This window comes from Alosa alosa, chromosome 1 (assembly GCF_017589495.1).
Source record: "Alosa alosa isolate M-15738 ecotype Scorff River chromosome 1, AALO_Geno_1.1, whole genome shotgun sequence".
NCBI lineage: Eukaryota > Metazoa > Chordata > Actinopteri > Clupeiformes > Clupeidae > Alosa > Alosa alosa.
The window spans coordinates 44399524-44521419 of record NC_063189.1 but is presented as its reverse complement, the minus strand read 5'-3'; the positions used below and the strand labels follow the sequence as shown (position 1 = coordinate 44521419).

At 44.1% G+C, this 121896-nt stretch overlaps 10 protein-coding genes across 18 annotated transcripts in view; 8 read left to right on the top strand and 2 right to left on the bottom strand.

Annotated features, from left to right (window-relative positions):
• Positions 1-1015: 1015 nt before the first annotated feature.
• On the bottom strand, positions 1016-4487 carry bfsp2 (beaded filament structural protein 2, phakinin). The gene is made up of 8 exons (XM_048247631.1): positions 3957-4487; positions 3467-3549; positions 3012-3168; positions 2566-2727; positions 2241-2369; positions 1777-2012; positions 1488-1573; positions 1016-1228 (listed from the first exon to the last, which is right to left on the bottom strand). The coding sequence occupies exons 1-8, from the start codon at positions 4383-4385 to the stop codon at positions 1182-1184; spliced, it is 1329 nt and encodes a 442-aa protein (XP_048103588.1). The 5' UTR covers positions 4386-4487; the 3' UTR covers positions 1016-1181.
• Positions 4488-5660: 1173 nt separating this feature from the next.
• LOC125297300 (leucine zipper transcription factor-like protein 1) lies at positions 5661-12017 on the top strand. Of its 3 annotated transcripts, none has more exons than XM_048247585.1 (11): positions 5661-5768; positions 5894-5939; positions 6345-6469; positions 6592-6786; positions 8795-8855; positions 9380-9451; positions 9645-9710; positions 9909-9986; positions 10354-10530; positions 11068-11171; positions 11323-12017. In XM_048247585.1, the coding sequence occupies exons 2-11, from the start codon at positions 5937-5939 to the stop codon at positions 11336-11338; spliced, it is 897 nt and encodes a 298-aa protein (XP_048103542.1). In that variant the 5' UTR covers positions 5661-5768; positions 5894-5936; the 3' UTR covers positions 11339-12017. The 3 variants fall into 3 exon arrangements, 2 of the variants coding, with proteins under 2 accessions (XP_048103542.1, XP_048103555.1); XR_007193994.1 differs by having other exon boundaries at positions 5665-5939; positions 11323-11599; positions 11796-12017; XM_048247598.1 differs by having other exon boundaries at positions 5664-5939; positions 10372-10530.
• Positions 12018-13450: 1433 nt separating this feature from the next.
• On the top strand, positions 13451-17874 carry zgc:136930 (uncharacterized protein LOC563946 homolog). The gene is made up of 9 exons (XM_048256326.1): positions 13451-13667; positions 14385-14525; positions 14635-14730; positions 14852-15031; positions 15160-15285; positions 16108-16328; positions 16504-16541; positions 17426-17467; positions 17711-17874. The coding sequence occupies exons 1-9, from the start codon at positions 13512-13514 to the stop codon at positions 17761-17763; spliced, it is 1053 nt and encodes a 350-aa protein (XP_048112283.1). The 5' UTR covers positions 13451-13511; the 3' UTR covers positions 17764-17874.
• A 2592-nt stretch (positions 17875-20466) lies between these two features.
• On the top strand, positions 20467-22613 carry ccr9a (chemokine (C-C motif) receptor 9a). 2 transcript variants are annotated; one of them, XM_048252904.1, is made up of 3 exons: positions 20467-20537; positions 20696-20764; positions 20899-22613. In XM_048252904.1, the coding sequence occupies exons 2-3, from the start codon at positions 20726-20728 to the stop codon at positions 21973-21975; spliced, it is 1116 nt and encodes a 371-aa protein (XP_048108861.1). In that variant the 5' UTR covers positions 20467-20537; positions 20696-20725; the 3' UTR covers positions 21976-22613. The 2 variants fall into 2 exon arrangements, with proteins under 2 accessions (XP_048108861.1, XP_048108869.1); XM_048252912.1 differs by lacking the exon at positions 20467-20537 and having other exon boundaries at positions 20556-20764.
• A 4438-nt stretch (positions 22614-27051) lies between these two features.
• On the top strand, positions 27052-29917 carry LOC125297721. 3 transcript variants are annotated; one of them, XM_048248181.1, is made up of 5 exons: positions 27052-27303; positions 27406-27501; positions 27946-28017; positions 28125-28201; positions 28708-29917. In XM_048248181.1, the coding sequence occupies exons 2-5, from the start codon at positions 27430-27432 to the stop codon at positions 29756-29758; spliced, it is 1272 nt and encodes a 423-aa protein (XP_048104138.1). In that variant the 5' UTR covers positions 27052-27303; positions 27406-27429; the 3' UTR covers positions 29759-29917. The 3 variants fall into 3 exon arrangements, with proteins under 3 accessions (XP_048104138.1, XP_048104146.1, XP_048104133.1); XM_048248189.1 differs by having other exon boundaries at positions 27403-27501; XM_048248176.1 differs by having other exon boundaries at positions 27052-27501.
• Positions 29905-42666, bottom strand: prpf4ba (pre-mRNA processing factor 4Ba). 4 transcript variants are annotated; one of them, XR_007194100.1, is made up of 16 exons: positions 42560-42666; positions 40818-42053; positions 40334-40489; positions 39963-40118; positions 39765-39846; positions 39270-39477; positions 38951-39024; positions 36478-36568; positions 36052-36199; positions 35412-35549; positions 34998-35151; positions 34615-34729; positions 34257-34408; positions 33587-33673; positions 30477-33385; positions 29905-30137 (listed from the first exon to the last, which is right to left on the bottom strand). XR_007194100.1 is itself a non-coding variant. In XM_048248152.1 (15 exons), exons 1-15 carry the CDS (start codon positions 42634-42636, stop codon positions 33182-33184), a joined length of 3078 nt encoding a protein of 1025 aa, XP_048104109.1. In that variant the 5' UTR covers positions 42637-42666; the 3' UTR covers positions 29905-33181. The 4 variants fall into 4 exon arrangements, 2 of the variants coding, with proteins under 2 accessions (XP_048104109.1, XP_048104123.1); XR_007194101.1 differs by having other exon boundaries at positions 29905-31740; positions 32359-33385; XM_048248152.1 differs by having other exon boundaries at positions 29905-33385.
• A 247-nt stretch (positions 42667-42913) lies between these two features.
• si:dkey-154p10.3 (zinc finger protein 600) lies at positions 42914-47523 on the top strand. The gene is made up of 8 exons (XM_048251572.1): positions 42914-43049; positions 43360-43867; positions 44233-44953; positions 45329-45428; positions 45586-45816; positions 45976-46109; positions 46670-46793; positions 46954-47523. The coding sequence occupies exons 1-8, from the start codon at positions 43030-43032 to the stop codon at positions 47165-47167; spliced, it is 2052 nt and encodes a 683-aa protein (XP_048107529.1). The 5' UTR covers positions 42914-43029; the 3' UTR covers positions 47168-47523.
• Positions 47524-47618: 95 nt separating this feature from the next.
• Positions 47619-53538, top strand: opn4.1 (opsin 4.1). The gene is made up of 4 exons (XM_048251587.1): positions 47619-49030; positions 49114-49228; positions 49343-49448; positions 49773-53538. Exon 4 carries the CDS (start codon positions 51362-51364, stop codon positions 52871-52873), a length of 1512 nt encoding a protein of 503 aa, XP_048107544.1. The 5' UTR covers positions 47619-49030; positions 49114-49228; positions 49343-49448; positions 49773-51361; the 3' UTR covers positions 52874-53538.
• A 384-nt stretch (positions 53539-53922) lies between these two features.
• tmem53 (transmembrane protein 53) lies at positions 53923-55737 on the top strand. Its single transcript, XM_048251601.1, has 3 exons — positions 53923-54088; positions 54599-54702; positions 54811-55737. Exons 1-3 carry the CDS (start codon positions 54034-54036, stop codon positions 55507-55509), a joined length of 858 nt encoding a protein of 285 aa, XP_048107558.1. The 5' UTR covers positions 53923-54033; the 3' UTR covers positions 55510-55737.
• Positions 55738-119093: 63356 nt separating this feature from the next.
• LOC125302844 overlaps positions 119094-121896 on the top strand; it is a 35253-nt gene continuing 32450 nt past the window's right edge. The window contains 6 exon segments of the mRNA XM_048256199.1: positions 119094-119413; positions 119415-119748; positions 120076-120239; positions 120493-120608; positions 120731-120781; positions 121831-121896. The exon segment at positions 121831-121896 is cut by the window's right edge and continues 145 nt beyond it. Coding sequence (XP_048112156.1) covers positions 119094-119413; positions 119415-119748; positions 120076-120239; positions 120493-120608; positions 120731-120781; positions 121831-121896 — 1051 coding nt within the window.

The window sequence follows — 121896 nt, the reverse complement described above, 5'->3', positions numbered from 1 at the left end:
ATTCAGATGGCTTCTTTAGGGATTGTATCGAAGCTTGAAGAGAGAAGTACTGTCCTGGGTGCAACAGCAAAGGTCAATATTGTCTTATAGTTTTTTATGGCAAAAAAGTCACTGTTTGACACTGTAAGAGGTGCTGTTGGACCTGAGCAGTCCGCCTTGGCCTTGATATGGAGTGGTATACTGTTCTGAAACTGGTCCAGTCAAAGTTGACATCACTCTTGTATTCCTTTGTTCCACAGGATTGGAAAACTCCCTTGATGAGCTTTATGTCTCGTAAGAGAAGATCTTCCATCTCCAGAAAGCCATTTTGTGCAGGTTGTTTCTCGGTCATCGGAGATCCAACAACAACGCATCAGTAACCAAGGACCCTCATTAGTGTTTTGTGGTGGTTTTAGCTGAGGGAAGTGTTCAAACTTAACATGCGCCTTCATATGGTTAATGTCTGTTGTTTTTTTTATGATTTCTCCCTAATTCACCTAAAGACTAACCCTGACCATTTTGAAACACATTCCCCATTCTCCCACTCATATAGTGAAACCAGTGCTGGGCTGTGCTGTTATTAAATTTCACCGCAGTTACCTCACCTGGCAGCCCTGATTCTGCTAGGCCGTGTTTTAAGTGATGAGTATAGGCGTGAGGGGCGATTTTACAGCCAGGTGATTACAGCCCCACCATGTCATTAGCCTCTACTATAGAATTATCCTGTTACAGAGCCAACCGCGCTTACGTCACAGCCCTCCTACTGCGTCATGATGACTGTGAGACACAGCTGGGCTGGTGGGTTGCTCCGGCAAAAACGGATCCTTTAGGAAATGGGCCCTTCAGCTCCTTCCATCATAATGAAGTTGTAACATAAATATGAACATACTCCTCACAGATTTTCAAATCCAAGGTTTGAGTCAGTCCGGGTCTGCCTAAGTAAAAGACATTACAAAAAAGCCCCAGTTGGGCTCTGAAAGTTTTTTGTAATGAGCATCTTTGAGTGTGATGTAAAAATGTTACGTCAATTAAAAAATGGATTTTCAGAATTTTATTTGGAATTTTCATTCACCCTTAAATGCTTCAATGAAAGTGGTGGCTTGAAGAGTAGAGCCCTTGCTGGTAGGTGGAGATCGGGTTTGTACTCCTTGCACAGATGTAAGTAGGGAAGTAGAGAAAGCCACACAACGGGAATCTCAATCTCAGTTCTTTGGGTCTTTGGCTGGGGTGCTGCTAGCAACATCTCTCCCTAAAGAGAAAATCATCTCTTCAGTCAGACAGTGATTCAGAAAAGGATTGACAGGCTTAAATATTCAGACTTGACAATTAACACGGAAAGTGATGATCTAGCAGAATCTATATTCTAGACTATACAAGTACTGTATAAAAAACAAATATATTGCTGTATTTGATCATCTAACAAACAAATAGGCCTATAACAAACATGGGTTTGAAATAGGGCAAATGTGGAACATCACAGAATGACTACAGTTACACTGAGAAATTACCATCAGGGCGGGGTTTGCTGGGGGGGTCTGATGATGAAGCTTGGGGAGTGGACCCACCCTCAGGATCAGCATAGCCTCCAAAACACCTTTGGAGCACAGGGACAGAGACATTTATTTGACTCAGTATGAAAAGCTGTTATTTCCACTGTTGAGAAATCTTGATGTTGAAATGATGTTGAAGATGGTCTGAACATCAGGTCATCAGATTGTTGAGTGGAATTTAAATATTTAGGACTGGGATCACAATGCTTGGGGCTAGTTGGAGGTACTGAGGGTATAAACGACTCACATTCCTGGATGGAATCGACTCTCCTCCCCATCAAGAATTCCATGATAGGTCCCGATCTCCTTCTCGAGTTTTATCTTGTTGCTAAGCAGTGTGTCGTAGTCACGGCGCTGCTGCTCGATGTCGGCCCTCACGTCACCGAGCTCGGACTCCAGCTTCCCGATGACTGAGCCCAGGTTCTGCAGCTCGATGTCATGCCAGTGCTTGGCATCATTCAGGGAGTTCTCCAGGCCACGTTTCTGAGGGAGCAAACAGCAATCCCCCAAGACTTCAGTCTATGACCTTTCTGTTTACAGATATTCTTTCTGCATAGTTGCTCAGCATCTGGCCAACATCCAGATACCCTTGCCCTGCAATTACTCCTCAGAGCGCAGGTTGGGGAAATGTAATCAGGACCAGATGAGGGCCATATTCCAGGCCCACACTAGGCTGTTTTGAGATAGGAGCAGATAAAGAAGTGTTCATACCAGTGCTCTCATGGACTCAGTCTCAGCCTGCAGGCTCTGGATCTTACAGCCAGCGTCGTTGCACTCTGACTTTAGACCCTCCAGCTCTTCCTCCTCCCTGCTCAGCTTGCTGTTTAAGCTGTCAGCCTGCTGCTTGCATTTATACGTGTGCAAGGAGACACACACACACACACACACACACACACACACATGAATACAAATGCATGACCACACATGCAGACATACACAGAAGAAATAGAATAGACAACAGGAAAGCATGAGTAAAGAGAAACTGTTCATAATTCAATATAGTGCCAAAATGGGCTAGAAGTGTAGAAGTGTGAACCTTGCATTCCACGTAAGCATCGGTCTCGGCCCGGTTCTTTTCAATGACCTTCTCCCAGTGGGTGCGGATGTAGCTGAGGATTTGGTCCAGATTGGTTTCTATGGGAGCATCGGGCTCATCCACCTCACGGCCAGCCATCTGATTGTACAACACCCTCACATCCTGCCAAGAGCACGTAAGAGGGGAGACGTCATTCACAGAACTTCCTAGTTGCTGATGAGCTGATGGTAATCAACATAGTATGCATCATTTTAAGATAAAACTGAATGAAAAATAAAAGGTTTCTTAGCAGATATTGATGATAGTGGATAGCTGCTGTTGACATATCTTGCCTTATCAGATCTCAAAATCTTCCAAATATACACACAAACTGAAACATGTGTGTGAAAACAAGCATTGGCCCAAAATAGTTTGGCTTGTGTCACTGAATGAGAATTTCAACCCACCTCCTCATGGTTCCTGGCTAGATCTCTCATCTCAACCTTCATGCAGTCAATCTGATTTTCCAGGTCCATCCTTGTCAGATTAGCATCGTCTATCACTTTATAGAGAGAGCCAATCTCCTCTTCCACGGCTTTACGGAAGGGCTGCTCATTTTCATATCTGCCAGGCCACAAAGCAAAACAAAATGTGGAGAGCCTTCCTCTTACATGTCAAGTAACATATCTCAGGAGCAAGATGCTTAGAGCACCAAGTTAGTGGATTGGACTCCCAAGAAAACACATAAAGTGTACATTCTTCGATTCGTGTATAGGACAAGACAAAACATATTCCCCTCCTGTATATCACCATACTTTGTGATCAGCATCAGCTAAATACATCAGCTGGATACATGTCAATTGGTAAAGGAAATGTGGATATGCTGCAAAGGCTGGCCCCACTCAACCAGCCCGAGACACACCTGTCTTTGAAGTCTTCGCCATTGGCCTGCACATTCTCGGTCTGAAGCATGAGCCGGGCGTTATCCAGGATGGCCTCGCTGACCTGAGGAGCACCTTTGGAGTGTTAGTGTGCTCATTTCAAAACATGGCTGATTTCCACAACAGCTCGGTGTGAGAGCAAGCAACACCACCACTTTGTGAAATGACATTCCATCTGAAGCACTATACCAACTATATTATGGGTTTTTCATTTAAATGCTTCAACATATGGGATTATCCCATATGTTGAAGCATTTAATCCCATATGTTAAAGCATTTAAATGAAAAACCCACAATATAGTTGGTAATGATACATTGTCATATCATTATGGAGTTACAAAACGGATTTGGTGTATGAAGTATCAAACATTGATTTTCTCTGCAGCATATGATGTACCCTGCTTTATCTCTCATTACTATGTTTAGTATCCAATCCCACACTGAACCAGCTGATCCTCTCAGAGCCCCCACCTGCGTAGAGACATCCTCCCAGTCCTCCCGTAGGGTCGCCCAGGTCCCGGCGCTGGACGCCTTGCGGTCCAGGCAGTTCCTGATCTGCTCCTCCAGCTGCTGGTTGAGCTGCTCCAGGGCGCGGACCTTGTCGCGGTACTCCAGCAGACACCCGTTGAGGGTGTCGAAGCTGGGCTGATGGCCTCGCTCGCCAGGCTGGGGCACCACGGGCACGCTGGTACTCCTCAGGCCCTGGAGGAAGACGCTGCTGATGCCCAGTGCCCGGCGGGAGACGCGCGCGCCCAGGCAGCTGGCGCTGCCAGTAGGGGCCATGCCCACGAACACACCCCGTGGTGCGCTGGTGCTTCCCACAGTCACTCGGCCTATGCCACCCGGCCGCTCGGTGGCTGACTGGCCCAGGAAGGAGGATCGGCGTCTCGGAAGAGGCATTGCTTTTGTGTGGCGGTGGCAGCGACGATGGAGATGGTGGTAGTGGTGGTGATGGCGGCAAGCTACTCACCCATGGACATTGCTTCAACAAAAACCTCTCTGCCCAGCACTCAGCGAAACGGCCTCGCCTCCCAGCACATGCCTCTTTATGGTGCGCTGGGCTTCTGGAAAGCAGAGCTCTTTGTTTGCACCCTGTTGTTTGCGGTGGCATTGTGACAGAGACCCTGTGGCCCTGGCCTTTGTGCATTGAGGCTGCGCTGTTTTCGGCTGCCTCAGCACTGTGGCCTTCTCAGGAAAGCTCTATGAAGCCAGATGGAAACCCAGAACCTGGTGGTGTCCACCCGCCCAGGTATGCACAGCACACACATGGCAGCCAAATGACAGGGCACAATAAGTGTGTGTGTGTGTGTGTGTGTGTGTGTGTGTGTGTGTGTGTGTGTGTGTGTGTGAAAAGTGTCATATCATCATGTCAAAGCAAGAGGAATCTCTATAGCCCTGTGGGTGTAAATGCTAGAATGAGAAAGATAGAAGTGTTTGTGAGGTTGTTACATGGGGGGTAGTGAGACGTTTGGGTGACACGCTGCATTTCCAAACATGTACTTGGCCATGATCTGGGAGATACAATTCCTGACCCACATACATTATCTGACAGCCAATTATGATATCCATAAACAGAGTTGTATTTACACTTTACTCACGACTAAGGCTGTGAGTCCTTCAGTGGCCATCATAGATACATGCATGCTAATAAAATTGTTGTTATATGTATGTATACACACAATTTTGACATATTCAAATAGTAGGCCTAATTGAATTCTGCATGTTGACAGCTCCATCTGTGTCAGACAGTGTGCGAGACAGGTCTGGGACTGTATCCATGAGACATCAGGCGAGGACTATTTGAACACACCTAACAATAGACATAATGAAGTGATGACATGAAAAGCTTGAAAGGCTATGCACAATACCCTTGATCAGAAGATTATTCCAGAACTTCTCCCTGGAATAACAAGGTGCTGCTAAATTTCAATGATCAATTTAAAGTCTGACCCAGATGGTTACTATTGAAAGAAAATACATTAAGTTAGTGATCATAAAGCAAGAATTATCAATGTTTAATTTGATCATTGTTCATAAATCATGACTGCAAAATCATGGTGTAGGCCTATCAACACAGTGGTGTATCTAGGGCCTCGGGTGTATCCAACAGGGGGAGATATCCGACAAGGGAGAATTCTCCTACGTTATGGCCACGTCAAGATTAGTTGCATAGCAACTGGTGTTTGCAGGTGGCTTCCCCCTCTGCTTCTGTTAGCCTAGCTTGCCGCTAAGACGTGTTTGGTGGCTAATGGAGCAAGCCAGTTGGCTTACGAATGCTTCAAGGTGTATTTTCATCAATCTTCTGAGCATTTTATACATTCGTGACTGAGATATCCCAACTGTCAATGTGTGTATAAATAACTTAACGTTGCCTCGCATTTTCCCTCTGGTTGTTTGCCTCTGAACAGCCCCTTCTGTGATTCTGTTCGTTCTCTCTGGCATTAATCTGACATGGTAAGTCATCTTAGCTGGCTAACATGTTTGCCGAAAACATAGCTTCCACAAGCTAGCACAAGTTTGGTCTCAAGAAAAGGACCGAGTTGAATGGTTAAATGGCCAAATAGTGTTGTTCAGAACGAGTCGTTGCTAGTTTCATGCTAGCATGTCATACTTTATTGTGTCAGTCCAAAGTATGCCTGCCCTGTTGATGTAGAAGCTACCAGTGTGGTTTACATGTGTCAACCTTGGTAGGCGATAAGATCATTTTCAGTTGAATTAATATATCCTTACGTAATCATATTTAGTCTAAATTAACTAACCATAGTTAGATCTAGTTAAGTAAATCGTAGTGGTGTCCCAGTTGTGAGCTGTGTGTAAATGTAACGTTGGGCCTGATTAATTTGTTGTGTTCATGCACAGGCGGAGCTTGGTTTCAATGAACATCATCAGAATGAAGTTATCAATTACATGCGTTTTGCAAGGTCCAAGCGGGTCCAGAGATTGAAAACTATTGATTCCTGCTTCGAGGACCTTAAAGAAAGCAGGTGACCAATGTGCTAACACTAAGCCTTCATAATAACCAAACACCTTCATATAAATCAAGGATCCTTCCATCTCACTCTGCCCACTTGTGCGTGTCTTTGTGTTTGTTTTCTCTGTTTTCCAGGCTGGTGGAGGAGACCTTCACGGCGGATGAGGTGTCAGACATGCTGGAGGGCCTGCAGGCAGTAGTGCGCGGGGAGGTGGAGATGGAGCTCATCAACACGACACACACCAACGTTCTCCTCCTCAGGCAGCTCTTCTCACAGGCCGAGAAGTACTACCTGAAGCTGCAGACCGACGTGTCAGAACTGGAGAACAGGTGAGGCTGGGGCTGGGGCTGGGACGGTGGGCTGGGACGGGCGCGGTGGGGGGGAAGAGTTATAAGTGTCTCTTAGAAGTTATAATTGGGAAAAGATATGTCATAGGCATAGGGATGAAAGTCATAGGCATACATCTTGAAAGTTTTGAAGAACTTGTAGCAGTTTGAAAAGTTTAGCCTATATTATGTGAATTGTACGGAACCCTGGAGGGGTCATTGTAAGATATTTTTTTGTGTATATCCAGAAAACGTGCACTCATTTACTTAGATCTTTTGCAAGTTTGACTAAATAGTGCACTCATTTTACTAAATAGTTTGTTCATTTTACTAAATTGTGTTCTCATTTTAATTTTTGTAAAAGGAGCACATGATTTACTAAAATGTGTGCATGATTTACTAAATTGAGCGCACAATGTAATAAAATGAGACCACAATGTAGTATAACGAGCACTTTGTAGTAAAGCGTGCACACAATATTGTGCACACAATCTAGTAAAATGTAGTTGCTGTAAATTTTGTTTCCAAAGCAGATGAAAGTTCATATTTGGCCACAGCTCCTTCTCTTGTGCTGGTTGTTTACTCGAGTAAAGTGGCTTTGAAAACCACATCCTCCAATTTCCGGTTAGGGCTGTACAGTATGTGAACTTTTTTTGTTCATGGCACTGATGCTACAGAGGTTGATAGTTTTGTGGTATAATATACAAAATCTCTAGCATCGGTATGTAGTTGCAAACACCTCATCTGTAGACCTCATCTCACTCTAAAAAACTAAACAGGTGTCACTGGTGCTAAGCTGGTAAATTATTCATAGCACAGCTATTTTTTTGTAGCATGTGCTATATGTCTGTAGTTGCAGAGATAGATCTTGTTAGATCATGTTCCCTTTGACAGTGCATGAATCTGTGCATGTCTTTTTTTATGGAAAATGTTGAAAAGTCAACAAGAATATCTATATTAACCATTTTGGTTGTTTACAGTACATTTGGGAACCTCATAGAGGGAAGTTTGTCCAGACAGTTAATAACTTGTGCAGTATCTGTTGTCTTATCACATTGCAACAGATGCGTGTCTATAAAAAGCAAAAACGTTTTGTCTTGTGTAACTCGTAGAAGTTTAATGATCACTTCTCCACACCCAACACATAGTTCCATACAGTTCTGGATCTAGTGTTTACATTCCGCCTTAAGCATGTTATTTAACTTCTGCCCTTATTTGAACAAAGTTCATAAGTATTGGTGTCTTGGTGACTAATTTTTTTGATAATGTGGAACATGAAACCTCACTTTGTACCTGCACCGCAATCAACTAGTTATATCACAGTTTAAAGAACTGCCGTGTTTTGAGACATGATTGATTAGTAAAGTGCCTGGGAGGATGGTGCAGGTTGGGACGCTGTTGCTAGCCTGTGGGATCTTCTTTTTCAGTCCAGAAGCCATAAACTTATCCTAGACAAGTCTCAGTAGTTCATCATTTAGATTATTTTGTAACATTAGTGTAACATGACTAGGAATGTTTTAGGGTTGCACAATTTGGGGAAAATATCTAATTGGGATTTTTTTGCTATTGATATTGCTATTGCGATATGATTTTTGAATATCAATGAATTGATTCAGTTTAATATTCCAAATGTCTCTGTAATTTGTGCCACCTCTGATTGGTGACCACGCCCAGTGCACAAGAAGCACAGCATGCCCGACCAACTGTGAAGCTTACCAATCAGAATTTCTGTGCCCCTCACACACTATGCACACCCACCAAACAGAAGTGGCATAGTCAAGGAGGATGAAATGAATATAAAAGTCAGAAATGTGACTAAATTAACTGTGCATGATTATTTGTATCTTTTGCGATTAGGTAATTGCGGTGGTTCATAGTGCGATTTTGATAATTATGCAGCCCTAGAATGTATTTTTGTGTATGATTTCTGTGTGTGATTGCATATTTGCTGAATAGAGGGTGAAATAACTGATTGCATTCATCTGATAACTGGCGAATTCTGTTTCCTCAGAGAGCTCTTGGAGCAAGTGGCCGAGTTTGAGAAGACAGAATTTAAAACAACTAATAAAAAGGTGAACATGAGCTTGCAAGACTTCCCATGTGAAAGTAGATACAAGTACATGATGTACATATGACACATTTAAATGCATTACAATGCAAGAAATGCAATTACAATGTCAGGTGCATAATATATAATATTATAAAATCTTTATAGGTGAAACTTTAAAGGTGCTCTAAGCGATGCTGGATAACGTCACTTCTGTTCAAACAAAACAGAGAGCTAGCTTGCTACTTCCTCCCCCTCCCGTGCAATTAAAACTCTCCTAAACGCGCATCTTGTCGGTGATGTTTTTGTTGCTGTTTATGGAGCCTTGGCTGTCCAGAGAGATCACGTTTTTTTTACAGTGTATTCAGGACACATGCGGCTAGCGGATGGTGAGGTGATGTTTGCTGTAAGTGACAAAAAATCTTTTAGCCTAATGTAGCATCGCTTAGAGCACCTTTTAATGTTAACTTTTTTTGTTTTCGGTGAAGTATGATTATTAACACGATTGAGTTATTAACCCATTAATGCCATTTTGCATGCCTGACACAGACAAGCCAAGATGTCAGCAAGCCCAAGCTGGCCCCATTGAATGAAGGGGGTGTATCTGAACTCCTTAACAAGGTGGGGTAAACTGATGGCTATATTATACAGAACTCTTGTTTGTTTTATAGCCTTTAAAATGACTCACCTCTCACATGAGTCAGTTGACTGTATAAATGCATGCTTCATATTGTCTACCTGTTCTACATGTTTAGTTTTGAGCATACATTGCACCACATGTTAACTGCTTGTGTGTGTGTGTGTTCGTTCGTAGGAGATTGCCAGACTACAGGAGGAGAATGACAAATTAAAGGCAAGGCTCAAGACCCTGGAATCACAGGTAAATATGTATTTGAAGTTTGGTAGACTCAGTGGTGTCCCCTATGTTCTGTCTGTTTTTCTGTTCAATTTCCTGTCCTGTTAATGGAAGCTCATGGTTGAGCTTAATTACCAGTCCCAGTGGGTATGATGACGCAGGACTTGGGCTTATTTTAGTCAGCTTCTTCCATATGGTAACTTGTGAGTGGTGTTTTTCAAGGCCACCAGTGCTCTAGATGAGAAGTCCAAGGTGGAGCAGGCTCTGAAGGACCTCCAGAGGGTCCAGACTGACCAGCAGGTACAGTAGGAAGTGACCTCACACACATAGACATGAACCTGAAGAGATCAGGAGATGTAGTAGTAGAGGCCCCCTCTTTCACACATCCTCTTCACTCAGTTTCTCATAGTGATAGTAATTCTGTTTGTTTTTGCTGCATGGAATACTCATGGTGAGTATGTCAAAATCCAAGTACCACTATATGCTTTTTGCCTGTTAGGCATAGCTTAGTCTGGTATAGTATAGTATAGTATAGTATAGTATAGTATAGTATAGTATAGGGAAAAGTGTAAGAAACTAGACTGAAATGTGAGGTCTTTTTTTAATCACGTTGTAGTGTTAATTCACCAAAAATGTCTGTCCATCTCTTTGTCTTATCCCCTCACAGTTCACCCGGCGATCTCAGGAGATCACAGACCTGGAGGGTACAGTGGAAACTCTGAGGGAGGACTTCCAGAAGAGCCTGAGCGCCACCACTGCGTCTCAGAAGGACCTGCAGGACAATCTGGTAGCTGCCAAACATGACCTGCTGCGCGTGCAGGAACAGCTGGCCTTAGCCGAGAAGGTGAAGACCCATCCTTATGTCTTTGGCATGCCCTGTGATACCACGTACCACTATGATTCAAAGATCAGTTCTTGCATTGGACTTAGAAATTTCTCCAAATGAATTGCCTGATTGGATTTTAACCCATTCGTGCTGGATGCTGCACGACGCAACATTCAATCTCCCGCCTGTTGCTGCGTAGCGCAGCATTGAGTCTCCCGCTGGTTGCTGCGTAGCCCAGCATGCTTTTTATTTCATGTTTCTAGGTGTACAGAGGCTTCGATATTAAGGTTTTGGTAGACGTTGACAACTCTTAGTATTTTTTCAGAAAACCCTCAGGAAATAAAGTTATTTAGTCTAGAATGCCATAGGATTCTATAGGTGTTTTTAGCAGGCATATTAGGAGTAAATGGGTTAATAGTCAGCACTTTGTTTGTTTAACAATGTTTCACTATATGTTCATACCTGGCATCTACTGTATCTCATACTATGAATATCTCATGTAACAATGGTCCATGCGTTCATGTTTATTCATCTTTGTTCATATGTTTAATACAGGAACTAGAGAAGAAGTTCCAGCAGACTGCTGCATATCGCAACATGAAGGAGATCCTGGCCAAAAAGAATGAGCAGATCAAAGAAATCAGGAAGAGGTTACAGAAGTGAGTGGTAGAATTCACTCAATGCTGTGCTAAAATTGGCACAAAGTAACATTGGAGCTGTGTTCAGCCATAGATGAATTTTCTATTTAAGGTTAATAGCTGAGCTAGTTTCCTTGACAGACTTCCTGCCATCTTTTAATTTCCTTGACAGATATGAATCTGAGTGAGGAGAGCCAGTGGAGGCAGTGAAAGAGGAGCAGACGGGCCAAACGCCGAGAGGTCACTGCAGCAACACTGACGCAGATATTTCACCTCATGACCCAATTACAGATAAATTGGTATTCTGTGTTCAGGGAAGTGGTCTTTCAACAATCATGTGATTTCACCACTGTTTATGTATCATCATGACTACCTTACAGACTGGAATTTTCTCTATCTGTTTGGACGTAGGTTATGGTGGTTGGAAAGTTCTTTAATCTGGAATGAAGGTTAGTTTAGATGTGTGAGTGGTTATGTGTATGTGTTTGTGGCTATCCAACCCTGTCATATGAGATATGAGTGTGGAGCTTATGTCAAGTCTGCCTGATTTGTCCACCACGGCCTAAATTATTTTATATATACTAATGTTTTTGACAATGGAATATACTCTAGTTGATATAATGTATTTTATTACTATTTTCCCAGTCTGCACAGTGGCTTTTCACCATACTGGCCAGCTGCCGTACCTCTCTGTAATGCACTGTGTCTTCAGCTGTGTGTGTTGCATATGTTGCCAGTATTACATAAAAGTTAACTTGCACATACACCTAAATGTGTTGAGAGGTTCACAACAAAACATGATCAGTGTTGTGCTGATCTAGATAATGAAATGTTCTGGTCAATAAATTGTGTAAAATTATGGATAAACATTGATTGTATTGATCCTTTTTTTAGTACTTTATGGATAAGAAGTGACAGTGGTCAGATCTTAGCTTTATATCATTTGGCCATGGTGTTGCCACATAAAACAAAACAAAAAAAGGACACCAAAAAGATAACCACCGTAACCAGATGAAATAACTAGCATCTAAAGTCACCATGGAAAATGTCTAATATAAGAGAGGAATTACAGGAGACGCTCATACATACATTGCTCACTCAGGTTGGTTGGCCCTCAGAATCAAATGTTTCAGTTAACAGGAATGTCAATTTGGAAGATTAAGTCCAAAAACTAAAAGCGACAACTGTGTTTTCACCTATCTGATGTATGACATGTTTGAGTGATCAGGTCTTGGGGGGGGAGTCTGTGGGCAGGCCTCCACAGGGTAGGCATTGGCAGGTATGCTTCACCTGCCAGGGAGCTGTACGCACCCAGCATCCCACCTCACCCCACCCCAAGATCTGCTGCTTGTCTCCCCAAGGCTTTCAAGACCAGGCAGTGCCTCCTCATTATATGAACACTCTATGACCTGAGTCTCTGTGATAGTCACTGTGGCTTTATCTAGCTTTGTATACAGGTTATTCTATGTTTTCACACTAATAGAATGAATAGGATGTTTGCCGGTGCTTTTGCCATGGCGCTACATTGGTTATTATCTAATGCTGATGTAACCTACAAGAAAAGACTACGTACCAGGGCCCAAAGTATTGTGAAGGACTCCTCACATCCTGACTATGGACTTTTCAAAACACTGAGGTCAGGCAAGCGTCTCTGCTGCTAAGACCAGAATAGAGAGACTAAGCAGGAGCTTTTTTCCTCAAGCAATCCGTATCCTGAACACACAAGACTATATAAACTGCACTTACACTTTTTTTTACACACTTGCACATGGACTGTACACACACTGCACTTTATACTCTCTCTTGCTATTTATTAAAAATATTTCTTGATCTTTCTTTCTTCACATTTGCACAGAAAAAGCTGAACACCAAACGAAATTTCACTTCATGCTTTACGTTAGTATTGCTATGTATGTGACAAATAAACCTCCATGTATCCTTGTAACTTTATTAAGGTGATAGTACAAGAATGTAGGGGCAGAACTCCCCATAAGGAGTGCTTTTTAGCGTGGGTACTGCATACCAATCTGAGCTCCAACAAGCTGTCACAATGAGAAGCCCATAAAACTGATAAGAGTCGGTGCCCTGGAGGTCAGCCAGGAGGGGCTCCAGGGAAGGCAAGGAGAAAGGGATGGAGCAGGGGTACAGCTAGAGAGGCAGGCAAGCCCCAGCCCATCTCTCTCTCTCTCTCTCTCTCTCTCTCTCTCCTCTCTCTCTATCTCTCTGTGACACACCCTTGTTTCTCTCTCTGTCCTGTCCTTACCCAACTGTCTATATAAGCGGGAGGCTTCAGTCTGTGATCTCGTCTTCAATCCGCTGTGTGCTCTCTTCGTCTCCTGCTGTGATCACAGACTATCAGCCATGACCATGTCTCTGTCTTTATCCTCCTCGCGGCTGTCAGGCCTGGGCTTTGGGGGAGCCGGGGGTGGCCGACTGGGCTTAGGGCTTGGCGGAGGTGCTGGCTTGGGTATGGGGCTGGGTCTCGGAGGAGGCCTGGGTGGGGGAGCTGGGTCTGGGGTAGGATTCGGGATGGGGCTGGGCTTTGGTGGTGGTGCTGGAGCTGGGCTTGCCCTGGGGGGTGGTGGTGGTGGAGCTAGGCTTGCCCTGGGGGTGGGGGGTGGGGGGTGGTGGTGGTGGAGCTAGGCTTGCCCTGGGGGTGGTGGTGGTGGAGCTAGGCTTGCCCTGGGGGTGGTGGTGGTGGAGCTAGGCTTGCCCTGGGGGTGGTGGTGGTGGAGCTAGGCTTGCCCTGGGGGTGGTGGTGGTGGAGCTAGGCTTGCCCTGGGGGGTGGTGGTGGTGGAGCTTGTGGGCTTGCCCCTCCTATGGCCAGGTGCCCTGGGGGTGCTGTGGCAGGAGCTTGGGCGCCCGCCGCCCTGGAGGCCAAACTTTCCCGCTTGACTGGCTGAAGCGGACATGTCCCCGGGTCCTCCATGCTTTGAGTCTGAGGAGCCCAGCTCTTGTGTACTTGGATAGCAGCAACACAAAGGTTTTATAGGATTTATTTGAGGTTTGATTCATTGCTGATTACAATGAGGTGAGGATTGTGTTAATGTAATACAAAAGTAGCATTCATTGTTACTTAAGGTCCCCTCTGCATAGGAATATTCTTCTTACCTTAGGGCTCCTCTGCATTGTAGCTTGAATTTTATTACTCATTTTGTAAGTCGCTTTGGATAAAAGCGTCTCCTAAATAAGTAAATGTAAATGTAAAAAAGTCTGTTCACCAATTTTTATAGTTGGCTGGCACTAGTAAGAAAAAGTGTATTGAAATTCAAGAATGCACCTGCTTGTGCATGCTCATCTGTGTTTTGCACAGGTATGATTTTGAACAGGGTGTGAAGTTCCAACTTGAGTCTGACATCGCTTCAATGAAAAAGGTGGGGAGAAAGAACAAGGTCACCTAGGATGAAGTCATGGAAATATTTCAAATGAATATACACCTATTGATTTGTTGATTAGTTGAATTCTAATTGATTGTCTTGGCAGGACATTGAAATGGCGTCAGAAATCCGAATTGATTTGGATGCCAAATACAGTAGTCTGAAAAGTGAACAGGAATTCATCTCTAAGACCCAAGAGGAGGTGAGAAGGGTTTCAGCAACACCAGCGATAGATTCAAAGCATTATCTTCATCTCTATCTCTCTCCAATATCGGTGCTTGGGCTTTCTCCTAACTCTGCCTGTCCTTGTGCCTGGTCCTCAGGAGCTGTCTTCTCTGCAGACCAAACTCGGCACAACTGCCATGGACACTTCTGTGTCTATGATCGAGGTGGACACGGTCAAGTCCTTCGACATCGCAACTGCCCTCAACAGCATGAGGATGGAGTACGAGAAGTCCGTACAGCAGCACAGAGAGGAGGCCGACGCCTATTACAAACTCAAGGTAACCCCTCTCTCTCCCCCATTCATTTTAATGGCTCACTCCCACTTACATTTAAAATGAATGGTGTCTTTCTCTGTGTTGCGACCTGAGTTAAATCTCCATGCCCACTCTGATGATTTGCCCTGTAGATGGAAGAGATCCAGACACAAACAGCCAAGAGTTCAGAAGCCATCTCCTCAGCTAAGGTGGAGATAACATCGGCCAGAAAAGAGCTGCAGGCTCTGAGTCTTGAGCTGCAGAGCCTGGTTTCTGTGGTAAGCACCCTGCCACTACAACACATCAACATGCTGTAAACACTGCTCATTGGCTGGAACTTCATGCAGGTTCATGTGTTGTTTCATGTAATATATGCTGTTACCAATCATCCAGACTTTTATTTTTTATTGCGCATGGTTTCCTATGTTTGATTTAACCTCTGTAGTCATTAGTTGTAAGAAAATGGCCATTGTGAATAAAATTCCCGAAGTTTACCGGTGGACCCAATTATGATAATATGATCTCAAAATAAAATAAAACTGAAGGAGTTCTTCAGAAAACATTGTGGCCTAGACTAGCATAAGATAAAGACTTTAGGGATTTTAGGGGATTTTGATAGGATGAAAGCAAAACTAAAAGTCCAGACTAAACTAAACCAGCTCTAGTAACCACTGTCTGTCACGGTGCCACCTGTGTCGAGGACGTGCTTGAATCAGCACCAGTTCCCACCGATCAAACACAAATCACTGTACCAAGACACAGGAAGTGGTTTTCTATGCACAGAATTATGCCTCTCTGCTCAAGGGCTGAGAAAAAACTTTCCCCAGAGTAAACTGTCGCACAGTTCCCCTCAGTTCATGTGAATATCAGGGTTAAACAGCGACACTGGCATAGATACGACTGCACAGATATTGGTCATAAAGTTTCTAATCGACCTGCAACTGTCAGCCCTGTCAGCAGTGTAGAGGTTGATTATACGAGAAGTTGCTTGATGATTCCTGGCATAGTTTGATGATGACATATATAATCTTTTCCATCACATTGTACTTTACTGTCCTAATGCTTGTAATCCTCTCTACCTTTGGGCCTGTTTCCTGCAGAACATGTCTCTGGAGCAAAGCATAGCAGAGGCCCAAGCCCAGGTCAGTGTGGGTGTCTCTGAGTCCCAGGCTCAGATCGCTAGCCTCACCGCTGCCATCGAATCAGCAAAGGCAGACCTCCACAAGCAGATCCTGGCCTACCAGGAACTGCTGGATGTCAAGCTAGCCTTGGATGTTGAGATATCAACATACCGCAACTTGCTGGACGGAGACGACTTCAAGTGAGTTTGAAGAAAACAAATAGAGTAAATCAAAAAGGATTACATATTTACAATTCCTTGCCTCTACCAACATTCATATTACCACTATATTTACCCTCGTTATTCATTGTACCGATAATCCTGACTACTGCTGATGGCTTGAATATAAAAAGCTCTCTGTCCATATCTGTTTCAGGTTACCGGAGTTCACTGAAGCATCCTATACTTTCACAGGTAAGCATGGCAAAAGGCCCTCTCGTGATAGTGTGCGTAGGAGTGACGTCTCTAATTCACAGGAATGATTAAAAGGTGCAGGCCTCAGAAGGCTAGATTGGTCATGGTGGTTTTAGGGAAATTCCTCAGTCACATGGAGAGGTAACCACATTGCAAATAGAAACAAACCTCTGTTACCACCTACAAACAAGTTTGGTTTCAGAGACATGTAGCATCTTTGCTGTCAGATTTGTAATGTAGGCCCTTGGTAGAGTGAGTTTGGAGTTAATCCATTTTCCTCTCCCAGGATCAGGTAAGTAAGTTTACATGCATTTTGGCCAAGAATTTCACAGTTACCTCAGAGCCATGTTCTCTGTCTAAGCCAGAGTGTGTGCAGGGAGCACCTGGCTGTGCCACTGTGAGGGCATTTATGAGGGGAACCCTGTAGCACTTTAGATCAAGTCTTAGCATGAGGAATCCATCAGCAGCTGGTGAGCACTCCTCCAAGCGCTGTTTAAGCGCGTCTCCTCTCTCCCAATCTCTCCCCGGCGCTCCACGCCCCCCTTTCTGCACTGCCTGGAGGAGCCCACATCCAATGGGGCAGGGGTGGGTGGGAGAGTCCTGTGGTGGTGTCAAGGGTGGAGCCCTGTCTCACCTGCGCTTTCTCGTCTCGCAGAGAGCGCCATGGCCCACACCAGCACCCCTCAGGACTCCCCCATCTCCTCCCCCCCTGCGGAACGGCCCTATAGGGTCACTCTTTCAGGCAAGTGGGACCTTGTTATCAGATAGATGCGGCTCAGGATCAGGCAAGTGTGACTTATCAGACAGGCGGAGCTTCAGGCGGAGCGTGGCGCACATCAGATGCATGTCTCTGATTATCTGCGGTTTGTTTTTTCCTTTTTCAGCTGAAAGTGGCGGCACCATAGAGGTGAAACAGATCATCACAGGTGAGGCAAACGCTTTAGCCTCTTTACCCACAATGCACCAGCATCACACACATACATGACTGAAAAAAAATACCCTTCTGCGTCCTGCATACACACTCCAATTACATATTTTACCAACACACTCCTCCTGGGAGGATCTAGACCGCAGTTTACCCATGTACATATATTTATATCACATTCTTGCATAGGACATGTAGGACTCTTAGAACTAATTTGGTCTCTCCGTGCCCTTTTCATCCACAGAACACGTGGAGACATCGGTCATCTCTGATGCTGACGGATCAGAATCCTCTTGATCCTCCCAGTGATGAGCACACACATACCATGAGTGTGTGATGGCTGTTAAGTGATGTCTGTGCTCATCCCACTCTGCACTCTTGTCCAATAAACACTCCATCCTGATGCCCCCCGGTGTGTCTTTGTCTTTCACATGTGATGTGATGTGATGTGATGTGATGTGATTGTATGTGTGCTTCAGCTGACAGCAACATGGCACACACGTTTCATGCACGGATATGTTGTGAAATGTGTTCAAGGTAAGCACTGATGTCACGTTAGATGACACTGTAAATACGTAGCCAATCATTTGTGTCAGTACTCTAAACAAAAACATGGCAGACAAATCTATGGGAATATTCATTCAACAGTTCATTTTCGGTGCAGGCCTTTATCTACATCTGGCTGAGAGGTAGTGCTGAGCTATCTCTTAGTCTCAGATTCTAAGATACTGTATTGAAACCAGAGGAAGAAAACAGGTGCTGCTCTGCCATTCATGTGGCCATCATTTCCCATGTAAACACATGCCTGGCTTCTTCTTTAAATATGCATCATGCTTCACTAGTCTCGTGTGTCACGCTCACATTGTTTTTGTCTCAAAATGGTGTCACAATGAAGTGTGTTTTTTGTATCTTTTTTTATCTTGTGTCTGGTTGCGTGTGAGACAGGGGAAGTTATTGAAACTTCTGTTTTACACACTTGTTTTGATGCTTGTTGTTGAGGAATTTGCCAGTGACAACAACTAACTACAGTAGGTAAGATAGACAATGAAAAACATGGAATGCAACTTAGAAGGACTTGTTAGATTCCACAAACCATTGCACTGTACTGCACTGCACTCTGAGATACTGGAGTCTATCTGGGCACTTGTGCTGTGATTACTGTGAGTGTACTGTGAGTACAACAGAGAGATGGGCAGGGGGGTGAGTGTATACATGCAGCACTTGTTGGAACTTCCTTAAAATAGCCTCTGTTGTGGTTAGAGCTTGTCATGCAACCCCTTACACTCGCCACCCCTCAAAAAGTACACCGCACAATGTTCTCAAGCAACTCTATTGGCTGAGAGGCAAAGACCCGCGCAAAAACTCTCGCCTATAGCAGCATCACCTCTTGCTGCTTGTGGTGAGCTTTGGCACGCAAGCACACTGTTTTCAACTGCCACAGCACGCAAGATCAGGGTGTCCCTGCTTGTTCAGAGCTTTCGATTTTTTTTTGCACTGATTGAAACCAAGTAAACATTGGACTACATGTGAAACATCAGACAACCGCGCAAATGACCATACATACAACACAAACACATTCTTTAACAGCAGAAAGAGTAATTAAAGTATATAATATAAAAACACAACTAAGCAGTAAGGACACACTGCAGAGGTGTTTGTTCCCATTGGTGTGTGTGAGGTGACCACAGATGTGTGTACTGACATGTGCGTTCCACGTGTAGCTGAACACATTTTTTTCTCTCTAGTTCTTTTTTTTGCATGTGGTCTCACATGTGGCTGTGACCCTCTCACTCTTATTTGCCTATGTGTGTGTATTTGTAATGCGAGTGTTTTTATAATGCCTATTTATGAAGTGTGTTTAACATACAGTTTAAACAACTCTAACAGGATGGACAAACAAGCCAATCATAATGTTAACCCTCCTGTTGTGTTCATTTTATGTTTACTAGTTTTGTGTTTGCGGTCAAAAATGGCCGCTGCATTATAACTTGTTAGAAATCCATAGTAACACACATATTATCATCTAATGTTGTGATAGAATTTTGTATCAACTTGTGTTCTATTGGATATAAGCAGTTTGGTACTTCCATTTGCTATGGCCTCCATTCCTCACTGACCTGAGCTCATGCAAGTCAGAAAGGGGAAGACTCTATTGGGAAAAGGTTCCAGTGGGGGCTGGCAAAAATGATCAAAATGTGTTTTGTGTGTTCAAATGCCCTGTGTTAACAAAGTCAAGGAGCCTCATGGTAGTCAGAATAAGTTAACAATATTTTTGAGAGACAAATTGTGAATTTCTACATTTGCCACTGTGCCACGAACTGAATTACTCCTCAGTCTTGATCACAAAGCCTTAGTCTCTTAGCTATGCCCTGTGTTTTGGTATTTTGTTATACTCATTTTCATGAACTTTCTATTCCAACTGTAAACAACGCCTCCATGTGCAATCACACCACAAAAACAAATGTATCTCAATCTGAAGTTGAGTAGGCTGCCCATACTTCCCTCTTCTCTCTGTGTGAAACACACAACACAGAAACTACCATTGAAAATGTGGATGGGGATTTTGTATCTGCTGTGGTTTTAGTGCATGACCTGTTCGAAAGGCCGACACCAACAGTGATTATCCAGTGAAAGGAAGACTTACAGAGACAACTATAACTGAATGTTCACAATTATGATCATAAAGAGTATGGTTTTAATTAACAGCTCTTTGACTGTTCAAAGGAAATGCAATTTGGCAGAGATTATGTGAATTTCCCGCCACCATGAATCCCACTTTTAAAGGGCTACAACACTATATTCCGATCCTTTCTTTAAAAAACAAAACCTGCTACAGAATATCCCATTTAAATGAGCCCCTCACATTGGCACACTATGTTGGGTCCTAATACTGTTATGAGTTATCAAGCAGTGGCAGTGACAAAAAACATGACATCATCTTCCACGTCACTGTGGTTACAACGAACCCTTAAAAGCTCTGTTTAACAGACAGTTGCCAGACAGCATTCTGCGGTTCAGTTCTCTCGACGAATCCTGTAGTCTTCACAGACATCCTGCCTGTGCGGTAGTAGGTAAGTTAACGGTCGCTCGACACTGACTTACCTCACACTGACTTTGAATGCTATTGTGCTATTGTTCTGTATCTATGTAGTGAGGAACTGTATTTTTCTGTGTGCAAACAGATATTTCGTTTTAAAATTGTACTGACTGTCATCTGCTATCTTTACAGGAAATAAAGGAAAAAGGAAAGGTGCCAAGAATGGATGATTTTTTAACAACTCCGATGGAAACACCAAAGGTATGCAAAAGACATATGACATGCAGACAAAAATATATTGATATATATAAGTGTTTATACTCATTTTACACTCCTTATGTTTTATATTTCAAAAATGTGAAAAACTCACAAAATCCTGCATTCTTTTCTAACAGGGTGATGACTACTTAACAATAACAGATGACTACTCAACAGGAACAGATGACTACTCAGACTTCAGCTCCTGTGACAAGAGTTCTGTTAGGGAGTTTCGTAAATACTACGAACCCCCTCTATATGCGGTCATTGTCTTCCTGGGAGTAGTTGGTAACTTGCTGGTGCTCTGGATCTATGTGCATTTCAAGTCCCGCAAGAAGACCATGACAGATGTGTATCTCATGAACCTGGCCATTGCTGACTTGATGTTCCTGATGACTCTACCTCTCTGGGCATCGGATGCACTGCAAGGGTGGACCTTCGGTTCACTACTGTGCAAGATCACTTCGGCCTGCTACAAGATCAACTTCTTCAGCAGCATGCTACTGCTCACCTGCATCAGTGTTGACCGCTACATAGTCATCGTCCAGACCACCAAAGCACAGAACTCCAAGACCACGAGGCTCCTCTGCAGTAAGCTAGTCTGTTTGATTGTCTGGCTGCTCGCCGTGTTCCTGGCTGTACCTGAGTTCATATTTGCTGGCACAAAGGACAACCCGGAGGATTCAAGCTGGAAGTTTTGCACCTTGGTCTACTGGGGCAATGACCACAACCGTACCAAAATAATGGTCCTGGTTCTCCAGATCTTCATGGGCTTTTACGTGCCTCTGGTGGTAATGTTCTTCTGCTACAGTTGCATCATTCTCACCTTAATGAAGACGCGGAACTTCGAGAAACACAAGGCCCTCCGTGTCATCTTGGCAGTGGTTGCAGTTTTTGTTCTCTCTCAGCTCCCTTACAATGCCATGCTGATAGTGGAAGCCACGCAGGCAGCTAACATCACAATCACAAGCTGTGACGGATCTCAAAACTTTGACATTGCCGCTCAAATCATGAAAGGCCTGGCCTACACTCACTGCTGCCTCAACCCCTTCTTGTACGTCTTCATTGGTGTGCGCTTCCGTAGGGACTTGCTGAAGATAATGCAGTACTATGGATGTGTGTCACCCAAGAGCAAACTCAGCAAGCTCTATGGCACTCCATTCCGGGCCTCCGTCATGTCTGACACAGATACCACCCAGGCTCTTTCGCTGTGACACCATCCACGCAACTATGTCAGTAGAGAACTGATTTCATTGTAAACAGGTCAGACTCAGATGCTCTCGAGCAAGGGAAAGAAAGCATTGTCACTGACAGTGTAACTTCATATGTGTTGATAAACAGGAGCTATTGTTTGATAGACAAAGTCTGAGGTCTGTTAGAAGTCTGTCCATACCTACAGGGTGGCAAACTGCATGGAGCATGCCAAATCCTTGGTTAAAAAACAGACAAGAGTTGTTCTGAAGCTATTATGGTGGTAGTGGACCATCTGATGGATCCATGTGTACTGAGCCCACTTTTGGGTGAACTTGTTCTAAAGAAATGTGATCTGTACATATCTTCAGGCATCTCACATCTCTCTTTTAGCATTAAGAGTGCTGTGTTACTGTAATTTTGTTGAGGTAGAACCATTCCAGAAACAACTGTTCTCTTTTGAACTCTTCTCTTCCTAACAGCCTCACTGCTGTGTGCTCAGTCACAGATATGTAAATATTTTTGTTTATCCGTTTGGAGCTGAAACTGTATTGCTGCTGGTCATGATGTATTTGCTGCTAGTCATGATGTCTTTGCTGCTGGTCATTTGCTTATGTTTTGAATAAAATATGTAAATAAATAAACTGATAATACCACCTTGCATTGTTGCTTTCTGCAATCATTTGCTACCATTTACAGTATTACACATTCAATTTTTCAAACTCTTACATAGTATACCTGACAGCAGATGTTACATAACACGTTTGTCCCCCCTTCATGATACAAAGCCACTGAAGTCACAGAGAAAGTGGAATATAACCTGTGGTCTGAAAACAGTTGTAAATGACGCATGTCCTCAGAGACCATGTGAGTTCATTGCGTTTTCACCATAGAGACGGCACTATATTATCACTTTCCTTCAGGCGCACACTATTGCAATTCATCATTGCACTGTACAAGACTATCTGTTCATATGCATAGCATCTACAGTATGCTAGACCAATACTGACAGTAAGGGGAAAAAATGGCTATTGAGGGAACTAGCCTGTCATGTGGGATACAGCTGGTGTAAGATGGTCATGCTGGTGACCAGGATACCAAGCTTGACATTGTTGGTGTAAGATGGTCATGCTGGTTTGCTAGAATGACCAACATAAGCTGGCATGGCCTACCTTGTATCTATCTATTTATCCCCTTGGGGATCAATAAAGTATCTGTTTATCTATCTATCTATCTTCAGGTGATCAACCATTATGGGGTGGTCAACAAGCAAACCACCTTAAGCTGGTCAGGCTGTTTTTTGGAATGGAACTTATGGAATGGGCAGCTAGCGGTCGTGAGGGAGATGATTGCTGAATGTGACAAAAAATGTTATGGGCTTTTACATGTTTGGATTGACTCAGAGGCGAAAGTACCTTGGAGATCTATTGAGGACGCTTTGGTGAAACCTCATAGATTATAGGATTTGCTTTTTGCTGGACTTGGTCGAGTCAACCAGAATTTAAGGTTGGGTTGTATAATTACGCACTCGAACGCACTTGAATATCTGGAAACAGGCAGGGAAATGCATGGATGTTCAACTCTCCACCAGCGCACAGACACCAATCTGGTACAACTTTAAACTCTTGACAGGTGGCAAGCCATTTCAAAATCCACTGTGGTCCTCTCAAGGCATAAATGTATTAAGTGATCTATATGATGATAATGACCTATATTCATATCTGAATCTCCAAAACTCATTCAACTTACCTGCTTCGTCATATTTTGTCTTTCTTCAGTTACACTCTGCACTCAGAGCATATAGAGGGTACAGTGGGACTGACCACCAAGATCCCATCCAATGTTAGAATGGGTAAAACCTTCTAATTGCTTGAAATGCAGAGTCTCTTTTATCTACAATGCCTTATTATACAATTTACCAAAAATGTAGCTCACCAACTGAACCACTACAAAACTATACATAGAGCATATGCAACTCCACACAGAAGATTTCAAATGAAACAGGCTCCTAGCTCTAGCAACATCAGTAATGTCTTACCCGGCACGTTTTAGTTGTGGCCTACTGGTTAGGGCTTCGGGCTTGGAACTGAAGGGTTGCCGGTTCGATCCCCGGCCAGTAGGAATGGCTGAACTGCCCTTGAGCAAGGCACCTAACCCCTCACTGCTCCCTGAGTGCCGCTGTAGCAAGGCAGCTCACTGCTCCAGGTTAGTGTGTGCTTCACCTCACTGTGTGCTCTGTGTGTTCCCTAATTCACGGATGGGATAAATGCAGAGACCCAATTCCTTGTATATGCAAGTATACTTGGCCAAAAAACCTGATTTACTTTACTTTACTTACTTTACTTATTTACATTGCAGAGCTATGGACGGTTGTAGTGGAGGAACTGTCAAAACTCAGGAACTGCTCGGCTAAACAAGGGAACAAGGCCAAGGTATCAACCCTACATAAATGGGAGGCATTAATATGCAGGGTCAAAGATTTCATATACCCCCTGTGCAATGAGTTAGCCTGGAAATATCCAGACTCTCGTACGTACATTTCATTTGTACAGAGAGTCTGGCAGTTCTCGATAGGGAAACGTTTGCAACACTTGCATCGTGATGGGCACTAACTTTGAAATAATTGGTCCAGCCTGACCAATCATATTGATCAGAGATCCCTAACGTTACTTCCTACTACGCCTAAACTTTACAAACTGACAATAAACAGCATCAACAGTCAGTAAACAATGCATGTGGGTCTACCTTTGCTGTAAATAAATTTCTGCATTTTTCCAACTACATTTTTTGACGTTTGCAGGCATTGCTATTTCTGTTTATCACAATAAGTTTCGGTTTCGTCTTCACATGATCTCATCGTCATCGTTCTCAGCCACGCTGATTGGACAGGTAAAGATTGGCCGGGAGAAAACCCGCAAATATACCGCAAACCCAGACGGCGTACTGAAGGAAAATTAAAATATAGCGGTAGTAGGAGGGCGGAGCCAGGCTAGCAATGAATTGCTTTGTTGTGTAAAGTATATGTTGTTACTGAGTGCTCTATTTTTTTTCTCTTTTTCTGTAAAAATCTTTTTTTTATCATTTTGCATTTTTTATCTTTTGGTTTCACCCTTCTTTTTTACATGAAAAAGAAGACATGTATGCTTTTATATATCATTAATATATTATATATCATATAATATATGATATATAATATATATATATATATATAATATATATACCCGTGTTTATAACTCAATAAACAGTTAATCACAAAAAAAAAAAAAAAAAAAAAAAAATATATATATATATATATATATATATATATATATATATATATATATATATATATATATATATATATACTGTATGGGCTTGACATTGACAATATGGGCATTGACAAAATCCCTAGCTGCACCTTTAAATGGTTGCTGTCTGGTTACACGTACAAAATGTTCAAAGTTCTGGCTGTGGTTATTTTTTCCATGACATGGATGGCTTAGGGGTCCCTGCAAACAAGGTTAAACCACACAAATTTCAAAACAGGATGAGGTTGATGTGTTGACAAGTTGTGCCTATTCACACCTAACAGAGGCCTCATAACATTCATCAACACAGATGAAATACATTTTAATGTCAATGAGGACCTTAAATAGTCTTGGTCTAAATAGCTTCTGTAACCCTCAAATGAAAAGAAAAACAAGCATCATCTTCATTGAGTGAGTTTGTGAAAATAAGTAAATGAATAGAACATGGTGTTTAAAGCCACCTGAGGTATGTTATAAATAGGGTTGTCAAAATAACTGATTAATTTCGATTAATTAATTTGAGAAAAAATAACTGATTAAAAAAATTAGTGCAGATTAATCGATTCCGTATGACCTTTGCCCCCGAGCCGTTCTAATCAGTAAAAATTAGACTGTAAAATGAAGGAGAGAGAAGAAAAAGTGCTGTCTGGATCATTGATTGGAACATTTACTAAAACGGCCTGATGGTGTTGATAAAAATAAAGTGTTGAAAATAAAAGTCCTCTGCAATGTCTGCAGCAAGGAATTTGCATATTACCGGAGTTCATCAACTATATAGTCGCAAAGAAATAAGTGTTGACATTGAGGGGAGTGTTAATTTATTTTCATTGTGTCCCCTAGGTTATATCTTTGGCCTGAAATGCCTTGTATGTAAAAAAAAAAAAAATCTTCCCAAAGCACTTTATTTTGAATTTATTTGAATTTGAAGCACTTAATTTCCTCAGCATATTAGGTCATATCATAGATTTTTTTCATAGATAGAGTTTTTGAACTTTAATGTTACTAATGCTGATTATTCAATGATTCATTTGAATTTAAATATTTAAAATACTTTCAAAGCAAAAATGATATATGCGATTATTTTTTTTAATCGATTGACAGCCCTAGTTATAAAGTAGGATGGTTACATATCCAGTATGATAATGCATGAATCCTATTTAGCGTCAGAAAGTTCAAATAGTCCAGTGTAGGGAACTTTCTGACACTAAATAGCATTATCATACTGGATATGTAACCATCCTACCTCTTTGTAACATAGGCAGCAGGTGGCTTTAAACACCATGTTCTATTCTCTAAACCTAACTAACCTTTCATTTAGACCGTAGCCTACTGCCCTGTAACTGACCCTCTCTTTAAATGTTTTAACACTGTAAAGCGCCATGAGACATGTGTAGGCTAATGTTTTGGCGCTCTATAAGTTAAATTAAATTGAATTGAAATCAAATGGAAAGAACATTCACCTACGATTTCAACACAACACAAATGGACGCACTTATGAGTTCTAATCACTGAGTGGCAGGCTTGTATGGTTGTTTGGCAGAATATCTATTCCTTCATGCCATAGGCCTAGCCTAGGCTACTTTTCTATGGTCAAAGCACCCTCCAGTGTTAAGTTCCCAAATTGCCACCGTGCCACAAAAGCCGTGGACGAAACCTATGGTAAAGGCTTTTTAGTATCCTACACGCACGCTGCTGTGCTAAATTCTACTGACAAAACATTCCGCACTTTAAATAAATTAACTATAGAAATATGACTTTTACATAGCAAATAGGCCTACATTTTGTGAAGCTCCAGCTGCCATATCTGCTGCAGGGAAATGGAAGGCTGTTACCATGGTTTTATGGCGCGCTACTCCCCCTGGACTGTTAATTTGTAGCTTCTGTTGTTTGCAAGCAAATTCTCATTGTGCACAGTTGTCGATACAACTGTGGAATAGTTTACGTTCGCTGACTTTACGCCTGATTACCCGATTCATTAGAGTAGTTGAACATTTCTTGAACGCAGCTGAAACATGAGAGGTTTGATGTTATTACGCGCGTAATCACGCACGCGAGGGTCTATTGGTAATGCTTTGAAAGATGATCGAGTCTCATTCAGTAGGCTACAGAACAACAAGCATAGACGGCTGCTTTACAACACTGACGTTATTTTATTTTGTTCAGCAGGAGAACAGAACTACTTTCTACCGAATGCATAGATCAGCTTTAACAGGAGACACAGGTGCCCTTCCGCTGCACCTCAATGGATTGCACAAATGTAATGTGAGTGGAAACATTTATATTGAACAAATAGGTCTAAATAAATTACGTTGACAATAGCCTATATATAGACCATGATATATATATATATATATATATATATATATATATATATATATATATATATAGTTATTATTATCATGTTTAGGCCCTACTTAAGATTTTACTGTCGAGATCTTAAGTGCAGGCTACCTAACAGGACAGGTCAGTTAATCATTCCTTGTTAGAACTACCTGCTTCTAATTAACTTTCATGTAGGCTAGGTTATTAGACTCAGACTACCAGTTTTATTGTCATAGAAGATTGTATCCTACCTGTGAACTTGGGTCTTAACAGATTTGTTAATGGCTACAGCTGCTATTTGAATTCTTTGTATGGGCTACCCTGTCTTTGCATTCATTGAGTTTTATTTGGATATTTCTGATTTATCATTAAACATGATTTTAGGATGACTACATTTCCCAGTTAGTACATCGCCTTGAGGAACTTGACATCTCAAGAGGAAAACCAAACCATCTGGTAGGACATCTGTGCTGTTGCCAGGATTGAATGATGAAGGAAGATGCATTTCTTTAAAGGTTCAACCATATCTGTAGGGAGTTGTAATAAACACATTTTCATCATAGGCCCAGGTGCACAACTGCAATGGAAGTCTGGAAAGGGAGGACTATCGCTGCAGTAGCAATCTAGAATCGCCCTTGGTGTAAGTGCACATCAACTCCTCTGTCCTGCAGCTTTGCAACTGTGACAGCCCACTCATTCAGGGTTCATTTAAATGTGTGAATAAGGCTTGTGTTAATTAATTCCCTGTGTAACATGCATCTGTAACTTTATTGCTGGTTTCACTGTCTAGAGACAACAATAGTTTAGTCTTCTTCTATGTCAATAGTATGCTCTTTGTGTCAAGGCCTTTACATGTGGTGAATAAATCAGAAATGTACACCACCTCTCTGACAGCATCTGATGGCTGCGCTGTCTACCTTGCCAGTTTGTAACCTGTATTTGAACTCTGTGCACCTTTCCAAGGCCGTGCAACACAAAACTACTTATTCTGGGGAAATAGTTCTACTGAGCACTTAATTAGTGACCCTCTAATTAAATACATTTTCTCCAGGAGTGATGCTGCGCAGAGGCAGACTAGCTGATTGACTTGTTAGATTCCTTCTCTAATTCTAAAAGTGTTTTGTGTTTTTGTTTCAATAAAATCAGTCTAGAGGAGCTCTCCGGCACAAGACCAAGAATGCTGACACAGAGGTTGCGTGATCATCTGAAGCCACAGTTAATCACTGGTGGGAATCTCCATCAGCAGACACAAGGACAACGGCAGCAGAATGCAGTCGAGAGTGCTGATTTGCTGAGAATCACACCCATGCAGGTCTCCAACAGCCAGTGGGTCAAGACCAGGTGGTGGGTTAAAAGGGAATGGACGAGCATTTCTGACCTTTGGGGTGCAGACATTAATGAGAGCAGCAGGGAATTGATGGGCTACCACTCAAACGACAGCGACATCTCTGACCAAGAGAAGGGAAACGCATTTTCCCACTGGGCCAGTCCTATTGAGATGGACCTGAGACCTGAGCCCTTTGACAGGGACCCAGACATCTTGACCAGAGAGGCTGCAGAGGCCCAGCAGGTTTATCCTGAGGTTCTGCCAGGACCTCTGAAGTGGTTGCATATGACTCGGAGCCTGTCGGCCCTCCCTGGCGAGGGGGAAGAGGAGAGAGCATGGCATGGTTTGTACACGCAGGACGCCTCTGTCTCTGCTATCGTCTCACGCTTAATCGAGCTGGAGAGGCTTCAAGCTGCCACAGTGTTGAAAGAACGGGTCAGGACAGGCCGATCACGACCCGCCACGGCTGTCCCCATCACAAGGTGCTGCTTGCGTCAGAGGAAACCGGACCCTTGTGACCCCCGGTTAGCGGTCTCGGGAAGAGGAGAGTGCAGGTTTGCAGTGTCTGTTTTCACAGACATGGCTACTTCAGACAAGGCTTCAATGACCCACAAGATGACAACGTCAATAGTTCAAACTAAACAGCGGCAGTCAAAGATGGGCTCCAAGCACAAAGCTGGTCCCTCGAACAGGCCTAGTTCATGCTCTGAACTTAGAGCTGAAAAGCTTGTGCCAGGCCTTTCTTCAGGCTCATCAACCTCACCAAAACCAACTTTGCTCAATAAAACCAAACGTTTAAAAGCTACGAAGAAAGAAATATCAAAGAGGGGTCGCACTGGTTTTACAAAAGGACACAAAAGTAAGGTTTAATATATCAATGTAATGATGTGAGCTTTAAATATTTTAAGTGATGGGGGATGTTATTTGAAGTCTCCATTGTAGTTAGCAAACAGACATGTAGTTTTAGGGAATTAAGTCAATACAGTGGTTGTGTCTGATTAATTGACAAGACTGGATAAAGGTTACAATCATTCCAATTTATTTTGAAGTTTTAAGACATGATGTACTCCACAGTTTCTATGCATGTTCATGTTTGCACCAAAGAGTTAGACGTAAGAGTAGACATCAACATTCTTAAAGATGAATAAAACAGCACACTCCACAGAGAACAATCACTAGGCGGTAGATGGGAAATCGGGACTTGATGTCTTGTATGGCCAAACAAGGAAATGGAGGAAGATGACTTACCCTGAAAAACACAAATATTTAAGGTCACCAGAGTGATCATACTTGTATCTGTACAGATGGTTCAGTAACAAAGAAGAAAGGCATTACCTCAATGTTGATCACTTGGCATAGATATGCCAATTAATTATTAATAGCTCAAGTGTGGTAATGTCACCATGTAAACCTTTCTCAAGTCAGTACTACATGTAAAATATATATTTATAATTTTAATTATAATAGTGTACTACAAATGCACTATAATGTATTATTTCTTAAAAACAGCTGTTCTAGTCTTTAAGGGGACAAAAGCAAACTGCAGCCATGTTTAAACTTTAAAAAGTACGCTCTCTAGAACAGAAACCTTTGTCCAGTAGAGGTTCCTTGTGAGACTTCTCTAAGGGGCTGCACCTAAAACAGAGAATACGTAAACCAGCATCTTGATGCACACTTGAAAGGACAATACAGATTGAAGCATCTGAAAACGCAGCTCATGTGTATGAGGATTTCCCCCGTATTGGCTAGCTGTGAAGAAGTATGAGAGGCACTAGATTAACCCAATCACACGGTTCTACAGACAGATACAAGGTCATAGATTTAGTAGCTGCTTATGACAAGCAGTTATACAAATCACAGCTTTTGTGAAGCAATTTCAGAACATTAGCCTACATAAAAACTTGGATCTCCACAGTCTTTTGTTAGATTATGAAGTTGCTGCTTCATGCACACCCGTGTAAGATCTACCCAAGCATAACTTCACATAGGTCTCTGCTCCTGCAGTATAGTCTTCTAAAATGTGGCTCAGCAGACATTTTACCCTTTTACAATCACCTCTAAGCCCTCGTAATTGTAAACTATGCAATTGAAAACCATGAAAGTGCCCTACAGGGCTATCTTTCATCTTGAACAGACAGTAAATGTAGCTTATAATCCGTCCCACCCCCTTGTTCAGATGTACATCTTAACATGGCTTTGGCACTCAGCTACACATGCCATTAGAAATGACCTGGGTGAGCAGCCTTGTGGAGGTGTCGTCTCAGTGAAAGCAGAGGCAGGCTCTGGAGGGAGGGTGCTCAAGGCAGAGCCCCGCTGGGCTGGTGGGGGCATACTGGGTCTCTGCCTCTCTCTCAGCAACCAGGGGGGATGGAGGGGGGGGAACAGCAGGAAAAACATCACAAACAACAGTTAGTCGCGGGAAATACACAACTGGATGCTCTACTGCTTCCTGCAATGCACACAGAGTCTTTTCAATAAACCCTGACATGGAAGAATCACTGCGGAAACTGACTGACGGCCTTGTTTCAAAATGAGAGACCGGAGGTCTTCATACTTGCTTAGTCATTACTCTCTTCACAAAACATTTTTATTTTTTTGTTCTTTAACAGATCACATTTACTGTGAATTTACAATAAATTCAAACTGTCAAGTCAGCATGCAGGAGAGAGAAAAAAAAAGAAAAGGAGAAAATAGTTAAACATTTACTACTTTATAGTATACTGGCTGCTATTTTGTTTTCTGTAAATGTATACAGAACTTCCAAAGGTGGCCTTGACATTATTCAGGAAATAAAGTAAAGAAGCAATTACCGCTCATAACAAGCAGATTCAAAGACCAGATCAGGAATACCCCTGTATCAAAAGACAACATGATCACAAACACACATAAGAACAGAGGATACAACACAAGAAAAGCATTTTAAACAGCCTTTGGAAAGTGCACATTCAAACTGAAAGAAACACAGGGGGTAGTGCAGGCGACACAACTGGAGTTTAAACATGTCAATGTGCAGTTTCAGCCATTTCAAGGGTGAAATCAGGAAACTGGGAGAGCACACTGCACAACGGCTCTGCACGAACAGAAGCAACAGTACACTGAAGGTGCTGCAGCCCCCCTTCCCACCCGTACCCTGAATACCTCTCTCTGGACACGTCATACGCTCAATGTGTTCTCTTCTAATTCTGTTCTGCTGTTTTTTTTTGCATTTAGATTGGCCATACCATCAACAGGAAAACAGATAAGAAACACCAAAACTACAAACTCTGGAGGTTCTTGTTTAAAGTTTGCAACATGCAGGCGATACCCCGCAAAAAAAACCAGACCAAACAGTAAAAAAAAAAAACAACCAAACAGTAAAATCAATTTAGAGTCAGAGGATGTTCACACGACACGTATATTAACATGTGATAAGAACACCAGGAGAAGCTAACCGAGGGGGCCTTTGGGAGGGGAGGGCGGAGTATGCTTACCTTCAGTGTACTGAAAGTGGTACCCAACCTGCCTGAAAAAGAGGCGGCCTTCCCCTGCAGGTGAGCCACCAGTTGGACCCCCGAGATGCCAAATTGGGCAGAGACACACCTACAGCGAGGGCATGCGGACGAGGGCCTGCACACCGTTGGAGGTGGGGAAGGGGTGGGCGCACTCTCGCTCTCACACCTGAGGGAGACGTGGACACGCACAGCATTTATGCTGGTCTTAAACCACACTACCAAGACCACACTGTATACCTCATCTATATACAGGTGGCTGTACTTCGCTCTAAACTGAAACTGGAAACCTAAACACAGTCCCTTGTAAGGCCCACTGACATTTTGTGTCGTAGCATTGCCGACTTCAAATGATACCCCCCAAAAAAACCCTTCTTCCTTCTACTCAGGATCTGAATAGCTTAGTGAAACATATTTACAGTTCTGAGGAAGTCTGCTACAACAGCTAAAAAGCTAAGCTTATTTTACACAATCAGGCAAATCTGAGACTTACATGTAGAACAGACATGTTATTCTCTGAAATATCATTTTTAAGTAGAATTCAGCGCAGTTCTTCTTGATATTTTACAACAACCCTTTCAAGAACAAACTTAACAGATACTCTACACCCCTGATTTGATATATCACTGCACACAAACAAAGGAACGAGAAGCCTAAAAATGCGTGTTGCTAAGAAAAAAAAAAAAAAAAAAAAAAAAAAAGTCAAGAATGTGGGATACAAATGTACTGTTTGCAGCACGTTTTGGGCAGGATTTGGAGTACTTAAGTGTGAGTCCTCATGAGTCCGGAGGGGTGCTGTGAGATCTCAGATCTTCTCCTGGATGAAGGGGTGCTGCAGGGCCTGGTTGATGCTGATCCTCTTGGCTGGGTCCAGCATGATAATCTGGTCCATTAAGTCTCTGAGCTGCATGACCTTTTTACGCTGGTCCTCCGGAAGTCTCTGGCGGCCAATCATATCGACCAGTAGGTCCTTGGTGGGGTTAATGGTACTCATGATGGTGACCTTCTCCTGTGATCGGATGGATAGAAGAGACAGAAGAGGAAAAACAGCAAAATTGGAAGGGGGTGGGGGTTGGAAAGAAATCGGGTTAAGGGTTGGGCTTAACAAAGTATGAAGCATGCAACTGGTTATGATTATGGCAAAGTCGAGTGCATTACTTTTCCATTGAGCATGTCAGAGCAGAGGGAAGTGAATAAATGATGTACTTACTCTCTCAGTAACCTTATCTACTTCTATGTAAAGGAAGTTTAAATTTTGATCAAAGTGCTGGTCCTTGAACAAGCCTTTTCTAATCATCTGTAGAGAGACATGAACACATTTGTTAAAAACAAAAAAGTGTTTAAAAATGAGACAGAGGCAAGGAACTTAGAAACTAGATGAGTGCTGTGGATAAATATGCCCCGAGATGATATCAGTCTGAGCTTTCACAAGCAAAAATAAATCACCACATTAGAATAGGCATGGTCATTAAAGTATCTGACTGCCAATCTCTGATCCTGTAAAAAACAAGGGGTCTTTCAAAGTTAACATATCAGTATCAGGTTTTTCTTCCAAAAACGACATCTAAGAACTTGCCTACTAAGCACCTGGACAGCCACCACAAAAATATAAATACTGGGAAATGCAACCGCCTCTGGGGTTTTGCAATTTTCAGAAATTTCAACAAATTTCAACAATCTTTCACAAAAAAACTAAGCTGAGGAAGTTTAAGGCCAAAAAAAATTGTTGTTAGTGTCAGTATCACTTTTTGCTAGATATTTGCTACATTTGGTATTGAGCCTTCTGGCAGCGCCATACATATTACAAAATTGAGTTGAGTCTAAGAGAGTCTTGAGGAGCTGGCATAGTTATCCGAACAGTCTCTCATATCAAACCTCACCTTGTTAGGCATCTTGCCCTTTAGGTCCATTGCAAGCTTAATCATGTGGTTGTTGGTTTTCCCAGGAAAGAGGATTTTCCCTGTGTACAACTCGTAGAGAGTGCATCCCACTGACCACATGTCGAGTCCATAATCATACGGCTTCCCAATGACTGTGGAGAGAGCATGAGCAACGTTTTTTCACACAACTTGTAACCGTAAAAGCGAAGTGTGTAACGTGTCCCAACAGAACAGGGACCACACACTCATTCACACACATGTCCATACTTGATGCTCAAAACTGAAAACTAAGCTGGCAAAAATAAATCAAATGAAATCCCAGTGGCATGCTGAATCTTAAGTCCAAGTTAAAGCTTACTGATTTCTGGTGCCCGGTAGAAACGGCTGACCAGGTATGGAGTGATGTCGTTGTCGGCCACATGTGAGGCTGATCCGAAGTCACACAGTTTGAGGATGGTCTTGGACTCGTTCACCTGTGTAGGAGGAGATGTGTGACGTTAACCAGGTGTGCCTTGCGTGGCTCTTGGTGACACCATATAGTCAGAGTAACCCATAGATACGGTACGTGCTGTTAGTGATCCTTTTCGTTCCCCTGGATAGTGTTTCATTTCACCATGAATCAATTTGTGAATATGACAGACAGTTATCTTGCATCAGTAAACCACTTCTCTAAATGGGTAAAATAGCAGTTAATGTGATGACTACTGCTGTGTGTCTGGCCGTGTGTGTAAGGTGGCTCACCAGAATGTTGTCTGGCTTGATGTCAGCATGGAGGATGTTGCAGCGCTTGAGCAGTTTGAGGGCCAGGAAGAGCTGCTGGCTGTAGGACCGCACAGCCTTGATATGCAGCCCCACATCTTTGCCATACTTTTTCAGCACCTCACGGAGGTTCATACTGTAGTCAAAAAGTCACACACGCACACACACACATTATTATTATTATCTGCTGTCAGAGTGAGAGCAGACTCTAAGCTGATAAATTGCGAGCTAATTACATAATCAAAGCCCTTGGGAGACGAATACAGAAACAAAGCTAAGTCCTTAATGCTCTCTTGGCCTTTGTTTCATGATAAGACAATTATGGGAAACTACTTGTCTCATGAAGACAGTACTTATGAGCACTGGCTGACATGGAGCTGGTCCATGTGCACTAACCTGAGCGGCTCGAACACTAGGCACAGGTGCTGCTTGTGGTAGAAGTGCCTGAAGAGCCGGAGACAGTGGAACTTGTCGTCAGGGTCAGCATCATTCAGCTTCTTTAGGAATTCCAGCTCTTTAAGGCCCGTTTTCTGCCTGGAGGGTAGACACACAAGTTAGATCAACAATATGCAGGTTTTGTACCCTTCTTTTTTCTTTAAAAAAAAAAGAGAGAGAGAAGGTCCAACCCAACCCAAAATGCATGTATAACTCCAAATACCAGTAATGGACATGTTTGCTGAAGCCTGCCTAGTGCCTACATGCAGAGTGGGTTTTAAAGGAGAAAGCAATGGAGACATGAAGTTCTTCATCTGTTCTCAAGACAGCGGCAAACTAGTGGGAAAGGGGGACAAAACACATCTCACATCTCTACAGCCAGCATGTGCGACTATCTGTTTTGTACCGAGTGAATCGACTAAAAGGAGCACATCTCTCCTTACTCACAAATAGTTAGCCAGCTAGCAGTTAGCTTTCATGAGTTCCAGTGTGCTGTGAACTAGTTAGTTGCTATCTTTGGATAAAATCCTCTAAGGAGGCCTTTACATCTTGCCTTGCTACAGCTAACTGTGCAGTGGTGAGACTCGTCAGACAGACTCACATGAGCTCATTGTTACGGATGATCTTCACGGCCACCTCCTGGTTGGCTCTGGCCATGTCTCTGGCACGGATCACGTTGCTGAACACACCTTGTCCTGTGTATCCATACACACTGTACCTCTTGTCCAACATCTCCCCAATATTTACTCCTAGGAAGGGAAACAGACGGCACAGCTTGTTCCTCTGAGTAACAACACGGCTGTATTTGGCTCTCAGAACCAAAACTGGCCCAAGTAGGTATAAATAAATGATGATGTAGTGACATTGAAATTTAACTAGAAACATATGAAAAATCTTAGTAATTCCATGGAACCTAACACTACTAAATGTGACTGCACATTTGTTGATGGCAGAAAAATGGCAAGTACTTTAACTACAAATATTATCCTTCACAATTCTTTTGAGTGGCTTAGGGATTCAAACGTACGGTAGTAACCCTCTGCATCCGTCCAGTTGTCCTTGAGGTTGGGGTTCTCTTTGAAGTCTTTCCCAATGCCAGCTGCTCGTAGCCTTGCACTCTGCAGAGAGAACATGGACACTGTTTTCATTACATTACATTACATTTGGCTGACACATTGTTAACCAAAGCGACTTACAACATGGTAAACTGTTTAAAGCTTTTTTAAAAACAATTCTACAAAAATGTAAAACAATTTAAAAGGTACAGTACAAAAAGAGCAAGTTAGTGCATCAGTGAGTGTTGTTTTTATACAGTGAGGTGTCAGTTCTAGTAAGGTGATAAGAGCTAGAAATAGCAAGGCTAGTTGTAAGTAGTGCTATGAGAGGAGATATTTTCCAAAGAGCTGGGTCTTCAGGAGTTTTTTGAAGATAGAGACAGATGTCCCTGCCCTAGTAGGAACTGGTAGCGTGTTCCACCAGCGAGGAACAACAGATGAGAAAGTTTGGATTGGCCTGAGTGTACCAGTGGCAGAGCTAGACGTCGTTCGCTTGAGAAGCGCAACGGTCGAGAGGTAGCATATGCCTGTATGAGGGCATTCAAGTAGGTGGAACCAGAACCGGAGACTACTTTGTAGGCAAGGGTTAGAGCCTTGAATTTGATGCGTGCAGCCTTAGGTAGCCAGTGTGGCTGGATGAGCAGCGGGATAACATGTGCCATTTTGGGTTGGTTGTAGTCTGGCTTTCACCAGACCAAGCTCAATCTTTTAGGATTGAACATTAGTCTAGGGAGTCCGCTATGTATTTTTTACTGCACAAGAGGCGTGATCAACGGGCATAGTTCAAATGACTGTACGCAATTGGATAGCCATTCACCAATCTGACCAACAAACCGGATGACGTTTGCAGAACGATGCGAAAACTCCAGGCTGCCCCGCTATCGTCATCGTGTTTTAAACCTGCCAATAGCGCGCCAGGTGGATAAGCCAGTTTGTGATTGGCCCCCGCAAAAGTGTAACGGAAGCAGGAGAAAGAGATGTACAGGTTTTCAGCCTGAGCTGCAGGGCGGAATAGAAACCTTAAATTTATCTGGGAGGACCAGCAGTTCAGTTTTTGAGAGGTTTAGCTTGATGTGGTGTGCCTTCATCCATTTGGATATGCCTGAGAGGCAATCAGAGATCTGTGCCGCGACCAAGGGGTCATCAGGTGGAAAAGACAGATAGAGCTGTGTGTCGTCTGCATAGCCGTGGTATGAGAAGCCATGCAAATGGATAATCTGTCCCAGAGAGGTGGTGTAGATAGCAAAGAGAAGGGGGCCCAGCACTGAGCCCTGGGGGACCCCTGTGGTGAGATAGTGAGGTGCAGACAGCTGTCCAAGCCAGGATACGTTAAACGAGTGTCCTGTGAGGTAGGATTCAAACCAGGAGAGAGCAGGGCCAGAGATGCCCATGTTTGAGAGTATAGAGAGAAGGATATGATGATTAACCATGTCAAAGACAGCCGATAAGTCAAGCAGAATGAGTACTGATGACCCGTGCGGTCGCCCTGGCTTTCTTTAAGGCTTCTGTTACGGACAGCAGAGCTGTTTCGGTTGAGTGGCCAGATTGGTTTGGATCAAGAAGATTGTTCTGTGAAAGGATTTCAGAGACCTGTTTGTAGACTACTCGTTCGATACCTTTGGATAGGAAAGGTAGGAGTGAGACAGGATGGTAGTTCTCAACTTGAGCAGGGTTGAGAGAAGTTTTATTTAAGTAACGGTGTTACCCAGGCTGTTTTGAAGAGGTTAGCGAAGCATTGATCACATGTGTAATAGCTGGTGTGATGGTCGGGCTGATGGACTGATGGACTGAATGGAAGTAGGCTCGTAGGTATAGGGTCCAACGAGTGTGTGGTAGGACGGCTACATGTCAGAAATCTAGATACCTCACTCTCGGAGAGAGGCATGAATGCAGAAAAAGATGTGCCAGCAACAGCCAGAGGTTGAAGGAGTGCAATATCTGATTCGGTCGCGTCCTGTGGACATGTAGAGAATTGACTGCTGATTGCCGCCACTTTGCTTGTTAAAAATGAGGCAAGGGTATCAGCAGTATTATCTTAGCAGCAGTGATGCTGGCTGGTAGTTTTTGAGGTCATCAGTTAGTTTAGATTTGTGCCATTTTCTCTCTGCAGGTCTAAGACTTTCTAATGAGGAGACACAGCACTAAAAAAATCCTCCATAGAAATTGCTTTTTAATACAAAGCAATGTGATACTAAGAATCATCCCTGTTACATTCTGTCAGAGGCAAGCAGGTGACATGGAACCTGATGGCACCATGGAATTTGATAAGTCCATATAATGAATTGTTTGGACATGGACAGCTGTGATGACAAAAAGACAAACCCTCATACAGGTTGCATGTAACCAAACCCGTGCAGATCCGCTTTCACAAACGCGCACATTTAAACAGAGAGCCAGGTGAAGGTCAAAGACCTGTGCAATGGAAATCGGTTACTGAGCACTCACATCAAAGTAGGCTGCAAACATGTCATCGGACTCCGTAAACATATCCGGCGCTGATGGCTTTCTCGCACCGGATCCTGCAATGGGAGAGGACAAGTGTCACTAATTGCCATTCTCAATGTAAACATTTACAATGGCAATATAGTACATGCGGTTTTGGCTTCCAAAAGGCAAACCACACTGGCACATATTCCATTTGTAATGTATGAGCTTCCTATTATTTAACTATATTAAAGTGAGAACATCCCTTCACACTCACAATGTAACTTTAAAATTTAACAACACATGACTGTGTACCATGTAACCACATGTGTCGTCGTACCTTCTTTCTCTTGGGCTAGCAAATTCTGCTTGGCCATGACATTGGCCTCGAAGGTATCCAGGTTCTCGCGCTCGTACTCCTTGACGTCGGCGGCCACGCGCTCCAGGATGTCGTCGGGGGAGGGGGAGCGGCTGCGGGGGGTGCTCTGGGGGCTGCTGGGCTCCGAGGGGGCCGACATGTTGCTGTCCTCATTCCCCCCCTTGTACTTCTGCCAGTGACAACCCACACACACACACACACACACACACACACACACACACACACACACACACACACACACACAAAGCAGCATATTGGAGAAGGCCACAGGGAGCATTACAGAGCAAAACAACAGCCCAGTAAGATCGTTTTGCACCTCACACAGCGATTTCACACAGCGAGCAAAGCTAAGATGAGCAGAGCTAACTGAACTGATGTTTGTTATAATGGTTTCAGGAAAACTAACAAGCTTGGTAAGGACTGTTTGAAATCATATGATATCATATTGTAACATACCTGCACAATGGCCAAACGCTGAAGTCTTCTCTGCTCAATGAGAGCCTCCTCATCCTCTTCGTCCACCTCAAAATCCACCAGCCTGCACATGTACACAAGCCAAAGCACACATATAGTTAATCTTCCAGCGGTCCTCACTAGTCCCCTGTGTCCACTGACACTTGCATAAGATTACAAACTCGCATAAGAATAGCTTACACTTCATCATCAGAATCGTCCTGCTCTGCCTTCATGCCTTCGGACAAGCTGCCCTTAAACTTGTCCTCTCGGTCCCGGCTCCGTCTCCCTGGGCGCCCCTCTCGTGAACCAGAGCGCCGACGCAGTCTCCGACCCAGTCTGTCCCTGTCCATAGACCTGCATGATAAAAGGCTCCATCTCAACACTCAAAGGCATTACAAAAGGAGAAACACATCCAATATTTTGCTACTTTGCTACTATGAAACAAAATAAAAGCAAAGCTAAATAAAAAGTGTCTGAAGAATGACATGGAGAGTGGGGGCTGCTGGGATAGTGAATGTGTCTCTACCTATTTTCCACACATCTAGCTTCTTGTCACTGTGTCTGCCCACCTGCGTCTAAGAGGTGACCTGCTGATTCGTCTCCTGGGAGAGCGTGATCTGCGTCTCTGGGGTGACCGACTGGGTCTTCGTCTACCACCTGATGTGGGGCTCATCTCCCTTGTCCCCTCTCGGCCTCTAGCTGACAATTCTTCCCGTGGACGTGTTCTGTGAAATAATAATGCCAAAACTAATGACTGGATAGTGCACTGACAGCATAAGCCTGTCAGAGAGGGTATGTGCACAAATCACTGAAGGCTGTGTACGTGTTAAAAGTGAGCATTTATTTGAAAAAAAATAATAAAAACACCCTCTACCCCGCCCAAAAAAAAAAAAAAAAAATAATAATCAAATTTTGAAGAATAGGGAGCAGTAGCAGAGCTGCATAGCATCACACGTTCACTGTATTTACCAAGAGTACACCAACTTTAAACAGCAGCTAAAAATTCATGAAATCAACATGCAGGAAATGACCATAAAATGAACATGCTGGTACCTGACAGGTGAAGGCCTTGGACGATCTCCCTCCCTTCTCCTCCTCTCCTGAGACCGTGAGTGCCCCCTTCTGCCTGGAGATCTGTAGCGGGATGTGGAGGAGCCTGGGGCGGACCTCCTGTCGGCACGCTGAGGGGAGTGGTGCTCCCTTCGCCTGGGGGAGGCGCTGTGCTGCTGGGGGCTGGGTCCCCGCTTGCGGCTGGGCGATCGGTTCTCTTTCCCTGATGATGTCTCTTTGGTAGGGGACTTGCCTGGCCTCTTGTCTTTGTCCTTCTCCTTCTCAGCCTCTGGCATCTTGGTCCTCCACTCTCTGGAGCGAGAGCGCCTCTCCCTGGACCGGCTCCTCCTCTCGTCTGATTTGGACCGTGTGGGTTTCTGTTCTCCTGGTGGCGCCATCGTGGAGGGTGAGGGGGCTCTTTTCACTATGCTGCCCATCAGCGGGGCCTCGGGTGACTGAGAGTGCTGGCCGACTTTCTCTACAGACGTTCTTCTCTCTTTGGACTGGTCCGCACTTCTGGAGCTCCTTTCTGGAGACCGCCTGCGGGGAGCTTTCTCCTGATGCCTGGTGTCCGACTCCGCTTCACTCCTGCTCTTTCTCCTCTCGTCCTTGTGCTGCTTTACCTCACGCTCCTTGGACCTGCTTCGGCTGCGACGTCTGGAGCCAAAAGCTGCCTCTTCTGTAAAGTCCCATCGGCTTCTCCCGGCCTCCCTGCCTGAGTGTGCACCGCCTTGTCCCCTCGGCTGCTCTCCGTTGCGTACCCTCTCCTGGAACTCACCGCCGTCTTCCTCTGAGCCCGAGTTGTAACCCTGCAGGATGAGGCCCATGCCGGAGTGCACCCGGCCCTCCATCAGTTCGTTGTCCAGCTCAGCCTGAATCATGGCCCTTTGCTTCTCCAGGTCCTCCAAAACAGCCAGGTCATCCAGCCTGGGTCTCTTCAGTGAGGAGGGGGAGAGATCATCCTCTCCCTCTAGGAAATTATCCACAGCATCATCCCCTTTAGCTGAATCTTTGCGTTTGCGCTTCTTATGTTTGTGCCTGTGCTTGTGTCTGCGGTCCTTGTCTTCTGGAGACGGGTGCTTGTGTTTCCGGTGTTTGCTGCGGTGTTTGTGTTTCTTTCTCTTGTGTTTAGCGTCATGCTTCGTGAGTTCGTCTTTTCCATCTCCTGTCAACTCCTCTCCTGTGCAATCACCATTATCCTCATTCCCACTCCTCTCTGAACTCTCCAGTTCCTCTCCCCTGAAAAAAGAGTATTGGCCAATTTACATCTTGAACGTTAGTCACATATAAAGTATGACGACAACATATTTAGGTACCATAAAGATACAAGGCATCTCTACTCAGACAACTAGCTCCAACTCCGACTGAATCCATCCATCTGAATGTAACGTTAATGTATTTCAACTCCCGGGGACTAACTTACACAGCTGAAGAGAAGAACCAACAACCTCTAACTAGCATTGTCCATACTCTGCTGTTCGCCCTCTGCCGTTGACAATAATAACACATATCAAGAAAATCATACCTAGCTAGCATGCTAAAATACATCAACATTAGCATAACAACGTTATGTTAATTGTTAAGTAACTTAGATGACTAGCATTAGCATACGGTTCATTTGTGACGATCGTGAAATCAAGCTCCTCCGTGTACAACTGATGGTAACACATTTCGTTTAATAAGTTGTTAACTAACTTATATTACTGCGTAACGTCAATGCACAAAGTACAGTACATCTTTCTTACCCATGTTCTCTGCTACTGTCAAACACAAACGTCTCCATGTCAGCCATTTTCATTGTCTCTTCATCATCTTTGCTCATGCGCGGGAGAGGAAGGTCGAATGGTAAACACAGCAAGGCACCGGGCGTCAATTTCAAATACTTAAAGAAACGAAAAATCTAAGTCTCAAATTTTTTTTTTAATTTGGCAATATATGTGCAATTTTGTTACAGACGTTATTAAGCAAAAAAAAAAAAATCATTTTACATAAACTATCAACATGAGATATAAACGACGCACAGCTCAGATCCGCACTACCAGCAATCAAATGAAACAACGTAGTCGTGGTCCCTAAACTCACTTCCTGAAATTCTGCGCCGTGTGTTGTTGTAAAGATGGTCTGGGTAACGTTATCTTATGTGACATTATTCGTTACAAATAACTTTCTTCTTTCTTTACCGTCGAACTTTTAAAAAAGAAGCACAACATGTTACATGACGAGCCCTCAAATGAGGTAAACCTAATTTACACTATAGATGAAGTCTAGCATCCTCACATGGCGACACTAGTCTATTCCGCCGCCACAACACAATGCAGTCTCACGCAATGAATGAACGTGATTCCCTTAGCTAGTTTTCCCTTCCCTGGCTCATCTTATGTAGACGTTATTACAGTCAGTGTGTGGTAATGAGTGATTTCATAAAGCACTGTATAATTCCACTGTTGTATATGCAAAGTAGATAACAGTTAGTTATTTCAGTTGTATAACTTGTAGTTTTGTTGTCAGTGTGGTAATTGTCTACTTTTCTACTTATCCATTACAGAATGAATGGGCTCAAAGATATTTACCAAGACATACCGCCGGTGACCCTGCGTCTGGCAGAAGACAGGGTCACATCCCACCTTTACTGCAGCTCAACAGAGGGGATGGAGGCCAGGGTATCAAGCCTTGTGGAGGCCTTCCTAGTAGAGGTGTATCGTTGTAGGGTATGCAAATTTACTAGCAGCATTAAAGCCAGTATCAGCACCCATGTGGCTGAAACACATGATTTAAGTTCCCTGACGTGTCTGGAGAAAGACAATAGTGAAAGTGCAGATGTTGGGTTAGAGGTTGAAGAGAGTGAGGTTTTGAATCAAAACGATACCCCTTATGACCTGGATGGTGAGCTGCACTCCAAAGATGGCGAAGACCACATGGACCATATCGGACTAGAGCGCATGTCCTTCTTACTGCCTATGTATGGGATGCTTCAGAACATAAGTCCTCAGTCCTGTGAAATGGGCCTCAGCTCTAACTCAGAGAGCAGTCTCCACGTGGAGGAGACTTGTGAGGTGAGCACTCTGTAGTTTTGTGATACAGAGGACTATGAGTTCTAACACTGAAAATATTGTAAAATAATGTATATTTTTTATGTTTTACTTATAGCAGGTCTATCTGTCTTTCACCTTTTTTTAGTGGAAGGTCTATTTGAAGTGTAATTGTCTCATAATGTGTCATCATGTCATAACAGTGTCATAAAACAGCTGTTAAGCTGTTATGCCAAATACACATAGCTCTTAAAAGTTCTTCTGTCATCTTATATTATTAGTGTAATGGTTATGATATAACTAATACTAAGACTGTAGAATTTAAAAATTTGGCTACACACATTCTTTTGTAATTGTTTACTATTGTTTTTGCATCCTCGCTCTCATAGGTAAATACTTTATTCGCAGAGAATGGAAACGGTGAGGACAGTGAAGAAGAGTCTGTGTTCCAGCTCCGTGACTCCAGGACGGACTTGCCAAATGCTCTGTCCTGTCGATTGGACTCGGACGTTGATGACGAGGAGATGGCCCAGTCAGCACACTTGATGACCCTGGGCTTATGCCGCATCTCCAGCAACAAGGTCCACCAACAGTCCAGCATTCCTGACAGTAAGCCTGCCTCTGGCACACAGGACCCTGGGGACTTCATAGAGGACAAACAAACTAGCCTGTCCGTTCCAGAGACACTTCAGCAAATTGAGGAGGACGGAAGCATGTCCTGTATTCTCTGTCACGTGGTGGTGTCGAACCGGAGTCTGCTGGACGTGCATCTCAAGTGCCACAATGGACCACAGGAGTTCAGGTGTCCTCGCTGCGGTGTGGAGGCCCAGGAGTGGACGGACATGGAGTGCCACTGGCGGGGTCACAGTAAGAGGAGGGGTGCCAGGCCGCACAGGTGCACGGTGTGCCATAAGACGTTTCAGTGCAAGGATGCACGGCGTGCTCATGAGCAGAAGCATAAACGCCGGAAGCAAGCACAAACTCAGCCTCGGACAGTGTTGTTACAGTGCCCCTCCTGTGACGAATGGTGCCAGTCTACGTCGGAGTTTGAGTTACACAAACGCTCTCATTGCCAGGGAGGGTTCAAATGTCCACAGTGTGATTTCCTCGGTAGGAGTTTTACGGCAAATCATGTGAACTATTTCTATGAACTGAATGGTTGTATTTTAAAATAAATTTGGTTTACTGTGCAAACTTACATTCCTGAGAAATACAATGGAAAATTGCATAGCAAATGGAACCATTGCAAAATCCACTTGAAGCTCTTAAACTAAAACAAACTCCTTGAAATATTCTTGTCTTGACTAGTACCTCCAGTGTTGTGACAATATGGTACTGGAATGTGTTCATATTACTTCATGACTACAATAATGATGAACAACAATGAGTTGTACGGAGACATATTCAACATTTGTGCAGACGAGTGAATTGTAATTTAATTGTTAAAGTATTCTGTATACTGTTGTTTGTATCTTCCCACTTTAGAAAACTCTTGGAAAAAGGTTCACCGACATATTCAGACAAAACACAAATATCTGGAAAAAAGGAAGAAAAAATGCCAAGAACTCCACAACCACTTGAATGAGTATGTTTTTTTTTACACAATACACAACAGTTATTATATTCATGCTCTGCAGAGACCATTGATTTGTGTACCATATTATGTGAAGCCGTCTGGAAACATTTGTTTGCCATTTCACTATAGTCAGTAAGTAACCATGTTTGTCCTCTATATTGCACAGGAATTCACAAAAGCCAAAGATGTTTGAGCCAGACACATGGTATCAGCCAGTGAAGAAGAGAACAAAGCAAATGACTACTGAGAAGGAGAGGGAAGGCCAGAGTAATGGGCATCCGCAGGAGCAGACTCTACGCCTTAAGAAGAACACAGGAGGGCATCCGCAGGAGCAGACTCTACGCCTTAAGAAGAACACAGGAGGGAGGAAGGAATTCTGCTGCACCCTTTGTGACAGGTGAAGTCTATAACAGCAGCTAAGTAAGCCTGCTGCTGTCTGCTGCAGTAATTCTAGTGTAGTATTCCGGTGTGCGCCACCTTTATTTCAAGGGCAACATGGCAGAGTGACATGTGAGTAAATGACTGGATGATCACAGGCCATGCTTTGCAATAACAGGAAGTTCTCCACGAAGATGACCATGCGTCGCCACATGGGCATCCACCAAGGAGACAAGCCCTTTGAGTGCCCGCACTGTGATTACTGCACCCGACTTAAAGCCTCCCTTGAACAGCACCTCCGGGTTCACACAGGTGAGGCATTACCCATATGGCACTGTTGTGACACCTTGACTTATCAAGGTCTATTCTTAAACAGACTGTCAGATTCAGGTGTCTAACCTGCTTGTAGTAGCGCTAAATTATTTCCTGAATGATTCATTTTCAGGTTAGAATGAGTTAGGGAAATTACTTTGCCAAATATAAAAAAACAACAGTTGTATAACTCACTGAAATCCATATATTTAACAAACACATGATGCCGCCTAGCCTAGCCAACCTCTGCAGTTTGCACAGCGGATAATAATGTGTCCCCAGTGAGGGGTAGCATATTAACAGAAATTTCCCACCACCATCTGTTATCCAATTGTCCGTTAGTGCTTTGGAAACTCAACGACGTGAAGGCATGCAGTCATATATCTTTTTCAGACGTGAACAGTGTGCTGCATCTGCACCATTGCAGGGTTGCAGACCTTTAAAGCTGTCATGAGCCTCTTACTGAGCCATTGTTCCCTAGTTGGGGGTTGCCATGACATTGCACTGCAATGAGGGAAACCTTTTTTTTCTAACAAGAGGCCGCTGTTTTCTGACTGTAGGTGAGAAGCCCTTCAAATGCACCCAGTGTTCATACGCGTCTATCGACCGAAGCTCCCTCCGCAGACATTTGCGCACACACACTCAGGAGAAACCCTACTGCTGCCAGTACTGCTCATACAGCAGGTAAATGTTATGTGGATTGATTCATGGTTCTACAGTATGTGCATGCATGTTTATGTACACATACACACAAACACACGCTTTGGTGTGCTCACAGAGAGCGCATGTGTGTTTGTGGAGTGGTGTGTTCACTCATCCCTCACTGCTCTTGTTCACTCCACAGCATCCAAAAGAAAAGCCTGGACCTGCACCTGCGGCGCCACCACACAGGAGAGTCCTTCCCTTGTCACCTGTGCAAGTACACCACTCCGGACAGGCAGCTGTTGGTCCGCCACGTACGCAAGCACCACAGCTCCGAGAACTCTCCTCTGCTGAGCCAGAAGACTGCCTCCGCGTGCCCAGTGCCCAGCCGCAATGCAACAAAGCCCGCTGACTGAGTAGACCCCGGCAACCACAGAAATAGCCTCTGTAATCTATTTCTGTGGTATGAGTAATGAAACAAGACTGTTAGTGACATGATATACCACACCTAAACATATGACAGGAGACCGTCTGATTTCTTTTAATTAAATCTTGAACTTACACGTTATACCTTATATATATACGTTTTCCAAAAGTCACACAGATCAAGCTCACTTTGGGGACGTTTTCCTTTTAACTGTTTTATAATGGATCATTGTAACAATGATAATGGACCCATTCAAAGGTCCTTCTGGTCTTAATTTATGTTTCAGACATAAAAAACACCCACTTGTGGCTTTCCTGTAAACACAAAATAAAACAAACAACTTTATTAAAGCCGCATTTTTATTTATCTAATTGGCAATTCAACAAAACACCAGTGAAGGAAGGTGTCTGCTTGATGACCCTAATCAAATGCTCTCGAAGGCTGCCTGGTTTTTAGCCCACAAAGGCTGCTTTGTGGTGATTTTGTTTTTGATGGTAAATAGGCTTGGTTGTTGATTGGCTGCTATTCACAAGGAATTTAACAGCTCTCCCGTGTATATCCAGAAAAATAAAACACTGTCGGATTATCATATTGCGGTCACAAAAGTATAACAAAGGTTTGAATAAGTTGATGTAATGCCTAATGTTGATGTTTGGTGGGTGGATGGGTTTTCATGTTTCAAAATAGGAAGAGATTACAGGATTGACTCGGGCCATTTGACCTATGGGGCAAACAAGGGCTTTGCGCTTAAAATGAAAGCCAAATCCCACCAGAAATCCCATAATGTCAATTGGATTATCCCACCTGTATTTCAAAGTATCCGTAGCCTTGGAAATGCATCTGCAATTAGAGCCAACTGAGTTTTCAAAGAGTAGCCTTTTTAGTGTGGTAAACTTCAGAATTGCAGCAGAAGGTTTACTTGTGTCACTAACAGCTATAGTATTCAACTTCATTAAGTTCCACCGACTGTTACACAGCCTTGCTTAATGAACTTAGTCACACCGAGTGCCACAGGCAGCATATATCACCGTCTATATCTTATCTACCCGAACCTGAAGAGGAGCTTTGTTTTTCATTAGAGGGGGACAGGATGGCATGGAAGCACCGCAAGATTCAAATGGATATTTAACTCGAAATAACTATATCGTGCGACAGAATTAGGCTATTTCTCTGTAGGCACAAGCCAGGGTATTTAATATTGTTTATATATATATATAAGTAGTTTTTGTGTATTACTTTTGTGGATTTGCGCGTATTTTAGTCAGTCAGACGTGTAGCCTACAGTCTACACTAGACTTTGTGGAATGGCGAAGGAAGCGACCCAGGCGCAAAATCCGCATGTTCGAAATTGTTGGGTTTTGGGTATTGAACGGCTGATTGTAGACCATCATGGTGGCGTAGATGATTTCTTTGAAATAAGAGCCGAGTGGGCTGACAACACTGTTCTAGTACTGCGTCGAAGCTGGTTCGATTTGACAAGAATTTTGAAGAAACTGAGAGATTCCTTTCCAGAGGAAATTGAACCTTCCGCGGAATCACTTTTACTTGAGGGTGTGTAACCAGGACTTTCTTGAGTTGACCAATTGACTAAAAAGCCACTTTCTCTGTCGACTTGGTAAAAAATAATTTAAACTGTATCCATACAATACAATTGGCACTTTATTTTGTGTAAACAGCTTTTACAAAGCTGTGTGAATAGACCGCTTAATTGATTATGAAATAACGAAAAAGTGGCAATGATGATCAAATGCTTTGGTTAGGTCTTTACGGAATAAAAGAAGCGGAGGACAATGAAGCCAAATTGGAACGTGTAGAGGGATTCCTGAGAACTGTGGTCACTCTGCCAATCAAGGTGATATTATTAACTTAAAATATATTAGGGTATGCAATTGATAATTGCATGTTTGTTTACTGAAAACGAAAATGTCTCCACAGTACTCCCAATCAGAAGCAGTCCTAAGCTTCTTTGAGGCATCCCATTTGGACTTGATGATCGGGAACAACCTGGACCCCACCCAGCTGCTACTCTACTCTCCTATCACCATTTCAGGTTAGATGTTATGAATGAAAACATTACGCAGTAGACCATTTCTGCCATGGATTTTTTTGTCAATAGGCTGTTTTGCTGGTGCCAGTTTTATCAATATATGTTTGACTTTTTCAGAAATCAGGAGGTCAAATGGGTTTTGTTTGGCTAATACAGAAACCATAATCTGTGATGCCTGCTCACCAGCTGAACAATCTCTTCCCATAGGCTCTATGGGGCATGTGTAAGTATTGACACTCTCCTTTGATGGACATTTAATGGGGCACGAGTGTACTTGGGAATTTGCCTGTTTTTGTTGCATGTTATCATGGCCCTCTGCTGGTATAGCATGATATTGCCTTTGCTCTCACAATCAACTTGAAGTTTGATCCATATTCACAACAACCCCGACCACTGAATTTGACTGGCACCCAGTCCAACTAGAGTATTGTCAATGCACCTGAAGCTTTGAGTTGTCCTTTTCATTGCCATCACCATATAGCTTCTCTCTCACTTCAATATACATTAAAACCCGATTTACTGTGGTTTTAAATGTGCTCCTATGCAGATATGAAAAGACGTCCGAAGCTGAGGGAAACAGAGAGCATCACACATTCGCTGGTGATCACAAAAAGGGAGCAAATCCTGACAGCGACATCGGTCATATTAAGAAGACGGAAGCAAATCCGATTATGAAGCCACCCCGCCAAGGCATTGCCCCTGAAGTGTATATGCAAAAAAGCAAAATGACATACCTCCACATGGAGGCCCATGAGACAGACATATTGGAGTAACTGGACCGACATGAACACTGACATAGGAAGATTTACAGCAGCTCTGTAGGCAGCTACTCCATTATTAATCATCACCATCACCCTCTAAAAGAACACTTTTCTACTTCATCTTAACCTTCTTGTAATTCAGATCATCAGTTTTCATCAGTTATGGTCATTTTTTCTGTTTCACTACTTTTCATTATATTTCATACTTGAATTTAATTTTGAATATGTTACTAACTATGAATTGTTGAATCTTATGTCAGTGGTTGGGAGTATAGACCTCAGGTTCAGATCAAGTTATAATCAAAATTACAGCTTCAGTATGTTTATGTAATGTGATTCATATGCATCACACAATGTGTGCCATGCCATGTTAGATACATTCAAAATTGCATATATTGATGAATATGACATTAATGATCTTTGTACAGATACTGTGTATTTTATAAAGACATTTGTACCACAATCAATGCCAGACAGGAACTTGTCACTTCTGAACAACTGCATATGTGCAAGAGGCGTTAACTATAGTGAGCTTTCAGTGAACTCCTGGTCACCAAATTAGGTTAAAAGCAGGCGATTTCTGTGAAAAGCCCTGTTGTTGTGCAGACTGTGTGTGACTCCTGTAGGTGGGGAAGTGCACGGTTAGTGTCCAGGTCAGTGAGCAGTTCTCAGGACCGGCAACACTAATAGGCCCCTATTGGAACGCCCTGCTCCACATTTTCACACACTGGACAATTGATTTGGCCCTCTGCAGTCACTCTGATGCTCCATTTCCCGTATTTTTGGAACAAAATGTGTTTCATTTATCAATGGATTGTCTGACCTCTGGATGTTTTATTTTTTTTATAGCGAAAGGGATGACCAACATTTAAAACATTACGTTGAACCATTTAATGATCTCCTGTCTTGAAATGCATATAGAGAGAGTTGTCCTTTTTTTCTGTTGGTGTTATTTATGAAATTATAGATCTGTGTATAAACTGGGTCAGTAAAATGTATGTCTGGATTAGTGCACCTCTTAGTCAGTCAATGATATTATGACGAAATGTCCAGTGTCACCGCATGAGATCCATCCAACGGCTATGTGCCCAGAGGAGCAAACCAGACCACGTGCAGGCACAATCAATACTCTGCTGGACTGACATTGATCAGCATATATAGAGCTGATGCAAAGGCCAGTGGCATGCAGACTCACAAAGAACACATTGGACTGTGCGTGCAGAAAGGGGATGCTCAGCCACTTTTAGCAAAAACTAATACATTTTATTTCTATTTCTATGTAGTTTGAATTGAAGTAAAACAAAACTAATTCTCACTCTCTCTGTCTCCATTCACTTGGTTTTACTTGCGGCCTTTGTATAGTAACAGTTGTGCCATGAACTATCACCCTTCAAGGAAAGGCCCTCTCTGTGGCCAAGGGGACCCAAACTGCACTGAGGCCTTCAGCGAGTCTCTGGCTGTTCGGAGCTACAAGATGAACGACGTGCCTCACCATGGGCCCATGCAAAGCCACCATACCGTGCTGGGGCACCCGTTCCCCACCGTGGACGTGCCGGACCACGCGCACTACATCATCGGCACAGTCATCCTGATGGTGGGCATCACAGGGGTACTGGGCAACTCGCTTGTCATCTTTGTGTTCTGCCGGAGTCGGAGCCTGCGGACGCCGGGGAACATGTTCGTGGTGAACCTGGCAGTGGCTGACCTCCTCATGTCGATGACGCAGTCACCCGTCTTCTTCGCTGCCAGCATGCACCGGCGCTGGGTGTTTGGAGAACGTGCTTGCGAGCTGTACGCGTTCTGCGGGGCGCTCTTTGGCATCTGCTCCATGATGACTCTGACCGCCATCGCCGCAGACCGTTGCCTGGCCATAACGCAGCCGCTGGTGTTGCTGGGTCAGGTCAGTCGCAAGCGCGTGGGCATGGTGCTGCTTTTCGTGTGGCTTTATTCCCTCGGCTGGAGTTTGCCCCCCTTTTTTGGCTGGAGTGCATACGTCCCCGAGGGCCTTCAGACGTCCTGCTCCTGGGACTACATGACCTTTACTAACTCTGTGAGAGCCTACACCATCTTCCTCTTCACATTTGTCTTCTTCATCCCATTGGGCATCATAGGTGGCTGCTACTTGTCTATTTTTCGGGCGATCCGAGTCGCAGGAAAGGAAATGAAGGAGATCAACTGTGGCCAATCGCAAAAAGTCCTTGATCGCATGAAGTGTGAATGGAAGATGGCCAAGGTGGCTCTGCTGGTCATCTTGCTCTTTGTCATCTCCTGGTCGCCATACTCGGTGGTCGCCCTGACCGCCACTGCTGGCTACTCTCACCTGCTCACCCCCTACATGAACTCTGTGCCCGCGGTGATCGCCAAAGCCTCGGCCATCCACAACCCCATCATCTACGCCATCACGCACCCCAAGTACCGCGCGGCCATTGCCCGTCACATCCCAGTTCTCAGGGTGATCCTGTGCTTGGGGGAGAAGGACATCCGCTCGTCCTTCAGCTCCAGCAGCGGCATCTCCTCGCGCCGGCCCACTCTCAGCAGCCAGTGCTCTCTGGGCGTGGGTGTGGGCCCCGGTGCCCGGGCCAGCGGCCGCTGGGGGAAGACCCGCCTCTCCTCAGCCTCCGACACCGACTCCTGCTGGACGGAGAGCGAGGCCGATGCATCCAGTGTCAGCTCCCTCCCCGTTGCACGGCGCGTCTCTACGGAGATATCCCTGGATACTGCGGTCCTGCCTCAGCAGCTGGGTGCAGACACAGTCTTGGGACAGAAAGCCATGGTAACTGACAGAGTAAATAACCTGTCTGTGAATGCGGCCGGAGCTGGCATGCCAGATAGTATAGAGAGTACTGCTGCATCTGATGGCAAAGCTTTCCTGCTTTCTGGTGACTAAATGTGCAACAACAGGCAAATGTGTAAAGGCACTGTACTTCCTAGGTCCTCATTTTGTATTTTGTTTTTCATTTGATATGACATGCATTATATAGATATGTTATTTTGTATGTACAAGAGTGGTGCAGATAGGCAGATGTGTTATTATATATATAAAAATCATCCATACAGGTTTACATACAGGTCTACTCCTTTTTTGTCTGCAGTCATACATTTCAATTGCTACTTGCAATTTACAGTGTCCGCTTTTTCTGTAAGCTATAGTGTTGTCAGCATTGGTTTATCTTGTTTTTATCCACTGAAGACTTGGTTTGTAAGTATAGAATGAAAGTTTTATTTTGTATATTTATATAGCCTACAGCTCTGGAAAAATTAAGAGACCACTGCACTGACCACTTCTGACGTCATATAGTTGCTGAGTGACATTCAAATGAGTTGATGGTCATATTTAAATTTGCAGTGGTCTCTTAATTTTGAATATGACCTTCAACTCATTCGAATGTCACTCAGCAACTGTAGGATGACAGAAAAATGATCAGAAAAATGTGCAGTGGTCTCTTAATTTTTTCCATAGCAGTGTTTTTCATTCTTAGCTGGCTAAGGAAGGCTCCCAAAAGTTTGTGCAGATGACACAATTGAAAAAGCTGATGAATCCATTCTAATAAACATCTACAACCATCAAGTGCTCCAGTGAATTATTAAGGTATCTACATTTCCCTGCACCTCTCATTTTTTGACCCTCAATTATTTTAATATTTATTTTATTGTCATGGAGTAGTTAATCATCAAGATATTTACGCATGGGATAGACCTATAAGGTTGGCTGCCTGGTGAAATTAAAGGATGGAAACTCTGTTCCCAGGTGAAATCATTCCAAAATGTCAAAAGGACATTCATCAGTGACGTGACAAAACAAACAAATAAATACATAAATAAAATGTGTCACTAGGCTATGTGTGTGAGAACACCAAGAAAAAACGAATAAGTTTTAATTAAGCGAACAAGCGGAACTGACTAACATCATTCGTTGCCTCTTGTCGGACCTGATTTGATACTCATGTGCTGGACAGACTGGCCAAGTGTCATTTTCAAAGAAAAAGAGAGACGCGTCCAGTTGTGATAAATGGCACAGAGGAATCTGTGATTGCTGAAGACTTGAATATGGGAGATGACGACATAGACTACAACATAGTTTTCCCAGAGACGTTGATTTCAGGTGAGCATGGTGAAAATGGTTACATGCTGTTGCAGTTAGCTAGTTAGCAAGCTAACGTTACCTGACATGTTATGGGAGATGGCGCAATAGCTAGCCAGCCAGCCAGCCAGCTAACTGTCATTGACAACTGAACCTGCCGGTTATGTCGTGTTACCTTGTTAGCATGATGTTTTTTTTTATGTTCATGGTCTACATTCTTTGAGAAGAGAGAAATGACAATTGGCAAATGCAATTTGTGTCTCCGTTACTTCTGGCATCCTCTGGTTCTGGCAAACAGAGAACGTCAATATTCCCATCTCATGATGGGTGTGATTTTGTATCGTGCATGTTGTAGACTAATAATATTAACGTTGGGCCAATAGTAGCCATTTGCATCATGAAAATAACCTGCCCTGTCTATCTTCGAGTCAATGAGAATGACATGACAAGTTTCTAGTGTAGCCTACGTACCAGTCACTTTGTCACCCATTGTCTCTTTGGTCTGATGGGCTTATGTTATTTTTGTCCTAGAGAGGCACTGGCGTGGAACAAAGGAACCAATTGTAATATTGCTGGGATGGGCTGGTTGCAGAGATAAACATCTAGTTAAATACAGTTCAGTCTACACACAACAGGTAGGCCTAACACGAACACATTATGGTGCATGTTGTTATATTAGGTAATGTTGCTGTAAGTCTTCATGTAGGCTACACTGAAGTCAACTTTGTTCAACATTTTTCCAGGGATGCATCACCCTCCGCTATACAGCCCCTTTGAAAACAGTCTTCATCTCAGAGTCATTTGGTTACAAGGAACTGAAGCACACTGCTTTTAAACTGCTAGAGACACTATATGATTACGAGGTGGAGAACAACCCAATTATTTTCCATGTGTTTAGTAATGGGGGGTTCATGCTGTACAGGTACATTGTGGAGCTTTTACAGAGGGACCAGCAGTTCAGCAATCTCTGTGTACTTGGTGCAGTGGTGGACAGTGCTCCAGGGAGTGCCAATGTGAAGGGGGCCCTTCGTGCGCTCAGAACCACCCTGGGACCCAACATTAATGTGTTCCTGCGCTACCTCCTCATGGCTCTGTTTGCCGTGACGGTGGTCCTCATTCGAATTGTCCTGTATCCCATAACCAAGTACTTCCACAAGAACCACTATGATGCCCTGATGGACCGACCAGCTCCATGGCCTCAGCTTTACCTGTATTCTCGAGCTGACCCGGTGATTCGGTATACAGATGTGGAACGGATGGTCAGTGTGCTCCAGGGGAAGAACCTGTCTGTCCAGAGTTTCGACTTTGTCACACCAGGCCACGTGAGTCTTTTCAGAGACTTCCCTGAGGATTATTCTAGACGATGCCTTGATTTTCTTAACAGCTGCATGACCAACTCAGAAGGGACAAAATTGAAAAAGCGCCTTGTTATACAGAACTGAAAAATAAAAAACAAAAATCTTGAAAATAAAATGAAGCTGTGTGTGTTTTGAACTGCTGTATTTACCATTTGTTGTTATCTTACACTACTGAAGTGTAAAGTCTATGAATTTTATATGACTTTGACTTTTGACTAATAATATTCTTTTTGTGAAATTCAAATGTAATCTGCTTATTTTGATTTCTTTATGCTGTCTGAAGCTGTGAATAAAAACAACATTGACCATTAATATGTATGAAGATTTTGAAAGAATGTGTTTATGTACTTGACACTAATGTGCCTTCTAGAAAATAAAAGCCTTTTTGTTATAATTTAATTTAATTTAATTTTACCAGGGAAATTCCTCATTTAACATTGTCCAAAAATGACATTGTACATAATGACATATATAGCCTAAAATAATTTCCTCACAAGTATACATACACTTACATGTGAGAGTGGTTTGTGAAGCCGTGGCCTACTGGTTAGCGCTTCGGACTTGTAACCTGAGGGTTGCCGGTTCGAACCCCGACCAGTAGGCACGGCTGAAGTGCCCTTGAGCAAGGCACCTAACCCCTCACTGCTCCTCGAGCGCCGCTGTTGTTGCAGGCAGCTCACTGCGCCAGGATTAGTGTGTGCGCTGAGTGTGTTTCACTAATTCACGGATTGGGATAAATGCAGAGACCAAATTTCCCTCACAGGATAAAAAGAGTATATATACTGTGTGTATATATATATATATATATATATATACAGCGGGGAAAATAAATATTGAACACGTCAACATTTTAAGTACACGTAAGTATACTTCCAGTGAGGCTATTTGCATGAAATTTTCACCAGACATTAGTATTAACTTAGGTAATCCACACATATAAAAAAATCCAAACATTAATGTTCATAAGTAGAGTTATGAGTAAAAAAGTGGAATGCCACAGGAAAAAAGTATTGAACGCGCCTACTGAAATTTCTTAAATACTTTGTAGAAAACCTTTTATTTGTAATGAGAGCTTCAAGGCATTTCCTCTATGACGAAGCTAATCAGTCACAGTATTCAGGTGTGATTTTGGCCCATTCTTTTAAACAGATCATTTTAAAAGAAGAGGGTCCCTCTTGTAAATCCTGATCTTTAGGTAACTTCCAAAACTGTTCAATTGGATTTAAGTGAGGGCCTGAATTTCCTTTCTCTGAAACCAAGACCGAGTTTCCTTTGCTGAATGCTTTGGATCATTGTCCTGCTGGAAGGTCTAGCCATGTCTCATCCTCATTGTTCTGGTGGATGGCAAGATTCTCCCAGAAAAAATGGCTCCATTCATCATTTCTTCAACTGTATGAAGTCTGCCAGTACCATGAGATGAAAAACAGCCCCACACCGTGATGCATCCACCTCCAAACTTCACTGTTGGTATGGTATTTTTAGGGTGATGCACAGTGCCATTTCTCCTCCAAATATGGTGTGTAGTATGACATCCAAAGAGTTAAATTTTGCTCTCACCTGACCAGAATACATTCTCTTAGTATTTCATAGGCTTGTCCAAATGTTGTGTAGCAAACATTCAATGAGCTTCGACATGTTTTTCTTCAGTAATAGAGTCATGTGGGGTGAGCGTGCATAGAGGCCATGGCGGTGGAGTGCATTACCTATGATTTTCTCTGTAACAATTGAACCTGCTGCCTCTTTCTGGAGTGGTCCTTGGCTCTTAGGCTACACTTCTGACTATCCTTCTGACTTCCTGGTCAGAATTCTTGTGAGGAGATCCTGTGCATGGCCGATTGATGATGCAGTGATGTTCCTTCCACTTGTAGATAATGGCTCCTGCTACTGCTTACTGGATGATTCTGAAGTTTTGAAATGCATCTGTAACCAGTTACATTGATATGTTTTGCAACAATAATGTTGCAAAGGTCTTGGAAGAGCTCTTTGCTTTTACCCATCATGACATGTTTCTTGTGTGACAACTTGGTAACGAAACACCTTTTTATAGCACATCAATATGTACTAACCCATTAATTTGCACAGATAGGAGGGATAATTACTCTCTAACTATTCCAGCTCGTTCCTTGCCATTCCTTGCCTTTGTGTACTGTTTTTTCTTAGTGTGTTCAATACTTTTTCCCTGTGCCATTCCACTTGTTTACTCATAACTCTACTTAGGGACATTAATGTTTGGATTTTTTAATATGTCTGGATTACCTAAGTTAATACTAATGTCTGTAGATGCGAATAGCCTCTCTGGAAGTATACTTACTGAAAAAAATGTTGACGTGTTCAACACTTATTTTCTCCGCTGTGTATATATATATATATATATATATATATATATATATATATATATATATATATATATATAAAAATGTGTTTTTTAAGATGTTTTGTGGCATGTGTTTTCTGAAAAGTTGTGTTTTGACCCTTACAGCCTTTCACAGACTAGACCAAAAACTAGAGACATTAGAGATGTTACTTCAGTAGAAAGGCCTAGTATGGTTTGTCCAGAGGAACAAGATACTCTCAGTATGGAACTAATCCACGCACACACACACACACCAGTGCTAATGACGAGTAGGACAGGGTGTGCCTGGCAGGACTGTCATTATCAGAATAACAACAGGAAGACGAAACTTAACAGAAAACTCAAATAACACTGAATTTCTCCTGGGGTCTTTCATCCCACCTCAGTTCGCACACTGTGCACGTGTTTGGGATTGAAGGGGGCCTGCAAAATATCTAAACCGAGTTCGGGCAGGACGTGAATGTGGGAGGCGGAGTTCAGGTTGTCTCTAGCCCAATTTAAGCCCTGCATTTAGGCCATATTGACATGCTGAATGCTCTAACAATATATGCTTATCTGTTAATGATAACTCACACCGTTCTACTTTTGTGTCTCAATATAGTTTTTTGTTTGACTTGATATAGGTGTAGGGATGTATAGGCCTATATTGTTCATTAATGAGAACATACCTGAAGCACAATTCACAAGGGTTGCTCGCTGACATGCCATTTAGGGCCGTGTCCCAGATGTTCTGACTCTTTGCATTATATTCCAGGAGGGAAGACCTTTGCCATTTCTGACATTAACCCTGATGTGTGTGGATTGTAAACAAACTTCCAATGAGTTGTCTCAGATGCACTCCGCCTTGAGGCAGGTGAAATCTGTCTCCGTTTGCTCCAACCTGGCCATGGTGAAGAGCAGTAGGGTTTCAAATTGGTCCGACAGATGCTTATTAACATGTGACTGTCATGGTTGACATTTGGTGGGGAATCATTGGCATTTGTCTCCTTAGAAAACTTGCCTCAGCACTTTCTGTATAATTTAGAACCTCCAAAGAGAAACGAGACAGAGAGAAGTTTATACATCTGTCGAGACAGATGAATAATGGCTCAGTGGATGGCACAGTGACTGGCTGCTTTTGCTATTGGGCTGCGGCTGCCTATGTGTGTCTGAGTGATTTGGATGGACATCAAGAGGATGTAGAAATTCCCTGAGTGGAGTACTGATAAAAAAAAGAATGTAAGAGACTGGGTAAATATCTTATATTAATTTTGTTGATCAAATATATACATATATTCTGAAACAGAGATATTCAGTAAGAGGTCCATGCCAACTATGGGTTATTTTGGTTGTGTATCCACTGTGCTGGTCCAATTGGAGCTGGTCTCTCAACACAGTAGACTAGTCTTTCTGCAGCTGAGCCATAATGTTTCGTGTAATGCTGATGATTTTTGTTTGTGTCTACAGTGAAGTTATTTCAGATGCATTTTAGATTTAGTAAATACACTGTAATACAGATCAAATTACAGTTGAATTTCAGCATGAATTGACACTGGATATAATTGTACTGCAGAAATACTCCTGTAAAAGCAGTAGGGGGCAGCAATTGCTTTCATACACAGCTTCTTTGTGCACCACATTGTGTCTGTACAGTAGATGTGTTAATGTTAAAAAGCACATCTTTCCACACTATCATCTTCTCCACTCTCATACTCATCCTATAATATAGCATATATTGCTTTATTGATAAGAGACTGACATATAAGGAAATTTGGAGCAAATTGTATTAGAGAAATTAGTTTGCACAGATAAAAGAAAAAAAACCCTAAGGGTTTCACAAAACAAACATCATAAAGAAAAGCTGTTTTAGATTAGCAATGCCGTTAAACACAAATGTGCGGTTAAACCTGGGAAAGGGTTGAAACAATCGCATGGCCTTCAAAGAACCTCCATGCTAAACACTTTATTATTGGATTCCATTTCTGTGGCAGCAGCACTGTGTAATTGACAGCTCGCTGCATAATGGCCAAGCCTCTGAAAAGTCCCAAAATTACCCTGGAAGTTAATGAAGTCTCACAGTGTGATGAAGGAAAATTGTGGTGGAGAGGGGTCAACAGGCCTCTTCAGCCCCCTCGTCCATGGAAAATGGCCGCTGTCAAGCTCCGCGCATTAGAGGAAGCTGAATGCTCATGCCGAGAAAGCAGGCCCAAAGATGAATGATACTGAGCGCTGCCACTTGGCAGATGACTAACATTTCCTGCCTCTGTGTTTTAGGGTGAGATTCGCTGACATTTTTTTTCCTCAGAAAAAAATAGAATGCTTCTTTTCACGTTCAATATATGACCGTGAAATGGTTGGAATGTGGATTAATAAAAAAAAAAATACTTCAGTGATTTCATGTTGGCGAGGTTCAATTTGAACATAGTGTTCACCTCTACTGTCACATTCTACCTCTGCGTCAACTTTTCGTGCCAGTCCTCTCTTGTTGTCCATAGGTGGCAGTGCTGGGCAACACCTTACTGAGACTGAAGAACTAAAATGGGGATATTCAGTTGAGGAGAAACTGACCATATCCAAATACAGTACAGTTATACAGTGGCCTGAGGTTGAAGACAAAGACTTACAGCCAAACCTCTATTAAAATGCACAATAGAGACAGAAACATCGGTAGCTTTTATTTCACTTCCCCGAGACACTAACAGGTGTATTGGCCTAATATTGTATTAAAGCTAAGTTGAGGGTTTTCTCGTGAAGGAAAGGTCCCTTTATAGATGTCACAAGATTCATACAGTACATATATATTTCTGACACAGTTTTCATCTTAGGAGCACCATGTGCTATCGCATTATCGATTTTATCTTTCCTGCAGCTTTGAGGATTATTCTATCTGACTTCTGTAAATGTCATATATTTTGTCCACAATGCCTCTTTATATGTTTTGAGTTGACAGGAAAACCTCTTTTTTAGGTTAAGTCAAAGGCCTTTTGAACTTCAAACAACATAAATGCAGGATTTTCCGAACTGGTCTCGTTTTATTTCTAAATCCTTCTAGCGGTAGATAAAAAAACATTTAGTAGAATCATTAATGTCAACTTCATAGATCACTTGCCAAAATAACCTAAAAATTCCAAAAAACAGAAATGTATTTATCAAATTATTTATGAAAATCTCTAGATGATAAATGGTTGGTAAATGATAGCATTGTCTAAAGTTACCATAGACAGCTTCAGACAGACTTTCAAAGTCCTTAATGTCTACTCCAAAAAAATCTGTTAGTGTTTAATTAAAGGATAGGCTGTGCGGTCGTGCTAAAAATAAAATCCTATAGAAAATTAAAATTGAATCCTTTCACGTTGACTACATATCCAGTCTACACACCCAATAACTAGTTCTCTATTAGAAGAGCTCTTTAAAAAATGCTTCTGCCAATACTTCGCAATGTGTTCAGATAAGTCTGTTGAAAAAAGACAGAATGCAAAGCCCCATATAGTCAAGTTAACATAACTAAAAGGGAAAATATTTTTTTACAGTGTAGTGTCAGTCTTTTCCTCACAGTTAATCTATTTTTGTTTTAAATGGCAATTTGTAATCTAGTATAGCTACCTAGATTACATATTCCAAAAAAGTTTGCACATTCTTTAATTTGTTTATTGCTCTTAGCATGAATATTGGGCCTTTTGCAGGACCACTTTCTTTCTTGGAACTGCACAGTGGCAGATCAGTTCAGTTCCCTTAATTCTTCCATCTTCCTCGTGTCTGTGACACCTTCTCCCCTCACCGCCTTGTTTGTTTGGTGTCAGGAGACAGACAGAGCCCTACACCCCCTTGTTTGTCCTTCCCTCTCCTCCTCCATTACTCCTCTGGCACGTAAACCCTGATGGCTGCCCTGACTCTGAGCTCAACACAGCCACTCTCTGGCCCTGCTGCACTCTGTCTTTCTCAGTCTTTCTCTCTTCTCTCTCTCTCTTCTCCCTTCTCTCTCTCTCTCTCTCTTTCTCTCTCGCTCTCTCTTTGGCTGAGGTGATGTGTGTTGTAACACAGCAGTCTTGTGGCCTGTCTTCCCCTAATGAGCAACGCGTCCCACCGAACCAGTCGAGGACAGAAGTGGCCCCCCTCCCAGCTGGCATGAAAGGTGGGGGGTGGTTAGGGGGGTGGGGGGTTTGAGGGATTGGGGTGAGACCAAAGTCGTCTCTGCTTTGACAAACTTGAAAAGGTTCCCTGGTGTTTAGACAATGGATTGAAGACTCCACTGAGGAGGGGGCGAGGGAGTGAGTGGGATTTTAGTTGGACTAGGCATGAAACCAAACTCCCAGCACCACGCGTACAAGTCCTCCCACCCCACACACACACACACACACACACCCACACACCCACACACACACACACACACACACACACACACACAAGCAAAACCCCACCTCGCCTCACCGCTCGACCCCTCCTCCACATCAGTTCTGCACTTATGAGACGGAGGGAGGGAGTAAAGAGAAGACAGGAGAGGAGAGGAGAGAGAGCCCACAGCGCTCGGAGTGCGGGGCGAGTGAGGCGGGTTCAAAGTGCCTCTCTACTTTGCGCGCGCGTCTCCTTCAAGAGAACACCTCCGGCTCATCTAGGACCCATCTGACAAGCCACGGGGCCTTGTTAAAGTGCTGTCAAATTAAACAATACAAACCACGTGAAGTCAAACAAAAACACACACACACACACACACACACACACACACACACACACACACACACACACACACACACAACAACAACTGTGTGCTATACCATGTCAGGCAAAAACATCCTGTGTGTGGATGTGTCTTCGTGTTCTGCAATGTACAACAATGTTCATGATGGATGCACAATCATGTCTTCCATGTCTTCAAGAAATTGCTACATTTGAGAGGAAAACAAAGAATGAATGTGTGTGTGTGTAGGTGTCTGTCTGTGAGATAGGAAGAGTATGTGTGTTTGTGTTTAATGTGAGTCAGAGGGAGTGAGTCACACACACACACACACACACACACACACACACACACACACACACACACACACACACACACACACACACACACACACACACACAGGTGGGGAGTGACGGGGGAAGCATAGCTAATGAAGGGAAGAGAAGCTCTCCTGCCTTGACAGGCTGCTACTCAGCAGCTCACAAAAGCCTCGCACAGACACCACGCACGCACACATGCACGCACGCACGCACACATGAAATACATCACAGCCACACACACACACACACACACACACACACACACACACATTCACGTATGCAAACACATCACAACCACGCAAACACGCTCACACAAACATGCACACACATGCACACACACATGCACGTATGCACGAATGCACACACGCACACACATGCACACACAAACCAGATGCCTTTTGATTCTGCACCCAGACTTGTCATTTTAGCTCCTCATTGGTTGGTTAACTTCTGAGACGGATACCTTTGATACTGCGGTTGTGCTGTTGTGTCATGTTTTATTTTCTTCTGTGGTAAGATTACTTTAATTCAGTCCGCTGGCAAAGTAATTTCCTCCTGTGATCATTTTTGCACACCCAAATGTGAAATTACTTGGTGTCAGTTAGGTCAGTGTGGACACACTGTGTACACACATAAAAAACCCTTTGTGTAAAACTGTTTTTAGATAACATATTTTCATATCCCCTTTAGAAAAGAATTCTATTTAAGTAAACCCTGTCTTACCAATTGTGTAACATTTCAACAGTTCAAATAATCATTTTTGGACATGTTTCTTTGTGCTTCAAATTATTGATACACATCCTGCCATCTTCTTCCTTTTTTAGTCGTCCGGACAAATTGGCCTGAGGTTGGTTGAAGCATAATAGATTATGTTAATATGAAGGACCTTTGTGCTGAAAAGCACTGGGCTTGACATCATAATAATCCTCCTTGTGTGTCTAAAAGGGAGGGAGTGTTTAACTTTGGTCCCATTAGTAAAAACCTTATGATTTATGCAGTTGCCGCTAGACTAATATCTTTAGAATTTTGCCTGGGAAGCCGATTCATCTTTAAGAGTGATGAGGGGAGGTTGCTCTCTATGCAAAACACATTAAGGCTAAATGAGGAGTCTATTACTCAAATCGGGATGATAATCCGTTAGCCAGACCTCACTAACTAAGCAGATTTAAATATGTCACCAAGATGATAGCTCCCACTTCGAATGAACTTTACTTTTTATAAAAGATAAAAACAAACCTCAAGCCATGAAAGCCACGAAACAATGGTCATTGTTTAAAATAACATACACATATTCAAATTATGCATCAAAAATTGCCACTCCAAATGTGCTGCACTAATTTCATTGATACATCACACCAGTCATACATGGGTTCTATCAATCAATCAATCAATCAATCAATCTATCTATCTATCTATCTATCTATCTATCTATCTATCTATCTATCTATCTATCTATCTATCTATCTATCTATCTATCTATCCATCTATCTATCTATCTATCTATCTATCTATCTATCTATCTATCTATCTATCTATCTATCTATCTATCTATCTATCTATCTATCTATCTATCTATCTATCTAATGAGATTACATCATAGGAACACTTTGCTAACAAGAAAGCTTTCCTTTGTCTTTTTTTCTTTTGAACATCTTCTTTGGTGGTAGTATTTTTTTTTTAATTTCACCATGTGGCATGAAATGCAAAACTAATTATTGCCCATTGCCACCTGTCAATTGCCCATTGCCCACACACTATTTTAATTATTTTTTCTCTTTATGTACAGTTTTTCTCAGTCGCTTTGGTGCTTTTCTCACATCACTATTAACATTTGCACAGCAGTTAGTGCATTTCTCAAAACAATTAGTGCAAACTGCAAAACCTAGTGGATAACCTGCAAAAGCACGTCACTTGCTCAACATGGATAGTCCATTCCTCAAAAGTAAGTATTCATGTCAATGAAACTGCCAGTGTCATCAAAATGAGAAGTCTTGACACCATTGTTTATGAACAAGATAGTCAAATGGCTTTGTCATGTTTTCATTGTGACAGTTTATTCTCTCAGTGTTTTCCAATGCAAAAAAAAAGGTCGGTGACACTACCTGAACATGCTCAAGACAGCACTATACACTACTTGTACAGCCATTTGAAAACTACAGTAAAGTTACACATTGCTGTAGTTAGGGGAGTGAGTACAAGACACTGAACGTACGCTTCACATTTTTACTGTATATGCTCTTTGCAATTCTACAGCATTGTGACAGAATTTGATAACTAGTTCAACAATTTTGTATGTATTGACTCTAACAATGAAATGAAGACTATTAGTTTTATTGGGAACGACAATTTAGGATCCATAAGTATAGTTAATTTTGACTGACATGACATAAGCAAATGATAATGTTATAAAACAGCAGAGAATTGTATGAAAGCAACTGAAAGCAAATGTCCAAAAGCATTTGCAATTTGTTTAGAGGAAGGAGAAATTGCTACTATGATGTGCACAAATGACTAAATGTTGTGGAGGTTGAACTAATAGTTATGAGAATTTTCATTCTGATCTGAGAAAAGCACCAAATAAGCGACTGAGAAAAACTATATAAAATATAAATATATATATGAAATAGATATCCTGTATGATTTTTGATGTTCTCTCTTATTTATGTACAAATCACAAAATCATAAAAACAACAATAAAATCATCAAAAAATAGTTTGCAGTGGAGAAGAAACAAACACACGCACAAAACTATAGCACAGATAGAGCTTTGTGATGTAAAGACTTGGAATGTTTTACCAGGCTTCATTAGACCAACAGACTTGTCTGTGTACTTTGATCATACAGATGATATGTTACAGTGGATATACATTGAATGTGAAGCTCAGCTCAGTCTACATGACTGAGTTGAGGTTCCAGCACTTGTGTGTACTCATATTCTCCACCATTCATATTGTCCAACATTCTTTTTTTTTTCCTTCTGAAAAGGAACCTCACACATACAGTACGTGGTTAACATGCTGTATTGACTCTGTAAAATATTTGGTGTGTCATGTTTTGTAGTTGGTTCTCTGAGGCCTACAGAGCAACACACCTTGGGCTAGCAAAATGGGCGACCCTTACAAGGCAGATCTTGTTTTGAATGGCCATTTGGTACTAATTAATGGACTGCGGCCCATTCCTGGCCCTGAATTAAACACAAATGGCATGAATTAAACATGGGCATTCTTCATCCTGGCACAGCCTGAACTCCGGAAGACAAGACAAAAAAAAAAACATGCTGGAATGGCCGTGACCGTGGATGCCATGGAGGAGCTAAATGCGCGTCGGAGTGCACTCCACTTCACCTTACCCCCTGCGTACAAATTGCTACCTTCAGTGGCTGCCAGTGGCATTAGCTCCCAACAAGATCACCTCAGCTGACAAAAGTTAATTTGTGCTAACGATGCTTTATTCCTGCCATTACATTAAATCATCTTGTACCGACGCTCACTGTTTGTGTGCGTGCCAGCAGGATTCCATCCCCTCCAATGTCGTTTAAATAATAGAAACCTGATTTGCGAAATATTACAGGGACATTACCTGATTTGAGCACTATTTGCCCAACCTCTGGCCAAGCCTAAGTGTTCCGCCCATTAAAACTCCTTGGTGTGGTCATTTAAAGGGCTGGAATCCATCGTGAACACAACCCATGAAGACCTCATTACAGGAAGTGTTAGCACAGCAGTTTCTGAAAACATTGTCTAACTGCTCTTGTCTTACAGGGGAGTCGGCACAGCCTGAGCTGGGCTCTAATGAGGGATGGATGAGGCCTCGTCATTATTATGCATTGTGATCTGGACACCTGATAGGAAACACTTGTCCTTCATTTGTGTGTGAGTCTCTCAGAGTGCAGGGGCATTAAAAGAATGCTAAAAAAAAAATTTGAAATTGCATTTCAAGGAAGTTTATGCTTGTTTGAACAAAGACCTAAATGTGTTGAAATGCAGTTTCTGCATCACAGCAGTCTCAACCATTGTTAATGCACTCTGGTATTCTGGAATGCTCTCAGCAAAAGTCTTAAAATGAAGATAAATAAATATGATTAAAATACAGGCTCCATAAGTATTTTAACAATAGGTGTGAATTATCCTGCAGTTGATATTTTTTTCTATGCAACATGTAGTAAATTGGATTTTTTGGTTTGCATGAAGCAGAAAATTATTGTAGTACAATTTTTACTACTTAAATTAGATAATGCAGGTTTTTTAGATGCCCTTAGTATATTTCTGAGGTAATTTTGTAAATTACAATGTGGACCTGCAAAACAAATACTACATAGTGCACAGTATACATATTACACACATTAGTAAATGAACAACAGAAATTCATTTTTATTACCAGTTTGCTATTATTGTTCATTATACACCACTTGCCTTACATGACTATTATTACATCTGGGTCCGATATCATATCTGTTGTTGCCAATTAGTTTCATATGCTGTTGAAAATATTGTGCAAATGCAACCTCAAGAAAAGTGTGTTATCTTGCCACGCATGTAGCAAGTAGCTTCATCTGAGGCAGCAAATACATGTGAATGCCCCGGTGCTCAGGCCAAGTGATGTAGTGCTGATTTACAAGACCATCCCTCTGGAAAAGCACTTACAATGAGAGATTCCTGCAAGAAAAACTGTTGACTTTTCACATTCTGGGAAAGCGCAACTCATCAAAGATCAACGCTTAGGCTTCAATCTCATTAGTGCTTGATTAATGAAAGGGTCTGAAACATTATATTAAACTCTGCCGCACATCCGCGAAGAAGCAATTTTACAATTGGTTTAGAATTATGGCTGCATGTACCGGTGGTTCTGTTTGAATAGGATAATGTTCATTTGTTATCTTTAATTGTTCCTGGGGAGGCTTTTAGTAGGGGTGAAATATGATTAGATTAGAAAATGATGCCTTCCCATTTGGACCAAACAGACATGAATTATTCCATTTGGACTGTTTTCAGAGCTGTGCTGGATCATGCTGTGAGGGGGGCTACAGAGAGCCTTGTCTCATGGTAACATCTGAGGACATGGTGCCGGAGTGTGAAACTATGCAGAATTCATTTTTACTAAGTAGTTATACTTGGAATTAATTATATTTGTTAAAAAGGAAGAACGACTTAGGGTTGCCACTCTCCTTGACACAAAAGGTTTTTAAAGCAAAGGATACAGTTAAAAATCTTGGTGTCTGAATTGACATTGTTCTAAATTTCAACGGCCAGCTAAACAACAGTTAAATTGTAACTATAAATAATACTATATTATTATTTAGTATAAATTAATAATTAAATTAATAATTGATAAATAAATAATAACGAAATAAGCTTTTTACCTCCTCAAAAACATTGCCAAACTTAGAGGTCTTATGTCAGAACATGATTTAGACAAACTCAATCATTCATTTATCTCCAGCAGGGTTCATTAGCCTACTGCATGAGCTTTTTACAGGCCTCCTTAAAAAGACCATCAAACACCATCAGGTGAAGAAAAAAGCTTCACTCTCCAGCGTGTGTTTATCCCCTCTGATCTGTGCCAGTGGGTCGAGGGGTCCTAGACGAGCAACTCATCTCATGCTCATATATTCACATCCTCTTCATCTCGCGCCACCCAGTATCTTTAAAAGCACTTTCCCCTGAATACTTTTCGAACCCTCGTCACAAGACTGCCTCTCTAGTCTCTGAGGAGTCAAGTCGTGCAGTACTCCATATATGACTGAATGACACTGGAGATGCTGGCCCGGCGACGGGGGCTTGACCCCACAGGCAGACTCTGATGCTCCTGGTGGCCGACTCCACAAGTCAAATGACAAGCTCATCATTAGTCTGCTGTTCACATCAGTCATGGGTTAACCTGATACCATGCTGAGCTTGACATTTAGCTCTTTTTGCTTCTCAGACAGTTGGCTTTGTATAGATTTGATATTTGCAGAGATGTGTTCCAACCAGACACTGATGTTATTAGTGGCAGTAAAAAAGGTTGGGTTTGGACTCCGGCAGACCTCTTTACTCAGTCCAGGAGACTGTCCTCAAACATGCCTGAGCCGAGAACAAAGAATAATAATATCCAAGAATGTTGAAGAGAAACTGCTGCTCCATAATACACTAGACATCCTTGAGGGACACTCTCTTTCTCTCTCTTTCTCTCTCTGTGATTCTCTCTATCTCTCTTTCTCTGTGTCAATATAGGACCAACCCCCTGCAACCAGGCGCCCGTCACTCCATTCCTCCGCCTGTACATCAGATGATTTACCCTCAAACGGGACAGAGTTACATTAACGATTAACCATTAACATTATCGCTTGTAGGACTCTTGACACCCAAGGAGTTAAGTAGCTTTCTGCATGGGCGACATGTGAGTTAAACATAATAAAGGTAATTTACTGCAAGGCAAATTCCATAGCTAAAGGGTTCCCATGTTAAATAGCTCGGTGACCTTTAGCGGCTGATTACATAAAGGAGGCACAATCAGATTAGGCCAGGGAGGGAAAGGTCAAGCGCGTTCCCAGCAGTGGCCATTTGAGTCTACCTGGAGAGAGATCGTCTCGGAGCGGCAGCCCGAAAAGTGCCTGGCGGCCCCCCGACGGGAGGAGGCAGTTAGCCTCTGTGCCCCAAGAGCCATTTGCTCAAAGGGCAACATCGGATGTGCTTGTGTATTTGGTTCATCCTTTAAAAAAATAAAATATATATATATTTTTTTCCAACATCTTCCGGTGGACCAGTATAGCATATATGAGCATCTTCAAGATCACTGGTTTCTTGTAGAACTACGCGTGAGGGGGGTTGGATTTTTTGGATTTCACTGCTACGTGGATGCTCAAATGTCACATTTGATGTTTGGATATATGATGACAGCGGATGTCTTTGATGCCCAATTTTTTTTTTTGTTCTCTTCGCTTAAGGTCTCAGATGCCTTCTCAGATGGCCTTTGTTTTGTCATGAATGAAAGAATCCCCCTATGAAAGAACCACGCTAGCATGTGCTATCAGGGCAGTCTTGTATGGATGTTATGACAGGCATCACATTGTGTGTAATTTCAAATTGATTTGAATACCACTGCCAAGACCTTAGCTACCTGCTGCAAACCCATGCTCGTGATTGACATTTGAATTTATCGTGCCCTTTCCCCTGTCTGTCTCTGTCTCTGGTTTGCCTCTCTAAGCCTTGCACCTATTCCATTTCTACTGGGCTCTGATTGAGACACTGCGAGAAAACACACTACTGTTTACCTCAAATGAAGTACAGACTCACACAGTCGACGTGCACTGGAGAGGGGTGTCACTGCTCCGCGAGACCTGCTTAGTCTTGTCTGGTCGTCTCTTTTCTCTCTCGCGCCATCTCCATTTTTCTCTTCTTTTTATTTCCCATTTTCACCCATTGTCTTTGTCTCTCACTCTTTCTACCCGCACCTCCTCCACTCACTAGGAGAAATCCCACTCACAGGTAACCGTTAGGCCAGACTGCCAGAGTAGGTTAATATATAATATGCAGAAGAATGCTCATAAGGACTCAGGCTCTGTTGCCTCATGCCCCACTGGGATAGCTGTGTCCTTGTGGAAGGCACTTTGACTGGATTGCCTCAACAAACAACTTAGGTTTTTTTTTCAAATGAGCAATATGCCAAATACAGGTCACCTTGGATAATAAGCTTCTACTGAACATGAAATGCTACTCTCAATAATAACAATTTAGTTTATTCCATTTTGGATGGGTGGTGGGGTATTTGATTTTTTCCCCTTGTAAGCATATTGCCACTTGTGATACTTTGGAGAAAATGTGACATGCACATAAACACAAATACAAATGCCTTGTTATATAGAGAAGAGCATCATTCCTGAGATATGCTGCAACTATTCGGAAGTGGAATACTATATTCCAATACATGCAAATCCAGTCATTATTGTTTATTGCTTGAAAATCGCAGTGGCTAACATTTCAGTTGTTTTTGTGGCAAACATTATGTTTATGTTTATAGTTCTTAGCAGAGGCTTTTGTCCAAAGCAACTTACAATGACATCAATAAACATTAAACCAACATTAAAATTAATATTTTAATGTGAGGTCATATAGCCTTAATAAATACCAAAATTAGTAATACACTTTAACAAAATTTTACATAAACCATTTAATATATAAAGGCTGCGACTTTGTAATAATGAATTAGTTAGGTATATTGACTCTCCCAAGAAAACAGCAAAGGCTATAGTTTTTATTTTGCAATGCATTTTTGCTATCAAGCAAACAACACACAAACAATCCCTACTGAGCTCCTATCTCTACCCAAACTGCCTTTTACCCTCATACACTGACACACAGATTAATGGACAATTTTCCAGAGGGCCAACACGGACCAGTACAGAGGTACCAAATGAGAGAAAAATCACAGCTTAGAGAGCGGTGTTGTTATCAAGTGGTTGTTTTCCACTTGTTGACAGCAAAATGTATCTGTGAGGCCCTGTTATTGTTATTATAATTTCATTCCACAACCTCCTGTGCACCGTTGAGTCTGGCAGGCAGAGAAGCGGAGTGATGAGATGGGAGGGTGTGTGTGTGTGTGTGTGTGTGTGTGTGTGGATGTATTCATATGAATCTGGGTGTGTGTGTGTGTGTGTGTGTGTGTGTGTGGATGTATTCATATGAATCTGGGTGTGTGTGTGTGTGGATGTGTGTGTGTGTGAGGTGTCTGTGTCTACAGTATGTGATAATGTGTGTGTGTGTGTGTGTGCAGAGGCACGGGGGAAAGCCGTTTGTCTCTGCCGGCGCTTGTGGCGGGCTGGCCTGTCAGCCGGTTTTACGGCCTCCCCATTAAGGGCCTGACATGGTTAATGCTGATTGCGCACGGCGCAGCGAGGACCTGACAGTAACGGTGTGCTGAGTGACGCAGATGATGTTAACAAGCGGGGGGGAGGTGGCTGGGGCCTGTGTTTACAATGTGGGGGTGCTAAACCTGTCTGCGCGATAACCACCTTATCCCCCCACCCCCAATTCCCTCCCACTCCCACACACACACACACACACACACACACACACACAAATACAAACACACACATGCACGCCTCAACCCTTACCCAGTTAGCACCATGCTGCCAAGAGCATCCAGGGAAACAGTACAGCATTGTGGATAATTAGGGGCCCTGCCAAACAAACACAAACCAATCTCCAGCCTGTTCCTCAGAGAGGGAGAGAAGATATCACACACAAAGAGCCGTGTGCCCATCCATTTTCACAAAAGCACACAGGCCCTAGTGAATAAGTGAAATTGTTCTCTTATATAGCATGCCTACAGCTTTGTTTTCTGAGGTTTTTCTGAGCTTTGTTAGGCCGATATGTGTTGCCGCTGCTGCTTTTTTTGAAAGATGATTATTATTGTTATTATTATGTAGCTAATGATTCGATTAGACAAATGAAGCAATAGGCTTTTAAATTCTATTTTTAAGCGGTTGCTCTCAGCCCCGTCGCCTGCTCGTGCCGTTTGCTTTGCCGAGGCGCACAATTTGTGTGACAATCAAGTGAAAACATGCTCAAAAACAATTAGCACAGAGAGCCACACAGCCAAATTAAGCCGTGAGGCCATTGCATATATAAGTCCTCTTGTCAGCCCAGTGAAGTGACAGCTAATGAGCTTCATTAATATGCTAAACAGCCCTTTTTTCCCTCATTTTGCACTCGCTCTGTCCACTGCGGAGTGACCAGCTCCCGAATATTTCTAATTGCAAGTCAATTATGTCATTGAGCCCATTTAGAACTTCATTTGTATGCAAATGTCGGGTTGCGGGGACAGAAGAGGGGTTCACCACTCCACAACATTAAGTGTATAAATAGTACATGATCTTAGCCTGGGCAGTGGAGTTGTCGTGTGACGATGCAAATAGACTGCATTTAATTTGCTGTGAGACTTTACAAATATTTCTTAGAAAACAAGGTGTAATTTCTCTCTCTGGCACAAACTGTCTCTCTTTCTTTTGGTGTCTGTCTCTCTCCCTGTCTTACTCTTTGTGTTTGTCTCTGTGCTTCTGTCTTCCTTCCCCTCCTAGAGCTCCTCTACAGTCAAAGACAGTTCCCCGGTCTCTGCTGGAGCTCATCAACTCATTGAATGCTCATTAATTGTGGATACCAGAGAGAGGGTTGTCCCAGTAAATGATTTCTCGATGCATCATCCTTCTTTGATTTGTTTTTAGTCGATGGCTGGTTTACTGGGGTGTAAAACATCCACGTCAATGAGATGCTGATGAAGATGCAGACACAGGGCTAGGCACGGGGCCCTCTAGTGGTTAGATGAGGGACAGCTACAGATGCCTATGCTGTGGTTATATTAGGAAATCAGATCGATAGAGGATGTGCAAGCAGTGCTAGGATATGGAGCTGAGTAGGAAAGAGTTTTTAAGATATTTCATTAAGCTATTAGCTTATCTTATGCTGGCACCCTAGAACTTTACTGTATTTGAAGAATCACAGCTGTCTGTTGTGGTCAGTCAGATGGCTCAGTCCCAAATACACTCAGGTGCACCCTGACGACATCACAGGTACATACATACCTTACTACAGAAACAAAAATCAGTATAAATGCGTATCTAAATATTCCTGCAGAATTTAGGCTGAGAGGACATGTTGAGAGGACATGTTCTGTGTAGGGAGATGAGGTTGTGTTTCCTGTCGGCTACCCTCTTAACGAATATCAAGCTCCTTTTTATTAGTGCCGAGTCCAGCTCTGGCCAAGCAGCAGGGTTGTAAATTAGCTGCCAGCCTTGACGTCAATACCAGAGAAAATCCGGTGACATTGTGAAGTCTGCCAGCCATCAGCAGTTAATGAATGGATGAAGTTAAGACCATTTTTAGTAAATTCATTACTGTATTGGACTTGACAGGGCAGATTAATAATTGGTTTGTCACTTTTTTTTCTCCCCAAATGATTAATATGCCTATTGATTAGGGCTAGGAAGCATGTGGATGATATTGAGAAAAATGCTTGCACAAGCGTTGAGATACAAAAATCCACTGGCCACTTAAATAGTGACCAAGACTCACACTCATCCAGATATATTACCAGCTATGGGCTTCACAATATGTATGACATAAATCCAGCATACTCCACGGGAGCTGGAAGTAGAATCTCTCAATTTAACACAGGGGGATTCTTCTCGATTGGTTGTATACAAGATAATTGATTTTATAAGATAAATTATTTAATTTCTAAATATTACATTGAAAAAAATTATAAGTCAATTTTACATTTGAAGTGGTTGTTGTTATACACTTTGATGTTTTACCTTTTTCTTTATGTGAAACTAGGGTATGGTATATGTCTGACCAAAAGATAAATGTCACTGATATTTCCATAGACAGCAGTGCTTGTGATGCCCCTGGTGCTGCAGGGGTTCTTTCTTTTGTCATATGGCTCAACCACTGAACAGCGTACTCACAGATTGAGTTATCACACCTACAGTAGTTAAGGATTAGGACACACACAGCGGAACACACACACACACACACACACACACACACACACACACACACACACACACACACACACAGACACACAGATACAAAATAATACTATACACATAGAGGAAAGAAATATGTATTTTACTGAATGTGTCAAGTTCACTGTGTGCGTTGCATTATCGCATCTCCAACTGCATCATCAAGCAAGGTGTGTGATAAAAAGTGGTCTGCTCAATTTCAGCACAACCCAAGATTAAGAAAGCCACGCAGTCCCTCTGACAATGGCACATTACCATATGAATATGGCCATCACATCCTGCTCCCTTTAGCCCATCAATCTCTCTCGCCTAACGGAGGAAAGCCAGATAACCTCCAGGAGATCCCCTCTTAACCTCAATTCTCTGGGACGGATTAAGAAATAGCCGAGAGACGCGTGTTTGAGTGGGACAGGGGCCCGGCCATTATTCTTCGCCGGAACGAGTTATAATACAATTAATCTTGTCCGGGAGGAAAAATATGGCACCTAAGTGAATTTTACATGAAGATCCTCCCACTGCTTAGCGGCGGTGCCCTGCGTTACTGGATCTGTGGTAATTGCTTGCGGAGACAATGACTGCAGGTGAACCTCAGTGGGGCCTGTGTTTCAGACAGACGGTAGGAGGAGGAGGAGGGGGGGGGGGAGTGAGGTGATGAGATCCTCTTTTCTTCTAACGTTTCTGGTGTTTTCTTGTCAAAAGATAAATAGGTGGAATAAGCACCACCGCCCCAGTCCTGGTCTATGACAACCACCATTTAACAAAGTCGTAGAGTTGCCTTTGTGAGTGTACGGAAACTATGAGTTCTTAATCTGGCCCGTATGGGAGCGAGGCAGCCTTACTCTAGTCAGCAATTCATCTGATGGCTCAATAACAGATACATTTGTAAATTACACAATCTTCACTGTGAGAGGGAGTGCCTTCAACTACCTTGAAAGATACAGTATTCACTACGTTCAGTCTTTTAGCTCCAACACTTCTTCACTCTTAATCACACTGACCATGCAGCTCCACACACTTTCTCCCTTTCATAATTTGCTTATGTGGACAGAGCGGAACTGCTCGGTGGGCTCATCCTGTCAGCGCCAAACAATGAATCTTTAATGTTTTCTTTGTCTGAGTCTTTGGTTTATGTTTAGTCTGTGCGACACCCTCTCTTTCTCTCTTTCATTTGAAGTGTGAAGTCTTTCAAGCTGGAAAGCAGTCTTTTCTGGACAGTTCTTCCCACCGGGAGAGACTGCCACTCCCACATCCGTTCTGTGTGTCTGCAGAGTAGACAGGAAGTGGAGCATTGGGTCACTTCCTGTTCCCCCAGGTGCAGAGGGCACCAGCTGTGAGACGCCCCTGTCCAGCCACTGACAGCTCTGCAGAAGCAGTCAGCATTAAAAACATTACATCACCGCCATTCACACCCAACCAAAACAAGAGCCGTGAGCCCACTCAACAATGCTGGTGATTTCAGGTGCATGTTAGACTGCAACAAAACCTTCACATATGTAGTGATTTAAATGGGGTCAAATTATGTCAGATTGCTGTAAATATTGTATGACCTCTGCAGGAGATACAGCAACAATTGCTTATCAATTCCAGTCTGCCATTAGGCATTTGAAATTGCATCATATGAAAGTGTGTCAAGTGTGGAGGATAGAGTGAGATAATGTTCCACGTACAGTATCAGTATAATCATTACAGGTATTCTGCAAATAAAGGGAACAGTTGGAGTGGGTCCTCCTGTATCTCCTTTTGCATATTTAAAAATGCCTTTCCTCTAAAAGAGAGTCTTCAATTATAGACTAGGTGTGAGTGATTTATTTAAATAAGTCTTTTTAATATACTTATATCTTGCATGCGCTGGACATTTGTAATAACGGTATATGGGGTAGTATATGTGTAAGGGGAAGACATAAAACATGGCCTGATACATCCCTTTAAAAGGACAGGGCTCACATCGGGCACTGAAGGAGGGGAGAGAACACAGGTGAAATTGATTCCTGGTGTCTATATTTCATGTTGAAAATTGGCTCGTACATCCAGTGGTTTGATCTATGGGGGCCGTCGTCTTAAGAAAAAACCTTGGTAAATGTGTAATTTCTCCCTTGATGGAACACAGGCGAAAGGCGATCCTTCTTACTCCTCAGCTCCCCCTCTCCCTCTCTCTCTCTCTCCTGCACACATTCTTTTCTCTTTTTGTAGACAGCTCTGCTCCTGCTGGATTAGGGCCCCCTCCCCTCCTCTCTCCATCCCCTCCTTCCTCTGCTGTTCTCCTCCTTTTCATGCTCCTTGATGTCTCCATTTCATTACTGCCCGTCCATTTATCAACCTGCTTCTGTAAAGACTGACTTTCCTCACTGCACCGTGTTTTTGGGGGGGCCTCAGTGATTGTGTTGGTGTCCCTCTGTTGCATGTGTCTTGTGTGTACCTGTGTGTGTGTATGTGTGTGTGTGTGTGTTTGAGTGTGCGTGTTTAGTGTGTGTGTGTATGTGTGTGTATGTGTTTAGTGTGTGGCTGAGGCGATGCTGGTGATTTTGGGGGTGTGGTGGGGGCTTCTTGAAGCTTTGCCTCTCTCAGTAATATTCTCGGCAGAGCCGGTGTTTGTTTGGCGCGGCTGGAGTGAGGCCCGTCAGGTGGCCGTGGTCCCTGCGCGTGCCGACCGAGTCCCATGGATAAAGATAGAGTGGCACGGGCACACATGAAAAGAGGAGTCAAGGCAAATGGAGCAGAGCAATGCCCAGCCGCTGATGTGTAAATGATAAAGAAGCCTCTGCCAAACGCACAGAGAAAGGGAGAGAGAGAGAGAAAAAGAGAGAGAGAGAAAGAGGGAGATCAGGGACAGAACATGGGGGAGAAAACACCAGCAGGTCAGAGGAAGAGGAGGAAAGAAAGGAGAACAAATGAGTGAGTGCATTATAATCAAGGAGCGGGTAATAATAATAATAATAATGTGAAATTAGTTCTCTCTATCAATGAGCAAGTGGGCAGGCTTTTTAATCATGGTCTAAAAGGTGCGACTGCTCTTTATCATCATTGAACTGTGTCCGAGGCTAATTGTGGCCATATTTCACTGTCCGGGAGCTGGAGGTGGCCAACGATCCCGCCTGCTGGGGCCACGCTGTGATTGAACGCAGATAAAGTCGCAGTCACGGGGGGCTCAGCTGGAGGTGGTGGGGTGTGTGTGTGTGTGTGTGTGTGTGTGCGGGGGTTAGGCAGTAAGTGAAACAGAGGGGCCCCCATCCACCCCTCTCCTACTCTGGTCCAGCACGGCACTGCTGTGGCAGAGCAGATGCCTCTAGGGACGGAGGACAGGGAACTGGGAGTGTGTGTGTGTGTGTGTGTGTGAGAGAGAGAGAGAGAGAGAGAGAGAGGGAGAGAGAGAGAGAGAGAGGTCTCTGACAGTGTTTATGTGTTTTTGTGTGAGAAAGGTTGCATTGTGTGTGTGTGTGTGTGTGAGAGAGAGAAGAATGTGTATGTGTGTGTGGTGGTGGTGACAGGGGTTGATGCTGAATGAAGATGGGTTGGCAGTTTGACTGCAGTCCCTTCAGCCCAAATGCAACGTTATATTTGCACAAGAATAAACTTTCTTCAACATTACACGCGAGGTAAAACACAACCAGTAAAAAATCTTTCCACTGTTTTCTGTACTTGCATTTTCTAGCCGTGATCTGTCAGAATTTTTTTATTTTTTAAAAAATCTTATTTTTCAGGCAAAATCTGATATTCAAATTAGAATAGAACAAGAAATAAAGCTCTGTTTATTCTGATGAAATCTGTAGAGGCCTGAATGGATCACTGGTCAAACGTCTACTGTGGCATGAAAAGGGAAGTGATAGAATGGATATGGAGGCAAACAATGCCATTGTGCCAAAGGATTTAGATCATTGTAAACTGCAATCCGAAAAGCTGGTGGCTGTGGACTTAAAACAGATGACTATCAAACACCTAGTAAAATGAGCTACATTCTTCAAGCCATCAGATAAGGTGATTTGGCACATTTAAAGTGAATACTCCTTCGATTCCGGTGACACATTGAGGGAGCTCTCTCTTTCCTCTAGAATTAAATCCATGCCTTATAAGTTATAACCAATTCAGTTGGACCTGTTCCACAGAACTTAACAGAAGTAGATCTTATACCATTTAAATGAACAGTCAGAGCAGAGTTCAGTTTGCCAGCCTAATTTCCAGAATGGAGAGAGAGAGAGATAGAGAGATAGAGAGAGAGCGCAGACTATCGTACCATCCCACCAATTCCCTGCAGAGTGGCGTTTCTTTTCGTTTCTTTTCCCCTCATTTCCTCATCCTCCCCCCACCCCTTCTTCTTGCAATCAGTTCTTGTGCTCTTTCTCTGGCTGACACTCACTCACCTTGGTGAGGGATGTAGGTCACCTACAGGAAAGAAACTTTTAATTAAAGTTAGAGCTTCACCGGCCGACTGGATCGAGAGGAGCTGGGGTGGAGAAGCTGTTGAAGGCGTACGTTCCTACACCCGCTCTGCGCTTGCACACACACACACACACACACACACACACACACACACACACACACACACACACACACACACACTCCCCATCATCTAGTGTTCTCCCCCTCAATGAGCTCAATGCAGGCTTCAGCGTCAGTGGGAGCAAGGAGGTAATTTCCATGAATTTTACCTAATGGACAGGGTTATGTCCTTAATAACCAAAAATGGATTGGCAGTGAAAGTGAAAGTGCTTTTGTCAGCCCAAAGCCCCCGATGTGTCCTCTCTCATTCACTAAACATACGACCAGTCCTGGCTCCTTACTCTGTAGGTCTCACTTGATGTATTGGGTGCATGACTGGATATTGTGCAATAACAACATTCGGTGGTCCTTGGTTAAAATATAATGTACGATATTTTGGACAAAAGCGCCTGCTAATCATTTTAAACATAAACATAATAGGTGCATGTAACTCCCCAAGACGAATAACTTGTATGTACATTGCATTAGCCACACCCAACAGGAACATAAACAAATGTGACTTCCTGCACAATCGCTGACTGTACTTTTAAGGTAAACATCTTTAGAATAGTCAAATGGTTCTGGCAAATTAAATTGTTGTACAGTCTCAGAGTTTATTGGGTAAATTTGTACATATGTGTGTGTAAATGTATATGTGTGCATGTTAGTATGTATGCGTGTGCTCATGCCAGGGCCCATCTTATGATGTTGGACTGCGTTTTGTTTCCCAAAGGTAGATTTGGTTACACTCACTCCCAACGAGAGAGGCACCTGATATGGGGAACATGCAGCAAACATGGGCCTCCAAAGTAAAACACATCACCCAAAGAGCCCCATAACACAATTAGGAAAAGGGCCCGTCATAGAGGCTGAGCACCAGCAGGACTGGAGCGAAGTGTCTGGTGTAAAGTGACACAGCTATTTAGGGGAAAAACAATTCGTAAGGGAGCATGCATCCCAAACATAAGCCCAATTTCATTTTGGTGATGGGAGTGTCCATGGACCAAGCGGGGAAGAAAGTACCAAATCTCCACTGTAATACAATAGAGAAGTCCACTGAGATGCCCAGAGGAGGAGGGAGACAATCACAAGATTAAAAATGCATATCTCTCTCTTAAAAAAAAAAAAAAAAATGCAGCACTCTTGTAAAATTATAAAGTGTGGATTAGATTTGAGGTATCTGTGTCTGAAGACTGGGAGAAAGTGTGATGAAACGTCCTTGAAAAGCCTTGAAATGTTACAATGTTGGACATGGCCTGGAGAAATCCTGGCAGAGTTTTTAAGTTAGGTAAACATTGTTAACGGAATTCAATCTTTAGATATCAAGTTGTATAGGTTAGAAAAGGAAGGACACTTTAAGTAATGTAATGTAAAGTAATGTACACTTTATGAAACCTAGATGAATAACTATAGACTAGCAAAGATGTAGAAATTCAGTGGCGAGAAGGGAGAGAGAGGGAAAAGAGAGAAAGAGAGAGAGAGGGTGTTCCACAGTCAGAAGTGAAGGTTACTCAGGACTGAGATCTTCCTTCCTTGACCTGGAAATGTTCTTTATGGTAATAGATGAAGGCAATCCATGTCTTTGACAATCAACTACTTGATTAACCATGCTCCATAAATATGCCTCATCAAGGGGACCTGTCGTAACTCACTTTACACCATTGATTTTAATCATATGAAATGTAAACATACATATTATCAATACCATCACAGAAATTACTTTGTAATATGCAATTATAGGTTGCCATTGATTTTTTATCTGGTGTAATCATGCCCAATTGATTTAATAAAGCTATTATAGAGTGCACATGAGGGATATTAGAAACATAATTTTAATATATTTTAATACACAAGGAAACTATTTTCTTTTGCAGTGGGTAGAAAAAAGAAGAAGAGGCTCTTCTGGTCTTGTTTACGGGCAATATCAGTGACTCTGTGTGTACTGAATCAAACTCAAGGCACTTGTCTCTGCTCACTGTTTGTGTGTGTCTGTATAAGTGGACAGAGGCCTGTATGTTTCGAAATGTGTGTGAGCATGCATGTGTGTGTGTGTGTGTGTGTGAGAGAGAGTATGTATGTGTGTGTGTGTGTGTGTGTGTGTGTGTGTGTGTGTGTGTGTGTGTGTGTGTGTGTGTGTGTGTGTGCTCACGTGACCCCTGTCAGGTATATTGAAGAAAAGGGCCACATTGCAGATAATAGCCGCTTGGGGACGATTCTCAGAGGCAAGAGTCTGATTGTGTCCTGTCTATAGATCATATCTGGCACACAAAGACAGCAATATGAGCGAGGGAGAGAGGGAGAGGGACAGAGGAGGGGGGTAAGAGAGGAGTGAGGAATAGATAGATAGTGGCTTCCCAAAAGAGCCCCACCACTGTCGGCCATCAATACAAATCAACAAAGAGCTTTTGCCAGAACATTTCAACAGAGACCAGAAACCAGAGAGGAATTTAAAACCAGGCACGTTACAAACAAATCACAACATATCCACATTTCTGTGCACTGAACACCAAAAAAAACCTCCACCAGGTAGAAACACACATATTATTACACGTATATTTATAACAGCAGCTATGAAAACGACTTTGAGCAAGTGGCAGGCCGGTGATCAGGGCGCTCACTCTTGTTGTAAAATCGCTCGGACCTTTGCAGCGGGAAATCTGATCTGAAGAGACATCCTGACAAAAAGTGAGCGTGTCTGGCTCACTCATTGCGTGGCAGAGATAGCCATGGCACTGCTCTGCGACTCTCTCCCCCTGTCCATACCACGACAGACGATTGATTTTACAACACCCCTCAGCTGTCTTATCAGATTGTGTCCGACACACTCGCTCTCTTACAAGCACACACACACAAGCATGCGCACACTCACTCTCTCTCTCTCTCTCTCTCTCTCTCACACACACACACACACACACACACACTCACACACCTCCTATGCTGAGCTGGCCCTTAATGAGGACAAACTACCCCCTGAGCCACTATGGATCCCCCTGCATGAAACAAAATGGCCGCATTGAAATGAGAGGACCGAGGGGGTCAGGCCGCTGCATCCATTCTCATATTACGCACGCCTCTCCAAATGACTGGAGGTGCACTAATGGCGCATAGGGCCTCATTGGCACATAAATGTGGTTGACAGTCTCTCCCAGCCTCTCGGCCCTAATGCCATCACTTTAATAGCCCTGGCTGATGGGGAAGAGCTCCGCATTTGGCCATATTACGTACAGCAACATTTATTTGCAGGCGGAAATAACGGAGTCCTAAACCGATGCAGATGTCGAGACGTTTGTCCACTGGTGGGCCACGCATTTATGGGGGTGTCAGACAAGCTGTGATTAGCATTAGTATTTTCCATTATGGTTAACAAGCTGATGTTTACTAATGTTTCAATACACACATTTTTATTGGTATGCCAAAACACGTAATTGATTATATCCATAGAGTAAAAACTAAATATATAACGCAATTTTAACTATTATCTATGATTATCTATATTTGACATGCTTGTTACAGTCCATCGTGAAGCATGATGTACAAGTAAGTAAGCATATTAAAACTGCCAATATACAGAAAACAACTAAATAAAAAATACATTTAATTTTTTTTTATCATTGTCGCTTTAATCGCCATTATAAATGTGACTGTGTAATAATTACCGGTAATATATGGTAAAAAATTACCAAACAACAAAAGTAGTGTTGTGGGATACCAAAACACATATTTATGAATTGAATCAGCTTTTCTTTTATGTCTCAACTCTGCCTCAACAAATCATGATTGTTAAATTGGATTGTAGAACAAAAGCAACAGCACCATGTTCCATTCCATTTCTTTGTATGTCTTTATCTGTTAAAGCGCTCATCCCTCCTGATAGATGGAGAAGCCCCTGTGCACCTCAGGAGCTGAATGGTAATTTGGAGCAGCTGAGCTGCTGGATGCTGCGGCCACTCTGCCGGCCCCCGCTCCTGACCACGGGGCTCCTGTCCTCACCCTGCTGCTGCCCGCTGTTGACCTGTCAGGAGCCATGGAGTTATCACAGGCCCCGGCCACTGGAAATGTGTTCATTTGCAGAGCAATGGTGTGGCACCTGCACACCAGCGGGGATCGCCGAGGCTGGGGTACAGCGGGGTGAGGCATGGGGGGGGGGGTGGACGGTGCGGTGGGAGGAGGGGGAGACGGATAGCCAGTCACGCCGGGCCCAGCAGGTCCATATTTAAACTGTCCCTGTGTTTTATAGCCGGGGATGTGAACCAGTGGCTCCGCGTTTAGGGGCCATACATCAGTGTTAAAATGGCAGATTACTGTTAATGAATGATATTTGTGTTCAGGCTGTATGTCAGGGAAGCAGAGTGACCAAAAAAAACAAAACAATCCTTTTCACCCCCCTCTCCCCCTCTGTATTGGCCTTTTGTTATTCCTTTCTTTCTTTCTTTCTTTCTGTCTTTCTTCGTTTCCCTCATCTTCGGGTGCTTCAGTGTGGTGCCTCTGCCTCCCTCCCCATCCATACCACCTGCACACTCCTCCCCCATTATCCCCTGTTCTCATCACTTTCCATATGGCCATTTAGAGGGTGGATTTCATTTGGTCAGTGATATTTAACAGTACTTAATACTGCCAGGCTTGTCTGTCTACCCAGAAAGGACTGAGAGGGAATGGCTCAGTGCACTCTTAGAGGCTGGCTTGGCTTTTAAGGAGTCTGCACAGATGTGAATTTACATTACGATGGGTACAGAGACACATGAACAAGAGGCATTTATATCTATTGTGAGAAATAAGGATGCAATTTTGATTGTCGGATCTGGCAGCTTAGAAAACAAAGACATTATACATTGTTACACATGTAATCATAAGAATATAGTATTGTCTAGCACTTGATTTGCACCCACTTGTTTTTTCAGAGAGTGTTTTCTCAGATTTCATTTCCTCCTCCTCCCAGAAGGTAGTGAGAGACTATGGGAAACAGTCCAGCACAGACGTGCTGAGCTGAGGTGATTTGGTCTGGGCTCCTCAAGGAGTGTCTGGAAGACAGCGTGTTCCTCCATGATTAAGCCTGCCACCAGCAGATGTCACTCACCCATAAGTAAATGTGCAACTCAATCAGCCAGCTCATCTGCTGCTGACAACACCAGCGCTCCTTCAGCACCTCGGCTGACAGCAGATCTCAGACAGAAGGAGAATAGCTCCCAATGCCCACAGAGAGATACTGAAAACAAGTATATGTTGGTTTTCACAGTTTTGAAGGTATTTTTGTATATATACACTATTTTATATTTTATTTTCAAATTTATCTTTAGATCATAAATACCTGTGTTTCTTACCACCAGGCATTCCGATTACTCCATGTAGATTATCAGATTAATCCATTTCCTGTGTAGATTTTCAGATTACTCCTATTTGGATTTTCAGATTACTCCAATTACTATGTAGATTTGTTTTGTAACAAAAATTAAAAAATGTAAACACCCCAGAATTTCATCACCAATTGACCTGTCGCTAAGCCCCGCCCGCCATTGTTACCGTGTGAAAACTCGGACAAACAAACCAGACTTGATTAGAAATACATTGTGGACAATGGCAGCTGACAGTATATGAAAGCAGGCTTTGAGGACGTTTTGGTCGATAAAGGATTTACTTTCCTCCAGAAGCTATCAAAAGGGACTTAATTATGCTATGGAGGGGTGTATTCAAAACTTTAGAATACATATAAGGTGACAAGCAGTTGTGGCGAGTAGCCGTGCAAATCACCGTGCAAAAACCACTGACGTTAATGCTAGCTAGCTAGCTAGCGGAAGATTGAATTGATACTAAGATATGTTAGGTTACATTAATATTTGATGTAGTAAGAATATAGTAGTTGGTTAATGAGCATTTTATCAGGAAATGTCATCTTTAGGGGAAAGTCCGTAGGAGTTGATTGCCGAGTGTGGAGTAACACGCTCTGGAAATTCACAATTTTAAGCCAAAAAAAAAAAACACATAGTCCAGTATTTCTTTCGAAATTGAAATGAAGTTGTATGCAACAGCAAACCCTAGCTTACTAACAGGTTGGAATTTTGAAATGTCACGTGACGTGATGTCTCGCGTGAGGTAGCCTCCTGTTGACGGCAATCGACTCCTACGGACTTTCCCCTAAAGATGGCAGCTGCAGCAGCAACATTTCCGGAAAGGTACTGGCTTGATGAAATTCATTCTGGACTCTCTATCCGACCACATAAAGACCTCGGGATACTTCGGTTTGGCTTTAGGGACCCTCTACTCACTACCACGTAAGTTTAATGTTGTTTGGAACTGTAGAAGAGGTATAAAAATAGCGTTATGTGCGAAATGACATGCCCGGGTCACTTCCAGGCTAACAAGTTTTGACTAAAAACGGTAAAATCGAACTTTCTCAAAACACATCCGAATGACATGATTTTTTTGTCAACTCAACGTATGTACTCCCAATCATCTGTAAATGGATCTAAAGTGCATTTTACTCCGGATAATTCCTTTAATAAACTCCATAAATAACCATTAATTTGTCATTTTATGCCTCCTCCCTGTTGTTTCCTATGGAGTTGTCTCCGAGCTGATGTCCGAGTCCCGTTGAGGCTGGACTGTCATTGGCTCATCAGTGTTCTATAAGGGTGGCGCTTAGCGACAGGTCAATTACTGGTATATAGCTGAAATGCACTTATCAAGCTTTTACCAGGACAGGGACACTTAAGATGTTATTGGTGATTGCAAAGAAAGTCTTTCATTTCCATAGACTAATTCATCAGTATTTCAGTATTATGAGATACTGAGGGCCAGATGTACTAACGCTTTTGCGCCCACTTCAGGCGTATTTGTTTCGCAATGTGAGTGTAAAATCATTGCGAGGTATGTACAAACAGGCCGCAATCATGTAAAAGCGCAAACTGCCTGTCACGGGAGCTGAAAGTGGCAGATTGCGTTTGTCATTTCATGCGTATGCATTCATGGGAGGATCCAGGGAAAGTGGGAGTTTAGCGTAAAAAGATGGGAGGGGAAGAGTGAAGAGCGCCTAATTATGTATTCCGCGGTATGTACAAAGGCTGCTCCTGAAAGCGCACATCTATTCTGCGCCTAAATACTTCCGCCTTGTAAAAGCAGGTGTTAATCCAAATTGCAGTTCAATGCGTCAATAAGAGAACATTTCAAAGACAACAGAATCGCTATTTAGAGCACCAGTTTTTGTGGTGAAAATATTTGTACTACCAAAAGCAACCTCAACTTTCGTTGCCCTTTCGAATGTCTTGCTTTCACTTTCACGTCATTCACTTAAACTTTCCTACTTGCTAGATTTGACCAATCTTCCATAGCCTACGTGCACAAGTAGTTTGAGTAGAACTAGCCTACTGATTTTCATTATCTCCCTGTTTGTTTACATCTTATCATGTATGGTATTATTTCATGATCGCTGAACGTTTGATTCTTTTTAATGTTGTCATCAGTTAACTTCATTCAACTGCGCTTGTATCTAGGCGCTGCCATTCAGTTGTGGACGTTCGTAAATTGCGTTTATGGGCGGAGAAAGGCAGAGAAAGGTGCAGTTTACACTAAGGATTGAACGATTGATAAATACGACGGAAACTTGGGTCTGACAGCGTTCACAATCTGCGATGTGTCCATGGCGCTGATAACGCTACGTTCGCAAATATAAGTACATCTGGCCCTGATACTGATGCCTGCTCTGTTGTTTACATTTGTTTTAGACTCAACTCTCTGAACAGCTTGTCAGTCTAAAAACATATTTGATGTTTGTGTACTGTATCATCAGCAGTCTGAATGGATGATGATCACAGTCATCTTGACCATCACCATGCAGTCTTCTAGGGGAAGTGGCATGAGCTCAATGCGATGGTATTTCCTGCAAACAGACGCTTTTTTTAATGAGTCAGACAGTCACAGGGAGAACAACATCAGTGACCTCTCTTCAGTCACAAACATCCTCTGGGTTTTTCATCAGAGATCCAGACAATGCCGCGTCGCACGCCGGGAGCTCACACTAGCTGCGTCCCCACCTCCAGGCCCCCTTTCAGTGGCCTGCGGAGCAAGAGGGCTGTTATTGTGGGCATGGTTCCACACGGGCCGCGTTGGGGGTGGGAACCTAAAGCAGGACGCACCGGGGTGGACAGGAAGAGGAAGTCGTTACCTATGGCCTGTCAGGGATTCTCCTCGCTGCACTTTCACCTCACGACACTGCACCATGCCCTGTTCCCCAGCCTTCACCTGTGGACCTGATGAAGTCACTCCTGACAGGAGACGAGGAGTGAGTCAACAAATGAAAGGCCAGTGTTCCACCTGACAACAATTTTGAATTTGACAGTTTTAACTTGACTCCAAATCCTCTTCTAACTGTCAACTGTCAGTAACATCCAATGATGTGTGCCCTAATTTCAGTGGTTGCAGGCCCTTCTGCAGTGTATACGTGCAAATATACAGAAACAAGTTCTCAGCTGTCTAAGAATGGAGCAAGAATACTTATACTTATACTTACTTATACTTATGTTATGTCAAAATCCCATCCATATAAACATTGGCAGTGGACACACTCCTGTAAACACACTGGCTGAAGATGTCCTGTGACAGGACTGACCCGATTGAATGTGTGTGTCAGTGGACGGGCTGCTTAGCTGCGTGAGCACACCCTCTCCTCCACACACACACACACCCACACAGGCTTTTGGCGGCGGGTGCCGGACACATCTGCCTGATGAGCAGCTGATTGGAAGACGGAGAGGATCCTCTGAGTCACGGGCTAAAAGCTGCCCCGGCACCTGCTTCCTCTGGAACGGGGCTGTTTGTGTCCCTGCTCGGCTTCCTGTGGTCACGTGTGGGGGGATGTCACGCCACTAGCTGCTCCCCCCATACACACACAACTCTGTTGTAGTATAGCGTGCGGAGAGGTAGGACTTGTCGGTGCTTCACTCATACCTTCTCTTCTCTCCTCTGCCTACCTCCAGCCTGCACCCCTGTATCATGCCCCCCCCCCACTCACCACACACACACACACACTCCTGATCCGATAAGCTTGATCGTTTTAATTGAAAGTCAGAGGAGGGCACTCCTGTGGTTTCATTATTAATTTAAACACTCAGGGTAACTTAAAGTGCAATTTTCACCCACATGTGAAACAGGAAAATCAATGGAAACAACAGCACTAAGCATCAAGGTTAATTACAGATGCTGGAGTGTGGGTGGCGTGAGGTATTTTTTTACCCCTTTTCCCCACCCGTCTCCCTGCGGTTCCTGAGGGGTGGGGTGGTGTTGGGTTGGGTGGGACGTTCCTGACGTCAGTCCACTCTACGTTCTCAGGACACCGAATAAACAGCCAGCAGTTTGATGGGCTGCAGATTAAAAATGGCATTTGATTACTACATCCCCCTTCAACTGGACTCAGCTCTTCCCTACTGCAGGTGTGAGGTGACGTGCTGTATGCCATAGTGTACTACACTCTGTCCAGCATAGAGATGACAGCCCTACCCTTCAGTCAGGCTCAGACAAAGATGGCTAACATGCAACCAGAGACAGATTTGCACTTGGTTTGCCTGACCAAACGTTGCAAATGCATCACATTAACGAGACAGTGTGCAACAATTTGTGCACTTTTTGAGACATGCTTAGGCAAGTAGTCTTCAAATTATTTTTATGGTATATTTTAATGCAAAAGACAGAAAAACTCTGACCAACCTGCAACAATGCAAAAAACCTGCATTATGCTAGCAAGCCTGCTATCAGTGTCTGCTGTGCTGTTGCTGATGTATACAAGGTTTTTACTAATCTTTTCAGTTGTTAGGTTGATACTTTTCCAACAAAAACTGCTGACAAATGCTTTCTCACTGAGAGTCTCAAGCTTTTGTTTTAAACCCTTTCAACAACAATTCACACAGAGCACCTTAGAGCACCTTACCATACCTTACTATGCACAGAGAATCACAGGCTCAGTCCCTGCCTCAGTCATTGCAAGCGCCTCTGATTTATTAATCACCACTATGTGGATACTGTTTTTAGAATTGATTTAGATTAAGTGTTAGTATAATTTGTAATTTTGTTATTTGTATTTTAGTATATTTTTTATATATTGTATTAAGTGTTAGTATAATTTTGTATTTTAGTATATTTAGCATATTCTTTATCTTCTACTGTCCTTACTGCTTAGTTGTGTTTTTATATTATATACTTTAATTACTCTTCTGCTGTTAAAGAATGTGTTTGTCTTGTATGTATGCTGCTGAGACCTTGAATTTCCCCTGGGGATCAATAAAGTATCTATCTATCTATCTATCTATCTATCTATCAAGGAGAGATCTTTCTTGCCGGTTAAATGTTTCAGAAAGATTGTCCTTACAAAAAATGTCTCCCTGGAACACAGGTGCAAGTTTATTGCTTCACACCTTTATTGCTTCACATTGACAAACAGTTGCTTGACTCTGTGTTAAGTGGTGCATTTGTATTCAGTTCTATGTGGATGCCAGTTGACACTGCAAGTCAAGGCTCATCAGTTGAAATGCAGTCACACCACAGATTGTACTTTGTAGTTCAATATCCACAACATGTCAGACTTACCATTCTCATGCACCCTCATACCTGCAGCCAGTGAAGGGATTGCTTGTGTATGTGCCAAGTGGCAGTCGGGGAAATGTGTGTGTGTGTGTGCAGCCCTTGGCCTGGGCCAGCAGGACCAGCTGCACTCTGTGAGCAAAAACAATCTTCTGTGCCACACAGACAGCACTTGAGAGGAAGGATGTCAACAGCATTCCACTGCTGACAGCAATAAGGGGGAGAAGCATGCTCAGAGAGAGAGAGCTAGAGAGAGAGAGAGAGAGAGAGGAGAAGAAAAAACAACTGAAATCTTGTATCAGTGCTGAAGAAGGACACAGCTCAATCATCAAAACAAGCACAGCACTTGATTTGAGAACTCTATAGCTAAACAATGCATAGCAAACACATACTGCATGTGTCCATAGTGGTGTAGGAGTGATGTGTATGGAACGGACCCACCCTGTGTGGTGATGGTTATTAGTATGGGTCACATAGTCAATTGCTAAAGGTGCTGGAGCTCAAGAAACATCTCTGAACTCAGGGGCCCTATGTGTGCACTTGCCCTGGGCATGCAGTTTACCAGAACCGCCACTGCACTGGAGCAGCAGAAGGCAAAAACAAGCTCTATCATGTAATCTACCTTATCATATGTTTATTACTCCCCATTGACAATGCCTGCTTGTGACCACTCTCATTGCAATTAATGTGGCACTCTTGTCTGCAATGCCCACACTCTCAACCAATTAGTGTGTTTTATGTGATAATTAAATTATAGAAATGCAGGACACTTAGTCAAACAGGTCTGCATTACCATATTTTGAAATATTTGACTTAATTACATGTGGGGACCAAATAAGAGATAAGTGAGACAAAAAATATTTTTAAAACAGCCTCATAACGTTGTTATTAAGAGGCCTGGGATAGACCTTATGATGTGTTTGGAAATTAGGGCGATCAAACATTTAATGCAGCATCCTCCTGTAGGCAAAAGCCTTTAAATGAGTCAATTAGGCATCCATTATTGTCGCTGCCAGGCCACAAGTGGAGGCTGATATGCATAAAGTGTTTATCAAGACAGACGTCCACTTAGAAGCATCCAATAAAGTACAAAGCTAGTTAGTTGCAAAGACTAGGAGTGCCCTGTGGAGGATGTGGATTCTTTTTTTTTGCTAGGTGGTGTGTGTGTATGTGTGTGTGTGTGTGTGTGTGTGTGTGTGTGTGTGTGTGTGTGTGTGTGTGTGTGTGTGTGTGTGTGTGTGTGTGTGCGTGCGCGTGCGTGTGTGTGTGCGTGTGTGTGTGTGCGTGCGTGTATATTTGTGTGTGTTGGGTGGGAGAGTGTGTGTGTGTGTGTGTGTGTGTGTGTGGGGGTTGCTTGTACAAGGTCCTCAATCAAGAAGTAATTCGGTATTATCTGCATAATGTTGTATCATAAATTAGAATAACCCGATTAACATGCAAAGCTCTCAAAATTACCTAAAATAATGCACATGCATACATTAGGAATTCACTGCAAATGAGAGGAATTATATGACCACAGAGCAGGATATGCCAACACCAGATTCAGAAGATACTTTAATTATGCTGGTTAGTGTTTGTTCTCTAGTGGGCTAAGGACAACAATGCATTCTTTTGGTGAAATGTTTAAAGCTAGCATTAATTACATTAACGATGCACAAATGTTTACTTCGGAGCATTGTGCACTGCAGTCTGTGTGTAGTGAGCACTGTTCTCATTTCTACTGCTAAAGAAGGGTTTTGTTGTGTAATTGCATTAAGAGAGTGAACCTGCCTATGTTAGTGGTGTGCTCTATTGGTTTGGTGGCACTCTCCCTTTGCCTTCCCATCATCCGTCTCCCATGACAGGATGCCGTCTGTGAGCGGGAGGGTCCGCGTCGGACAGCATGCCCACCCCCGCCAGCCGCACGACAGCGGGCCGTTAGGAGTCTGCCATTTGCAAATGGTTATTAATTGTGTTGCAGGATTAGGAGCAGGGGTATGCACTTGTCTAAGGGGGTGAAGGAGGATGGGGGTGGAGGGTGGAGGATTTGAGGTGAGGGTGGTAGGTGAGGTTGGGGTGGGGTGGGGTTGGGGTGGTTAGGGGGAGCCACGGTGATACCGGGGCGATGGGGCTGGCCAGTCTTGGCGGCCGGCACTCCAGTGCACATAGCTCTTCATCAAGCCGCAGCCGTCACTGCTCCACAGACAATTACAGTCCTCTGATTGCTATCAGACAGGGAGGGGATTTTTACAAATTAGGGGATAAATAGAATTTTCCACATGCCTAATGGCAGGGGCTGGGGAGCAGTAATGAAAAACTATACATCACAATCAGCCAGACAATTCTATTCATGGCAATGCATTATGCTCACTATTCATAATAATGCTATGCTGACAGACACACCGCAGGCCAGGAGACCACAATAGGCAAACAGGGAGGATGATGCCAGCCCTGGGCATTAGAACAGGGGCCATTTCAGCATTATCCCCCCCCCCCCCACACACACACACACACACACACACACACACACACACACACACACACACACACTTATACCCACCCAGCGCCAAATCTATTCCTGATCCCACGGATCCATGTAAGTATTAAATTTGTGTTTATAATTTGCCTGTTTTTCTGAGTGATATTCAATTAAGTGTGATTTGTCATTTTACAGCTCGGTAAAATGCTTGGCATATGCAGGCTGTTCAATTAATGAGGGACTGCATGTGAGTCCGTGCAAGCCTGATGCACACTGCTGTCCTGGCTATACAGGTTTAGGGGGTGCTCTTCAATGGCATTTGGGTTGTTTTCTCTGCTCCATTAATTGAATGAACTGCAAGCCAACGGGCCGTCCACTTCAGAGTTAAGCCAGGTTAAGTCACACACAAGACTGGCCATTGCTTCACTATCTCATGAAATTTTAAGTAGGATTAAAGAAGAGGAGGGGGAAAAAAGACCGCGTAAGGTGCTCCGTCTCAAATCTTAAAGTTTTAATGGAAAATGGAGACATTAATTGAATTGTGGTTACAGCCAAAAAGAAACAAAACATTGGAAAATCAGCTTCTCAAATAACAACCAACAGGCAAACAAGCTTTCACAGACACAAACACACACACACACACATTCATTTATCCCACAATCAAGTCAGCGAGATCCAATTTTCTTGTGCTTTACACACACAGCAGATCTGTAGCCATCCACTCAGATGCCACAGGCTGTTCCCCACTGGCCACAATCCTTCAATTACAACTCCCAGAATCCCACTGTAAACCAAGCTCACCCTCTCCCCCACACTGCTGCCCTCAAACACACACACACACAGAACACATACCTCCTACACCCCCCCACACACACACAGAACACATACCTACACCCCCCCCCCCACACACACACACACACAGAACACATACCTACACCCCCACACACACACACACACACAAACTCACACATGCACACACACAGACACACAAGACCACACTGGCACTCCTCTCTTCTAACGTCTCTTTCAGTCTTCTCTCATCATAGTTCCCCCCCATCCCACACACACACACACACACACACACACACACACACACACACACACACACACCACCACAACCCCCTGCCTACCTGCCCGCCTACAATCACACCATGATGCATGCAGCATGTTAAAGAAGAGAGCATCAGTGGCCGCATGAGACACCCTCCCTTCACACTATGAGCTGGGGGTCAGGGAGAGAGGGGTCAGAGACTGCTGATGGAGCTGATGGAGCTGCTGGTGCTGCTGGTGGTGGACTGTGTTGCATCTCCACTAGCTGGGGGTTTGTGATCAAAGTCAGGAAACGCTGGGCTGGAGGAGCAACACTGAGGCACTCTTGTGTGTGTGTGTGTGTGTGTGTGTGTGTGTGTGTGTGAGGGGCTCTCATTAGAAGGAGCTAAACAGCCTGCCATCATAATCACTCTCACTGGGGACCTGGAACATGCCACTGGGAGGTACTAACCACGTTGACACACACACACACACACACATACAAACACACACACACACACATGCTCAGGGAACAGATACATAAACATGCATTTATATACAAACATGCACACACACAAACACAAAGTAAGCTACACATATAAAGACCCAAGCCAACTCTCTTCTTGAGAACTCCTTTTTTCTCTCTCTATCTCTCCGGTTTGTCTTCCCCCCATCTCACTCGTATGCACACACACACCTGCCTGCACCGCTCACGCACTCCTGGTCTGGCCTCATTAGACCAGCTGCAGCAGGATTAACAACAGCAATGACATTTGGTGGCTTGTAAGGGACAAGTCTATAAAAACAGCCAAACGAGAGGCATGGTGTGTGTGTGTGTGTGTGTGTGAAGTGAAACGGTGGGTGTGGGAGAAATAACCATTTTAGTTCTACACCAGGAAAAGAGTAAGGAAGGGACAAGGATGGAAATGTGTATTGGTGTGTAGGTGTCAATGTGTGTGTGTGTGTGTGTGTAGGGGTGGTGTTGGTGTGTGTGTATGGGTGGTGTTGGTGTGTGAGTGTAGGTATCAGTGTATGTGGGGATGTTGGTGTGTGTGTGTGTGTAGGGGTGGTTTTGGTGTATGCAGGTATCGGTGTATGTGTGTGTAGGTGTCGGAGAGAGGTGTGTGTGTGTGTGTGTGGATGTCAGGGGGAGGTTGAGGTGTGTGTGTGTAGGTATCAGTGTATGTGGGGGTGTTGGTGCAGGTATCGGTGGGTGTGTAGGTGACGGAGAGAGTGTGTGTGCGTGTGTGTGTGGATGTCAGGGGGAGGTGGAGGTGGTGTTCCAGTGCTGTTCATCCTCCATCCTCGGCAGCTCCACGCCCACGTCTCATTCCCCCTCATTAAATATGCATATCTCATCAGCGGTCTCCCTCCGCGTGGTGCACGCGGCACGCTCATTTGCATGCTGTAAATTCCTGCCAGCGACAGGAGCCGGAGCGACAGCAGTGTCAGGGACGAGGGGGGAGAACAGGAGCGGCCTGCTAATGTAGCCAGACGCTGGCCACCGGACAGCAGAGGGCTCCACCGGAGTGGGACTAAACATGGACGTGGAGGGGGCCTGATGTTTTGTCTGTGGCTGTGTGTGTGTGTGTGTGTTTATGTGTGTGGTGTTAGGTTACATCTATGTCTGTCAAGGAATTTGGATGTATGCATTTTTGTGTGTGAATGTGTGTTACTGTGTGTTTTATGTTTGCAGGTGAATGAATGTGAAGTAAAACAAATATATTTGTATCTATGAGTGTGTTTGTGTTTTGTTTGTAACCTACATATGTAAAGATACAGCATTTTCATGAATGCTCCTATGATGTCACAGAAATGGATGCCTCTTTGTATCTGTGTGTGCATGTGCCTATATTTGCATGTGTGCATATAGGAGGTGACACATCCACACAGAGGTCAATGTGCGTGTGTGTTTGTGTGTGAATGTGAGTGTGTAAGCTCCGTATGTGTGCATAAAGGGACGACGTGTGTCCTCCACCAGAAGACCAGTGGGGGGTCTATAGGTCCTGTCAAGCCAAAGGCCACACATCTGTCTCTATGTCAATACCCTTCACTGCAGCACAACACAGGGACACGCAGGTCATCAAATCCTTGTCAAGTCTCGCCTTTAGAAGTGACATGCTCTACTGCTGACCTAAAAGCCTTTGGTGTCAGTCACTGTGGCCATGCAAATTATGTACCTGTTTGCATCTAAAGATGTGTCTTCCAAAAGCATTGTTGAACAATCGCTACTCTCATTACCCTCTCTTTGTTGCCATGTTGGTTGTTCTCAAAAACCCTTACAGGAAAAAACGCCCCTGATGATCAGTCATGAGTGTAGCCAATGAAGCTGATCATCAGCTATGGCTGTTGGACAGGGTTTGTACTGGAATCTGCTATCTGATGGGTAATGGGTGCAGCTTCTGCCTTTCCCCATTTAGCATAGCAATCCACAGTGACAGCCAAATAACCGGAGACCTGTCTGTCCAAGGTTAACATTGAATCACATTGTTGTTAGACAGGGGGTAGTAGAATGTAAACCTGCTGGTTAAGATAATGAGTCCACACTCTGTGTGCCTTACTCCAATTTTGTATGCAAATCCACGATAGCAGGCACACAATCATAGTCTGGCCCACGTGTGGCAGGGATCTGGCCCGGAGCTGCTCCAGTCAGCGCCCATCTGTGGAGTGTTGATATACACACGCCCGTCCTGCATGGGGTGAACCGTGCGAGGAGAGGACGCGGGCAGTGCAGTCTCACCTGCTGGCCTGCCTGGGCGGCTGTAATTGAGCTTCTGTGGCGGTGTGGCAGAAGGGCATTGTTGTCTGTCTGCGAGGCCCCCTCTCTGTCTGCCTTTGTTCTGTGGACCCAGAGATCAATCACTTTGGATCAAGTGTAAAGGAAGGAGTGGGAGGTGAGCGCCAAGACTCACAGGCACACACACACACACATACACACACACATTTACTCAAGAGCACACGCAGATGCACTCTCTTGCTCTCTCTCCCTGTCTCTCTCACACACGCGCATACACACACACACATACACACAGAGAGAGAGAGAGAGAGACCCCCCACACACATAGACACACACCAAGGTGACGAGCAGCCGGGTGAGGTGACGATCGATGGCGGAGCCGGGAATCAGCAACAGGGAAAGGGAAAAAAAAACAATCACCTATCAGATTGAAACTGACTTCTCCTTGTATCTTTAGGGTCCTGCTACAATAGATTGGGCAGGAAATCCAATGGCAAGCAGAGACAAAAAAAATGGAGAAGAAAAAAAAACAGATTGCTAATACGCTTCAACCAGGGCCATTTTAATCTGTGACAGTGGAGGGATCTGGTGAAAACCATTATCACGTACTCCCTGTCCTCGATAAGAGCGCTCTAATCTGTTTGCTGGAGGTATTGAACAAATGCATTTGTGGGGGCTGTGAGAAAGGATGTGTGTGTGTGTGTATGTGTGTGTGTGTGTGTGCGTGCGCTTGCTTGGGTGAGTGGGTGTGTGTGCTTGTCTTGAGACTGATGAAAAACGCGAGGATGAGGATGTTGGAAAACATCACTTGAACTAGTGGACCAACGTTTCATGAGAAAAATACAGAGGAAGAAGAAGGACAAACTTCACCAGCGTCAAATAAAAACAACTAAAATCGCTGAAAAAAATGACAGTTATATCTTTATATATTTTGCTTTAGAAAATGATGATTTAACACTGAAGGTCAAACATACAGGGCACTGATTTGAATCCGCAACATGCACTATGTAAGGCTACCGTGCTGCTGAAACCAGGCAATTAGATCACGCCGTGATTCACTAATTTACTGACATGTCACAGGGTGAAATGAAACAGAAGTCAGTCAAGCCACGAGTGTGGTCAGCAGTGTGGTTGAAACTGGCTGCACTGATGGCATCAGTATTAAATAACACAAGTATGCATCTTCAGAATTGAGCAAACAAATGCATTGAAAACATTAATTTACAAGACAGATGTGTTTGCTGTACATAGGAAAAGATTTGGCAAGAATTTAACATACCAATTTAAATTCAATTTCACTGCTGGTTATGCCCCTTGGAAATCTGAAGTGAATGAAGGGTACCCTGACCAATTCTACTTTGAGAATTGGTGTGGTGTCAGCCAGGCTAAGAAATGGTGTGACTAAAGGAATTCATGCATTGCATTGAGAACTTCCTTACTTGGTGCTGGATGGTATTAAATTAGCAACTTGACTTTGCCCAGTAATTACATAAACATTCATTTATGTGGAATGGTATAAACGCATTGCGTGACATTTTTCGTCCAATGCATTGCATGACATTTTGCATTAGAGCCCCTTGACAGGATCTGTTTTATGTTTTGAGCGAGCCATTTCCCATGCTTTTGGGGACCATCTCTCACGGCCCTCTTGTGTCATTTGTGCGTGCGTAAACAGACGGTGATTGACAGCTCAGTGTCCCCTCTGCTGTGGAGGTGCCGCAGTCTGTAGCACTGGAGTCAGTAAGTACAGTCTTCCAGGGGGCAGTGGGGCCCATAAACGACTCATTCCCATGATGGCCTCTAAGATCTGCGGCGCTTGACCTCTGACCTCTAACACCAGCTCCCTGCTGTACCTGGATCAACCCGTCACAGCTCCAACCAGGGAGAGATTTATTTGACTCTTTCAACCCCTCCGCCACCCCATCTCCCTCTCTCTCCATCCCTCCCACCCCTTTCTTGTCCTGTCCTCCACTGATCAGACCCTTCCATTTCCCTCTGAACCCCCTCCAGCCTTGCTTCACTAGCCTCCCCCACCCATCCACCCCTGCCCACTCACAACCCCCCCGCACCCCTTCGCCCCCTCCATTCCCCCATTCCAATTGACTGTCCCATTTGTCACACAGAATTCTTTTAGCCCCTGGCTACTAGTTAACCTGCACTCCCAGACCCTTCTGTGAAATGCTAAAGATTGCGGAACCGTAAAAGAGAGGCGACATGATGTGCAATATGTCAAACAGAAGGACATTTTCACTCTTTCCCACACCACTGCCAGCGCACAGCCGGGGCCCAAGGGCATCATCCACCTCCAATCGCTAACCCTTGTATAAGTTTCCAATTCCGGCTGGCCTGGATTATGGTGCTTTTTTATTATTTATTTGATTTTATCGTCAAATTATTACAACGCTGATAAGATGGAGATGATGATGTCCCAGTATGTCGGACCTTGACCTCTCTTCTGGTAATGGAGATCTCCCTGGCTACCCTGCCTCACACACACACACACACACACATACACACACTCATGGGTTCAAGCACAACAGGAATTGAATGTTTGATTGACCCATGTAATTACCGTATGTGTTGGCCTCAAATGCTAACACGGGTATATGCTAATATGCAGAGGATGATCCCACATGTTAATATGCACACACACACAAACACACACACCTTTGCATGCACACACATAAAAACACAAACACACACACACAAACTCTCGCAGCAACCCTGGGGTGTGAGGCAGCACTCACGGACATGGAGATTGGTTTTTAGTTAAATGTCACTGGGGGTGAGCGGATGGCCCAGGGCCACTCTCCCCTCTGCTGCCTGTCACACTGACTGCAGCTGTGTCAATACGAGGGCCCCGCATCAGTCTGATGGGAGTTAATTGGGGGGGGGGGCTTACGCAAGCCCCGCAGTTCACCAAAGGCTCATGACCTCGTCACCAAACTCCAACTGTAAACCTGCAGCCTTTACTGCTGTTACAGGACAGTTTGATCTAGTGTGAGTATCTGACATGTCACTAGTTAGTGTCTAATCTCTCTATCTTTTCAGATTAAATGGTTGTCTGTACTCAAAAATGTTTGCAGACTTTGCACGGAAGATGCATCAAAATATTCTAATGTGATTAATCCATTGTAAGCACACATTCTGTCATGTGTTCTTTAAACAATGGCACCTTTTTCTGTTGGAATCGCAGTGCTCTTATACATCACTTTGCGTAACCTTTTATGAAAAAAAAATCGAAACAAAAAAAAACAGTACAATACTTCACTACTCTCCCCAGTATGTGCACTGTGTCTGTGAGTGTGTATTTCTATGAGCCAGTGTGAGTGTGCTCTATGCATTTGTGTGTATGTGTGAGTGTGTACATCCCAGTGCCTGTGCGTGTGTGTGTTGACGCGTGTATAGCTCTGTGTGTAAAACATCCTGACATATTCCGCCTGTCCACGTGCAGACGTCCGGCTGTCAGTCAGCCCAGGGCGGCATCACTCGGGGGCCGGTGGTAGGAGCCACGCGTCCCCAGGTCCTGGCATCGGCCTGGCGCGTGCCATTAGATCACACGGCCCACTTAATTCAGCACTTCTGACAGATCAGGTCGCACTGAAAAGCTCCAGTTAGGGTAGGTGTGTGTGTGTGTGTGTGTGTGTGTGTGTGTGTGTGTGTGTGTGTGTGTGTGTGTGAGAGAGAGAGAGATGGGGGAGAGGGCCGAGATGTGTGGTGGTGGCAGGTGCCGGCGAGCGAGTTGAGCAATTGCTGACCCAGGGCTGGCCCGCTGGATGGTCGGCGGAAAGGTCAGCGTTTCTAACCGCTCCCCTGCAGATCGCTGATTCATGCGTAGCACAGACACTGCAGCTGGCCACAGGGGGCGGAGAGGGGTGTGGAGGGGGCAAGGGGCTGGTTGTGTGGCTTAATGGGTGAGGTGGCTGCTTGTGGAGGTTTGTGGTTGTATTGGTGTGTTTGTTTGTTTGTTTGTTTGTTTATTTGTTAGAGAAGCAGAGTGCTGGGATCTGATAGGTCTGCTGATTTTTTTGTTTTGGTCTGATTAGTTTTCTCTCTCTCTCTCCTGTGCTTACCTCTAGCCTGGGTGTTCCCATGCTGCCTTGCGCGCGATTTGATTCATGCTGCTAAAGCAGCCTGGAGACCATGGAGCAAATTTTCGCCTGAGATAGGGAACCAATCACAGAACAGCTATGAGCTATGCACAGACGCATTTGATAGACATCCGTGGCACCCAATAAACGGATCTGGGCATTTTTTTCAAATCCGAGAAAATGAACGTTTGGTTCCCAGACCACGTCTCATTGAGAAGTGGTGGCGCTAGCCAGGCTAGCTTACCTCTGTGCCACCACCAAAATCCATGAGATCCCCATAACAACAGGTTTGATCTCTTTCTGCTTCTTTCTCCCTCTCTCACACACATATACACCCACCCACATATATGACACACACACACACACACATATACACCCACCCACATATATGACACACACACACACACACACACAGATACACACACACACAGTGCAACCCAACCGCCATACTGCAGGGCTGCGCCACATGGCAGCAAACAGTGGGAGAGATAAATGAACATCCGCGTACACATAAACAACATCACACAGGGCTTGAGTCCGCTCTCGCCACTAATTCCTATTCATTTAAGCGCCACATGGGCAGGCCACGCGGCCAAACACACATTCATTATTTAGCTGCTTTTGTTTATGAATAGCTTACTAGTGCAGGCCCCAGCCCGCACGCAACGAGGCTCGTAAATCACAGATACACACTCACTTTCCCGGCGACTCAGGGGTGTAAGCCTAGGTGTGTGTCTGTGTGTGTGTGTGTGTGTGAGACAGAGAGAGGGAGTAAGAGATAGAGGGAGAAAGAGAGCGATAGCATGCACGTGCTTGTGTGTTTGTGTATGCATGTGGGTATTTGTGTGCTTAGGGCTGCTCAAAGGTTTGTCGTCAATTTACCTTTGTGTTCTTCCTCTCACTGTTTAATTAGTAATGAGGACAAATATTTGTTTGTTCCAGAGGGCACGAGTGAACAAGAGAGAGAGAGAGAGAGAGAGAGAGGAGAGGAGAGGAGGTAGAGAGACACAATCTCCCCCTGGACAAAATTAAAGTCAGCACTCTTTGTCAGTGTTGGGCCCACGCGCTCCCCTCCTGCCCGCCCCCCACCTCCAGACAACCGCGTCCACCAGCGCTCTCTCCTCTGCAGCCGCCGCTTCCACGTCACCACCGCCGCTGCAGGGCCCTGGGGGGCAGGGGAGGAGTGATGGAGCAGCCTCAGGTCGGAGGTAAACACCAGCCAGCATCAACAACAACCCGGACAGCCACCCCAAACAGCCCCGGCTCCTCCTCGAGTCTTATTTATCACTGCCTGCAGTGGAGAAGATTTACCCCCAGCTAGCCCCCACCACCACCACCACACAGAAAGCAAGTAGACAGAGCAAACCTTGGCTGTTTAACATAGTCTCGGCGATAAATAATATCGCAGAGTGTGCATTTGTCAACGTGACACTTTCTCCTTTATTGAGTTACACTCCAGGGATTCGTCTTCCCCAACCCTCTCTCTCTCTATCGCTTTCTTCTCGTCCCTCCACTGAGGTGCTCTCATCTTGAACATTGGTATGGGGATAGTGACAGACTGGTCAGCCAAACTCTCAGACTGGTGCACATCAATAAGGGTTGCGACTTTTTGCATGACATTTCAACGGACTTAAGCACTGTCATTCCTTACAGTGACAAGGTTTCAGTGAGTGCCTTTGATTCAAAATGGACTCACTAGAGTAAAAAAAAATTATATTTTATATATAAAACACCAGCCAGCATCAACAACAACCCGGACAGCCACCCCAAACAGCCCCGGCTCCTCCTCGAGCCTTATTTAAAAGATCTAACTAGAGACATTTGGTTCAAATAATGAAACCTATTTGTCCAGGGCATCAAATTCAAAAGACATCTTTAGCCCCAAGTTGCTATCCAGGGTGCTGAACCCAGCTCACTCATGTCTCTCTGGTAACTTTGGTTGGTGGCATATCAGATAACTTTAATCACACCTTGTGTGCAGCGTATTATGCAAAAAGCCCATGGCATGATTCACAGCCCTGCAGCGAACCGTTTGACATGCAGCAGAATATAAAACAACAACTCTCGGCCGCCTTTTATTCCTTTCGATTTGTCTTGCTTAAGAAACAAACAGGCCGGGGAGCAGATGAATAAATAAGGGCGTGAGAATGGATGGCGGCGTCCGGGGGCCGTCTGAGAGATGCCGGGGCCCCCCGACAGGGCCTGGTGCGGCAGAGCTCTCTGCTCGGCCGTCACAGGGCCGTCTCCAGGTGGGGCGTTCATCATGGTGTCTGCCCTGGAAGAGGCTCCATCCATCAGTTCCCTACGCATCACGGATCACAAGGGGGTGGAGAGGGTCGTTGTTCATGGCACCCAACACATCACCCAGAGTAGGCCCACTGCATGACTGGGCCATGGAGGATGCCTGAACAGACAGCTCCAGGGGTCAGGGAGTTCTACTAGGGCACAGACAGACTCCCTCTTTGGGAAAGAATAGAGATTGGAGAGTGACTCAACGACACTTAGCTCCACTCTAGGTCTCTGTGCATAAAAGTGCCTGCTAAATGAGTAAACACAAAGGTGTCATTTACTTTACCTCAAGTCACGAGGTACACCCTCTCTCGTTCTACCCAGTGTGTTACTGAAACACACATTAGAGGACAAAAGGGGTTTTAGATGGCAGATTAAAAGGTTAAACAGTCAATAATCGCGATGCATCTGAAGGTTCAGAGGACAGCGAGGGATAAAGGATGCCGATGCAGACGATCAATTTGAAACATTAATTGAGAACCTCTGGGATTTAATAAGATATCTCCTTACTATTCATGAGGATTGCACCATAGATAATGCATTTTTTAACCAAAATATCATTATTGCAGTCACTCTCCCCAGGTAATTTCCATTATGTGTCGCCTCCAGTGTACTGTGCTGTTGTTTCCCTGGCAGAGATTTCACAGCATTTGTGTAATCCTTTATTAAAGAGCATATTTTACGGCTGCACCAGTCTTGGGAATGCATTAACTGAAGTTGAAATATCCTCCTGCCTGTGTCATGTACTGTATGGAGTGTAATTGTAGGCATAAGGAGGTGAATCACTTCCATGAATAGAGGGAATCCAAAAGCAGCTGGCCAAGAGGAGCACGGGGAGAGATAAACTACACACACACGTTCTTCCTCTCTTCATGGGATCGCTCTGTCAGTGACGCCTCAATCCATCATGCCTGTATTCATGTGCTTCAGGCATTTACAGGGCCCTCCCAGTGACTGATCACAGTGAATAAACACAAAAGTGCAGAAAAAACAGCAAAGCTCTCACCATCTCACCACAGGTGTGATGAATGAGGAGGTCATGAACAGTGCTCACCGTAAGGAACCAGAATCAGTGCGTCTGGGTGTCTTCTAAACCAGTGGTTCCCAAAGTGTGGCTCCCAGTTTTGTCACTTGCAGTCTGCTTGTCCATTTCTTGTAAGTGCCAAGACACCAGTCTTTTGAGTAAATATGAATGCTTTTATAACTAATGACATGTTTAAAATAATCAGTGTTGGGAATGTTACTTTAAAAAAGTAATTAGTTATAGTTACTCACTACTTGTTCCAAAAAGTAACTGAGTTAGTAACTGAATTACTCTCTGATAAGAGTAACTCGTTATCAGGGAAAGTAACTATTTGCGTTACTGTTAAAAAAAAAGTTGCTATATGTCAAAGAATTTGGATTCTTTGTGCAGTTTTGAGCAGCCAGTTGAAATGAGTAGAACAGACAGGTGTTTGTAGGCTACATAACTTTCGATATTATTAGATAGATAGATAGATAGATAGATAGATAGATAGATACTTTATTGATCCCCAAGGGGAAATTCAAGATACTGCACATCGACAGACCCACGGTTGACTTCAGACAGGGCACGCAGTCACGCCACCTGAACGCCTCGGTCCTGGGGCTGAAGAGACAGGGGCGGAGGGAGAAGGCATGATTCATTTGATACTTGGATACACGCCTAACTGTATAAAATCATTATTTTAACATACAAACACGTATCTCACTACATAGACACATCTCAATTATTTTCTGGCTTACAGAGGATGCGGTAGCGGTTAAGGAATCAGGCTAGCATGCTAGCCTGGAAATTGTGGGTTAACAGTTAAAATCTCAGCCTAAGTTGCTCTACGGAGACTAGCCCTGAAGTAACAAGTCAACTGACCAAATTAAGTTGCTTCGAATAAAAAGCGTTGCTAAATTTGTACATGGATAAAATGAACATTTCATTAACCCTTGCTTACCCCAAAAGCTAACGTTAGCTAATTGTCCAAGACCAGTTTAAAGTAGCGTAAACGTCAAAAGGAGCCATTAACAATATATGAAAGCAAAAATAATGTATTTCATTCTAATATAGTTGAAGCAAATAGGCTTAACTGAAACAAATCAAACAAACTCTTCTTTTCACTATCTCGTGTTCACCAACCGCTTCCGTTAATGTCTAACTCAGCTCTGGTGGTGGTAAGGCAGTCGACGAAATCGTAGAACTAAAAATTAGCGCTTCCGTTTCACGACGGCTGGCCGTATCAGTTGTGACTGTGCTTTCCGCCCCCTGGTGTCTGATCCGGGGCAATGTCTCCATCACGACAGTAAAACTGAGGTGACAGTTACACGGATAAGTCTGTCCGGAGTCTACTGCTATCGACAATGCACCTAGACAGCTAGGTAGGGAATGTTAGCTAGTCAGGTCCAATATCATAAAATTACTCAATTCATAATAATATGTTAATGTAAAATTACAACCAAAAATCCAATGCATCACTCAAAAGTCATGTGGTGATATTTTTTGTGTGTGATAAATAATCTAACATTAGCTTAATCTCGCTAGTTAGCAAACTGGTATTAAAGGCTAAAGCTTAAGTTAACTGGCTGCATTATCCCAACATTTCCCAACCAATAATAGTTTTTACTTTTGAAATTTGAACCAAGAGACCCTTAATGTTATAGTCACTGGTACTGTAATATTACACCGTTTATAATAAGAAGCAATGTCACCCCTTGGCATGGACTACACACAAGAGGTGAAAGCAAAAAGATTAAGCTCATCCTAGACATATCATGTGGTTTTTATCTACTCATCTCTAGTAATTTTTCCTTACTGGGGACATCTCTTTTTCCATCTAACTGTTTCACTGTCCCAAGACTTTGACAGTGTTGTCACACATGGGCACATACACAAAGTGTCCTTTTCTGGCCTGCACTGTCAGTCCCCCTTCAATTTCCTTTTTATCTGTGCGTGTAGAGCACTTCTCCCTGCCCTGTCATAACACTCAAACATTAACAGCTCACGCTGACTCAACCCCCAACGGCAATCAGCTACCCAATCAATATATACAGTGCACCGCCAGCCTCTGAAAATGAGCAATACACCAGCCACACAAAGACAAGCAGCTGTCTTGAACCCAAGTGACTAGATCCTGACTTGGCCTGAGGAGAAGGCCTCGCCCGAGTCCCTCAGCACCTAGTACTTTAAATACACACCTTCCTGTCAGGCATTGATCAGGAAACTGTTTATGGTGGCAGTGGTGAAAGAGTATGGCTGGGCCCAGGAGGATGCTCTTAGTACTGGATTAAAAGACCACTGGACACAGGCCAAGCATGGAGACACACATGCACACAAACACAAACACACACACACAAACACACACACACACAGAGGCAAGCGAGTGGGCCAATAAAGAGGACATGCTTTATGATGGGTGAAACATGCTATCGGCTCAATTTTACAGCTCAATACTTCATCTCGCGCAAATTGCTCTGTGTTGACAAGCAAAAGGGGATAGTAACAATCAGCCTGGAGACACACACTTTTTATGTAGAAAATATCCAGTGTGAGGGGCGATGAGCAAGAGGGAAAGCAAAAATCACCCTGAATGCACTTCGTTGAAAACAGTGAGCTGCAATATGAGAGAGAGGGAGAGAGAGAAACGGGAGAAATTCTGAAACTCATTCTAGTGTAACCGTGTTCTGCTGTGTGCTTCTCTTCCACTACTGCGAATCCTGATCACGAGTCATGATGCACCACAATGGAGCGTTGCCAGTGATGACGCGGCCACAGACCACATGAAGATGTATCTGCGTGTGCAGCTCGTACTGTACTGTGTCATACATAGTGGATGCTCCTGTAAGCGGAGGCGACGGCTTCATTAACAGACCCCTCCCTTCCCATACTTTGGCAGGCCAGACCCTGTCGGCAGGCCCATTGTACAGCGACATGCCTGTGTGGTCTGTAATTAAGCATTACAATGACCAGCGGCCTGGGAGACAGCCTGCCTAATTGCGGGCAGAATGAGGTTGTCTGCTCGCCTCGCCTCTCCCTTTCTGTCTTCTGCAAGCCTTGAAAGGGAAAGTGGGAGGGAGCGAGAGAGGGTGGGGGGCATGGAGGCCCTTCAGATCTTAAGTGTTTTTGTTGTCTTTGTCGCTCCAAATATGTCATGAGAGGCATGGGGTGTTTATTTTTACACCTGTTTTCGGGTTTGGCTTGACGGCATGCTTAGCGAGCCATACAGTACACTGGAAGCCTGAGTCATTTTGCAAGAAGTTTACTTTCCTGAGTACTGCTGCAGGGGAGAGTGTGAGCGAGCGAGAGAGAGTGTGCGTGTGAGAGAGGAAGAGGAAGAGCCCTTACCAGGAGAGGACATGAAGGCCTTTGGCTCGGTAATTAGGCCGGTGGCGTTGTAGCGCCATGACCCGGCTGCCCATGCGTTATATGAAAAAGAGGAAAAAAACACGCTCCAATTAACACCCCTTAATGCCTTGTTGGCGGACCCGGTGCAACCCGCTGGCCCTTTAGAACCGGCAAATCAAAGAGCCGGGAGGCGCTCGCGCCGGGGACGTAATTGGGCTGGCCTCTGACCCGGCGTACCTTAAATCAGCAGCTCGGCTCGGCCCCAGCACTCCCCCACGCTAACTAGCGCTCGCTCCAGACCTCTCATTAGCCACAAACAGGGCCAAACACGCGAGGCAATAAGGCCAGGAGGACGCACCGCCAACCGACGCCGGGGCCTCATCATCGCTTCCCGGACGCACGCGGCACAAATATCAGATGGGCCGCAACTCGACCCGGCATCCTGATAATCACGCCATTTGCATCTTGGAAATATTTTTTCGTCAAATTACTTAAAAACCCGATAACAGATGTGCCCCAATTAACACTGGAGGCAAGTGGGGCCAAACGCCTCAACAATCGCCAGGAAACAGTCACTGTGAGGACTAGGCGTTGAATTAGCATGACAGTAGAAATTGGCATTCATTATTTCATCACTTGCACCGAGCGAAAGGAAAGCCGTCATCCCTGTTGTCAGACCCCACATGTTTGAGTGGATCTGACAGAAGAGATGCTACCCCATCATTAAAACCCATACCAGAACCAGAACTGTTTATGGTAAGCTGACCTGGTATAAACTGTTATATAGTGATAATGAGTAGCTGCTTGCATGAAAGATGGCTGTCTGTATATAAGCCCTACAGGGATGGCTGCAGAGCCTATGTCAGGCATGTGGGGAACAACAAGCTTAATTTATATTTATCATGCATGGCAATGACTCTTGATTTTATGAGAGCGAAGATCATAAAAAGCCTGTCTGTCCCACGGGGGGATGCATAACACATGTACAAGATCACCATTGTGCATCTGCAAGGCGGGAATTTATGGCCCTCAGCACTGTGTGTTAGACTCTGTCTTATAGCCATTTAAATTATGTTAATAACCCCGTGTTTCAAAAACAAACTTCAGACTGTGGAAGAATAAAGAGAGAAGGAGAGACATGTTGGCGTAATTTTTGGAGGGCTGTGGGATGAAGTTCCTTGTTCACGGGGAGAGCCTGACCTTCTCCAATAAGCCACTCATCACTTGATTCGACACCAGCGCTGTTAGCATGGAGAGGAGCCAGAGCAAAGTCCCACAGGCACAACCTGCACACCAGGCAGGGGGGCCACTATTTATAGTGACATTTAGTTTTCCTGGCTGGGAGTTTTCTTTAAATCATGCAAGAGAAAGTCTCGCCATGGGTGCGGCAAGAGAAAGGAGCAAGGCTGGCGTGAGCGGTTTTATGTCTGGCGCAAGACGATGGGCTGGGTCGGGTTGGGTTGGAGGGGCTGGGTGGGGCAGCGGCGGCGACGGAATTAGCACAAATAAATGATTTCCGAGGCCAGCGAAGTTATCCGAAGTGTAATGGAGCCCCGGCCCTGGCGGCCGGGCTACGGGGGCCACGCGCTGGTGCTCCATCACACCTGGTGCTCCATCACACCTGCATGGCAGCCACTTGATTGTGGCAGGCATGCAGATGAAGAGGAAGGGCCCTTCTTCAGCCCGGGGCCGGCCAGTTGCCTCGCCTGCTCGAGTGGCTCTTCTTGGCCCCGGCCAACTCCACAGGGCTAACAGGCACACACTCGCCCAGAGAGCGTTGGTTGGGGGGGGAATTAGCCTAAGATGGGCTCGGCCTCTTGACACTGAAGTGGGGCCACGGCACGAGCCCCTCCAAAGGGCTACTCCTCGGCACCCGGAGCCCTCTCTACCGGCACACTTCACCGCGAGGGGGGCACGGGAGCGGGGCATGGCATGGGGGAGTGGGAGTGTGTGTGTGGGGTGGGGGGCTGATCATCATCTCCAGCTCGCTGCTGCCAAGGCTAAATTTAACCACCACTGTCACCACTGGCTGCCGGCAGAACGGCCAGGTTATTGACACGGCTTTGTCCCCTCGGCTTGTCTAGTGTTGGCAGTGTAGCCATGAGTCATATCTGTATTATTTGGAGGCATTCGGACCATGCATGGTTAGGACCCCGCCCCCACACACACACACCAATGAAATGGATTCGGGGTGTGCTTGCAGCTTTATGGATCCACTCTCATTTCCCTTTAATAAGCGATGCATGCTTTAGCATCTCTCACCCTCCTCCACAGCCACAGCCACCCTGAGCAAATGACAGATTGACATGGAAAGGGCATAAAGGAATAAAACTTCTCCCTCTTAAATGGACGCCGCTCATAAGCGGCGGGGCGATGTCAGGCCATTTGCACAGGGCTCCGTCACATGAGTGGCGCGCTGGAGAGATGGCTCTGGCTTCATCAGCCTCGCTGGAGCTCCCTCCCCTCCACACAGACCCCCAGTTAAGTGCAAATCCACACAAATCGGGCTTCCTCTCGCTTGAGACGTGACCTCCCGGTGCGGCCCCTGCCGTGCTTCCACTAAAGCTTTCATCTCCGGAGCATCCACCACGGCGATGCATAGGTTTCAAAAGGAGTGATCCGGAAAAATAAATTCAAGGAAAAAAAAAAAAACTGACGCGCTCTCACAAAACTCTGAGCCATATTGCTCTCATTAATGGAACCATCGTCCTCATTTCTCGCCCAGAACCAACTTAGCTGTGATTTTAATTTGCCTTTTCCATTATTGTGTTATTGGCCCAGCCTTTATCTTCTCCCACTGACTTTCCCTCTAACCTTGAACTGGCCACCCTCGCGCTAATGACTTGAGCCCGTTGAGGAGAGGGAGAGGGGTGGGAAGAAGGACATGACACATGTACAAATTAAAAGAGAGAGGGGGGGGGGCAGTGGGAGAGGACAGGCCAAAAAAAACATTTACATGGAGTTCAATTGTCTTCTATCTCCTGCCTCTGTCCTCTTAATCCCTATGCTCAGGCACAAACGAATCCCGGGAACGTCACCTTATCTGGCATGCCTTTGAGATACCCCCAGCATCGACTCATTCACACAAAAACAAACAAACACACACACACACACAGGCACACATGCACACACGTACGTCCACAAGACACACAAACACACAAGAACCTTCAGAGACACATTCTCACCTGCATACACTGGATGTGGACACTAGTACACAAACAACTACATACAAACACAACAACACAAAAAAAATAACACAATACACACATGGCAACACACACACACACAAACACACATGCCAATGGAAAGACCCAAACAGACACACACCATTACCCCATCTGTCTGTGCCACTGTGCGTTCGGTGATTAGCATAATGTGGCCAGAACCCTTCCTGCGGATCAGACAGGGTCAGGCTAGCAGCAGCCATGGCTGCGTGTGCTCATTCGAGCCCTGCTCAGCTCACCTCTTGATCCTGCTGTCATTATGTCAGCTGAGCTTCTGATTGCAGCGAGAGAGGGTGCCACGGGCTGCAGAGTGTGGGAGAGGGGGAACAGGCTGCTCTACAACAGGAGCAGTGGGGCAATGCTTACAGAGGGACATGGATAAAGATGTATGGCTCCTGGAGCTAAAGCACAAGTGGTCTAAAGTCAAACTGTATATGTATAGCATGGTATATTTCTCTCTCTGTGTGTGTACTGTATGTGTGTGTTATTAGAGGAACTGACAGTACCATTGTTAACAAAAGAATGACCTCAGTAATCCTATCAAGCAAACTGCCACTGACTTCACCAGATACCACCTAGTGTGTGCTGTTTACTTCACATCGCAGAGTATATAAATAAATCTGTCAGTGGTGACAAACTAGAGATCATTATAGCTCTAAGAGAGTGGCTGATTACTGTCCACAAAGGAGGGAGAGAGTGAGTGATTGTGTGTGTGTGAGAGAGAGCGCTAGGGAGAGAAACAGAGAGAGAGAGAGCAAGGGAAAAGCAGAGACTTAAGAGACAGAACGAGTCCTTAGCTTTCGGTGTCCCTGCTGTGCCTTGCCCTGTGTATGTGTGGTGTGTGTGTGCCTTGCCCTGTATATGTGTGTGTGTGTAGTTCTCTGTGTGTGTGTGTGAGTGTGTGTGTACTGTATGTGTGTGTGTGTGCACTGACACAGCAGAGGCTGCTTAATTAGACTTGTGTCACTGAGTAAATGGCCCGTGACCTGGCTCCCCAGCAGATGCCATCTCCAGTGCCACAGACAAGCCTTTCAGCAGCACCACACCACACCTCTGACCAGCCTCCCTGTGTGTGTGTGTGTGTGTGTGTGTGAGTTAGGTTGGCTTGTGTGTGTTCATCCATGTATATGTGTATGATAGAATTTATGTGTGTGTGTGTGTAAGAAAACACATATTTTATTGTTGTTTGTGTTGGTGGTTTGGTCTGAGAATGATTGTTTTTTATGCATGTGTGTGTGCATGTGTGAAAATATTGGGATGGACATCAGAGCTGAAGAGAGAGTGAGAGAGGCCAACAGAAACAGTGAGAGTTCAGCAGCAAGACAGAAAAGAGAGGGGAGCTAGAGAGAGGGATAAATCGGCTAGTAGAGAGAGAGGAGAGAGAGACAGAGAGAAGAGAGATAGAGAAAGAGACCGAGGAGAGAGAGAGAGACAGAGAGAGAGAGACAGAGAGAGAGAGGGCTCTCGTCAGCTCTCTCCTGGAGGACCCTTCAGCCCAGCTCCAGGGGCTCGGGCGCTCCCGGTCCCGCCACCCCACTCCTGATGAACGGTAATGGTGCCTGGATGAACTCTTCAAGAGGCTTAAAAGCCTCTCGGCCAGCTGGACGGCTCTCGCAGGCCCCCGCAGGCACAGACCGGCTTGTCCACGGCTGGAGGGGAGGGAGAGGGGTGTCGCGGCGGTGTCCCGGCCGGCCGCGCTCTTAAACCCGGCCAGTTATTACGGGCTCCCTCAAGGTCCCCGCTGATTGCCGTGTCGAGTGGACACTACAGTCCTCTGTTCTTATTCAGCCACTTAGAGGTTGCCCGTTTTCAGGAGAGAATCACGCAGTGTGCCACACTTGAAGAGGCACTGCGGCTCACTACTGACTCTTTCTTTCACGTGGAAAAAAACGAAATTGCAAAGCACTCTCAGTATTCCTCAACTTGAAATAGGATCATACCCCAGTGCATTGAATGCTCAATTCTGTACACTGCATTTTTAGAGGAATTGTGTTGTAATTCCACATGAGCCCTGTGATCAGAGAGAACTAGCAGTGGTGTGGGCCCAGTAAATGTCTGGAGACAGTGGAACAGCCCAGTAACCCAGACCAAGTGATCCTCTTGATAACATTTCGGTGTGTTCTTGGTAGTTCTACACCCCAAGGTCCAAATACTCCCTCTTCATCAGCCTCTCCCACTCCCTCCCTCTCTCTTTCTCCCTCCCTTTCTCTGTCTCTCTCCCTCCCTCTCTCTGTCTCTCTCCCTGCTTCTCATTCGGCTGACACCAACACCACAACTAATTAGAATTCTGTCACTAGTAAATGCATTGTGACCAGTAGGTGACAGCTGTGCCTTCTGCCTTCCCGCCACTGAGTCTGAAGAGAGAGAGAGGGAGAGAGAGAGAGAGAGAGAGAGAGAGAGAGAGAGAGAGAGAGAGAGGAGAGAGAGAGAGAGAGAGACAATCAACAGCGTGGCAGGCTGGGCGTGATGACGGTGGCAGCCTCCCTTTTAACAGGAGAGGTGCTGCACTCGCCGCTGACCTGACAGTCATTTAAATTACACCAAGTGAAGGGGGAGGCCAGCCCGGCGCCGGCAAATAATGCACTGACTGACTGACTGACTGACTGACTGTTTGCCCTGACAATGGGCCACACTCTCTTCCTTTTCAATTAAGAGAGAGAGAGAGAGAGAGAGGGTGAGGTGAGGCCATCAACACCCCTGAATCTGCACCCACTGCCCCTCCCACCACCACAACACCCCAGTCTAGGATCCCCCATCCCAACACACACACGCACCCACACAAGCCTCCACCACCAGAACACCCACCCATCTCCACCTTCACTTACAAGTGCCGGAGGAGGTGTCTCCTTCTTTCCTCCCTCCCTCCCTTTTCTCAGTCTCTCCATCCCAGCTCCTCTCCTCCTCCTCCCTGCCTCTCATCGTCAACCCTTGCCTTGCTTTGTTGCCACTGTCTGAAATGTCTCTTTCCACCCTAAACAGGAAGCTCAGTGTGCCGTTCTCGTCTGAGTGTCAGCCTGACGAGCCTATGACGCGCTGCCTCCCACCCCACCCCCGCACGGGGACTTGTCGTTGTCACACTTGTCGTGGTGTCACATTATTCCAGGTCTGTACAGTATATCGCCACAAAAGTGGTGCATACCATCAAAACACCACAGTTACACAATAGTACACAAAATAGCAATCAAAACAATACTGCTTTTCTGCAATGCGCACAAAGATTCACATAGCCTTTTTTTGTAATAATCAGGAACATAAACATCTTTAAACGTGTCTCCCATGGCCTCAGCTGCATCTGACCAAAGCAGTCTGTGACGCTGCTCTACTGGGTTATTTTTATGCGGTCTGTGCTCCGTGGGCGCTGGGCGCTGGGTTGTCTTGGCGGCGGCCTTGGCTATTGTTTTGGCGGTGGCCTAATTCTGAGTGATGTGAGGTCTGGGGGACCTTGCCAGGCCCTGGCACGGGAGATGGCTGCTGACATGGGAGTGGATTAATGTGTGTCAGTGGCATGTGTGAGCTGACATGCAGATGTCCCCCGCTAAAGCCTGTCATTAGGATGGAGGGACTCGTGCAGGGAGGGGCAGGGGGGTCCTCTCAGTCACTCACACACACACACTCAAATACACACGTACACACACGAGCATGGTCACACTCACCCATAACATACGCTAACATGCACATCCTTATGCAAACACGTCCGTATTCTCATACTGTACAGTCAAGCACACACACATACACACACAGACATACGCAGAGAGTGAGAGCCATCTCTGCCAAGTGCTAGAGCCAGTGTCTGTGTATTCCTCCCCTGAGACTTCCCACAGTGACAGTGTGCCTTTCTTTAGAGCTTCCACGATCTCACTCATGCCTCTTGATCTGAATAATCAGCCGTTCTGTGCAAAACTGTTAACATGTCTAATGAATGAATTCACTTTACTCACCTCGTATATTGCTACACCTGTATTCTAACTTGCACATTGTGTGTGTGTGTTTGTATGACAGACAGAAAGAGAAAAAATATTGAAATAGACAAAAAATATCAAAAAATAAGAAAGATGGCAAGGAGAAACAAATGTAAGGCAAAAAGAGGGAGAGAGATGCATGAAGGTAGATATATGGAGAGAAAGAGAATTAGAGAAGTGTAGAAGAAGAGAAAGAGAATTAGAAAGGTGTAGAAACTAGGAGAGAGGGGGAGAAGAAAGAGACATAGAGAAATGTAGAAACTAGAAGAGAGGGAGAGAAAGAGAGGGAGAGTCAGATAAATAACAGTGATAAGTGCTGCTGTGGCGTGGAAGTGAGTGACATACGGATTGGCTCTTCCCCCTGAAATATTCATGGCTTTTTCTGGGCCCAGGGAAGTTAATTTAGCCCTTTCACTATGCTGGGGGTAATTAAAAGAGATGATCAATAGTCTCACCCCCTGTGCCTGATAACAACTCCCTCTCTCTCACACACACACAGACCAGAGGGGGTGTGTGTGTGTGTGTGTGTGTGTGTGTGTGTGTGACACAGAAAGAGGACACAGAGAGAGAGGGGGAGACTGGGTGTTGGTCACCCTTCATACAACAGTATCCTAAATACGAGTCAGTTTTGCTGCATCACATCCAAGTGTTTTTTTTTTGTTTGTTAAACAATTTAGCATAACCTCATGCAACCACCATGTGTACAGGTGCAGATCTCAACTAAAATGTTCTGTAATATCATACTGCTATATTGAATTCACTTTTTTGTAATCAATGAATTTGAAACAATGATCCCTTGAAATTAACCAATGATTTCAAATAATACAATATCTCATCTTATCTTTTGCTAGCATTAAATTACAATCCATAAATTGCGTATCAGAGCTGGATTTGTTGGACCAGTCTAGCACATGAAGTTCAGAGTGCAAGATTTGTGACTTACTCTGAGATGAAGAGAGTTCCAGGGAAGTTCCTCCTAAGTGAAGAAGACTGAAGCTTTCCTTCCATAAACTAGGCTCCGTCATCAATATTGTAGAGGAATCTATAGGTGGGAAATAGCTAACTAATTAGAGACTGCCTTAAATTATTCATCTCCTTAACTTTTATTGATTTGTCCATTCTGTGGAAGGACTTGAGCTGTAAAATTGACTATCCTCAAACAGACATGGTCATTTGTGTCTTTACAGGGGCATATCCCTCATTCTCTTTTCCTCTGCCTCTCCCTCTCTCTCCTTTTCTCTATCTCTTTCTCTATCTGCTGAAATTCACATGTTCAAGACCACACTACTGCTGCAGTAGTGGAAGCAGCTGGTATATATATATATATATATATATATATATATGTGTGTGTGTGTGTGTGTGTGTGTGTGTGTGTGTGTGATAACAACTGATGTATGAGTGCAGTGCAGTACAGTGCAGTTCAGGGTAAAGTGGATGAATGCCTTGATAATCCATATATATATAATTATATTACATTATATAAATAATTGCAGTTGTGGGGCAAACAAATGCAGTTATACAATGCAAGATAATGCAGTCCCATGTCCAAAATACTGCATTTCTGCAGTAACTTGCAGTGCAATACATTTTTATTGCCAAAATACTGTATTTCTGAACTCCAAGAAATTCATTAAAAATAAGTTTTGACACACAAAAAAATAAAAAACAAAACTGCCATTATTTTTTGTAAGGCCTGATATAATATTCCCTTCTCGAAAGCTACATTTCAGAGACCATCATGCCAATGAATCTCTGCTGTGTGAGCAATTGACTGGCTAATTTGATTTTGGTTTAAAGGGAATTGTTTAATTGCTTAATTGTTGCTGAATTATTTTCAGCTCACTGAAAATCAATCAGCCAGCCAAGCAAGGTTTACATCAGCTGACTGGCCAGTGGAGAGATACTAGCAGGGTGGAGTCATACTGTGATCTGTGATTCAGCTCCCTGTTTAGTTCCCTACTTCATAATAGCAACAGCATTCTATGACGCATTGGTTATATACTAGTAAATGCTTAATTCATAATTTATAATGTATTGTTCCTACATCAATACACATTAGTAAGTTGTTCATAAACACATTTATAAATGTTTTAGGTTTCATGAAGGCTCATGCTTGGTTAAAGGATAACTCAAGGGGAATTTTTCAACCATTGGTAACACTTTACCTGGATAGTCTGCCCACAGAGACTTAAAGGGATATTTCACCATTTGGGGAATTGTACTCATTTTCTACCTCCCCTTGAGTTAAACAATTGATTTTTACCTTTCTCCAGTTCATCCAGCCGTTCTCTGAGTCTGGCAATACCACTTTTAGCTCCAGCCTAGCATTGAATCAGATTAGACCATTAGCATCTCGCATGCTAGCATCCCGTTTAAAAGTGACTAAGATTTCCAGTAATTTTTCTATTTAAAACGTGTCTCCTCTCCAGTTAGAAAGTGTAATAAGACCAACGAAAAATGAAACGTGGCGATTTTCTAGGCTGATTTGGAACTATACTCTCATTCAGCGTAATAATCCAGTCACTAACCAATTTGTCTGCTGCCGCTCAACCTTGTTGCTGGAAGTTAGCCTACAGGGACTATTTTCAGGTGCTGCATGATATGATTGTGCTGCTGCACCCATAGTGTTCCTTGATTATTACGCTGGAATGAGAGTATAGTTCCATGTCAAATCAGCCTAGAAAATCGCCACGTTTTTTTCCGTTGGTCTTATTACACTTTCTAACTTGATAGGAGACAAGTTTTAAATAGAAAAATTACCGTCACTTTTAATCGTGATGCTAGCAGGCGAGATGCTAATGGTCTAATCCGATTCAATGATCTATGCTAGGCTGGAGCTAAAAGTGGTATCGCCAGACTCACGATTTTGTACAATTCATGATTTTAAGTTTACAATACGATTTTCTCACTGTTTTCATTTGTAAACACAGAGTAGCCAAAATGCTGCCACACTGCTGACTTAAAGCTGGGCAGTGCATCAACAATTTTCTTGTTGTATCTGAACCAATCAACAATTGAATAGGCCTACTATGTACTAACGTTGAACAAGTAAAATCAAAAGCATGTTCCGCCCTAATCTGTTCACGTTTCATTTGTATCTCAACCGGTTCTTATCTTCACATCCATTATGTGAATCCATTTTTAGCTGATTCACAGTGCATCCTTACATCCCTAGTAATCAGAATGGTGAGAAACAAATTATTTTCTGGTCCTGATCGAATTGTGCCTTGAATTACATATGTTTGTTAATTTAGACATATTTCAAGTAAAGAAGTAAGTGATGTTAGCCTTACAAGGATGTACAAGCATACGAGCAACAGGTCTTACCTGGGCTTCCTGGCTGATGAAAAGACCAAAAATCACAGATTAAAACACATCAGGTAATGGCCACCTTACAACAAACAACTTTGACAAAATTCGGGAAAGATTCTTGATAGATTGTAGTCTTTTAACTAATGCCCCCCATTCAAGCTTTGCTCAAAAGACTCCAATCTTTCAGAATCTTTCCCAAATCTTGTCAAAGTTGTTTGGTGTATGGAGGCCATTAGGTGTATTTGCCCATAAACCTAGCTGGTGGCAAGCTGTATCTGTTAGCTGGCATGACATCTTAGCCTTATTGTTTCACAACCTTGATGATGTATATATTGTTGAAAACGTAAGTTAGTGGTGTGATCCCGATGTCCATTGTGACAACCCGTAACTTGTGAAATGACGTCACTTCCTTGTGAGAAGCACTCACCAGTTTGGGCACTTCATCTCTAACTGATCAAAAAGGCAATTTGCTTGACTGGCTTATCATATTTTTGTAATAATGGAGCGCGATGTAAACCGCATGGTGATTACCTTTATGTCAGAATAACTTGTGTTGTGCTCCTACTCCCATGAAGAGCTGGCAGTAAGTGTTAAGTGGCCTGAATTTGCACTAGTATTTTTATTGACTGTCTATGCACAATTTCAACCACATTTTGCTGCTCTTATTTTTCATTATTATATGTGCCCTCTTATTTACTTATTTACTTACTTTTTTGTTTACTTGAATGTTATGTTTGTCTGTGGACCTAAATTGGTAAAATATGTCTTGTCTTCACCGTGGGATAGTGAAACGTAAATCTCTTTGTATGTCTGGAACATGTGAAGAAATTGACAATAAAGCTGACTTTGACTTTGACTTTGAAGTGTCAATGTTAACCAGGCTAATAAACAAACCATGCTACCGTGAGTAACGTCGAAATGTAAAGTCACGTAACTTCTTTTGTAGTTTGTTTATAAAACAAAAGGAGCAAAATAGGGCCTGACATTTTCACAGTTAGTAGATTATTACTGTATACACACTGAAAAAATATTTTTGGTTGACAACTTCGCTGATTTGGCTTCACAATATTTTTTTAAGAATAGGTCTAGTGCCAGGAGAAACACTCTTTGCCAGATTGTCACGTCTTTCGCAGTGGATTCTCGCTTATGCTCATGCTATTTTGGATTACTGTTTTTTGACCTAAGCCTGTTTCTTGGACTTGTGAATTGGACTCAACCCTTTTGGAAACCTTTGCTTGGACCTTGCATTCTTTTGTTGCCAACCTATGCCTGTTTAACCACGTGAGTCTCGCCTAGCCCCCTTGATTCATCTGCCTGTGTTTTTCTTGGCCTACTTGTGTACCGAACTCTGCCTGTTTTTGCCACCTTGGATTTTTGACTGAACCTTGCCTTTACCGCTGCCTGTGTTTTTGCCTGCCAACCTGTGTACCGAACTCTGCCTGTCTTGCCACTTTGGATTTTGACTGAAACCTGCCTGTACCTCTGCCGTTTTTTGGATTTTTTTGAGTTTGCACTGTTTTGTCAAGTCACTCTGCCTGGCTGCCGATTCCTGTGTTCTGTCATTAAAACCCACTAAATATACTCTCTGCTTCCCGAGTCTGCTTTTGGTTCCACAGCAACTCACCTGGCCTCACCGGCCCTGACAGTACAATCTGGCCAAGATGGAACCAGCAGAGATGGAACAGCTGAGTCACTGTGGAGAAGCAAGGAGCTATGCTGGGCACTCACCAACGGGAGCTAGTCCAGGTGAATCAAAACCTTTTAACATTTCTTGATAAATTCAACACACTTTCTGGTCAAGTGCAGCAGCTACTGGTTACCCCTCCCCAGCCACCTGTATCACCTAGCCCTGCACCTCCAACTCCAGCTCCAGCTCCGCCTCCGTCACCCTTTAGAGAGCCTAGGCTCCCTGCTGCCCAGCCATATGATGGAGATCCAGGTACCTGTCGGTCTTTCTTGTCTCAATGTTCTCTGTCCTTGGAATTGCAGTCTCTAGCTTTTCCCACAGAACGCTCCCGTGTAGCCTACATCATCACACTCCTCACTGGGAGGGCCCGAGAGTGGGGGACCGCCCTATGGGATGCTAATGCTCCATGTTGCTCCAGCTACAAGGACTTTACTGATGAGATGAGAGTTTTTGACCGCTCTTTTTCTGGCAGAGAAGCAGCGAGAGAGATCATGGGACTCCGACAAGGCTTACGGTCAGTGTATGATTATGCCATAGAGTTCCGCACGTTGGCAGCATCATGCGGGTGGAATGAAAATGCCTTGTTGGATGCTTTTTTAAACGGCTTGTCTGATGCTGTCAAAGATGAACTGGTATCAAGAGAGGTTCCCTCAGATCTTCTAAGTCTTATGGATCTGGCAGGCCAAATCGATGCCCGCATCAGAGGGAGAGGACTCGCGCACCTCTTCAGTTTGGACCATCGACTACTTCCTCACTTGTCGCTTCACCTACTGTCGTCTCCTGCTGGTGCTGGTTTCTTTTTTGTGGGTAAGAAGGACGGCTCGTTGCGCCCCTGCATTGACTATCGTAGACTAAATGACATTACAGTCAAGAATCGCTATCCTTTACCCCTCATGTCAACAGCTTTTGATTTGCTACAGGGGGCCCAGATTTTCACTAAACTTGACTTGAGAAATGCCTACCACCTTGTGAGGATTAGGGAGGGAGACAGCCTTCAACACCCCAACAGGCCACTATGAATATCTCGTGGTCCCTTTTGGATTAACCAATGCGCCAGCTGTTTTTCAGGCTTTGATCAACGATGTCTTGAGAGACTTCTTGAATGTTTTTGTTTACCTTGATGATATTTTGATTTTTTCACGTACTCTTGCTGACCACAGGCTCCACGTCAGGCAGGTTCTCCAGCGGCTTCTGGAGAACAAACTGTTTGTTAAGGCAGAGAAGTGCGAATTCAATAAGGATTCAGTCTCTTTTTTGGGCTACATTATCTCTCCCTCCCAGGTCCAGATGAACCCCTCAAAACTGAAGGCAGTGGTTGACTGGGTCACTCCTTCCTCAACTTCCTCCCACTCCTTCGCGAATTTCTACAGGCGGTTCATCAGGAACTACAGTTTTGTGGCTGCCCCCTTACTGCTCTCACTTCTACTAAGTCCCCTTTCCGATGGCATGAAGGAGCAGAGAAGGCTTTTGCTGAGCTCAAGCAGAGGTTCACGTCAGCCCCTATTCTCATCATTCCCGATCCCGCCCATAAATTTGTGGTTGAGGTTGATGCCTCGGAATCTGGAGTAGGAGGCATTCTGTCCCAGAGATCCTGCAAGGATAATAAGCTTCACCCATGTGCTTTCTTTTCTCGCCGCCTCTCTCCTGCAGAGAAACTATGATATTGGAGATCGGGAGCTGCTGGCAGTGAAACTGGCCCTGGAGGAATGGAGGCATTGGCTGGAGGGAGCTGATCGTCCTTTCCTGGTATGGACGGATCACAAGAACCTGGAGTATCTCCGAACAGCCAAGCGCCTCAATGCTCGACAAGCCAGGTGGTCTCTACACTTTTTTCTCGCGGTTCAATTTTTCTCTCCTATCGCCCAGGATCCAGAAATGCCAAGCCAGATGCTCTTTCTCGGCAATTCACCTCAGCTCAGGACCCAGCCTCGGTGGAGACCATCCTCCCTTCTCGGTGCCTGGTGGCAGCAGCCCGAATGAATATAGAGACTCTTGTCCAGAAGGCTCGGGAGCAGGAACCAGTACCAAGTCAAGAACCCCCTAACCACTTGTTTGTGCCTCTCTCAGTCCAGTCACAGGTGCTGGAATGGGGGCATGGTTCCAGAATTGCCTGCCATCCTGGGACAGCTCGGACTCTGGCACTGGTCGGACAGAGCTTTTGGTGGCCATCCATGAGGAGGGACGTCCGGACCTTTGTGGCAGTGTTACGGTCAGGTTGAGGGATAACACACACTGATTAATGGCTGCCTGAGGACCAGCTGACTGCTGGGTGTGGCAGGCGCAATGTTTTAAAAATTGATTACAGGTGGATACCTGGAGGAGCGCGAAAACGCCAGTCTCGCGCAGGAGTTTGGAAGTGTGCACGCTACTCGCCAAAGCTGACTAGGTGTTTCTCCGACGTCCCTTCGGACTATTGTGTTTTTGTTTATTCTTATACAACGTTTTCGTCTGGCACCGGACTTTACCCATCAAAACTTGAACTCCCAAAACCAAAACAACGCGAAGAGAGCTGGGTCTGGGGGGAAAGAGCAAGACCTGTGCTGGCCGGGATGCTCGCCTGGGAAGCCGGTAAGCTGGTTCCTCTTGCAGTCTTTAGTCTTTACACATCAACATCGTCACCCACACCATTGATATAGACTCCCAACTCAAATTACCACATACACGCAGGGCAAGTTGCACTGAGGGCTCAATTTAGCCAACTATTGTTAAACCCCCTAGACTAACGAGCTATCTTGGTAAATTAGGTAGGCTGGCTTTTGGTTTTCGCGTCTGACTTTGGCATTCGCGGAATTTGCGTTTGTGGGTCGCAGGGTGAACCCTCGGTGGTAACAGGCAGCCTGTAACATCTGCAGTAGGAACAAGACGGGTAACAGACCTCCTGCAGGGCTCCTAAGGCCTCTCCCCATCCCTCACCGCCCCTGGTCACATATAGCCATTGATTTTGTGACTGGGCTCCCCAATTCTGATGGAAATACATGTATTCTGACAGTGGTTGTTTGATTCTCCAAGGCTGCACATTTTATTCCGTTGTCCAAGTTGCCCTCTGCCAAATAGACTGCCGTGTTGCTAGTTTCTCATGTTTTCCGCCTGCATGGTCTTCCCTCTGACATAGTCTCTGATCGAGGGCCTCAGTTCTCTGCCCGGTTTTGGAAGGCGTTTTGCAAACGAATTGGTGCCTCTCCCAGCTTGTCCTCAGGTTTCCACCCCCAGACAAATGGGCAGACTGAGTGTGCAAACCAGAAGCTGGAAGTTGCACTCAGATGTATGACCTCTCAGGACCCTGCCTCTTGGAGCAAGACTCTTCCCTGGGTGGAATACGAACACAACTCCTTGCCCACCTCAGCCACTGGTCTCTCCCCCTTTCACTGCTGTTTGGGTTATCAACCACACTTGTTTCCCACCCAGGAGGAGGAGGTTGCAGTTCCCTCAGCCCAGGCTTTTGTGCACTGGTGCAAGAGGACATGGTCAGGA

Coding starts and splice junctions, on each gene's coding strand:
- ccr9a (XM_048252904.1), top strand. CDS start 20,726: ATGGATGATTTTTTAACAACTCCGATGGAAACACCAAAG. Junction 20,765..20,898: donor CTCCGATGGAAACACCAAAG/GTATGCAAAAGA, acceptor CTTTTCTAACAG/GGTGATGACTACTTAACAAT.
- bfsp2 (XM_048247631.1), bottom strand. CDS start 4,385: ATGCCTCTTCCGAGACGCCGATCCTCCTTCCTGGGCCAGTCAGCCACC. Junction 3,169..3,466: donor GGCGAAGACTTCAAAGACAG/GTGTGTCTCGGG, acceptor GTGGCCTGGCAG/ATATGAAAATGAGCAGCCCT. Junction 1,229..1,487: donor CAGCAAACCCCGCCCTGATG/GTAATTTCTCAG, acceptor TTTTCTCTTTAG/GGAGAGATGTTGCTAGCAGC.
- si:dkey-154p10.3 (XM_048251572.1), top strand. CDS start 43,030: ATGACGAGCCCTCAAATGAG. Junction 45,429..45,585: donor CTCCACAACCACTTGAATGA/GTATGTTTTTTT, acceptor TATATTGCACAG/GAATTCACAAAAGCCAAAGA. Junction 46,110..46,669: donor GCACCTCCGGGTTCACACAG/GTGAGGCATTAC, acceptor TTCTGACTGTAG/GTGAGAAGCCCTTCAAATGC.
- prpf4ba (XM_048248152.1), bottom strand. CDS start 42,636: ATGAGCAAAGATGATGAAGAGACAATGAAAATGGCTGACATGGAGACG. Junction 36,569..38,950: donor TGTTTGCAGCCTACTTTGAT/GTGAGTGCTCAG, acceptor TTCTCTCTGCAG/AGTGCAAGGCTACGAGCAGC. Junction 33,386..33,586: donor TAGATAAGGTTACTGAGAGA/GTAAGTACATCA, acceptor ATCCGATCACAG/GAGAAGGTCACCATCATGAG.
- opn4.1 (XM_048251587.1), top strand. CDS start 51,362: ATGAACTATCACCCTTCAAGGAAAGGCCCTCTCTGTGGCCAAGGGGAC.
- zgc:136930 (XM_048256326.1), top strand. CDS start 13,512: ATGACCATGTCTCTGTCTTTATCCTCCTCGCGGCTGTCAGGCCTGGGC. Junction 16,329..16,503: donor CTGGACGGAGACGACTTCAA/GTGAGTTTGAAG, acceptor TATCTGTTTCAG/GTTACCGGAGTTCACTGAAG. Junction 16,542..17,425: donor AGCATCCTATACTTTCACAG/GTAAGCATGGCA, acceptor TTCCTTTTTCAG/CTGAAAGTGGCGGCACCATA.
- tmem53 (XM_048251601.1), top strand. CDS start 54,034: ATGGGAGATGACGACATAGACTACAACATAGTTTTCCCAGAGACGTTG. Junction 54,089..54,598: donor CCCAGAGACGTTGATTTCAG/GTGAGCATGGTG, acceptor TTTTTGTCCTAG/AGAGGCACTGGCGTGGAACA. Junction 54,703..54,810: donor GTTCAGTCTACACACAACAG/GTAGGCCTAACA, acceptor ACATTTTTCCAG/GGATGCATCACCCTCCGCTA.
- LOC125297300 (XM_048247585.1), top strand. Junction 6,470..6,591: donor GAGGACCTTAAAGAAAGCAG/GTGACCAATGTG, acceptor TCTGTTTTCCAG/GCTGGTGGAGGAGACCTTCA. Junction 10,531..11,067: donor AGCTGGCCTTAGCCGAGAAG/GTGAAGACCCAT, acceptor TGTTTAATACAG/GAACTAGAGAAGAAGTTCCA.
- LOC125297721 (XM_048248176.1), top strand. CDS start 27,319: ATGATCGAGTCTCATTCAGTAGGCTACAGAACAACAAGCATAGACGGC. Junction 27,502..27,945: donor ATGGATTGCACAAATGTAAT/GTGAGTGGAAAC, acceptor ACATGATTTTAG/GATGACTACATTTCCCAGTT. Junction 28,202..28,707: donor AATCTAGAATCGCCCTTGGT/GTAAGTGCACAT, acceptor CAATAAAATCAG/TCTAGAGGAGCTCTCCGGCA.